The sequence below is a fragment of the Chamaea fasciata genome, unplaced genomic scaffold (genome assembly GCF_029207755.1).
Source record: "Chamaea fasciata isolate MVZ Bird 193981 ecotype frontalis unplaced genomic scaffold, bChaFas1.0.hap1 SCAF_3, whole genome shotgun sequence".
NCBI lineage: Eukaryota > Metazoa > Chordata > Aves > Passeriformes > Sylviidae > Chamaea > Chamaea fasciata.
In genome coordinates, this window is record NW_027094088.1 from 114,001,426 (window position 1) to 114,140,208 (window position 138,783).

The 138,783-nt window shown below is 51.5% G+C and overlaps 1 protein-coding gene and 4 long non-coding RNA genes across 13 annotated transcripts; 3 read left to right on the forward strand and 2 right to left on the reverse strand.

The window, feature by feature from the left end:
* Window positions 1-2,157: 2,157 nt before the first annotated feature.
* On the reverse strand, window positions 2,158-7,856 carry LOC136287480 (uncharacterized). 5 transcript variants are annotated; one of them, XR_010720158.1, is made up of 7 exons: window positions 7,771-7,856; window positions 5,602-5,742; window positions 5,172-5,225; window positions 4,013-5,094; window positions 3,894-3,935; window positions 3,050-3,281; window positions 2,158-2,692 (listed from the first exon to the last, which is right to left on the reverse strand). It is a non-coding gene; the product is annotated as an uncharacterized lncRNA (long non-coding RNA). The 5 variants fall into 5 exon arrangements; XR_010720161.1 differs by having other exon boundaries at window positions 4,013-4,075; window positions 4,912-5,225; XR_010720160.1 differs by lacking the exon at window positions 5,172-5,225 and having other exon boundaries at window positions 4,013-4,075.
* Window positions 7,857-7,902: 46 nt separating this feature from the next.
* On the forward strand, window positions 7,903-47,252 carry URB1 (URB1 ribosome biogenesis homolog). The gene is made up of 39 exons (XM_066180274.1): window positions 7,903-8,078; window positions 8,411-8,550; window positions 9,735-9,886; window positions 11,386-11,518; window positions 13,474-13,570; window positions 14,664-14,749; window positions 15,896-16,021; window positions 16,708-16,838; window positions 17,131-17,326; window positions 17,798-17,935; window positions 18,323-18,496; window positions 19,094-19,241; window positions 21,580-21,702; window positions 22,511-22,623; window positions 23,446-23,565; window positions 25,695-25,811; window positions 26,448-26,586; window positions 27,294-27,464; window positions 28,413-28,609; window positions 29,159-29,383; window positions 29,908-30,087; window positions 30,733-31,594; window positions 32,485-32,686; window positions 32,873-33,050; window positions 34,170-34,228; window positions 34,373-34,566; window positions 36,279-36,389; window positions 36,479-36,542; window positions 37,264-37,435; window positions 37,897-37,999; window positions 40,819-40,979; window positions 41,350-41,461; window positions 41,753-41,859; window positions 42,375-42,518; window positions 43,130-43,239; window positions 43,892-44,068; window positions 44,404-44,645; window positions 45,649-46,248; window positions 46,848-47,252. Exons 1-39 carry the CDS (start codon window positions 7,940-7,942, stop codon window positions 47,057-47,059), a joined length of 6,855 nt encoding a protein of 2,284 aa, XP_066036371.1. The 5' UTR covers window positions 7,903-7,939; the 3' UTR covers window positions 47,060-47,252.
* A 4,891-nt stretch (window positions 47,253-52,143) lies between these two features.
* On the forward strand, window positions 52,144-55,483 carry LOC136287913 (uncharacterized). The gene is made up of 4 exons (XR_010720416.1): window positions 52,144-52,270; window positions 53,432-53,654; window positions 53,816-53,881; window positions 54,940-55,483. It is a non-coding gene; the product is annotated as an uncharacterized lncRNA (long non-coding RNA).
* Window positions 55,484-68,255: 12,772 nt separating this feature from the next.
* LOC136287481 (uncharacterized) lies at window positions 68,256-70,856 on the reverse strand. 5 transcript variants are annotated; one of them, XR_010720166.1, is made up of 4 exons: window positions 70,599-70,856; window positions 69,280-70,120; window positions 68,683-69,083; window positions 68,256-68,578 (listed from the first exon to the last, which is right to left on the reverse strand). It is a non-coding gene; the product is annotated as an uncharacterized lncRNA (long non-coding RNA). The 5 variants fall into 5 exon arrangements; XR_010720165.1 differs by having other exon boundaries at window positions 68,683-69,143; XR_010720163.1 differs by having other exon boundaries at window positions 68,683-68,805; window positions 68,945-70,120.
* Window positions 70,857-114,418: 43,562 nt separating this feature from the next.
* LOC136287914 (uncharacterized) lies at window positions 114,419-117,619 on the forward strand. The gene is made up of 4 exons (XR_010720417.1): window positions 114,419-114,519; window positions 115,682-115,904; window positions 116,066-116,131; window positions 117,197-117,619. It is a non-coding gene; the product is annotated as an uncharacterized lncRNA (long non-coding RNA).
* The last annotated feature ends 21,164 nt before the right edge of the window (window positions 117,620-138,783 follow it).

Consider the following 138,783-nt stretch of genomic DNA (forward strand, 5'->3'; position numbering starts at 1 on the left):
CAGGGATGATGTGCAGGATACGTTCCCAGTCACTCTCAGGTACTCCCAGTATCAGTCCAGTCACTCCCAATATGATCCAAAGATAAGCCCAGTGTGGTCCCAGTCACTGCCAGTATGAACCAGTTGTGCCCACAAGGTTCCAGTTGCTCCCTTTCACCCTCACTTTTGTTCCAGTCAGTGCCAGTCTCTCCCAGTTCCCTCCAGCATATTCCCAGTCTCTCCCAGTTCCGTCCAGCATGATCCCATTTGCTCACAACCATTTCCAGTCAGCCTCAGTGTAGTCATACTCACTGCCAGTGAAACATGATTTTAAGGAGTTCAGATTTTAACTAAGGGTTAGTGCTGCAGCGCTTTCTCGCCTCAGCCAGCCCTGGCACCACGGCAGGACAGGCACGATTCAGTGTGCTGAGACACCTGCACAACCCTGTGAGTCTTGGCTCGTCAGGAAGCGGAGCGAGACTGCGACAGGAAAGAAAGAGGGGACTCCGGAGAGGGTACAACCAACTGAGTTTATTGGAGCTCCCAGCAACAGAGCAAGTCTCTCACAGTGCCTACCTCTAAAGAGACCACGAACACCCGACTACAGCAACGTTTAAGGGTGCGTGGAACCAGGGGATGGGTTCTGCCATGGACCAATTTGGAATAGCATGGGAGCGGCCTTGGCTATAGTAGACAGACACAACAACCAACCATGGGGAGGTAGGAGGGGGAAACCAGGATCTTGTCCAATCACTCGAGGCTCTCCCTGGAACTTTCCAGACAAAGGGAGAGGCCCCGGAGTGACAGACAGTTAGCTGTCAGTCAGTCACACAAACCACTGGAAGTGGAGAGCGAGGGGTGCATTGAATAAACCATTACAGAGAACAAAGCACTACTGAAAGAAGAACACATTAACAAACCCAAAAACGCACTACCACAGGTTAGAAGCAATTCCTATTGATCAGGATGTAAGTTAGATAAACAAATGTTAGATTAATGATCATCAGATGCTTGAACTACAGCTAATAGAGGTCGTTTGCCATGATGAGCTTGTTTCAGTTTTGTTTATAGAAGGAAATGGAGTAAGCGAACTGATACAAGAACAGATTGAAACCAGTAGAACAATGGCCAACACCTGGAATTTACATCAATCAATCACAAAGCAGGGGACCTTGGATTGTTCCAGAGGGTCAGGGAGACCTACCTGATGATGACATTCCTTACTTCATCCTTCGAGACCACTGACCCAATTCGAGATCACTCACCCAGTTCAAGAGAAGAACTGCACATGCATGAAGGACTAATGGCCTCATTTTAATACGCAGCGGGGATGGGAGCTGCTGGGGTTATACACATGGATTGTATGTAAGACTTTGGGAAATAAGGAAAGGAGCCTTGTATGGGGCTGCCACATCTCTAGGAGACCACTGCCATGCAGCCCGCCGGCATCTTAATAAACATTCTACTATCTAACTTTAATTAGTTAGAGGGTCTTAGCTCAGTTTGCTAGCAGTTTGAGGCTAGCAGTCATAAGGGCAAATCCTTGTCTATGATTGTTGTGCTATTGTGAATATGTCCTGATTGTGAGAGAGGCTGTGAGAGAGATGTTGAGACACGCTATTAGCACAAAGTGATTGAGGAGTTTAGACCCATGGTTCCGTCTTCAGGTGACCAAAACGGCTGGGGAAAACCAAAATATTACAAGTATATGTGTTGCCTAATTATCCAATCCAAAAAAACCCCCCAAACCCCCAAATGAAATTGAATGTAGCAGCAATTTTAATTTTAGCAGCTTAAAATTTACAGTAATTTTGCTAATAATAAATAATACATTGGTTCCAATAATAACAGTAAAACATAAGCAAACATGGACCACGGGATACAGAGCAGGACTTGGAATCCTGCCTCACATACAAAAAAGATGACCCAGATTAACCCTTTTATACTGTGTGTCACCACCCACCTCCTCCTATTTTCGATTTGTAAAATCTACATCACTGCCCTCATCACTGCCTTTACTACGCATGCTCCACCATCACTTTCTAGGGGGTCTCACCACCTTTGAGGGTCAGCAGAGTAAGGCTTCTCATCTTCCTCACGTGTCCTTTTACTAACCTTTCTAATTACACATGCGTATTAAGCTTGTATTTGTTATAAATGATAAGCCGAATCGGTGAATTAAAAATATTAATAACAAATTTATTAATAAAAACAAAATCAAGAATTTGAGAAATAGAAAAACCCCGATAAAACCACAACCAAAGCTCAGTTCCGATTCTGGGAATCGGTGCTGAGTGAACTGAAGATCCTGCCCCTATGGCACAGAATCCCCCTCTGGTTCACAAATTCGGAGTGTGCAGGGCCCCATTTTTTGGGCTTGTGCAACCGATTACTTCATCGGTTCTTTATGCAATATGGTCCTCGATTCATATTCTTATGGTTTCCTATTTGGATGTGAATTCGGTGAATAGTTTTTTCCGGGGAGACAGAAGCTTATGTCCGGGTTTACTGGAACCAGGTATTGAGATGTATGTCCCTGATGAGATTGGGATGATGGATTTGGGGCGCTGAGCGCTTGGCCGGTGGCCGATGATGGCAGCGCTCAACTCCATCACCCATGGGTGGTGCCTTCCTTTCCTTCGGTGATGGGAGATTCTCTGCTATTCGGCCGAGGAATGTCTTCCCGGAACCCTGCATTCCTTAGGCTTAAAACCTGATACAGTAACACACAGACTAACTCTATATAGCTTTATAAAGTATCGTAAAAAGAAAACACGAATTAATCCTACCATATCTATCACATATTGTATAAGCGAATACCATGTTTGAACATTAAGGCAATAAATCTCATGTAATTAACAATTTTTCTGGAGTTCCTCCAAATTCTCCTGTCTCCCATATAAATTTAGCTAGTCTTATCTTAGTTCCTTCCTGTTTTCTACTCTTTATTGAACATCTGCAGGAGAACGGGGCAGAACCACCCCCCCCCCCCCCCCCCCGGCATTGCATTTTTAACTATTTGTTTTCAAAATATTGATTACTGTTTCAATTTTGTCAGCACGAATCATACCTATTTGCTACAGAAGCAAGTGGGGCACATGCTCGAAGCCCTTGATAGCGCAGTATCTTGTGTGAACGGTTTAATTTCCTTTAATCAAAAGGCACCCCTCCCCGCTGCGATGGCGGCGGCATTACTGCGGTGACCGGCGGACGGTATTTACCGTGACACCGGCGCTCACGCGGAAAGCGTCCGGAGCTGGAGAGGCCGTGAGGGCGGCGTTCGCTGTTCGGGCCTCTCTGCTCTGGGATTTGAGATACACAGGTTGAGCGCTTTAGGACAGCGTGTTTGTGAGTGTTTCCCGCGGGAGTAATGACATTGTGATGCTGGTTTGCCTGGAAGGGATGTTTGTTCTGTTGTGTTTTGTGTTTGGGAGTTGTGTTTGGGAGCTGTGGTGCATTTTTGAGGAAAAACTGCCATCTCGTGTCAAAAGTTGTAAGTGCAGCACATGCTGAGTGGAATAGTAAAAGTGGATCGTTGAAAGAGCTGATTAGTTTTGGGAGCTGGGACGTGGATGTTTTGGAAGAGGATTGGGAACAGACAAGGGACAGGACTAATCTGGCAAAGAAGAGTGGAAGTTTTTACTAAGGGCCTTAGTTGTGACTCTAGGCACAGAGGTTGTGTTTATAGATTGCTAGAATTACAGTAAGGGGAGCTTTTGTCTGAGAATCCAACCTGGCCAGACAGACAAAGGGGATTCCTTTGCCTCAGTGGTTTGGGCTCGACTCAAAGTGGGAGTTCGTGAATTCAGTAAACTGGTGGATAGACAGGGGAAATGAGAGAATATATTTAGACTTGCACCAGAAAGTGAGACTTGAGCAATAGCAACCGCTGCTGTCCACTGGTCACTGCTCACCTTGCCCACTTCACCTTGACTGCTGATACCCTGCTTTACTTCCTAAAAATAAAGACAAAGAACAGAGCTGTAACACAGCCACCATTACACTTGTCCTGCAAAGACAAAGGGTGACTGACCTTCTCGGGGGAGCCCCCTCACCCAGGATGGAGCACGCTGCCATGGATTTTATCCCTCTGCATCTGAAACAAAGTTAGGACAAGAGTCAAAGGGTTGCAGGATAACTTGACAGCCCCAGACATCTTGTGGCAATCTAGGAATACCCTCTACAGTCTAACCACACCCCACATCACAAATTTCAAGCCCCCGGCACTATTACCCTCGTACCCCTACACCCAGACTGAGCAGCAAGGCAGAGCAGCTCCCGGCCAAACACACACCAACACCCGTGACACAGCACAGGACAAACGAGGGGACACAACAGGGACAGAAAACTCTGGCAAGAAGAATGACCCTGAGGGTCCAGAGAACTCGGAATGAGATGACCGAGGTGAGACGGAAGGTGAGCTGGCCAGGCTCAGAGAACCCTGCAGGAACAAGATGCCATCGGGATGACTTATCCCAAGAGACGCAGAGATGGATGCCCGAGAATCCTACGGTCAGAATCCTCTGCCTATCTTCACGCTCTCACAAGACCTAACCTGCTGGACTGGACTGTGGCGGTGCACAGCTGTTGATACAGCTCAGAACAAGACCTGAAAAGATATTGGACTGGATGCTTGTGAAGAGAGATGCGATTCTGATGCCCATCTGAGCTCCTGAGTCAAAGGTTCAATGGTCTCAGCGCCAGGCTGAGGAACGTAGAGATCAGAAATGCTAAGACCGATGCCAGGATTTTTGATAGGCCCCTTGAAGGGCTGTGGCAAAAGACATGAAAGATGAGATGCCCAAAAGACAGAGTGCCCAACAGTGACACGACATGCCCTGGGTCTGGTCTGCCCTGCACACCTCAGCATTGTGATCAAAAGTGAGACTTTCCCCTTAAGGGTTCACATCTTGGACATCCCCATCTCCAAACCTGACTCAAAAACTCCTCCTAGCAAGTCCCAATCCAGCAGCCCACTTTCATCCTCTCTCTGTGTCATAGCCCTTGACTTATCTCTCAGATGTCTGGGGATGAGAATCCAGGTTGGGTGTGAAAGAAGGCCACCTCGTCTTCTGGGAAATTCCCGCTGTCGCTGGGCTGCTGTCCCTTAGTCAGCTACCATAAAGATATCCAAACATCAAAGCATGATCTTAGCAGCACATTGGCCAAAACCCAGCAATTCTGCTACTCACTGTCTCCTAAGAATGCCCAGGCTGCTTATAGAATAGGTTGTCCACCTCTTCTTCCTGGTTGGATGGATGATAACAGACTCCCAATAGGATGTCAGCCTTATTGGCCTTCCCTTTAATTCTTACCCATATGCATTCATCTTCATCATCACTAGTTATAATATCTATGGCATCAAAAGCCTTCCTAATATAAAGAGCCACCCCTCCACCCCTCGTCCCTTTCCTGTCTCTTCTGAAGAGCTTGTAGCCATCTGTCCTGGTTTAGGGCAAATCTGGGAGGAAACCTCCAAATGGGGTTCCTCTGTGGAGCAAACAGAGCTCCCCCCAGCCTGTCTGGGAAAAGATCTTCCTCGGGGAAAAGTGGAGAAAACTATTTATTTGACAAACAAAATGCCCACAAGCATAAAGAATGAATAGTATGAAACAATGAAACCTCTCGCTGCTCCAAAGAGAGATGGCAAAACTGAGGAAGTCCTTGCCGTGGGTGTAGCTCAGCTCTGAGTCTCTCACCAGTCCCAGGCCCTCCAGAGGTCCAGGCCCCGGTGGGCCGCAGGTGCCAGCTCTTGGTCCTCCTCTGGGTTTTTCAGTCCAGAGCAGATTCAAACAGTCCAAAGGAAAAGGAAAACAAAAAAAAAAAAGCCGTTCAGGAAGCTTCTTTGCCTCAGCTAGCTAAATAAACTAAAAGCAAAAAAAAGTTCTCTCTCTGGCCACTGTCTGTGCCAAAAAAAAAAAAAAAAAAAAAAAAAAAAAGCAGAGGAGTGAAGGCTGTTTACTCAAAACAAACTGCGGGCTTCTTCTTTCCCTGCTTGGCCCCCAGAACCAGTCTGAAAGGCAGAGAACTCAATATACAGCACAAACAGAACAGATTGGTGATACAAGCATCATCAGGACACTGAGGCACAGCCCCTCCCGTCATCCTGCGATCCCCCAAATTCCCACTCCTGCCTGGAGCTGCAGCATTTCGTGGGGGAAACTAAAGCACAACCACCCCAGCTCCTCCATCCTGGGATCCCCCAAATTCTCACCCCAAATTCCCACTTCTTTCTGGAGCTGCAGCATTCCAAGGGAAACTGAGGCACAACTTCCCTCATCCTGGGATTCCCCGCAAATCCCCGCCCCAAATTCACGTGTCAAATTCCCGCTCCTTCCTGAAATTGCCACATTCCTGGGGAAATTGAGGCACAGCCCATCCCCCTCATCCTGGAACCGTCCCCCCCCCCAAATTCCCGCTCCTTCCTGGAGCTGCCACATCACAGGGGAAACTGAGGCACAGCCCACCATCCCTATCCCGGGACCCCCCCAAATTCCTGCCCCAAATTTCAACTTCTGCCTGGAGCTGCAGAATTCCTGGGGAAACTGAGGCACAACTCCCCCTCTCACCCTGGGATCTCCCAAATTCCCGCTCCTGCCCGGAGCTTTCCTGGGGAAACTGAGGCACAGAGCCCTGCTCATCCTGGGATTCCCCCCCCAAATTCCCACCCTAAATTCCCACTGCCGCCTGGAGCTGCGGCATTCCAGGGGAAACTGAGGCGCAACTCCCCTCCCCCCAATCCTGGGACACCCCCAAATTTCTTCTTCTTTCTGAAGCTGCCCCATTCCAGGAGGGAAACTGAGGCACAAACCCCCCGCCTTGGGGCCCGCCCCCCCTCCCCTCCAAATTCCCGCTGCTTCCTGGAGCTGTCCCATTCCTGGGGAAACTGAGGCACAGCCCGTCCCTATCCCGGGACCTCCCCAAATTACCACCCCGAATTCCCGCTCCTTCATGGACCTGTGGCATTCCAAGGGAAATTGAGGCACAGCCCCCCTCTCCCATCCTGGGATCCCCCACCAAAATTTACGCCTCGAATTCCCGCTCCTGCCTGGAGCGGCAGCATTCCAGGGGAAACTGAGGCACAACTCTCCCCCCTCATCCTGGGACCCCCCAATTCCCGCTCCTTCCTGGAGCTTTCCTGGGGAAACCGAGGCACAGCCCCACGCTCATCCTGGGATTCCCCCCCCCGCAAAATTCCCGCTGCTTCCTGGAGCTGCCCCATTCCTGCGGAAACTGAGGCACAGCCCCCCATCCCTATCCCCGGACCTCGCTAAATTCTCACTCCTTCATGGACGTAGTAGATGTTTAGGAATTAATTCGTGTTTATAATAATACACTGTATAAAGTCATATTCTTAGGCCTAAGGAATGTGGGATTCCTGGGAAACATTCCTCTGCCAGGAAACCGAGAATCACCCACTCCCGAGAGAAAGGAGGGTGTGACCCCTGGCTGATGGAGCTGAGCACCGCCATCAGCCACCGTCAGCCGAGTGCTCAGCGCCCCACAGCCATCATCCCGACTCTCGTCAAGGACATACATCTCAATACCCGGTTCCAGCAAACCCGGACAAAAGCTTCTGTCTCCCCGGAAAAAACTATTCACCTGACTTGCAACCGTAAAAGACCCTAGATGATTATGAATCAAGAATCATACACACAAAGAACCCATGACGTAATCGGTTGCCCAAGCCCAAAAACTGTATAAAAACAGGCTTTGCACACTCTGAGTTTGTGAACCAGAGGGGGATTCTGTGCCGTTCCATGATAACTATTTTTAGCTCTTTTTGCTCACCTGAGCACTGGTCTCTGGGCAAGCCCACCTAGGCCGGGGCGGGATCGTAGGAGCACCACCCTGCCCAGGACGTGATGTCCCCGGACCGCTGCCGCTCCCACTCCGCCCGCCCCTTCCTGCGGGAGCAGCGGCGATTCCGGGGTGGAGCCGAGCCGGGTCCGAATCGGGCATGGCCGGGAAGCGGAGCGGGGAGCGCGGCGAACGGAGCGGGGAGCCTGCGGCCAAGCGCGCCTGCGGCCCGCGGGACGAGGAGTTCAATGGCGCCCGCTTCAAGGCGCTGCTGCGGGACCCCGCGGCCGCCGCCAAAGGTGAGGGGCTCTGCGTGGCGGGAAAGGCGCGCCCTGAGGCGGCTGCCGCGGGCTGAGGCGGCCGCGCCGCGCCGGGCTGAGGCGGCCGTCCCGGGCTGAGGCGGCCGCGCCGTCCCGGGCTGAGGCGGCCGCGCCGCGCCGGGCTGAGGCGGCCGCGCCGTCCCGGGCGGAGGCGGCTGTCCCGGGGCACGTCGCAGGGGGTGGGTGGCACCGGCGCTGCTGCTGGCGGGGCTGGCGCACATGGCACCGCTCGGCCCCTCAGGGTCGCGGCCGGGCCGCAGCGGGCCCTGCACGGGGCGCCGGTGCCCCGGGTTGACGCTGCGCCTTTGCAGGGCTGGAGACGTTCGTGTCCGTCGCCAGGACGCTGCCATCGGCCCAAGTGTACGATGTCGTGGAGGGATACGTGAAAATTTCCATGGAGTGTGCTGAGATATTCAAGCTTCTCGATGGAGAAAGGAAGCCTGAAAGTGAAGTAAGTTGGACAGGGGGTTGTAATTCAGGGACTGGCGGCTGCAGTCCCAACAATCCCACCCTGGAGAAGAAGCGACAAAAGGTTGCCAGAAAATGGTCACAGTGGCCAAGGCTGCCAGAGCTTCAGGAAGGTTTGGGCAGCGCTGTCAGGCGTGGGACTGTTGGGGTGGCTGTGCAGGACCAGGAGTTGGACTGGATGATCCTTGTGGGTCCAGCTCAAGATACTCTGTGGTTCTGTGAATAAATGCTTTGTGGTGTAGATAACTCTGATAATTGAATATGGCTTTGGTTTGGTTTTTTTCTTTTTTTCTGGAAGTAGCAGTGGCAGAAGCACCTACCGAGTGGGAGATGCTCTTTTCAGTTCATAGATGTTCCTGGATTTAATGACACACACAGCCAATCGTCCCGTCCAAATCAAGCTGTTGAGGTTCTTTAAATGTTATCAAAAGATCTTTTAGGAAATAAGGGGATCAATAAAAGCAGTTAAGAAAGCAAAACAAAAGTAGTCTAGTGAAAGAAAATGTTTTTAGGTATCTCCCTGATATATCAGTATTTTTAGGAAGCTGCTGGTAAAGTTGACCTCATTTTTCTTATTTTAGCTGGACACAATTTATCCTCATCAGAATATGAGGAATGAACAAAGAGTTCAGTAATTTTTCACTCTGAATGCTGGTGCAGCATTGCTGACTGCTTACAACATAGTACTGTATTGTGTGGCTTTTTAACCATTGCTTGCTATTCTTTGTCTTCCAGTATCATTTTTATCTGTGTCGTGTTCAGTGTCAGCCTTCTCTCAATATCCTATTGCTCACAGGGGCTGGTGTTTGTAGTGGGCGCAGCCCAGTGCTGTGTGGTTTCTGGATTCCTCTGCAGGGAAATAATTGCAAGACCGGAACAGCCCCAGTGTTTTTCTCCAGCGCATTTTGTTTTTTGTTGTCCACTTAGGAGTAGGCATCTCTTGAAGCGCTGATTCCTTGAAACTACATGCTCTCCAAAGTGATCTTTTCAGAGAGGAAGCATTAATTTGGGAGAGAATCTAGAAGTTAATGTCACTTTCGTGTGTGGAAGCTTTCCTCTTGGGGTGGGGTTACTCTTTATTGATGGTGGTTATTACTATTTGCTCAGCTAATAATTTCAAGTCTTACCTGATATTGTCAGATACTAACATACTTTTTTATCCGGCAGATGCTGTTAGTCTTTCAAGCTCTAGAAGCCATTTTACTGAGGACAGCCAGCGACCTCTCACATTTTTCTGTTGTGGGAATGAACATTGTCAAAAAGTTGATTCATTCCTATATGAGACTGGTCTATGCTGCTTTGTATTCTGAAAATCACAAGTAAGTCTTCTTGGTGCTCTGCTGGAGAATCTTTGTCAGTTGATCTGGAGGGACTGTACTGGACATTGCAAAATTTGTCTTGAGTTATTGCTAATAATCCACCTTTATTTAATAATCCTTTTCCACTTGTCATAAAATAATTGCCTGTGGAAGTCTTTGCAAAGTGAAAGCTCTGATGCATCATACAATCCAGTGCTATAGAATAATTTCCTGAAGGTGTAGTTTTCATCGGTTGGGCCTGCCCTGGTGAGAGCTAACACTGGTGGTACCTTGAGTCCTCTTACTTTATTGCTGCTTGATTTGTGGGGTGGAATGTACTGCGTGGAACAGGGCTGGGCAGTCTTCCTGTGACAGCAAAAAGAGCTGCTCTTGAGTTCTTTGTTTCCCTGTATTTTTTGGAGTCAGGTTGCCTGGTTTATAATGGATTTTTCTCTTTAAGACTGGCTTTTCTGTAATTTTTTCAGTCTCTTAAATCTGAGGTCGTTTTAGGTTGTTCAATAACTGTTGTTATTTAGTCCAGACCAAACAATTTCTCATGCTCCTGTGGATGGGGAAAGAAGTTGCAAATACCAGACACATTTCAGTTCAAACCTGGGAGGAGGAGGAGGAAAGCAGAAAAAAAAAAATACTGAAATGGACTTGTCCGATGCAAATGACTCATCTTTCAGTCTTTGAGCAGAACTGGAAAATCTTTTCTCTGCTTGCCTAGTTCATAGACACAGTTGTGCTTCCTGAGCTGTGCAGTTGATCTTATTGCAGCAGGCATTTTAACCTGACAAAGAATCTTAAATATGTAATCTGGAAACAAATTTTTAGGCCGTGCAAGATGTGCACTTCTGATGAAATGTTTAAAGATTGCAGGTTCTGGAGGAATCCTTCTAGAACCTGCACAGAGGGGGCTGCAGATTTCTGATGGGAGAGGCTCTGCATTTTCTGTGCAACTTCTTTGATGTGCAGAGGGATTTTCTTTATTGGATGTCTAGATGGGATCTCTGCTTGAACCACACGGCTTTTTACAGATTGTCCATGACAGATGCACGATGGACAGGTTACAAATCTGTTCATGGTAGTGGCTGTTCAGATAATGGAGGTCTGCTGTCCTCTTGTGTATTCCTCTTGAAATAAATGGCAGACCTCTATGAATTTAGGAGTTCATAGAATCATAATTAAGGCTTGCGTAGTCCAGCCCCACTGCCATGAACAGGTCATCTTAAAGTTGTTCGTTTTGGCACTTTCACCCTTTTAAACTACTTGATAAAGGGAATATCCAGCCTCACCTTATGGCTTAATTTTGGGGAAGAATATAAAAAGGCATTTCCTTCTCCCTTCTTCCCTCACCCCTCTTTCCCAGCTGCTGTTATTAGTGCCTAAAATAATTACTTTGATTATTTAACTTCCCTTCTATTTTCTCTTGAAGTTTTAATCTGTTGGTTTGGTGATTAGTATAACCATGATCCTGGAAATAACCTGCAGGTTTTCCCTCTGCTTTGTCTTTTTAGGGTGAGCCAGGGGTGCCTTACACTGCTGTCAGCAATGGTGGCTCAGGGCCCGGATTCAGCAAGGGATGTATATAGTCATTTCGATTTCAATAACAAATACCTGCCTGGATTGTTGAAAAAAAGATCCAAGAAGGTAAATTAAAGTGCTGCATGCAATGAAATGCTATGCCATGGCTCCACCAGCATTTTTAGCTAACTATTTGGAACAAAGCTGTTGCCAATGTTTGTTGTATTTTCATCTGCAAGAACTTAACTCTCCCTTCCTGTCCTGTGTCAGGCTGAAGTCCTTGACTGTGCCTAACTGGACACATGAAAATGCCTTACGTGTTGCCAACGAGCTGTGGAGAAACATAAATGTACAGTTTCTGTGAACTGTCCTTCTGGTGTCTAAAACAGAGTGAAAGTGATAGTACAGTCCTGGAAACTAGTCAGTCATTTTGTGGTTTGGTCCCACTGCAATAAATGGAAGTTAAAAGGGGTTATTGCTCAGTACTAATGCAGGGTAATTGTGTTTAAAGGAAAAACAAAATAATCCAAATAATCTCTAAGTGGAAATCCTTAAGAGGAATATGTGAGTGAGGGGAAGAAGTCACTCCTCTTTTTCCTGAAAAAACTACCTCTTGTTCCCTCCCTGTTTGCTAAAAATAGTCAGGATTGACCCAAACCAGAACAAGAATATCTAAGTGTCATTCCAAATGCAAGTATAAAATTAATCCAGTATTGTTTGCAATGTTGACATATTGTTTCTAGATTTTAAAGATTACTTGCAGAGTGAATGTGTAAGTTTGTGTTAGGTTTGTGCCATCTGAGGTGAAAATCCAGATGTTTTCTTTATTAAGCAATCAAATGGAAGGCAAAACCCCAAACACATCCCTTTTTCCCTGGAACCACCTTTTATAGTTCCAGAACTGTCAGATTCCTCGAGTTTTGACCTCACTGCAGGAGTTGTCTGCAGGAGTACCTCCACCCTTAATTTTGAATGCTTGGGTGTAGTCTTTTGACCACAAGCTGCTTAAGTACTCGAGGAAGGTACAAGGAAACAAGCATCCAAAAGGTCTTACTCTTGTACAGCTTTCCATGAAATTGTGTCACAGCTGGTTATCAGAGGTGAGTTTTTACCACAAAAATACCAGGCCCAAAGCTTCCAGCAAAATCTTTTGTTTGTTTTTTGTTTGTTTCTCTTTATTTCTTCTTTCAGCCTTTTCATGAGTCCCTGCTGCCTTATCTTTTGCCTACTCAGAATCATCTTTACATGCAGATTATTTTGCACAGCAGGTTTATAAAAAATTGTAAACCATGGGGGGACTCTGTCAGGGAGTGTAGTGATAGGATGAGGGATGAGGTTTTTTTTAAAAGAGGGTGTATTTACATAGGATATTGGGGGGAGATTCTTGGCCATGAGGGTGGTGAGACGCTGTCCAGCACAGGTTGCCCAGAGAAGCTGTCACTGCCCTGTCCCTGGAAGTGTCCAAGGTCAGGTTGGACAGGGCTTGGAGCACCCTGGGATAGTGGAAGCCATCTCTGCCCATGGCAGGAGGTGAATGAGGTGATCCTTAGGATCCTTTCCAACTCGAACCATTCCGTGATCCGTTGTTCATATCCTGTGGTGCTGTTACAGGTCAGGGTGTCGCTGCTTCCACTGTGCCTGAGTTGGTAGTTTTATACTTGCCCCTTTTAATGGGCATTTTTGTGATCTGACCAAGCAGGGCACAAGTGAGGAGGTTCAGTGATGCAGGGTTTGGCATGAAACTGCTGTTCATGTTTCCTTTTTCTTTAAATCTGTGGCCTGGTCTCATATCTCCAGTATTGAAGAGCACGTGAACTAGCACATTTTCCTTTTTAGGTAAAAGTGATCTGCTTCATGCCAGAAGTGTTTTAGCTGAATACACTGTGGATGTATTGCATGTAAATGTGGCTCTGTGGCTGCATGCAGCATGTTTACAGAAGTTGTTTCTTTTACCCATTTGTGGCACTGGTACAGGTAATCAGCAGTTGCAGTATTGATTCTGCAGTTGGGTACAGCCTGTGTGCTGACAACTTTTTTTTTTTTTTTTTTTTAATTTTATATTTACATTTTTATGTTTCCAGGGGAGAACAGATGTCCGCATGGCCTATATTCAGTTTGCTCTCTCCTTTCTCATTGCTGGTGACAATGCAGTCTTGGCACAGGTGCTGGAATTAAAAGGTACTTCATAATTGTATTTGGGTTTTTGTTTTTTAAGGCACGGTCATTTACATGACCTAATTAAAATGCAAACCAGGTAGAGAGCACTAATGAGAAGCAAAATATATATATTTTCATCCTATTACCTGAAAAGCTTTAAACTTCTTTGGTAGTGTAGTAAATAAGCCTCTTCTGCTTGAGAGCAATACGCTAACTGCTAAAACTTTGTGAAAATAGAAAGTCTTTGGTGACACAGATTAAAAAAAAAATTAAATATAAATAAATATAAAACATTGAGGTCATAGAGTCAATAAACATAAAAAAATTCAGTCTTGGCCTCCAGTCTTGCTCATAAGACAGTAACAGTGGATATATTGCATTGATTTTCTTTTGAAAAGTGTGTGCTTGAGTTGCCTTTCTGCCCTGTGAATTGTGACCCTTGGTAAAGTTACGAGAGAATTCAGGAGGGATGTAGAAATATTGCTTAAAAAAAGGTCCTTAAGCCATTAGCTGGCAGCAGGTTATTTCTCCAGTGACAGGGGACTGAGAACTGGCTGCAGTTGTCCAGTGCTGCTGATTTTCTTCAGGTGCTGGCAATTGTTCCGTTCTTTCAGGCTGGGGATTGCACACCCTGGCCCAGTCAGTACAGCTGGCTTTCATTCCCCTGTGAGAGCCCTGAGTTCTCTCTAAACTGAAGTTGTCTAACTTTGGGGTGCACAGGTGAGCCAAAGGATGATACATGTGGTTGGAGATGGGATCTCCAAACATTTGAGAATCACTCAGTGAAACAGTTACAAGTGCTTTAGTGGGAAGAATATGAATATTTCAGGGCCCAAAATGTGTTTAAAGTTGACAGATGCTGTAGCAGTGTTAATCAGCAAGTGGGCAAATTAGCCAGTCAGGATGAGACTAGGTTTGGCAGCCTCAGTTGCTCATCACCGTAGTCAGACACATCATCCTTCTGAGCTCTGCTTGCTGCCTTTTGGTTCATCCTGGAATGTAACAGCAGGATAAATAATGTGAGAAGGAAGAGGAGTGGGTGTGAATTCCCTGAAGCATTTTAGTATGAAAAGAGCTTTCACATTTTGACTTAACATTTGAAATGTCCTCTTAGATTTCATTCCAGATATTCTTCGCTCTGAAATAAAGGAAGACAGAGTTTCTACTGTCAATTTGTTACTCTCCACACTGAGAACTAAGGTATGATACACCCTTGAAACTGTGTTGCCTCATGTTTTCTATTTTCCTCACAACTGGAAACGGTTTTGCAGTGATTTCTCGCAGTGTTCAGTTCTTAGGGCCGCTGGCAGTGTGCTGCTGCAGTGTCTGTGACTGATAATATGTGTTGGGGGTTGGTAGCTTGGCTATATTACTGTCTCAGGGTTGAAAAAAGGGAAGCAGGAATTGCTGAAGGGTGTGAGAGTTGGTTTAGTGGTGGCTGCCTTTCCTGTGCTCTGTCACCTTCTGAGCATGGCCCTGCCTATTCCCTGAGATGCACTTGTTGCTTGTAGAGCAGCTGCACCTGAGATGTATTTTATTTCTTTAAAAATGTTTTTAGCTCCGGTATCTGTTTTTTTAAAATATCTGTTCTGAACTACTGTAGCAATGTTGCAGAAGCTGTTGGATGAGCAGTTGAGGGAGTGAAGAAGAAATAGTTTCAAATTTAGAGTGTAGCCATAAGAGCCTGCCTCAGACTTGGGCTTTTCACAACTGACCAGTTAAAAACAAAAATGTTCTTTCATTTTGCTGTTGCAATAACATGAAAAAGAAGGAGAATAAAAAAAGCTACCATTTAAATGTAAAATAAACCTCCTCGAAAACTTTGTTTTTCAAATGAAGCTTTTCCGGTATGGGAATCATTTATCATGGGCCGTTAGGTTATTGGTGGACCCCAGCACACTGTATGACTCTTTCAGCCTAGCAAGAAAAATAAGAATTAAAGCAATGCCAGCAGTAAAACACAGTAGAAGAACTTTTGAGGAACTTCTTTGGCTGTGTATTCCCTTTCATTCAAACTTTCTTTGTAGTAGCCTTTACCACGTCTGCTCCCAGGTTCCCGTGGTTGTAGTCTGTGGCTGTGATGCTCTAAACATGATCTGTGCTCCTCAGCCGAACGTGGACATCTGTCCTGTCCAGCGTGTGCAGGGCTTGCCGAGGTTGGTGTAGGGTCCAAGTGGAGCAGGAGCATGTGAGAGAAGTGTTGACAGGACAGGCAGACCCTTTCTTCTGCCCTGGTGAGGAAAGCCAGCTCTGTGTGTGCTAGAAGAATGAAGTGTGTTGCTATTTTGCCATGATTTTGTCATAACTTGCAATAACTAGAAGAGTTTGCTTTTTTCTCATTTCTAGGTGGTTCATAATAAAAGTATCAGTAAAACGCAGAAGGTGCGTTTTTTCACTGCAGAGGTGTTGCTTCACATCGCTTCACTGTACTGTTGGAATGGGATTACTGATGTCAGTCCTGAGGATTTAAAGGTCTGGTCATTATTTCTTTGTTACTCTTAGTCCTTCTGCTGCCTGTTTTTTACCCCTCCTCTTGCAGCCCACAGCTTTTGGAACAGCTCCTAATGGCTCTGAGCTTGACGAGTTCAAAAAGAGGAACCTACTGAGCCTATTTAAAAAGAGCTCCCAAATTTCTGCTGCTTCTCACTGGGTGTTGGCTACAGATTTTTTTACTCTTGTGTCTGCCCTCGTGTGTTCCTCTACTAGATGCTTATGACCCCGCCACTCCCATCCTGATACACTGTAAACACCCTTTGGAGGAGATCTGTTTCTAGTAGGGGTCTGCTTGGAGCTATGCAAATCTCTGACCCCATTCATAAGCATACATTTCAGTTCTGAATAAGATTAAGTTGTTACAGTTCCTGGCAGTCCCTGTGAGTCATATGACTCATGATTTCCCAGCTACATTTGTCAAGAGTCTCCTCATCCATAGGCATCTTGAGTTGTTCCAGATTTAGAAGGTTAATGGAATTTAGAATCACAGAATGGTTTGGGTTGGAAGGGACCTTCAGGTCCTGAAGCTTCTCTTCTTAATCTGAACAGAAGCCAAACTTTCTTTTAGTATTTCCCTAAGAGGAGCCATATGAAATGTAGAGTGCAGTTGATACCTGTGATGTCAAATCTCATATGCCTTTTTTACTCCTTTTTGGTTTCTAAAGGTGGCTCAACGTTCTGAGGAAGTGGGAAAGGCAATGGTACGAGAGCTCGTGCATAGTTTCCTAATGGACCTCTGCTGCTCTCTGAAACATGGCATAACCTTCTATGATCCGAGTCTTGGAACTTCTGGCAAGTAAGTCACTGTGCGGCTGGGAGTGGGCATGGAATTTTTGCTAGAAGCAAAAGAGACCTCACTGGTTATTGTGTTTGCCCTAAAATGTGTGGTGTTAATTCACTGTTTGTCATGCAGAAAACGTGGAGGTAAATTAATTTCTTACTTCTCTGAGTGCAAACTCAGAAATTATGCCAGGAGGGTGAGAGATCTTGCCTTCAATTAACAGTTAGAGAAGCTGCAGAGTTCACATCCCATATAAAGTATCAAAATAAGGATTTCTTATTCAAAATATTTTTTTTGTCTTCAACAGGGGAGGAAATCTGGTACTTCTGCACTTCCTGCTTGGTTTAAAAACTGCTACAGAAGATGAAATGGTTGCTGACCTCATGGTGAATATTTTCAAAGTATGCCCAGATTTATTGAATAGATACTTCAAGGAGACCCACTATTCCTTCGTTCCTAGAGCGATGTCTGCTTGGATGGACAACATGAAGTTACTCAAGAAGGTAAGAGTATGGATGATGGTAAAAAACCATGCTCAGAGCAGGAGGCTCTATAAACACTTTAACTAAACTGAGAAAGAAGGAATTTTGGTGTAAGAAACAGTGGAAGACATCACATCAGTGATGTATTTTTTGAGGCAGCAGCATCAAAGCTCAGCTAGAAGAGCGTTCTGTCCTTTCCGAGTGTTCCACTGCCTATTTGTTAAGCTTAAAATGATCAAGTAGGATCTGGAATCTCTTGAAAAGGGTTGGCCTTTAGCAGGAATGCTGGTTGCATACAGAGAGTGCATTTAGTTGAGTAGGACTCTAGAGGATGCTCTAGCATTTTTGCCTAAAAACTGATATTTAATGATGCTGTTACTTCAGACAAGTCAAAATCCTTCTGTATAATGCTCCCCAGAAGAAGGAAGCTGTCGTCTCTGGGAATGTATCAATGGGGCATAAATTTTCTTTCTTTTCTTTCTTTTCTTTCAGATCTATGAGGCTCAACCAGAGATCTCCAAGTCTTTTAAGACTTCAGAATTTATTCCTCTCCCCAGATTGCTTTCCATGGTGATGGTAACAACAGTCCCTGCAGTGTGCAATAAAATAATGTTCACCCAGGGGTTAAATGTAAGAGCAGTCTGTGGTATTTCAGTGACTTTTCTCTCCAGTTAGTACTGTTTGATTTTGCTGTTTGATCATTTAAGAAATTTCTTTAGTTGGTTAATTACCTGTGTTTTGTATTGTCTGCCCCAGCAGAAATCTGGCTTGGGAAAGCACTGGAAAATGAATGAAAACCGCTGATATTGATTCCAGGTGCCTTTCACAAGCACCAGTTCTTCCGCTGTCCGGTGGTAGTTTAGGCTGGGAATCTGAAAACCTATGGATTCTTTACTGCTAACCAAGACCTAGAAAATAATTAATTCATTGTCCAGTTTTAACGTATTCAAAGTGCAGGTTCTGTGCAAAGCATAACAGGATTCACTGAAATGTCTCTAACTGACTTCCTTCTTTTAGTTGCCCAGCGCAGTGGTGAAGCACAGCATCCTGTCACAGGTATCCATGGTGCTGAGAAGAGCCCTGAGGAACATTGAGCACTGTTTGTCTGAAGAAACCTGGCAAAGGTCACAAATCTACACGCTGCCAACAATGCAGGAGTTTGTGCAGCTCTACAGAGAAGCTGTCAGCAAGGTAGAAAAAAAGAGACAACTGGGGGCTGACAGGAGGCATTTTGCAGGCAGCAGACAACTGCTTTCCTCTGTACTTTCTCCTCAAGTAGTTGCAGCCTAGGAGCCAGGAGACGGTATCCTGGGGGAGGCTGTGGATGAAAGGGTGAGGTAGGAGCTTACGTTTCCTGACACATCTGTCTGACAGGAATGCAAATAAAATTCTGTGGTGAGACGATCTGTAACATTAATGGCTCTTGTGCTGCAAATGCCTTTCAAGGCCAGGAAGCAAGTTCTCTTCCTGGTTCAAGTCAATGTAGCCCGCAGAGGTTACTCAGAACTTACTAAACAAGGGAGCACTTGAGTTTAAAATATACCTTGAGGAAGAAGAACCCAACAAAATTTTCACAGGAAACCTTTTCAGTAAAATGTTCTTTCCAGTACTTATGTTCTGCAGAAGTGGAACTGCTTGATTTCAGGTCATTCCCTGATTGCACACAAGGTCAATTCCAACCTTTGTGAAGAGCAGCAAATCTTCCTGTTGGGTGTTCGGGGATGTATTTGTCGCAGGAGCTTTGTCTTACAAAGGAGAGCTGTTGCAATTTACCCGTTTTGCTTTTAGGTTTTACCGGACATGAGTAGTATCGTGGCTGTCTGGCAGTCCCTTCTGAAGCAAGAGAGACAACACAGTGACAGCCCAGCAAAGAAAAAGGAAGGTGATGTCTCCACTGTGAGGGCAATGACCGAGACAGAAGTTGCTGAGCAGCATGGTAGGCAAAGCAGGTGGAGTTACAGCTTCCTATCTGTGTGGGAATGGGTGTTGTGAAACCCTCATCCCACCCTTCACTTCAGCAGAATCCAGATCTCACTTGTGTATTTACTGCTCACCCTTTCTTTGTTCATTTCTTCAGGGCATTAGAATTGCCTGAAAACACAGTTGAATGTGTAGGCTGCCACTGTTACTGGAAGGTTAAGCAGTTTGACTTTGCTGTCCCAGGATCACAGAATGGTTGAGGCTGGAAGGCATCTCTGCAAATCATCTTGCCTGATACCTCTGCCTAATCCTGGTGGTTACCCAGGTCCATGTTCACACAGCTTTTGAACATCTCCAAAGATGGAGACCCCAGGACCTCTTTAGGCAACTTGTGTGGGTGCTCGATCGCCTTCATAGTCAAAGAGTGTTTCCTGGTGCTCAGAGTGTTCCTGTGTTTCACTTTGTGCCCAGTGTCTCTGCTCCTGCGCTGGGTGCTTCTGGGAGGAGCTTTGCAGCCTCACTGCAGGTGTTCATACATATTGATGAGGTGGCCCTGAGCCTTCTCTTCAGCCTGAACAGTCCCAGCTCTCCCGGCCGTTTCTCACAGGAGAGATGTTCCAGTCCCTTCAGCATTTTTGTGAGCCTTTGCCTGACTCCCTCCAGTGTCTTCATGTTCTGGGGAGTCCAGGCCTGAGCACAGCACTCCTGGTTTGGCCTCCCCAGCGCTGAGAGGAGGGGAAGGAGATGCTCCCTTACATCAGGACACCGGGGCCTTCAGATCCTTCCCTGGCAGCCTGCTCTCCACTTGCACTGTGGAATGGGTCTGTTCCTTCTCAGCTGCAGGGCTCTGTTCTTCCTCCTGTTGAACTCAGCCCTCCTGCCCTTGACCTTTCCATGCTGGTGGCTGTTTCGCAGCCACAGAATAAAACTCGCAGGGACACTCATATGCCTGAAAAATAATTTTTTGAGAGATTTTTGTTTGTCCAGGTTATTTTACCAGGAGGTCATTTTTTTTAGCAGTTAATTACTGTGGCTACACAAATGCTTGTCTTGACGTAATACAGGAGTGGAATTGTGAGCGTTGGAAGAGGGATGTAGTGAAGGCTTCAGTTTTCCTCTTTTAAACTCAGGATCCCTCCAGAAGGGCTTACTTCCACAGTCCCACTGCTTCCCACAGCAGGGGATGGGAAGTTTCAGGATTGTCTGCATCTTGGCCACTGGCCTGTGAAGTTTTCCTTGTAGGCTGGAGATAAATCTGAAACCAGTTTCGCCCTTCAAGGGGCATATTCCACAGAGACACTTCCTGGAGCAAAAGGTTTTTCAGTGGACATCCTTCTGTGCCTCCCATTGGGCAGCAAAATGTCAGCACTGACAGTCCAAGGCTTGGAAACCAGTGGGGCAGCTAGGTTCTGTAGGACTGCAGCTGTAGTTCCTCAACATTCTGAGGTCATCATGCTGTCACTTACTCCCAGTTCACCTTTAACAGCTTTATTTGCATAGTGGCCTCTAGAGAATTCCTTTCTAATGGGAGCTGAGACTCAGGCAAACAAAGTTTATCCATGGCATTCATCCAGTTCTTTCTAGCTCCCTGAGGGAGACGAAGTTAACAGGGAAAAGTTAGGTGTTGATTGTTTTGGTCCATGTACTTCGCTTCCTTTTATTAATGACTGGATAACAAGTAGCTTTTATGCCTCCTCATGTTACAACTGATACCTGAGATGGCTTTTCCTAGGAAGTGAACAGTTGCATTAAGTGCTGTTGCTGTTTCTCTCAGACAGGTATTCGTTGTCTGCCTCTTGCCAAAAGCTTACGCTGAGAAGTCTTATTTTGAAAGGGGAAAGAGAGAAATTTTAAATTGAAATAATAAATTTGCAACAAACTGTAGTGTACTGTCTCGTGCACTTCCCCAGCCAAACCTACCTGACATTAGCTAAAAGTAGCGCGCCCAGAAATCGGCAGCATGACCATGTCCTTTCCTTCGCTTTTTCCTGTTGTTCAGCCCTGCACTGAACAGCAGTGGGACTGGTGGGGTTCTTACAGGGAGTATTCAGATGCTCAGGTTGTGCTTTATATGTGTGAGCACTTGTGAGTCAAATTAGAAACGGCAGCTCTCGATCTAAGCACCGAATAAGTGGATTTAGTTTTGAAAGTATTCATACAGGAAGGTGTGGGGAAGGAAACGGGGGATTCCGTGGGTGTTTTTCTCATTCTTCTTGTTGGGAAGACGGCAGGTAATTTCCTAGGCAAGTCTGCTGGAAATGCATTTTGTAATGCTCGTGCTGGGTAATGGAGGTGCCACACTCCACTCTTGCTGTGAAGGAAGGGGAAGCTAATTATGGAAATATTTTGTTTAGGTTCAGATGATGCTGAGACTCTGCTTCTGAAAGCTGCACTGCTTCAGGTCATATGTCTTTATCAGAAGGTTGTGCCCCACTTGGTAGCACAGAGCAACTTTGATTTTAGCAAGCTGCTAAAAGGTATGTGATGGGGGTTTGTATTTCCTCCAGTGTTTTCTCTGGCTGTTTACAAAGTCCACAGCAGAAGGGAAGGTTTGCTTTTCTGTGGAGATAAAGAATTGTTTTCTAAAAGTAACACGTTTTAGTTTCTCTTTTATGTTTTTATTATTTATTAAGTTTTTATAATTTGGTCTTACTTACTGTTGGATTGTCTTGGTGGTGACTTTTTAAAATGTGGTGTTGTTTCTCGAATGAGGGCCACAAAGATCCTACACAGGCTCCGAGAGGCTCAGACACCAGTGCTTTGTGCTGCTGATGTCAGGTCAGATGGGGGCAGCTCAGGTTCTGATTGCACTGCGAGAGCTCCCTGACCTGTCACAAGAATACGTGAGGTTATTCATGAGCTGGTGATAACGGTGATGCAGGGAGAGACATGAGTGTGAAGTTCCATTATCTGGAGCTAATATTGTCATGGTACAAGCATTTGTTGAGTTAAATTCTGTATTTTGCTCTCCAGTTTGTCCATCCTTTGTCCTGCCTGTGGGTCACAGCTTTTCAAGGTTGCTGAGACTGATAGAAGAGATTTTATATTTCCATGCACGACCAGTGCTTTGTGCTGGGGTTAGGTGATGAAATCTCCCTCTGAGGGCTGGATTCCCGCCTTGGGTTGGCCAGCCTTCGCTGCAGCGTGTCTGGGGATCCCATGACATGAAGATCTGTGAATTGCCGGCTTGTCTCACAGTTGTGTTCTAAACCCTAAAACAGGAATGTTCGGAAGTCTCAGGCAGATGGACCGAAGTGAAGTTTGTTTCTTGCTTTCACACCTCAGGTATCGTCACTGAAAAGGGCCTGCGGGAGGAGGTCCCTCCTCTTCTGCAGCACCATATCCTGAAAGTGGCTTTGGAACTTCCTGCCAACAAGTTTGCCTGGTTCAGAGTACAGGTAAGAGGCTGGTGCAAAGTTATGTTTGCTTGCTCTGTTGTCCTCAAATGTTTTCCTCTGGCATCGCCTAGTTTTAAATTAGTCCAGCCATTTTAGGGGTGACCCTTTTGTAAAGCAGCAGGAATTACAGTCTTAGCAGTAGTGAAAACTCCCTTCTGAGCTGGAAGGTTTTTTACAAGGAAAACATTTTTTTTGCCTCCCTGATGAACGGAGGAGGATGTTGCTGTAGCTCTTTGTGTCTCTGGAGATGTTCCCTCACAAGAAAGAGTGTGCTGGATTCCACTTGTCTGGAAAGCCTGAGCTGCAGACCAGGGAAATGAGCTACTGATGGGAGCCGTCCCACCCCTTCCCAAGGAGGATTCCAACATTTTTTAATGCTCTCCATAATTAGTGGAAGCCATCAGGGCCCCGGCTCTATTTTACTGCAGGCTTGTCAAATAAGTACTCTGTCAAGACTTGGCTTGTCACGTCAGGAGAAAAGAGTGGACCTGGCTTTGAGGAGGTAGCAGGGATAGACATGGAATGATTAGGGAATGAAATATGATTGATGAGGGAAGTTGCTTTGTCTTGGGCCCTTTCAATAGTTGGGGGTTTCTGTTACTACGGTCTTCTTCCGCTTTTCGGGCAAACATTTTGCAAATGAATGCAACGATGCTGGCTCATTGACTGCAAAGTAGTGTGAATGATCCCACTGGTTTCTGGCCTTGGGACTTTTGGGCAGGTCTATAAAGTAACACGCTTACCTTGCATGTCATTGTCAGTGCAACATAGTCCTATACAGTGTTGCTGTAGCAGAGGAATTCTAATACATTTTTCTTGTAGGACATCTCTGAAACAGAGAAGCTATCTGGTGAAAAATCAGTCTTCTATTTACTGATGAAAATGTTTGTTACAAGTACCCACTCTCATCTGAAAACTTCCGCCAAACAATTAATCATCAAGGTACGTATTTGAATTGAAATATCGGGATATTCACTATATCCCACTGGTCTGAAATGCCAGGATTGTAAAATTTTTTCTTAAAGCAGATACCTTTACTGCATGATTGTGTGGTTGACAGAGTCTCCTTTCCTTTTTCCTGTGACTGTTGTTGGAATTTGCTGTCAGATAACTGGCTATTAATGGCTTATTTTATGGAAATAAATGCTGTGAACTGACTTTCCTGCACCAGTTGATGACAGAGTAAGAAAAATGTCTTTAATGTTTGCCCATCTCCCTAGCCTGAATTAATTCTGACACTGTAATAAATTGGTGTAGTTTGTGCCTGCGAAGGTCTTGACATTGATCAAGAAGAGATTGTTTTTTATTTTTATTTTTTATCATTGTTTATTTAATCTGTACTTCAGCACTCCAGCCTTGCATAAGCTTTAGCTGGTTTGCTCTGGCCCTGCAGAATAGTCCTCTCTGTTACTGTCTGATACAAGCTTTGATGTAAGGAGTACTGCATGTCTTAAAAATTAATTAAAATCCCCTTCTGTACATTTAAATCAGTTATTTAGCTTTTCAGGAAAACTGGTCAACTACAAGTCCACACAACTCCAGAGGCTGTTGTTTTTAGCACCTTATCTAAGTAGAGGTAGAGATTTACATTAGGAATAAATACAACCAACCTGGTCTGCCAAGAGAAAATCCACGAAGCTGTACTGGCCCTGGACAGGGCTCCTCATGCAGTGTCCTGCAGTATTCATGGCACACAAATTTGTACCCAGCTTTGTGTGTTGAATCTTTGCATTTAGCTCCAGTCACAGAGTGCCATTGGAATATTCGGTCTGCCAGACCAAAGTTGCAGTGATTGAATTAGGGTTTAGTTGCCCCTGATCCTTTGCAAGGGCTTGAAGGCAGGTTCACTTGGTCTCCCAGTAATGACTGTCTCAACCAAAAGCTGCTCAAAATGTGCCATTTTTCTGGTGGTTTTGGATTATTTTGCCAAGTGGGAACATGGACGGCCTGACTTGTTCTCGTGTTCGCTTTCCACTTCAGTCCATTGCATTTTCTCTGAAGGGAATTCAGGAACAGGGAGGTTAGGGCAGTTATGTCTGCAGAAAGGCTGCTAAGAATAGATGGTAAGGACTTATACATTAAAATGAATCCTTTTTCCTTCATTTTTTCTTTATTTAAATGAATTACCCTGTCAGATTCACGTAAGCAGCAGTTATTTTTAGAGTTGCTGGTGTTGTACACAGAGTAAATGTAGAACAAATGAGTTGTGATAGTTTCCTTTTATTTTGTGTGTGGAGAGGAGCAAAAGCACAGATTGATCCTGTGTAATTGCAGTCGTTTAATATAGGTGCCAGAGTCAGGAAGGTGGGCAAGGTTTCCTCTCTTGTTGAGAGTAAGGGGCAGGGAGTTTAACCATAGTGTCACTCCAGTTCCTTCCTCTTTTCTCCCTCCTCCTTTCTTGCTTGTCAAGCTGAAGCACAGGGTCACCAAGTTCCTGGTTCGGGTGGCTGAGGTCAGAGCCTGAATTTAGAAAGTAGGAAAGTGGGGGAAATTTCTAGATATGTCAAAGCCTCGTATGTCTCTTGGGTGTGGTGTATCTGGGTCTACATCACCACCCCCAGCAACTTGAACATCTCTCTGGGCCTTGCTGTGGTCACAACCCACTGCTCATTTATGTGACTGTTTATCCACCTGTCTAATTGTTTTAAGTACAAGTAGCCTGAATCAGGTTTAATTTAGCGATGGTTTTCTTTCTGTTAGATCAGTAGTTTTCTAAAACTGTCCTACAGGCTATTTTTAAGGCGCACCTTTTTTTCTGCCTGTGATGACATGAAGATGTACAACCCTCTGAAAGCAGTATAACCTGCTTTCCAGAAATTATAGAGGTAAGGTTTTTATTGTCCACTGTGCAGGTGACAAGTCCCACGAGTGAGTGGAAATAAAAGGCCTCTTGAGTTGAGGGGGTGAGGAGAGTGGCAGGTACTTCTTTTCATCGACCTGCTCTTCCTCTTTTCTTTCCCAAAAGAAGGGATCACGAAGTTACTATACGAAAAGATCTGCATCTCTTGGAGTTTTGTATTTGAGGTGTTTTGAGGTTTATTTACACACCTCCCCCTTTGTTTCCTGGACAGGTTTTACGTGACAGTGGAGTGTTTGAGTACACATGGAAGGAACTTTCAGTTTGGCTGGAACATTTGGATAATACAAAAGAAGATCAGAAGGAAGCAGTGATTCAGTTTTTGGAAAGGGTAACAGTGTTCAAATTAGCTGGATAAACAATGCAAAGAATAATGTTGGTGGGAACTAGAGATTTTGTTCTGTTGTTGAGAAACCTGTCAAAGACCAGTGAATGGATTCTCAGAAAAGCTTTGTTTGGGGTTCTTTATACAGAGGTGGCATCATTCTTGTCTCGAATGGGAGGACAGGAAAATTATTTGCAGGAAAATGCAATCCAAAAGGATCAGTTCTTATTACAGCATTGTTGGTATAAGTGTAGAGAGCCGTATGTGTGGTACCTTTTATCTCCTCTTTAGGTGCCAAAATTATCAGACCTCAGTGAATTGTGGTCTTTTACAAGGAAAGCTGACACTTGCTGTTACTCTTCAGGATGTTGAATGCCCAGTGCTTCATTTCCAGTGCGGTCTCCCCAGGGACTCAGTCTGTGGTAGCAATCTGGATGCCAAATTGCAGTGGACCTTTCTTTTTTCCACTCCCATGCAGAGCAGGAACCGTAGACAGAATGCTGCAGAAGTGATATGGAAGTTGTCCTTCTAAAACCTGCCCATCTTCCAACCACTTTTTGCACACGGTCTTTCTTAGCAGCATATGCTTCCCCTGCGCCTGACAGCCAGCGCACTTACCTTCCTCTCCACCTTTGCTGACAGATCCTGCTGAAGCTGGTGACAAAGCCCTATCCCTACACAGACAAGGCAGCAGACCTGGTGCAGGAAGCCAGCATGCTCCAGGTTGCCGTGTTTAAACAGGACTCTGATAAACTCAGCATCCCCGTCTCTCACATTGATGGTATGTGGTGACTCCTCAAACACAATTCCACGACTTGGGGCTACATTTTCTATCCCCAGTAAGCAAACTGGGGATGGATAACTATAGAAATCCTGTTAAGTAAGGACCTCCAGGACTCAGCCCTTCACGTGAACTTGGTATCAGAAGTAGAAGTTGGTGCAGTTACCACTTTAACCCCCAAAAGTAATTTCTGATGTGGTTGTGCCACTTTAACAGTATTTGAAGTCTCTATTCATGCTCTTGCAGCAGCATTTTGAACTCAAATGGAAATTTAGTCCTTCTGCCTGGGGCTGTTCATAGAATCATGGAATCCCAGAATGGTTTGGATGGGGAGGCCCCTTAAAGCTTGTCAGTTCCACCCCCTGCTATGGACAGGGAGACCTTTCAGTAGCCCAGGGTGCTCCAAGCCCCATCCAGCCTGGCTTTGGGCACTGCCGGGGATCCAGGGGCAGCGACAGCTTCTCTGGGCAGCCTGTGCTGGACAGCAGCATTGACAGGCAGAGTGAAGTTCAGCTGTGATTTTTGTGTTGCACTTAACCATGTATTGCGTGACAAATGGGGCTTTCATCCTTTCTTTGGTTTGTTTTTTTTTTTTGAGGAATAGGGTTTTAAAAAATGCCTTGTATTCCTGGAGTGTTGCATTCTGCCTCTGTTGTTTTTCCAGTTAGTCTGGATCCTCTGCTTAGATTTTTTTCTTCACTTATTAGATGTCCTGGATATGGTGGATGTCCTGATCGAGGGCAGTGATGGCTTAGATGAAGAAATCGGGCTCTCTTTAAATGAAGATGTGATTGTCCAAACATTTCCCTTCAGTGCTGTTGTCCCTGCTGCGTTAGAAGCCAGGAATATGCTGTTGCTTCAGTCTGAAACTGGAACAGGTACAGATTTTTTGGTTTAATGTGTCATTTCTACCAGTGGAGTGAGAAGTGGCGTCATTTTTACCCATTTTTAATAATTTTTTTACCATTTATCGTTTTTTAGCTTAAGACATGACATTATCTTCCCTGCAAGCAGAAGGAGATTCAAATCCATGGTGTTTCTTGCTCAAGAGAGGCATTGAAGCTCTGTAGGTGCTTCTGCCATTTTCCCCTGACCTTGAAGAGAAGAGACACTGTCCCTGCATGGACAGTCTGGGTCTGGAGGTAGTTGGCTTCAGTAACACAGTGTTTTAAAGGACAGAGTGTGGAGACCAGGAGAGGAAAGTGGTTTCCATGGCTGTAGGCAGCTCTTCCGAGATCAGGGAGAGAGGACTGCGCTGTTAAATAGGAAATGGATGCATTTTCCAAAGAAAACTATTTCAGAAATGAAGCTCTGATGGCAAAGTTCTGCCACCTCCTTGAAGAAAGCGCTGGAGTGCCAGGAGCATCAGGCGGGCTTGGAGCAGGACTTGCCAACTCCACAGCACCTCACTGCGTTCTCTGGGTGTATTTGGCGATCGAGTAGCACCGGGGGTGGACTGAAAGTCCCAGTTCTGAAAGAAAATTCTATTTAACTTGCACACGTTCACTGGGGTGCGTGCCCCCGGTGCAAATCAGCTCTTCGCTGAGGTGGGGCTTGGCAGGGGTGTTTTGCTGTTGAAATACAGGCATATTTAGCACAACACAGTGAGGGTGGATTATTTACTTCAGCAAGTACTGATGTGTGGAGGATTTTTCAGGTATCTCAGTGGTCAGGAACATTTGTCTAGGTCACTACAAACACTTCTTGATCTTATTCAATACTTTTCTGAGTGATGCTTTGTGGGCTGCTGCCGAGGCCCAAAGGAATGAGGGTTGCCCCAGTGTCTGTGCTCATGTTAATAGTTTAATTTATTTTTACTTTTCTAGGAGCACACATCGTGGAATACCTTGTTGCTGTTTTCACTGACCTCCTGCACTCTCAGAGAGAACCACTTGCTCTCTGCTTGATGTTCCAGCTCTATGATAAAGATCTCAAGTCCCTGAAAGTTGCAAAGTATCCTCAGCTCTGCCGATTCACCCAATACTATAAACTCTGGATACCCAAGCAGTCTCAGGAACATGTGGTATGGAATACCTGAAGTCACTGAATTCTTGAGCCAGTATTCCTATAAAAACCTCGCAGTTTCTAGAGGTTACATTTCCATCAGAAAAGAACATTTTTATTGAACTAATTCTGTATTTCTTGTTGGTTGTTTTGGGACACAAATTTACTCCAGGGCTTTTCTCTGATGACACAAGAGGTCTTTGTGGTGTTTGGGAGGTGGTACCAGGGTTCAGGGGTCTTACATAGACTCCTGACCAAGCACAGCAGAGCCTGATGTGTGCTGTGTTTCAGTTCACAGTGCCTGGAGCTCCCCCTGGGTTGGGTTGGGGATCACGGGCCCCCTGGACTGGGTTTGGTGTAAGTTTTTCTGTAAGGCCAGCAGTGAACACTACAGATTCCCCTGGGGACACTGCTGGCCAGCTCTGTTCTAGCAGGACTGCACACTGGTGCTCCTGGGACTTCAGTCCAGGTTCAGCTCAGAGATCATCTCAAAGCAAAGATTGCTGAAGATGTTCTTGTTTCATACTCATCATTGTTCTTCTCTTACGCTTTTTTTCACTTTAAACAGTTTAAAAACCACAAGGAAGTAAGTGAAGAACCTCCTGTGGCACTGGATTCCGTATTTAGCACTTTGCTAAAGAGAGCCTATGAGAGAGGAAGCAATACCTTATTAGAAGATGCTGTTCAGGCAAAATTGAGAGACTTGGCTTCCTTGGCCCCACCTGACCAACTTTTGTTGGGAGTAAAGCATGTGCTGCTATACCTGAAATCCACAGTGGAGAACTTCAGCAGTGTAAGAGCAATAGTGTAATAACGTGGTTATGTTTGGTTTATTTTAATATAGAAGGTACAAATGACTTGGCTGTTAAAACTTAGGTTCCAGTTCTGTAGCTCTTTTTTCTGTACTCAGCTCTGAGGCTACGGAGCACCATACAAAACTGCACCTATTTTGTAGACAAATGTCAGTTCTTCTGATTATTGAGGAGTCTTGGATTACCTTACAGATCAGTGCGAGTGCAAATAAACTCGAGATTTTAATCCAGCTCCTGAGACTTCCAAAGAAGCCTTTCCAGAGAGTTAAAATTCACTGGCCTGTGTAACTCCAAATGTCAGAGTATGAATGAAAATCTATCAATATTTGTTTGGCAACCTGAGACTTCTCTTACAATCAGGTTTCTACACAGGGAGGTGGTTCCATCCCATAGAAAAGGTTGTCATCTAAGTAGTTCTTAGTTAACTCCTATTCCTGTTGGATAATTACCCTGCTGCTCCCTTTCTCCTCTCTTCTGCACGTCTAAGATGTCTTTATTTCCATAGCTTGGTAAAACTTTGGGTCCTCAACTCGTTGACCTCTATGTGGACATGCTGAGCATCTTCTTGTGCCGGGGCAATCGAATAAAGCTGGATCATCAACAGAAACGGGAAGAGGATCAAGCTGAGTCAGATCTCTTTATGGATGAGGAGTCTCTGGTGACAGAAGTGTCTTCAAATGACAAGGTACCAAATCCCTTGATACAGAGGCATGTGTTAGTAAACTTGGATTTGATTGATTCTCTAGGGAATAGTTTCGCTGAACAGGGAGGTGCTGTTAAGGTCTTGGAGGAGAATGTAGGAACATAGACTGTGTTGCAAAACCGAGTTGCAAAAGTACTGTCCGGAGACGTGACCTAGCTGCATCGCCCACAATCTCACCCCTGAGCTGGAACACAGTCAGGAGAGATCCTGAAAGAGATCACCTCTGCAGAAAAACATGTATTCCCTCAGCCCTGTGTAAAACCTTGTTGTGAAAATTATGTACTTGAGGAATGAATTTTTCTCCGTCTTTCATCTGTTCTGTGAGTTGGTGGAGATTAGAACGCGTTGATGAGCCCCAGAATATTCAGTTTTCCTCTGGAAATGAGCTTAGACATGTCTAGAACGTTCAGTATAACTCCATCAATCCCACAGCATAAATGTTGGGAGAATAATACCTATATGCTTGTAATTCGTTAATGTTTTTTATCCTCTGGCCAGCTAGTAGACAATTTCATGTTCAGTAATTGTAATTGACAAGCTGTGGAAAATAGGCAGATGAATGAGTTTCTTTTTTACCCTGCACTGTGGTAATCCATTCAGAGATACTGTTACCTGTGTTTGTTGCAGACACTGGAGGAGACACTTACCTTGATTTTCAGACATCCTACCCTGGAGAGCTGGTTCCTGGCCTTGGAACTGCGCTCTATTCCTCAGCCTGGTTTGAACCCTGTCACTGTGAAGCTCCTGTCAGCTCACCTCAATTCCGGGGTTCTTCAGCTGCTCAGAACAGCTGCCCCCATCCTGCAGAGCATCTCAACAGATCACAGACATGTGTTGTCCAAGTATTTTGAAGCTATCACAAAAAGTGTCCTGGAGGAGCTGCAGACTGTGAGGAAGAGCAGAAGCCAGGTCTGTTCCAGGAAGTCTCACCAGCTGCAGGCTCTAGAGGAGCTGCACATGTACATGACTGCAGCTCAGCTGAAGGAGATCACTTTAACCATGCTGCAACTTCCTGAGATGAGCTTGACTGCTCAGAAATCTGAAAAATCCCCTAAAAAAGGGAAACAGTTAAGCCTCTATGGACAAATTTTGGTGCAGCTCCTTACAGACAGCTACCAAAGGCATCCGCAGCAAGGAGAGCTTCTGCTATCCACAGAGCACATTAAAGCTTTGGGGAAATTGATGTCAGCATCGGCCAGCAAAGATTTGGAGAAAGTTTTCCTTCAGGCTCTCCAAAGTGAGCCAGTCCTTGCTCTCACAGTTGGTGTTGAGGTGCAGGCTCACTGCCTTGCCCAGTGCTCACACACCTCCCTGGCCATTGTGGCCATGCTGATCCAGCATTCCAGAACTCACCTGCTGCAGTTTGAGCTCTGGTGTCTGAGCAGTGCCACTGGGAAGTACCTCAGGAAACACATGGAGAGCTTTCTTCCACTCGTTAATGTGTATTTGCAGTGCAGAGACCAGTATGGTTTCAGCCGACCTTCCACAGGTAAAAGCACCACTGACCCCTGCTTGTGATTCAGGAGGCCAAATTCCCTGTTTAGCTTCTGCTGCCCTTAAGGTCTTGGGGACTTCACACAGTAGATAAAGGTGATAAAACTTAGATGTCTGACCTCTAATGACTGTCTTGGAAATATCTCTGCAGCACTAAAGGGGAAGAGCTGTTCTGAGGGTTGGCTGTTAGACTGAAGCCAAGTGCTCTTGCAGTTACTGCTGCCCAGATTTCTCTGTTGAAGCCCTTATTTAATGCTTAGTTTGTGTGAAAATCTGACATTGGGCTTCTCTTGGTTTAGTGCAGGAGGTAAAACCGTTTGCTCAAGCATGGATAAAAGAGTGTCTGGAATGTCCAATGCCACAGCCAGATGGTTTTTCCAGAACCCGAGCTTTCACTTCTACAGAGTCCAAAGATTTCTTCTAAAACAGATCTCCCGATGTGGGCTGGCTACGGTAATGCCCTCCTAAGCTGGCAGTCCAGAACTTTCCAAACCCACAGCAGCGTTACATCTACGGACAAGTGTGTTAAATTCTCTACCAGCAAAACGATGAGTTAGGATTCAACTGGATGGAACAGGATCACTTTAATTTCATTTCTCTTATTGCCCAGAAATGTAAATAGCAAAGGAAACAGGCTGACTGGGGCTGTAGCTCTACCTACAAGGTCAAGCAGTGATAAGACCTTGTCAGCACCCTGGGAAGTAGAGGATGGGTAGAGAAGTGAGCCTTTCTGTAGCACTTCTCTGTAACAGATGAGCAGCTGCTCTAGCACCGTTGCCTAGAAATTAAATAATCTGGGCCTGGATCAGAAAGTGATTTGGGATTAGTGTGGTGTTACTTAACAGCTGCAGGTGGTGGAACCTGTGCCCTCTGTTCTCCCAACAGTTGTCTCAGCTGTCCCACCTGTCCTGAGGAAAGCCCTGTGGAAGGAGCTCTGCACTGGGATTCAGGACACCGGAGCATCGAGTGAGGCCACTGTGAAACTGCAAATTCTTTCAAAGTTGTTGCCACCTTCAGAAAGCAAAGGGCTGCACAACCTAATGGACCAGCTTCCTGCTGCTCTGGAGAGAGCAGGAAATGAGCAGAGGTGGGCAGTATGTGTGTGCCTCCCTCAAGGCTCTGTCCTGGGAAGCACTGTGATAGGAATGGGAGCAGTAACGGCATCCTCTCCTCAGAGAAACCATTGCTTTGCGCTTTGGCAGCATGACATCTTTAATATATACAAAAGCAAGTTAAAACATTAATAAAAAGCTTAATACTTATCTCTCTGCAGTTGGGCTGTGGCAGATGCCATATCCAGAGTGCTTGAAAACTCAGAGGAGCTGCGTTCCTGGCAGAGACATCTCTTGTCAGCCTGCATGAAGGGGTTAGTTGCCATGTACAGCAGCAGTAAAGATGAAAGCAAGCAAGAAGTGGAGAGGTCCATGCTGCTGAGGCTAGAGGAATTACTGGTGAGACTTGTTACCTGCTTTGCCACAGTGGGACTGTATGCGTAAGTGTGATTGGGCAGCTGTAGATTTTGTAAGTATAGATTGGGCTTGATTTCCAGTTTTATGGAATCTGGTTTCCATGGGCTTTTGATACCTTTTGCAGAGTTAACTTAGTCCTGAGAATTCTTTAAATGAAGCAGTTTTATGTTCTTGATGGTAAGAATCCTCTTTGAAGATAGGAATTTAGGGTATTTAGGAGTAAGAAATTAAAGGTTACCAGTGGATTTTTATTTTTTCTTTCATTAAAAAAGGGTGATAGAGATACCTCTGCCAAGACCCACCTGCCATGCCATCTGAAGTCTGGGGCAGAAATCGGGTTGATCATAAATAGAAATCCAGACTTCGATCTTGAAGAACACTACTTGGGCGCTCCCTCTGTACTCTTCCTTTGGTTTGAGTTCAGTAAACACAGATCCCTGTGACACATAACACTGAAGGTCTCTGAGCAGTGAATGCCTCTGCCCTCTCACTGGCTTTTGCTGAGACTCCCTTGTAGGACCTGGCTGATGCTGCAGGCCCTGGGGCCACCGCAGTCCTGAGGGTGTTTCCAGCCTGGTGAGGTTGGCACCTGCATTCCCAGGACTGTTGGTGTGTGCAGCTGTCAGTCTTCTCCAGAGTGACTGGTTTGTTGTGGTTCCCAGCTCCTCAGGGCACATCAGTTCTAAGGAACACCTACACCCAGCCACCCCGTGTGCCACGTGCAAAGCTTGGTTAGCTAAACCACACAAAAACCTAGTACTCTGTCGCTTGCTTTGACTTGTCAAGTTGTGATTCCTTTCACACTTCAGGAGTTTGAAGAGTTTTGAGCCACTGGGTTTTTGGAACTTACAGCCCAGCTTGCTTTTTAATTACATACAGCCCCTATGTTCCCCTGCTCCCAGACCAACAAAACACTTGCAGTTTCCTTTGAACCAGGAGTTAGGATTGTTGTGCCCAAGAACTTTTCTCCCTGTTATCCTCTGATCGTCCCACGTGAGTGTTTGGCTTGCATGTTCTTAGTGTGTCCCTTGAACAAAAATTGCTGGAGAAACTCCGTGTGCCAAATGTAAACCAACACCTGTTTTTACTTGCTGCACACAGTGTGTGGTTGAAGAAGTGGACCCAGATGACTGGTGCAGCCTTGTGAAGACAGGACTCAAGTAAGTGTTTTCGTTTTATTTTGCTTTGGTTTTACTAAGTTAATTTTCTTTGCCAAGTTCTCATTTCTTAAACAGCTTTTAATTTCAAACAGGTTTCCTTGGGTTCGGCTGGGATCTGACATCTCTGTGATCCTTCTCCCAAAGGTACCGTTACAGAGACGAAACATTTCTGAAGGTGCTGAATGTTGGCATCCAGTTGCTCTACAAGGAGGGATCCTCACTTAGTCAGAGGTTAATCAAGCTCTCCAAACTTCACATGATGGTCACACAGCACTCTCTGTTTCTGTCAGCCATCCTGAGGTCACGAGAAGAAGATGGCATGAATATCCAGACAAGAGGTATTTTTTAATCATCTTCTTCCCATACTAAACACAGTTAATTTTGTCTTCTTACATTATATTCTCTCCATCCAGTAATAAACCCACCCATGTAAATATTTGCAGAGTTATTAACAGTTCCAGAGTATTGGCATTTAAATTGTACCTCTGCTTGGATTGAGATATTACGTTCATTTAATGCTAGTTTTAAACATTTCTGTTTTTAGAACTACTGAAAGGTGGGTTTGGGTTTTTATTTTGGTTTGGGTTTTTGCTTGTTTGTTTTTCTGGTCTTTTTAATCCAGTTAAGTCTTGGATTGATTCTTTCGTTTCTGTGAGATGGCTAGTGTAAGATCACTGAAGTGCACATAGGTCCTGTGATGTTAAAACCTGTTTTAAAATAGGTCAATACAGGAGATTTAAAGTTGATTTTGCAAGTTTTATCAAAAATAGCAATTTATTTACATGTATTTTATACTGCAACCTTTGATGAGGAATATCCTTCCAAAGGAATGTAAATTGGATGCTGGTTCATGTTGTAGGATTGGCTTTGTTTCTTCTTCACTGGCAACTGAAATCCTGCCTGACCTTGAACCACTTTTAATCTACATAGACCTCAGCTTTTCTCCACTGTACAGGGGTTCGAGATTCAGTGACTGAAGGAGCTGTGTAAGAAAAGGGAGGGAATTCTCAGGGCAGCATGTTGGTAACAAATTTTGTGTTTATTGATAAGCAACACGTTAACATGCTTTCAACTTTTAAAACGCCTGAAAAGAGAAAAAAAGCTCTTGTGAAGTCACCAATTTAGTGAAATTAAAAATAAGGAGTAGATTTTACTGCTTACTGTATGTATGTACGTGTCTTACCTTTAGAGCGTATTTCTGTAGCTCAGCAGGGTGGATTCTTGGAGGCCAGCTGCTGTATTCCAGAAGCTTGGTATCACAAGTGCATTTGCTCAGGCTGGTACTTTAGGAACTCTTCAGTTTTGACATGCGTTTTATATTCCTGGACATAACTAGGGTCAAAGCCCAGGCCTTTTCAGAGTCTGGGAGTGGAGAAATCTGGAGTCAAGTCTTGAGTGTGCTACAGACGGCCTGTTGCCTTTCGAGGAACCGAATTGCTTATATTTTCTGCTTCTCAGTTAGTTACAGAGCAAAGGTGTTTCATTTTCGTACCCCACAGGCCAGAGTTTCTGTGGCTCACAAACCACCTCCAGTAAGGAGCCCTGCTGGAACAATGCAGAAGCATTTTGATATTTACTGCAGCTGGGCTGCGGACTTTGAAGTTTTTGCTGTGAATTCTCGAGTCCTTGGGGAGGATGTTGGGGTGTCTGCCTTTCTCTGTGCAACTCCTGAGCTCATTCCAGATGCCCTCCTGGGGGAGGAGGGAGCAGAGTTGTGGCAAGATAGGGCACAGCTCTCCTTTTTAACCAGAGAGCAGGTGTGTATGCATGGGAAGCTTCTGCAGGGTAGTGTGTTTCACACTGGAGACCTTGCCTGGCTGAGTGATGTGTGTGTTCAGCTTGGGAATACTGTTTTAAGGTGTTCCCTTAAATTAAATGCATCCTAATCACCCTTTAGCCTGTTGGGGGAATGGTCTGTGGTGTCTCTAGGGATAGATGCTGGTGTAAAATGTCCAGTGCTGTGTGTGCATCCATTTGGAGTGGGTCTTGGGGTGTTAATTTGTGCTCTGTGTGACTGAGAGCTGCAGAGCTCAAGCTGTGCTTGTTCCAGAGGCGCTGGTGGACATTCTGCTGACAGCTGTGCAGCTCAGCCCTTCTCTCTGTGACAGCAGTCACCTCCCAGTGCTGCTGGGAGCCTACGGGGCCACGCTGAGCACCGTGGGTGAGTGTCAGCCTGGCAAAGGCACTTTCTTCTGCATCTTGTTCCTGTCTCCACGGATCACTAACTTTGGGTTCAATCTTGGGTTTTAGATCAGAAGATACTGCTGTTGCTTCAGTTGTATGAGAAGAATAACCAAAGCCTTCTAAACTCCCGGTAAGTTGAACACCGTACTTTGTTCGGCAAACTGCACACAGATGATCTCACAACTAAGTCAAACCTAAAGGTGAATGTTGCTTTTGGAAACATTTTTACTACATATTTCCTATTCCTAATGTAATTCTCTTCTGTTGCCCAGACTTCTTTGTGTCTGTGGGGTAGATGAAGGAGTGTCTCATTCCTGGAGTCACTCTCCCTACTTGGGACTCACTTCAGGGGTCTCCTCACAGATGGGAGGCTGAAACATAGGTCAGTAGTGGACTTTGCCCTTTCCTGTGCTCAAGCACTCCACAGGAAAGTCTGTTGCCGACAGTTGTGGTTTGGTCTGCCTCCTTCACAAACACTTTTGTGTCCTGGAGGTAGGAGCAGAAATACCAGCAGCAGTGCAAGAGCACTGGCTGAGGCAGGTCTGGATCCCTGTCCCTTCATGCAGCTGCTGTAATTTTTACCTGCACTCACAGGTTAAATCCATAAGTGCCTCTTAATTGGGTACAGTCTGACTTGGATGGACAGTGGAGGGCAGAGTGAATGAGACACCCTCAGACTAAATTTGAAAAGCTTTGGCATGGGTGGAAAGGTTGTTGCCAGGGAAACGTGTTCTAGTTTCAAGCTCCACCGGGTAATAACTACAAGGGAAGACAAAATTTCAGTACTGATTGATCTCTGTAAGTGCTTTTGGCTCTGTTGCCTAATGCGTTTACTTTTAACAATGTTTAAGGATCCTGCTGTGGGGTCCAGCTGCTGTGGAGCATCACAAGACTTGTAAGAGTCTGGGGAAGTCCCTGTGGCAGCAGCCAAGCATGGAGGAGATTCTGTGTCTGCTGGATCGAGAGAAGATGATGAAAACGATTCTGTCGTTCCCTCAGCATCGCCGGCTGCTGCCATCACAGGTGCTTTTGGTTCAGCCTATTCATGGTTACCCTTTGGATACGCAGAAAGAGCCTTGAGCCATTCATTTCTTGCCTCCATGCAGCACACTGCAGTTTGTTTCCATCAGGAGAGCAGTTTCAATTCATGGGAGGACTGGAGTTAGTTCTTTAAGAGCACTTCTCAAATTAATTGCAAGATGTGGGCCACATCTTGTCAGCAGGGGTGATTGTGCGTTGCAAAGGTTGTCATGTGTGTGAGACCAGGATTGGACAGCCCAAGGATCCATTGGCAATGGGCTCTCCAGCCTTTCTTACAGATTGCTGACATGCTTCTGTAACTGTTGGTGCTGGTCAGGGGAAGTAGTTGTGGATATACTCTCATAGTGAAAGCCAGGTTTAAACACAAGCATGTCTCACCCTGTGTTGCATCATATTTTATGAGGTGTTGTTCCTTACAAATACTGATTTGGATTTGGTTTCAGGGGATACAAGGGTCACTATATAAAGATGAAACAGTCAAGAGCCTTGATGACTTCTATGATCCTTGTTTTCTACTTCAGCTCTTCAGTGAACTGACCAGACCAGGTAAAGTGAGTGTTTTGCTTCGGTATTTAGTGTCAGGTTGCTCTGCTGGAGGAGCAGTACCTGGAGCTCTGTTATCCCTGATCTAAGAGCTCATACTGCACGGAATTTGTGCCTGACTTTAGAGGGAAGAAACAAACTACTGTGAGGGCTGTGACTGAGCTGGCTGGAGATCTGGCCTGTTACAGGCTGTGGTTGTAGAACAGGAAAACTTCAGCCTACTCATTTTCCACCAGACAGGTGGGCATGAGGCCAGTGTGTTTCGGAAATAGGCTGGTGCTCTGAACTGTCAGCAAGTTTCTTGTCTGACATGATGCGGCTTTGCACAGGCACATCCCTGCTGTACTCCATGGACACACTGTCCATGGAGAGAGCCCTCAGAGGTCAAAGGGAGAAAAGAAGCCCAAGGGATTTCCTAAACAGCTCTCTCCCTGTGTTGGTTATGGTTAAGCACTGTGTAGTTACAGCTAGATTTGGCTTTCCACAGCAATAATGTTAGAAGCAATTGGCAGGCTGTCATTAAATCACATTTACAGTCCTTTCAGACTGGTCCAGTTCACCCAGACCCCTGCAAGTACAACACCTGTTTGGCTGTGCTTAGCCTGTCTTTAGCTATGGACTGTTCTGTGTAATCCTGGCAGCAGGAGAAGAACTGTCTTTAGGTCCTCTGAGGAGAAAAGATACCAGAGCTATTTGGCATTTTGCAGTTGGAGGGATCTTTGACAATCCAGTTAATGCTGGACCTTTGAGGTACACAGGGATGAAGAGCATGGACAGCTGGTGTCTTTGGAACCTAGTTCTGATAGCTGGGAAAAGGACACTCTGCCAGCACCACCCACCCTGTGGAGGAAGGGGTTTGGTGTCTGTTGCAGGCCTAGCAGCACTGCAGCCAGTCTGTGGCTGCTGATGTGTGGAGCACCAAGGTTGAGGGAATTGCTGTACATCATGTCCTTGTGGAGTTGTAAAGTCAGTGGCTGTTCTGAATCTGAACCTGGATAGGACAAAATAGCCCTCTTAGCTTCTCCACACAGAGTGAGAATCTGTGTCCTAAGAGTGGCATTTTTAAAGGGCCCAAGTGGTTTGAGTCCCAGTCCCATGGTGCTTGTAAGCCATGCCAGCTGCTCTTGGAATTCCCAGTTCTTTGTTTATTTGCTCTTTGTCCTGGCTGCACAGTGCCATCAGAATACATTAACATGGACTTCTTGCACAGTGTTTAGTGCTCGCTGAGGAAACTCTGGTGTTGGGCAGATAGCAAGCTCTATCTACCTTTAGCTCTGATAGGCATCTTGTGGTAAGCTTTTCCATCCTGGTTCTCAAGGTCCTTTAAACAAGCTGTATGTCAGGCATATAATTAAATTGGGGTGCTTTTCTAATAAGAGCTTGTTATTTTACCTTACTTGTTGAACACATTCTCCAGGGGCAGCAGGATGGAAAACATTACCACTGCATGTTTTCAGTGAAGGGAAGTTTTCCAAATAAATCTTCCTGTGGACTGTTAACGTGAGAACCTTGGATTTCATTCTGTGGCACTACTCCACAGTGTGAATGGTTAGTACACATCCGCAGTTCCTCAGAGCAGCGGCCTGAAGGAGAGCAGAGTGGTGGCCCTGGGACAAATGGCCGTGGCTGGTGGGGTAGTGGAGACCCTGCTTTACCTGGCCCATAACCAGCAGAGCTGGCAGTAAGAAACTGCCAGGCATGAAATTGAATCTTAGTAGTTCTAGTAGTTGAAAAAAAGATAAGAGAAATAGCCCAGGTGCTGGGGCAGGGACAGAAATAATCTATGATTTTTTAAACATAATTTTATATACATATATATATATATATATATATATATATATATATATATATATATATATATATACACACTAGTCTGTGTGGGCAGTGATGGGGGAGGAATTCAGTGGACCAAATGTAGGTACTTGGCAGTAATGTTGCAGCACCTTCTTAAATAGGAAAATCTGTTTCTAGAAAATTCCTCTTGACCTTTGGTGTGAATGACATGAAAATGCATGAATATTATTGCTAAACTCACAGTACATTTGTACCTGGTAAAATAATAATGAGATGCCATTGTGCTCCATTCCTGGACGTAAGGTGGAAGGTTCACACCAAGTCATTTCTAGCCATGGATGGGTAGAAAGGGCAGCAACCCTTCAAAGCATGCAGAACACAAGCCCTTAAAGGAGAAACTCCAAATCCTGATGGCAAAATTGCTGTGGAAGATAAATGTTACATTGAAGGGTGTGTTTCCTGTTTTGTGTTGGGCTGATTTCTGGTCATTGCTGGATTTTGTTTTACCCAGAAGGGCTCAGGGGTACAGCTGAGTGCTTGGCTCAGAGCAGGCCTTAGCAGCAGAGTCTGTGGTTTATGGCTATTTATGTGTCACCCTCCCACCCTTTCTGTTACTGAAGCTTTTTAGTGCTGGTCTTTCAGGCGCCCAAAAATACTCTGGAGAGATGGATTCTCCCTCTTGTTCTTTGTACTCCACTCCACTGAAACAGTGAGATACAAGATGTCTTTACAGACTTTACCCCTAGCTTTGCATGGCCTAGTGGGCAGGATCAGCTCTGTCTCACAAAAATGAGAGCAGCCCCATGAATTTCAGCTCAGGTTTCAATTAAATACCTGTTCAGAGTGAATTGCTGAAGCCCTTTATCCTCTGGAGGAGCCTTCATGCGCTGAGGTCGTGGTTTGTGGGGGTAGAGCCAGAAATGGGAGCTCATGAACTTCTAAGGGTTTTAGTGCTGTTACACACACTGGGACAAGTCAGTGCTAACACACCGGGTGCTTTCTGTTTCTTTTCCCCTGTCCCCTCACAGAGTGTGTGGTGGCTTGTCACAAGTTTGTGGAAGTCAATGCCCTGGGTCTCACGGTGGCTGCCCTGAGCAGCTACGACTCCAACATGAGAGCAGCTGCGTATTCCGTCCTGGCTTCCTTCCGATCCCATCTGGAAGGGGTTCGCTTTCGAGAGAAGAGCCAGGTAAGGCTCAGCTCCCTTGCCAGTTGGGCAGGTGGGACCTTGTAGGTCATGCACATGTGTGGGAGAGGTGTTGCCTCGCTCATCCACCTGCATGCCTGTGGTGAGACAGCTAAAAGAAGCTTTTCATCCTCTCCCCCATCGTTTATCCTCTACTGCTTTGTGTTTCCTCCTGTTACAGTCCATGGACAGAGAAAGTGGGAAATGTGTTTTAGAAATTCTTGGGAATTTTGCTTGTAGGAATGAAATCCCCATGGAGTTAATATTTGACCTATAAGGCCTGTGAAACGTCCCAGAAGCTGATTTATATATTCACACTCCTGTTGTGTTTGTGTGGGCTATGGTTCAGGCTTTTCTCCCTGGGCTCTTGCAGTTGCTGTATCTCTTGGATGCAGTGCAGAATGGAATCAGGCAGCCAAACCTCAGGTTCACCTTCTCCCTGACCCTCTACATTGCTCGTGTGGCACAGCAGATCCTGAAGCCAGGTACTGGAACTTCCTGCGTGTGTCACTGCTGGGGTGAAAAGCAGAACCCTGGGGAATGGTGATCTCCCCACCTGCTTTGTGCTCAGACACTCTTGACTGAGCTTTTCATTCTGGGGAAGAGAAGGGGAGGGATGGCCAGCAACACGCTGAGCCTCAGAGCAAAGGCCTTCTGCAGTTCCTGCGCTGTTCTCCCAGCTTGGAACACTGCACAGTACAGCTTCCATTTGTTGTTCGTGGTTGTGGATTGGGAACATTGTTCTCTTCCACACTGCCACCCTTTTCTCTTCACAGAGGAGCACATGTACATAAAGGTAAACAGATTCCTTCTGTCACACCAGTACTTGGACCTGAGGAAAGTACCAGGTTTTTTCCAGCTTTTCTACAGTTTTGATTTTGAGGTAAGAGTCCAGTAATTCTTGAGAAATTTATAGAAAAAAGCCATTAAAATACAAGGAAATCTCATTCTTCCATAGGTGGTTAATTAGAGGCATCTTTCTTTTGTTTCATATTGGGATTAAAACTGCTATTTCTATGGGGGTTGTGTTGTTTTCTTAATACTAACACACAACGACTTACGCTGCGTATTGCTCTGTGAGCAAAATAAACAGAATATTCAACCCCAGCTAGCTGACATTCATCTCTGAGTTTAGATTAGTAATGTTGAGTTCCACTGAAGTGTTTTAGGAACAGCAGCTTCTACAATTCATTTGCACTGCATGTTTGGGCTGCAGTCTGACTGTTCCTGATGAATGTTAGGGATTGAATTTGGAAGGAATGGAAATGGAGAAGTCCAGAAGAAGCTGTAGTAAGCCCTGAGCTGGAACCCACAGGGAACCAGAGTTTTGTACTCTTAGGAGCAGGTATTCTTTGGCAACGTCTAAATGTCTGATGATGGTATTTCTGTGGCTTCCAGTACAAAGCAGAGCGTGAGTGGATCCTCAGATTTCTTGGGGAAGGGCTTCGTGACAAACATTGCTATGAGCTCTATGACTACCAGAGGATTTTCCAGGTCATTCTCTCCTTTTTCAACAGTCCTTTGTGTGATGAGGGCTCCAAGGTAAGAATTTAAAAAGAAAGCACCAAAAAACCCCAAAGTACAGAAGTCTGCATGGCTTTGAGATCTCAAGGCCAAAGCAAAAAGGAGCAGCTGACTCTGCCTTTGCCTTCTTGAAAACCTGTTCCTTGTTGATTTTGTGTCCGTGTGGAGGGGGAGATAATTGCTTGTGTCCAAACCGATCGCAGCCTTGTCCCCTGAAACTGGAAAAGGTTGCTGCCATCACGGAGCCTCACGTGGGCACCGTGCCTTTGTGCCTGCTGTCAGGGCCTTTTCTCCTTTGTGGGTCTCCATCCACAGGCAGCACGTTTGTTACCTGAACTGCGCTTCAGCGGGAGGGAAGCTCACGTGCCGGGAGCTCTCGGCTTCGGCAGCGTCCGCCCTGAGCGGTTCGGGTATCGAAACCTTGGACAAAAGGACAAAATCCTCTCGCTGCCTGAAGACTCCTCGTGAGAGTAGCTTTGAACGGAGAGCCTCTTTCCTCCCCTGGAGTCGCTGAGAGCAGCTGGTGTTCGTGTCACCTTGAAGCTGATCAGATGCCGGTCCAGTTGCTAATTCTAAGTTAGATAATTAGATCTTGACTGTAAAAGAACAAGTTATATTTTCTGTTTCAGAGCCGTATTCTGGAGATATTACAAAGTGCTGCCCGTGTCACTAGAGCTGCCTATGAGCTGATCCAGGATCACGGCCTCCTCACGTGGGTCCTGCACAGCTTAGAGCAAAGGTGAGCAGAGAAGTACAGGAGAAATGGGAACAATTTTACTGTCAACATCAGAATAACTGTGTGAGTGAGTATGAAAACAAGGGTGACAGGCAGGGAGCCGGGGGCACCGAGGGCCGGACGGGCAGAACTCGCTGAACTCTGAGGTGTCCCTTGGAGTTTCAAAAACAGAATCGAGATGCTTTCAGGTTGTGGTAGGAGGGGGATGATGCTGGGGGGGCTTCGTGATTTGGAAAACGCTTGCTGGAAAAACCGAGAAAGCCAACTGGCACCTGGAATCGGTGTCTCTACCTTCTGAGTTTCAAACAGCCTCAGATCCCGTCCTGTCACGGGACCTGCTGCACGGGAAGTGGCACAGCAATGGCTTTGAGCTGTCTAGAACATTCCTCCCCCCTTGCCTCTCCCTCACGTACATTTGCATCCAGCAGAAATCTCTTCTGCGCAGAGCGCCCTGACAGGCTCAGGCAGGTGCCCCAAAAGTGCCCTGGAATAGGGTCCCCTGTCTAGGTGATGGACCAGCTGCTGGTGAGGATCTGCCTTCTAGAAGTGTTTGGTTTTTTCGGGTTTTTTTGTTGGTTAGTATTTTGTTTTGGGTTTTTTTTGTTAGTTTTGATTTTAATGTTTTGCTTTTTGTTTTGTTTGTTTTGTTTCTCAGGTTTCTGGAAAACAAGGTGATAAATAAAATTATTTCCTTGCTCCATACTCTGTGGCTAACAAATTTAGGAGACAAGGGAGAAAACAAGAATCAATCCCAGGAGAAGAGGAAAATCCTTCCTATTCAGCTTGTAAATGAGTTTCTGTATGTTTTGGCCACCCTAATCAAACATATTCGGTAAGTCTTTGTTTTGTTTTTTGTTTTGGTCAGTTTGCATTTCATCCTCTGTCCAGTTTGACCTTTATTAAGGCCAGGAGGATTTCTTTGTCTCTGGTTGATGAATGGCTTTTTTCGCCTTCAGTTTGCGTGTTGAGTAGTGAATTTGGACGAGATTTCTCTGAAAGGAGGATTTAGGTGTTTGAAGACATGGGGAAAGAAAGTAAAATGTGATGCACAGCTGCTGTCAAGTCCTACATCCTTCATTCCTGGCCCTTGCCACAGTAAGGCTTAGAAACTGTACTCATTAATTAGCATGCAGGAAAACACGTGGCACTTGTGTTTTCTTTTGGCAGGACTAATGTAGATCTGGCCAGGCTGACCGAGTTCTTCAGCACCCTCAGCTCTGTGCTGGAATACCGTGCTGTTGTTGTTGAGGCTTTTAGGGAGATGAGGCGTTTCTTGGTCAACGACAGCGTCCTCTCCAGCAGGGAGCTGCTCCTGCTGATGCACAAGTGGAGCCTTGTCAGCGAAGACCTGCAGCTGCAAGAGGACCTGCAAGCCCTGGCTGGGAAGTGCCAAAACAAAGAAGTGATCAGTAAGTGCTGAACTGCTTCCAGGAGGGCGTATTTTGTTGCAGCTGTTACAGACCAACACAAGTACAAGTGAGGCCAACTGCTCTGGAAACAGTACTAATGCCTTCTGCCAGCCTGATGGAGCTTGAGGGAGGAGGAAAGGAAATGGCAAGGCATTTTTCAGGTCTTGTGGTGATTTCTAACCTTAACACAATTTGGAAGCTTTGGAGAAACACAGTTTAAAAAGGGGAAGAGCTGTAAAATGAAACTTAGTTGCAAATCTCATGTCAGGCTTTTAAAATGGTATTCTTTAATCAAATCTTAGAAGAAAAAGCAGTGCCTGGAGGCTCTGTGCTCAAAGGTTTGAATGATTCTGAGTGTGGATGGGGATCTAAAAGTGTTGTGTAGGTAAGTAAAACAAGCAAAAATCAAGTAGTTGACTTTTCTTGTCATCATTTTTGAAGAAAGGAAAAATATTTCAGGACTTGTGTGACTTCTCTGTGAACAAGAAGTGCAAGGAACTTGGGAGGGGGAGGTCTTAAAACAGCACTGCTTTCCTGCAGCAGCAACTGCTTTTGGTGCACACTGAAGCTTCTCTAGGTTTGTTTCAATGTTCTGCATCTGTTAAGAAAGTTATGTATTTAAGGGATACTGGAAAACCTTTTGCTTTTCTGGAGTTTTTCTCACCCTTTAGAACTCCTCAGAAAGACCTCAAAGGAGTTTATGGAGTGATGGCTGTAACTTACTCTGTGTGTGGGCTGTGTGTGTGCTGCTCCAGGCTTCAGGAGCTTCTCTTATCTCCAGGCTGGGTGATCCAGTTTGGAATAGGCTTCCAGCCTGGAGTCTCTGGGAGCTCTGGGAGTCCCTTGGAGCAGCACAGGCTCCTTGAGGCTGCTAAATGAGGCTGGTGCTTACCATTGTAACAACTGAATCAACACCAGAGAGCACCTTACTTGTGCAGTTTGGTACCAGGAAAATCCTTTGCAGTATCTGATGTTTGTTTTGGTGTTGGTTTTCTTCTTACAGGAAACATTAAAGACAAGCATAAACCTCAAGCGTCATCTCATATGTATCGTCACACTCAGAAAAAAAATGAGGTGGAAGAAGATGACACTGCTGGAAATGTGGATGTGTCCGAGCTGGAGAAATGCAGAGAACATCTGAATTCCATACTTGCCCACTGGGACCCTGTTTTCCCAGCACCACCCTCCACACAGGGAGGGGAGACCCTCAGAGCCGGTGAACCTGGGGGCGAGGCAGTGGCTGTCACCTGTGCATGTACTCACGTGGTCACTAAGTGGCTGCTGAGGTCCCTGGCCAGGCAGAGCCTCCTCAGGGAGCAGGACGTGTCCCCAGTGCTGAGGTGGCTGCAGAACCACGTCCTGCCACACCTGCCGACCACGCGGGAAATGCTCAGGGATGAGACACTGAGGAACGACCTCTTCAGGCTTTACACCCGGCTCTGCCAGGCCAGCAGCACCTCAGCTGGGCTCTCCAGGGAGCTTGGAGTGCTCAGTTCCATCATGCTGCAGCTCCTGGAGGAGCAGGGCCTGGCCAGCACCTTCCATGAGCCTGTGAAATCCCTGTGCCTGTCAGCAGCGAAGGAAGAGGACGCGGACAAGAGAGGTGCCTTGTCTTGTTCTTATCACTCATGTTACGAGGCAGTGGTGGGAGGAACTAGGAAATTCCATGGCTTTTTAAATCCAGTTTTAAACTAGTTTTCCCATATCCAGCCAGGCTCATGGCTTCCCAAAGCAGAAGCTGTGTCTTTGGTGGGGTGGAGACAGAGGTGGGCAGCACAGAGCGTGGTCACTGTCAGGTTTTCTGACACTGCAACACTCACACTCCCTCTAAGAAACTTCCCTTTCAAGGACTAAAATGGAACAAAAGGTATAAAAAAACCCCAAAATGATTTCAAGGGGGAAGATAGTCTGCAAAAAACAAGTCCACTTAGGCCTGGATGCCGATTCCTGTTGCTGGTCAATGATAGCAGCTGACGGGTCAGATTTCAAACTGTTTTATTTAACAGGAAACTGGTTTGTTCCCTCTTGTGAGTAGGATCATTAGCTTTGCATGGGCAAAGCCACTCCAGATTTTCCATCTAGGAAAAGTAGTTAGGGAACCATTTTAAAAGGTTATCCTGGAGGTAAACAGCTTGGCTTGGTATTACCGTGTGGAAAGAGAAGAATATCTGTTCTGATTTTTCTCTCATCTTTCTTCCACAGCTGTTTTTGTATTCCTGACTTCCATTTACATCGGGGACGTGTGGCTTGGAGCCCAGGAGCCAGATACGTTACTTACCCATGTCAGATTGGTCTGCACTAGTGCAGGTTATGAATTACAGGATGACTTGGAAACTCAGAAACAAGGAGAAGAAACTATTATGTCTCTTTGTAAAAAAATTTGGCTACATCAGGGCGTTAATTCAGGGAACTAACACTCCATCTTTAATGTTCTGTGCTCTGCCATCATCACACTGAGCCATGAAAGCCTCCTCAGCTGTTTTCATACAGACCTAACTTGTTTGATCAAAAAAATCGGTATTTTATTTCTGTGTGCAAACTCAGGGGACAGATTTTATTCAACATTTCTCTGGAGGACATTAAAGCTTGAATTTCCACTTTCTTGAACAGTCTGAAACATAATATTATATCATTTTTATTACTGGCATTTTTAACTTTTTGAAGAACCGTAAAGACTGTTTGTGGACGTGTGTGTTGTTAATATCCATCCTCTTTCCAATGCAGAATGGCAAAGAAAGGCTGCAGAGCTTCCTACAATATGCTCTAAGTGTAAATAACAGGAGCCAGAGGCAGCATGGATTGGACAGCGGGCCCCGGGAACTGCCCCAGCCCACGCTGAGGGCCCGGGGGCTGCCCCCCACCCCGACCCGAGCTCTGCTCCGGCCCCCCTCAGCCCCAATCCCCGGCATCAGCACCGGCCCAGGCTCTGCCCCGGCCCCAATCCCCGGCATCAGCACCGGCCCAGGCTCTGCCCCGGCCCCAATCCCCGGCATCAGCACCGGCCCAGGCTCTGCCCCGGCCCCAATCCCCGGCATCAGCACCGGCCCAGGCTCTGCCCCGGCCCCAATCCCCGGCATCAGCACCGGCCCAGGCTCTGCCCCGGCCCCAATCCCCGGCATCAGCACCGGCCCAGGCTCTGCCCCGGCCCCAATCCCAGCATCAGCACCGGCCCAGGCTCTGCCCCGGCCCCAATCCCCGGCATCAGCACCGGCCCAGGCTCTGCCCCGGCCCCAATCCCCGGCATCAGCACCGGCCCAGGCTCTGCCCCGGCCCCAATCCCCGGCATCAGCACCGGCCCAGGCTCTGCCCCGGCCCCAATCCCCGGCATCAGCACCGGCCCAGGCTCTGCCCCGGCCCCAATCCCCGGCATCAGCACCGGCCCAGGCTCTGCCCCGGCCCCAATCCCCGGCATCAGCACCGGCCCAGGCTCTGCCCCGGCCCCAATCCCAGCATCAGCACCGGCCCAGGCTCTGCCCCGGCCCCAATCCCCGGCATCAGCACCGGCCCAGGCTCTGCCCCGGCCCCAATCCCCGGCATCAGCACCGGCCCAGGCTCTGCCCCGGCCCCAATCCCCGGCATCAGCACCGGCCCAGGCTCTGCCCCGGCCCCAATCCCCGGCATCAGCACCGGCCCAGGCTCTGCCCCGGCCCCAATCCCGGCATCAGCACCGGCCCAGGCTCTTGCCCGGGCTCTGCCCCGGCCCCCCCCCAGGCTGCGCTGTAGTAGATTTCTGTTTGGTTTGTGTCCGAGAAGTGGGATTTGTGCTGGAGAGGTGCTTTTGGGAAGAAAGGATGGAATAAATCTGCTCCGGGAATGTGCAAGTAAGAACTACGTTGCAGCGGAGGGCAGTATTTATAAACTGTCTCCATATTTCCCTGTAATTCCGGGTGTTTGGATTTACCCTGGCCTTGTCAGCTAAGTCATAAACAAGCCATCCCAGCTACTGAACTCTCAATGAATGTTTGAAACACTTCCACAGAAAGACAAGGTAATAATGGTTCCAAAGGACAAAATGTAAATAAATGAAGGGTAACGATTGCTGGGGAATTTCCTTAGGAATTGTGAACCTCACACGTATGGAATTATAAGAGGTGGAATCCCAGTTTCAGCCTTGGGCACGTGCAGGAGCAGAGGGGTCCTTATTCACAGCAAGGAAAGCCCGGTGCCCCAGCGTGTCAGTGCACACAGTGCAATGTCCAGGAAATGAGCAGCAGGGACTGGCAGCAGCTGCAGGTGAGAGCTGTCACAGGATGATTGAGGGGACAGAGCAGCCCCAGGTGAGAGCTGTCACACTGATGAGGGGACAGGTGGAAGCTGTAAAGGATAACGAGGGGGCGGGTCCTGCCAGCACTGCTTTAAGAGGGGAGCCCGAGCTCAGTTTGGCACGGAGCTGCGGGAGGAGAGGGGTTTATGCTGGGCTCCCAGGTGAGGCTCATGGAAGGATGGTGAGTTCATCTCACAGGGGCTGGGGGAGGCCTTGGGCGTGGAACATTACTTCAGGAGGTGCTGAGGGACAAACCTTTGTGCCGAGCAGCAGCAGCACAAAAGGTTGAAATAAGTTTTGGTTTGGCATGTAGTGATGGGATTGGTGTCTGTGGCGTGCTAGTGTTGTCTAAAGATTTAAAATTTAATGTTTATTTTTAAACTTTTAAAGTTTTAAGTTAATGAATTAGTATAGGTTGCAAGACATGGGCTTTTTCCTTTTTATTTGGCTAGAGGCAGGTCTTTATAACTTTGGGGGGGTTCTGGGTATATGTTCTGGAGTATTATTAAGGGGATTGGACATGGGGTTGTTTTTATTATATTCAGTAGTTTGACTAGGGGTGATAAGAGTTGGCTTTTTTTGCTGGAATTTTTTTGGGGTTGTCTGTTTGAAAATTTATGTATTTATGCAGTTAAGTGTAGTGATGTTTCTGGTGTAACTCTTCAGCATATGTTATTGTTTGTGTGTTTTAGGTGGTCTACTTGTCTTACACCAAGACGCCCTGACCCATTGGCCAACAGATCTGCTGAGATCATACATCGATGTTTGTTTTATTTCTTGTAGCCGAATAAGAGACAGCAGCCCGGTGACAGCGGGAAATTCCCAGAGGGCGAGGCGGCATTCTGTGGCACCCGGCGTGGATTCTCATCCCCAGACGTCCAAGAGATAAGTGGAGGGTTCAGAGCCACAGAGGGGATGAAAGTGGAGTGCTGGGTCAGGACTTGTCAGGAGGGGTTTTTGAGTCAGGTGTGGAGATAGGGATGTCCAAGATGTGCCAATTGAGAGTACAGGTGTACCAGCCCGACCCCACCCCTACACCAGACCTGAAGGAGTAGCCCTAAAGACATGCCTGTTTCCCTGAGTGCAGGTACAGGCAGGAGCCCTTATGCAGGACAATGCCAGAAGGCCTGGCTGCGAGGTGCAGGGCTCTAAAGAAGTTGGGTTTAGAAGGGGGGAGGTGTAGCCACACACACAGAGGCTGAGGTAAAGGACTCGAGGACTAGAGGACACACGGTGAAACTCAAGGGAACAGGCTAGGATACAAGTCAGAGTACAGGTGTAGCGGCCCTCACAGCACTGCTACCAGCACACTTCCCCTGAGAGCAGGTGCAGGCAGCAGCCCTAGTGCAGGAACACACCAGAAGCTCTGACCTGTGCAGACACAGTCAGGCTAGGGCCAGGCAGGAAGCGATAGTGGGGAGCAGGATCCAACAGGGCTGGGGATAACGGGGGTTTCCCGCCCCACCCACCCTGGGATTCCCTGTCTCTCCGCAGCCGGTGGAAGTGCTCCTGATTCCCTCTCGAGGCGGCGGTTGGTAAGGCTTCGTGCCTTTTGCCACCGCAAAGAGTTCGGCTCTGTCAGCCTCTGCCCTGTCTCAGGGCCACGTTTCTTAGGGTAGGCAGGGAACAACTGTGGATGTACCTGTCCTGCGTGCGGGACAGCTCTTGGGACCCTAACGGTGCAGAGCGTCCCCGGCTGCAAGGTCTAGGGCTCTGAAGAAGCAGGGTTCAGAAGGGGGGAGGTTACAGTGATACACACAGAGGCTGAGGTAAAGGACTCAAGGACTAGAGAACACACAGTGAAAATCAGGGGTACAGCCTAGGATACAAGTCAGAGTACAGGCATCCCGGCCCTCACAGCGCTGCTGCCAACACCGTTTCCCTGAGAGCAGGTGCCGGCAGCAATCCTAATGCAAGACAAGGCCAGAAGTCCTGAGAGGTGCAGGCAGTAGCCCTAAGCTAGGGCCAGGCAGGAAGTGACCGTGGTGGGGCAGAGTCCACAGGGTTGAGGTTCACCGGGGATGTCCACCCTGCGTTCCTGTCCTGCTCTAACCGGGGATGCTCACAGCCCTAATGGAGGCCACGGTGGGTGGGCTCGGTGCCAGTAATGCCTCTAAGGCTTTGGCGCTGCGAGCGTCGGCCTCCGAGCTCAGCTGAAGCACGCACGGGGCCCGAGGGCCCGGTCCTGCTTAAGAGACGGTGAGTAGCAGAGCTGCTGGGTTTTGGCTGATGTGCAGCTAAGATTATGCTTTGATATTTGGTTTTCTTTATCGTAGCTGACTAGGAGACAGCAGCCCAGTGACGGGAGGAATTTTTCTGAGGGAGAGGCAGCCTTCTTTGGCACCCGGCGTGGATTCACCTCCCCAGACATTTGAGAGATAAGTGGAGGGCTTGGAGCCACAGAGGGGATGAAAGCGGGGTACCAGGGCAGGGGTCAGCGGGAGGGATTTTTTGAGTCGGGTTTGGAGATGGGGATGTCCCAGATGTGACCCCTTAGGCTACATGAAGGGAAAGTCTCATTCTGGGTCACAGTGCTGAGGTGTGCAGGGCAGAGCAGTCCCAGGGTGTGTTGTGTCTGTTGTGCACTCTGTGTCTTTTGGGTGTCTTGTCTTTTCCTTTAGTCCTTTCAGGGGCCTATCAAAACCTCTGGCATCAGTCTTAGCATTTCTGATCTCTGTGCTCCTCAGCCAGGTGCCTTTGTCTCAGCTGCTCGGACACTCATCAGAATCCATCTCTCTTCACAAGCATCCAGTCCGATGCCTTTTCAGGTCTTGTTCTGAGCTGTACTGACAGCCGTGCACCGCCCTGATCCATTCCGGCGGGTTAGGTCTTGTGAGAATGCAAAGACAGGTGGAGGATTCTGACCGTAGGATTCTCGGGCATCCATCTCTGCGTCTCTTGGGATAAGTCATCCCGATGGCATCTTGTTCCTGCAGGGTTCTCTGAGCCTGGCCAGCTCACCTTCCATCTCACCTCGGTCATCTCATTCCGAGTTCTCTGGACCCTCAGGGTCATTCTTCTTGCCCAGAGTTTTCTGTCCCTGTTGCGTCCCCTCGTTTGTCCTGTGCTGTGTCACGGGTGTTGGTGTGTGTTTGGCCGGGAGCTGCTCTGCCTTGCTGCTCAGTCTGGGTGTAGGGGTACGAGGGTAATAGTGCCGGGGGCTTGAAATTTGTGATGTGGGGTGTGGTTAGACTGTAGAGGGTATTCCTAGATTGCCACAAGATGTGTGGAGCTGTCAAGGTATCCTGCAGCACTCTGACTGTTGTCCTGACTTTGTTTCAGATGCAGAGGGATGAAATCTGTGGCAGAGCCCCCCATCCTGGGTGAGGGGCTCCCCTGAGAAGATCGATCGCTATTCAAGGTGAGAGTCACACATTTCACATTTATTGGCACTCCAGTGCAGGCCACCTGCGTTTACAGCTTCAAACAGGTGAGTCCCTTGGTAACCCCTGGGCAGCAGCTGGAGCCTGCTCCGGGCTGGGCTGCGGGAGCAAACACTTGTGGCTGACACAGCTCCACACTGAGGGTACTTGGGAAAACACCTGCCTTGTCCTGGATTTTTTTTTTTTTGAGCTTTTGACAAGGTTTTAATCATCACCTTGGTAAAAATAAATGGTAAGGACTGAAAACATGAGAGGCTGGCAGGTTATACGCACGAAAGACAACTTTTTTTTTCTTAAATATTTGTGCAGCCTATATCTTAATTTTGAGACTCTTTTTTGGTCAACTTTATTGTAAAAACCCCTTATTTTCAAGTTAGCTGCTTCAATAATGAATTTGTTTTACAAATAGCCACTAATGTCCGAAGGTTAAAGCACTAACGCCAACATCCCACCTCTTTTATTTTTGGAGCAAAATTTTATCTTTACTAAACTTGAAACTTGATGATTTTGCAGGTAGTAAGTTAAAGAAGGTGTTTATCTGCCCATCACTGATAGTCAGGGTCATGAAGAAATTGCTCTAGTGTTCTAAAATAAATGCAGATTTTTAGGCCTCTCCCATTCTCTCTGACTAGCAGCATGTGAATTGATTTTTGATCTCCTTTCTGTTGGTGTCTGTGGGTTTTAAGCGGCATGGAGAAGGTGTCTGTGGACATGGCACCCAGGGAATGGTGCTGGGAAGGGCAGGATGGAAAGGAGCTGCTCAGGAATCCAGAGCAGCAGTGGAGTGGGAGCTGGTGCTGCTGCCTCAGTCACACCCTCCTGGACAGTCTGTGCAGTGATAATATTCCTACTTTCCTTCCTGAACCTGGGGTTGGAGGAGAACACGAGTCTTGGCATTGATGGAAAGGGGAACTCGAGGGAAAAACTGCTGTTTGTGTCCTTAGAGAGCAGTGGGAAGAGCCTGGGAGAAATCCTGGCTGGCTGAGGGATCCTTGTGTCCCCTCGGGAATAAATCCCTGCGTCTCCTCAGCCCTGCTGGTTTGCAGTAGCGTTTGTACACCTTTCGCTGCAGCTGTGGTTCTTAATAACTGGAAGTCCAGGGATTCTGGGCGATTCCCATAAGTTCTCCTGTTTTGTAGGAGCTGCACGGTGAGGTCAGCATTCTGAGGGAGGCCCTGGCACAGCTGCCAAGGGCAAGGAACGTGGAGCATCCCGGGGCTTCTCCCGCCCGAGTTTCTCCCGGAGCGTGCTGCGTGTCGTGCCGGATGTTTAACCCGGGTTTGGGGTGTTCTCCTGCAGTCCCAGCTCTAACTGCTGCCCCCGAGCCCCGGCCTTGCTCTGTCCCAGCACTGAACCTGGCAGGTGGGTGTGCTTTTCCAGCCCTTGAATCCCACGGGCAATCCCAGATTCCCGGAGCTCCCCGAGGCACAGCCTGGCCTCCCTCCCTGGGAGCTGCACCTCAGTCTGCCTGGACCAAGGCCATCCTGTTTGAGACTTTATTCCTGTTGCTTTTCCTCTTGCAGGTAGTTGGCGAAAAGGAGAGAGCCAGTAGGAAGTGAAGCCACTGGAAGGCCTTATCCCAGTCCAAGGTTGGATGGGAGTAACTGGACCTGTTGAATTCCCACTTCCCTTCAAATCAGAGCAGAGGAAGCAGATTTTAAACCATCATTCCATGAACTTTCACCAACTTCATGACTCTTGCAAAAGTTTTCAATGTTAGAAATTCCTGAGCTTGTTTTCCAGGCAGGCTTGGATTTGGATGTTATTCCTTCCTTTTAATTGAAGGAATAACTCTGATTTTCTCTCTGATTTTAGTAAGGGAATATTTATTTATTCCAATTTTCCATCCTAATTGGAATTTTTGTACTTTGTAGAGCACATTTCCAAGGAAATTTACCCAATTAATGTTGGTAAATCAGGAATTGTCCAGCACCATCTCCACAAAATTCTGTGAATTCCCAAAAAGACTTTGAAGTATTTATTTGCCACGATTCATCTCTTTGTAAAGTTCAATTTACTGCATTTTTAATTACATAAATGCCATTAAAACCTGAATCCAGGCCTAGCTGCTGTTCCTTGGACACAAGGGGCTGGTTCTTTCCTACCTTGGCACATTTGGATGTTTGTCCAAAATGAGCTTCCCACTAAAATAGAATTTGTTTCCAAGCAAAAGTGGGAATTGTCTAGAAAACCTTCTGTTCTGGGGGGCACTGGGTTTGTTTCCCTTATTGCTGCATAATTGAGGAAAGCCATGGCGCTTTTTTAGGCAGTGGCAGGAGGTGAGAGCTGCGTTTATTTAATTTTGTATTTTATTTTTTGTTATTTTTGTATTTTTGTGCTCTTTTGTTGTGGTTTTTCATGTTGTGTTTTGTGGTTTTTCAAAGACTTTTTCTTCAGTTTTTTAATTTTTATTTTTTTTCTTTAGTTATTTATTTACTTGTTAAAACTACTTTTCGTTTTTTATTTTAATTTTTTAAATTTTTTCCACTTTTTTGTTACTTTCAAATTTTTTTCTTTTGGTATTTTAATTTTATTTATTATTTTCTATAGTTTTGGTTTATTTTTTCATGTTTTCTTTGTTCCTTTTTTTTTTCCCCATACTCTTTCTTCCCCCGGGCGCCTGGGGGTTTGGCTGTTGGCAAGAAAGATGAGAAATGACCTCGGTGCCCGCTGGACGTCGGGATGTCATAGAGAGCGCAGTTGGCAAAAGCTCTGTATTTTCTGCTCCATAAAACTCCTGAAGGGAGAAAGCTGTGACCACCGTGGTGCCCTTTTTTCCTTCCCAGCCCCGACCAGGTCTCCTCCTACCCGTGCACAGTGTTACCAGCAGCAGCCTGCTGTCCAGGCTGTCGAGGCGTATTTCAGAGGGAGCAATAAAAACAAAGTAGACGTTTTATTTTGAACTCTCCGACCCTGCTTGTTTATTAGCAAAGAACTCCAAAACAAAGCAAACAAAAAAAGAAAACCCACAAAATAAAATCCCCCGCCTACCAAAAAAACCCCATACAGATAGAGAAAATATGCCCATGTTATTTAAATAAAGATTAAAACTTTACCCCTTAGAAAACCAGGCTCATTTAATTCAAATTAATTGTGTTTCTGATGTGTTAGGTTAATGAATTCATCTAGTGTAAAATATCGTTTAAAATATAAACAAACGAATTAAAAAAATAATGAAAAAGAAAAATAACAAAAAGTATAGGATATGAAAAATAATATGAATAATAAATACACAATATATTATTACATACTACACGTTTTATAAATATATATAATATACATAATATAAACATCTATAATGTACATAATCATATTTAAATGAAATGTATTATTATTTATAACATTGCATAATAAATAATAAATTATTTATATATAACTTTCTATATTTAATATATATAATAAATATAATGGTATAATAAACATAATACATGATGTATAATGTACATAATATAAAAGATGAATTGTAATGATGAATGTGAATATCAGAATCACAAAGATAAAAAATATTGAAATAGAGCCTGAACGAAAGGCTGTTTTGTTTCGGTCTGGTTGCTGGCAGGGCTCTCGCAGGTGTGCTCGGGGGTCTTTTGGGCCATTTATTCCGGAGGCTGTTCGCCAGGGCATTCCTGGGCACGTTCGTTTATGGCTCCGCTCCGCGCCGCCGCGCGGCAGTGCTGCCACCCTGTGGGCAGAGAGCGGTAGTGCAGCTGTCCCCCGTGCCCGTCCCTCATGATCTGTGAGGCAATGCTGCCACCCTGTGGGCAAAGAGCGGTAGTGCAGCTGTCCCTCCCGCCCGTCCCGCCTGATCTGTGCGGCAATGCTGCCACCGCGTGGGCAAAGAGCGGTAGTGCAGCTGTCCCCCGTGCCCGTCCCTCATGATCTGTGAGGCAGTGCTGCCACCCTGTGGGCAGAGAGCGGTAGTGCAGCTGTCCCCCGTGCCCGTCCCTCATGATCTGTGAGGCAGTGCTGCCACCCTGTGGGCAGAGAGCGGTAGTGCAGCTGTCCCCCGTGCCCGTCCCTCATGATCTGTGCGGCAATGCTGCCACCCTGTGGGCAAACAGCGGTAGTGCAGCTGTCCCCCGTGCCCGTCCCTCATGATCTGTGAGGCAGTGCTGCCACCCTGTGGGCAGAGAGCGGTAGTGCAGCTGTCCCCCGTGCCCGTCCCTCATGATCTGTGAGGCAGTGCTGCCACCCTGTGGGCAGAGAGCGGTAGTGCAGCTGTCCCCCGTGCCCGTCCCTCATGATCTGTGCGGCAATGCTGCCACCGTGTGGGCAAACAGCGGTACTGCAGCTGTCCCCCGTGCCCGTCCCTCATGATCTGTGAGGCAGTGCTGCCACCCTGTGGGCAGAGAGCGGTAGTGCAGCTGTCCCCCGTGCCCGTCCCTCATGATCTGTGAGGCAATGCTGCCACCCTGTGGGCAAAGAGCGGTAGTGCAGCTGTCCCCCGTGCCCGTCCCCGACGCGCGTGGCAGCCCCGCATTGTGAGCTCGGGGGCGGCGCTGCCGCCCGCCCGCCCGCAGCTCGGGGCCGAAAGGGAGGGAAAAAGGCAAGGAGCCCGGGCGCGTGGCAGCCGGCTGCCTGCGCGCGCCAACCGGACCCCGGAGCCGTCCGGGCGCGATTTTCCGCGGCGTCTGCGGGTGTGCGGACACGGGATGGGGGCGCAGCGGCGCCGCGGGCGGCAGTCCATTGAGTCAGGCGCTTGTCCGAGCAGCCGAGGGGGCATTTTAGTGGGTTCCACTACCAAGATGGCGGCGAGACGCGAGGCGCCCGACCTTCCAAAAAGGGCGGCCAAAAGGGCGGGAAAAATAAGGACCCTATAGGCGTTTAGCCAGATGCCTGCACAAAGCCCCGACTACGGCGCCGCCCGGGCGCAATTTTCCGCGGCGTCTCCAGGTGTGCCGACACGGGCCGTGTGCTCAGCCGCGCCGCGCTTGCGTTCGGATTCGTGGATTTAGTCAGGCGTCCGTGTAAACACCTGGCGGAGGCCTATGCCGAGCCGCAAAGAACATGGCGGCCGGGACGGAAGTGGCCTCAGCCGCAACAAAGATGGCGGCAAGCAAAAGCGGAAGTCACGCGACGCCCCTCACAAAATGGCGCCCAGGCGCGAGGCGCCCGACCTTCCTAAAAGGGCGGCCAAAAGGGCGGAAAAAAATAAGGACCCTTTTGGCGTTTTGCCAGACGCCTGCACAAAAACCCCGACTACGGCGCCGCCCGGGCGCAATTTTCCGCGGCGTTTCCAGGTGTAGGGACACCGACCGTGTGCTCATCCGCGCCGCCTCCGGGTTCGGATTCGTGGATTTAGTCAGGCGTCTGTGTAAACACCTACCGGGGTCCTTAGCGGTGCCGCAAAAAACATGCCGGCGGGACCGGAAGTGGCCTCAGACGCAATTAAGATGGCGGCAAGGAAGGGCGGAAGGCTCGTGGGGCTCGTCGCGGCCGAAAATCGCCGAGTGCAGCTCACACCCTGCAATGGCAAAAGCTGTTTTATTAAAACTCAGCCGAGAATTTTCCTCTTATTTCCAGGTCACAGGATATACTGAGGCTGAGAGGGATCCTAAAATCTGACTCTCAAGCGGACGGACCGTTTGAGAATCGAACTCAGCACCTTGGCATTACCCGGACTCTGCTCCAAGCAGCTGAACCAATCTCTGCATTATGGGGATGGACCTCCATAGGATGGCAACGCTTGGCCCCACTAAAGTAAGTGCAGTGCCGCCTTCTCTGCCAAAGCTGCTTCACACACCAGCCCCTGGAATGGCTCGAGGGCAGAAGTGGCTGGCAGCTCACGACAGCACAAAGCTCTTCCAGTGACGCTGATTTCCTGTCCTTTCCAGGATTTACCCAACAGCTGCCGTAAAAGTACTCACACAAAGTCTCTTTCCGGGCGGAAAGGAGCAGGACAAGTCCTGAGGCTTCCCTTCTTCCACGGCCAAAGCTCTGCAGAGAGGCAGGGCCGGTCCCACCCGCACAGGGGCGTTTCCTGCAGGTGAGTGTTGCCGGGCCAAAATGATGGCAGCTGCTGAGGCCGGGGCTGCTTTTCTGGCCGGAGGCCTCGGTGCCCCCCCGTGCCGCCTGCAGTGTCCCTCGGGGTTTCCTGCAGGTGTCCCGGGTGCCCGGAGGCGCAGGGAGGAAGGAGGCCGGCAGCCCCAGCGGGGCCAGCAGCCCTGGGATGATGTGCAGGGAGGAGCTGTGCCTGCGGGGCCCCGCCCGTGGCAGCGGCGGCCAAACGCAGGGCCCGGGGCCGGGCTCGGGGCTGGCACGGACACGGCCCCGGGGCTGCCGCGGCTCCTCGGCCAGGGGCTGCTCCCGCCGGGCACGGGGAGATGCTGCAGCCCGGACAGAGGCACCCACAGCCCAAGAGCTCCCCGGGGAACAGCTGGCATTGCCTGGGAACGGCGGCTCGGGCTGTCTGCAGAGGGGCTCAGACAGCAATTCCCACCTCCCGGAGCTCCCACACAGTTGCCAGGGATGTCCTGGCCACCCCAAATCCCCTCCCTTTCAGCCTGAGGACATCACCCGTCGGCAGCATTAAAGCCAAGGCGCTCCTCCCTCACAGAAATTAAATCCAGAGCAACGGCCCTCGGAGATGCCTCAAAATCAAAGGTTTGAGTGGGATGGAGTTTCGTTTGGATGAAGTCTGGACTTTTCCAGGGAGCCGGCCGGAGTGCAGAAGCGATGGAAAGCTTTTGCAGGTGGGTCCCACTGGAGGTGTGCTGAAGGCAGGGCTGGGCGTCCCTTTCCTGAGGGAAAGGCACTTGCAGAGGCCACTGCTGGGGCTCGGAAAGGAGCTGAGCTCCTGCAGGGAGCTGTGTCCTCCCGAGGGCACAGGGGCTGCCTCAGCACAGGCCGGCCAGTGCCTTCTCCTGCTCTGAAACATCACCTGGAGCCCGAGCTCAGGGGGTGGCTGAATTCCAGGGAAATCTGACAGGTGACCCCCAGGGGATGAGGGTTATAATTAACCCAATCTATGGAATAGAAACCTATCCTGTCCCCATCCTGCTGAGCTTCCTTGGAAGCTCTGCTGGTTCCTGACACGTCTGGCATTCAAGCAGCAGCTCTGCGTGGGAATATCCGTGCTCCGTGAGGCACTGTGAGGTTATTGCAGCGGGAACTGAGCAGGGAATTCGGGGCCGTGGGTATAATTCATCTAAACTAGCAAAGGTGACAGTGAACCCCAAATCTGGGCACCACGCAGAGAACAATCTTTGTGCTGCCCTGTCAGCTCAAGCCCCTGGGCTGGGAAGTTTTGGGAGTCAAACATATGGAATGATAGAAGTCACAGCAACTGGTGTCACCCCGAGGGACAGTCCAAGTCCCAGACAATTCCTCTGCAGTCCCCTCGGGGGGAAAACACCCTCTGTCTGCCAGGAGCCCTGGCTCTGTTTCTCCTATCGGCTGTGTTGGGCTTTAAGAACTTGAAATAACTTTGAAGCCAAAGAAATCACCTTTTCCTTCTGGTTTGATTGTTTTGGTTTTTTTTTTTCTTTCAGATGCTGGACTTGCTTCTGTGGATGTGTGCTGAGCTCTGGCTGCAGGGGACTGTCAGGCCTGAATGGCTGTGAGTCTGTGTTCTTCTCGCTGGGGAAGCGGAAATAGTTATTAATTAGACTGCAGAAATGTTTTCAGAAACCTTTCCCCTTTTCTGCCCTTTGCTGGTGGATCTTCTCTTTCTGCCTTTGAATTTACAAAGCTGTTCCCTGATGTCATTTCCCCTGCCTGAATTCCTTGCAGCTCCTAGCTGGGAAAAACTGGGATGATGTCCTGGGGATGTCCTTAGTGGAGGACAGAGGTGAGCTTTTGCCTGTATTTTTCTAATGTTTTCTAAAATTTCAGAGAGCTGCTGCTGCTGCACAAGTGGAGCCTTGTCAGCGAAGACCTGCATCTGCAGGAGGCCCCGCAGGCCCTGGCTGGGAAGTGCCAAAACAAAGAAGTGATCAGTAAGTGCTGAACTGCTTCCAGGAGGGCGTATTTTGTTGCAGCCGTTACAGACCAACAGTACAAGTGAGGCCAACTGCTCTGGAAACAGTACTAATGCCTTCTGCCAGCCTGATGGAGCTTGAGGGAGGAGGAAAGGAAATGGCAAGGCATTTTTCAGGTCTTCCTTGGGGTGAATTCTAAGCTTAGCACAATTGGGAAGCTTTGAGGAAACACAGTTTAAAAAGGGGAAGAGCTTTAAAATGAAACTTAGTTGCCAATCTCATGTCAGGTTCTGAAAAATGGTCTTCTTGAATCAAATCTCAGAAGAAATAAGCGGTGCCTGGAGGCTCTGTGCTCAAAGGTTTGAATGATTCTGAGTGTGGATGGGGATCTGAAAGTCACGTGTAAGTAAAACCAAAAAACACATCAAGCAAGCAAAACTGCAATAGTTGACTTTTCTTGTTGTCATCGTTTTGGAAGAAAGGAAAAATATGGGGCGAGAGGTGAGAGCAGGATCTGCAAAATCTCTGAGTTCTCCGCGTCTCCCTGAGGCTGAAGCCGTGTTTGCTGTCAACGATGGCAGAGTGGAAGATGCTAAAGACTGAAAACTTGGGGTTTTCCCCCCTGAATCCCAAGGCTCTGTCAGCAGCTGTGCCCTGTCTATCTCTTCAAGGAGTTTCCGGGTTTAGGAAGGCTTTTCCGTTCTTCCACATTTCTCTAGAACTCCACTCCAAAAGAACGGTGCTGTGTCCGTGTGGTGTTGGTGACTTTGTGTGAGTTGCTGTATTAAAGCCAATCGTTGGTAAGGGTTCTGAGCCTGCCTTGGAGAGCCCTTGGAGGTGGCAGCTCTTCTTTAATTTCCCTTGGTTCCTTTCATGCCTTTCAGTGATTTCTGCGAGGTGCACTGCAGTCTGCCTGAAGCCAGCACATCCTGTCTGTGTTTGAACTTGACTCCTGTTGTTTTTCCTCTTGCAGGGAGTTGGCAAAAAGAGGAGAGAGCCAGTAGGAAGTGAAGCCACTGGAAGGCCTTATCCCAGTCCAAGGTTCCCACTTCTCTCTCTGACTCCTGGGTAATTACCTGGCCATAACTGGACACAGACTGTTCCTTTGATTTCCTGCCTTTTCCAAGAAATCCTTACTGTCAGCCGGAGTGTGTTCCTGGTGTCCTCCTCCTCCTCCTCCTCCTTCTCCTGCTCCTCCTCCGCCTCCTCTGTTTGCCAAGGTGAATTTTGGTTATTGCAGGAATTCTGCCCAGAAATCCTGGCTGGCTGAGGGATCCTTGTGTCCCCTCGGGAATAAATCCCTGCGTCTCCTCAGCCCTGCTGGTTTGCAGTAGCGTTTGTACACCTTTCGCTGCAGCTGTGGTTCTTAATAACTGGAAGTCCATGGATTGCTGGGTGATTCCCATAAGTTCTCCTGTTTTGTAGGAGCTGCACGGTGAGGTCAGCATTCTGAGGGAGGCCCTGGCACAGCTGCCAAGGGCAAGGAACGTGGAGCATCCCGGGGCTTCTCCCGCCCGAGTTTCTCCCGGAGCGTGCTGCGTGTCGTGCCGGATGTTTAACCCGGGTTTGGGGTGTTCTCCTGCAGTCCCAGCTCTAACTGCTGCCCCCGAGCCCCGGCCTTGCTCTGTCCCAGCACTGAACCTGGCAGGTGGGTGTGCTTTTCCAGCCCTTGAATCCCACGGGCAATCCCAGATTCCCGGAGCTCCCCGAGGCACAGCCTGGCCTCCCTCGCTGGGAGCTGCATTTCAGTCTGCCTGGACCAAGGACATCCTGTTTGTAACTTTATTCCTGTTTTTTTTCCTCTTCCAGGTAGCTGGCCGAAAAAAGGAGAGAGCCAGTAGGAAGTGAAGCCACTGGAAGGCCTTATCCCAGTCCAAGGTTCCCACTTTTCTCTCTGACTCCTGGATAATTGCCTGGCCATAACTGGACAGAGACTGTCAGTTTGATTTCCTGCCTTTTCCAAGAAATCCTTGCTGTCAGCCGGAGTGTGTTCCTGGTCTCCTCCTCCTCCTCCTCCTCCTCCTGTTTTTGCCAAGGTGAATTTTGGTTATTGCAGGAATTGTGGCTCTTTTGTTCCACTGAAACTTGCCAACTCTGCTGAGAGTTTCAGATGTCAAATCCAAGTAAGATTGGAGTTTCTTTGCATTGGTACTCCCACAAAACACAGATCATTCTTGGATAGGAGTAACTGGACCTGTTGAATTCCCACTTCCCTTTAAAATTAGAGCAGAGGAAGCAGATTTTAAATCATCATTCCATGAACTTTCACCAACTTCATGACTCTTGCAAAAGTTTTCAATGTTAGAAATTCCTGAGCTTGTTTTCCAGGCAAGCTGGGATTTAGATGTTATTCCTTCCTTTTATTTGATGTTTTTCTCTCTGATTTTAGTAAGGGAATATTTTTTTTTTCCAATTTTCCATCCTAATTGGAATTTTTGTACCTTGTAGAGCACATTTCCAAGGAAATTTACCCAATTAATGTTGGTAAATCAGGAATTGTCCAGCACCATCTCCACAAAATTCTGTGATTTCCCAAGAAAACTTTGAAGTATTTATTTGCCACGATTCATCTCTTTGTAAAGTTCAATTTACTGCATTTTTAATTACATAAATGCCATTCAAACCTGAATCCAGGCCTAGCTGCTGTTCCTTGGACACAAGGGGCTGGTTCTTTCCTACCTTGGCACATTTGGGTGTTTGTCCAAAATGAGCTTCCCACTAAAATAGAATTTGTTTCCAAGCAAAAGTGGGAATTGTCTAGAAAACCTTCTGTTCTGGGGGGCACTGGGTTTGTTTCCCTTATTGCTGCATAATTGAGGAAAGCCATGGCGCTTTTTTAGGCAGTGGCAGGAGGTGAGAGCTGCATTTATTTAATTTTGTATTTTTTTTTTGTTGTCGTTGTTGTTTTTTTTTGTATTTTTATGCTCTTTTGTTGTGGTTTTTCTTGTTGTGTTTTGTGGTTTTTCAAAGACTTTTTCTTCCTTTTTTAATTTTTATTTTTTTTCTTTAGTTATTTATTTACTTGTTAAAACTACTTTTAGTTTTTTAATTTAATTTCTTATATAATTTTTTTCCACTTTTTTGTGACTTTCAAATTTTTTTCTTTTGGTATTTTAATTTTATTTATTATTTTCTATAGTTTTGGTTTATTTTTTCATGTTTTCTTTGTTCCTTTTTTTTTCCCCCCATACTCTTTCTTCCCCCGGGCGCCTGGGGGTTTGGCTGTTGGCAAGAAAGATGAGAAATGACCTCGGTGCCCGCTGGACGTCGGGATGTCATAGAGAGCGCAGTTGGCAAAAGCTCTGTATTTTCTGCTCCATAAAACTCCTGAAGGGAGAAAGCTGTGACCACCGTGGTGCCGTTTTTTCCTTCCCAGCCCCGACCAGGTCTCCTCCTACCCGTGCACAGTGTTACCAGCAGCAGCCTGCTGTCCAGGCTGTCGAGGCGTATTTCAGAGGGAGCAATAAAAACAAAGTAGACGTTTTATTTTGAACTCTCCGACCCTGCTTGTTTATTAGCAAAGAAATCCAAAACAAAGCGAACAAAAAAAGAAAACCCCCAAAATAAACTCCCCCGCAACCCACCAAAAAAACCCCATACAGAAAGAGAAAATATGCCCATATTATTTAAATAAAGATTAAAACTTTACCCCTTAGAAAACCAGGCTCATTTAATTCAAATTAATTGTGTTTCTGATGTGTTAGGTTAATGAATTCATCTAGTGTAAAATATCGTTTAAAATATAAACAAACGAATTTAAAAAATAATGAAAAAGAAAAATAACAAAAAGTATAGGATATGAAAAATAATATCAATAAAAAATACACAATATATTATTACATACTACACGTTTTATAAATATATATAATATACATAATATAAACATCTATAATGTACATAATCATATTTAAATGAAATGTATTATTATTTATAACATTACATAATAAATAATAAATTATTTTATATATAACTTTCTATATTTAATATCTATAATAAATATAATAGTATAATAAACATAATACATGATGTATAATGTCCATAATATAAAAGATGAATTGTAATGATGAATGTAAATATCAGAATCACAAAGATATAAAATATTGAAATAGAGCCTGAACGAAAGGCTTTTTTGTTTCGGTCTGGTTGCTGGCAGGGCTCTCGCAGGTGTGCTCGGGGGTCTTTTGGGCCGTTTATTCCGGAGGCTGTTCGCCAGGGCATTCCTGGGCACGTTCGTTTATGCCTCCGCTCCGCGCCGCCGCGCGGCAGTGCTGCCACCCTGTGGGCAGAGAGCGGTAGTGCAGCTGTCCCCCGTGCCCGTCCCGCCTGATCTGTGCGGCAATGCTGCCACCCTGTGGGCAAAGAGCGGTAGTGCAGCTGTCCCCCGTGCCCGTCCCGCCTGATCTGTGCGGCAATGCTGCCACCCTGTGGGCAAAGAGCGGTAGTGCAGCTGTCCCCCCCGCCCGTCCCCGACGCGCGTGGCAGCCCCGCACTGTGAGCTCGGGGGCGGCGCTGCCGCCCGCCCGCAGCTCGGGGCCGAAAGGGAGGGAAAAAGGCAAGGAGCCCGGGCGCGTGGCAGCCGGCTGCCTGCGCGCGCCACCCGGACCACAGAGCCGTCCGGGCGCGATTTTCCGCGGCGTTTGCGGGTGTGCGGACACGGGATGGGGGCTCAACCGCGCCGCTGCCGGCGGTCCATTGAGCCAGGCGCCTGTGCCAGCAGCGGGGGGGCACCCCAGCGAGTGCCCGCACTGAAGATGACGGTTCGACCGGAAGTGGCTTCAGCCTCAACCAGTATGGCGGCGAGGAAGAGCGGAAGTCCTGGCACGCTGCTCGCAACCTATTGTAACCGAGTGCAGCCGAAAGTAGCCGAGGCTTGACGAAAAGCGCCGACTTTCGGCCAGCAGTCGGACTCAGCCGAGGGCAGTTCGGGGTGATCCCGGACCGGTGCCCGCCCTCCCTGTCGCTTCCTCGGCCGGCGGTTCGAAGGCGATGTCGGGGGCCGCTGTGCCCGGAGCGGGAGCACTCGCTGTCGCTGCTGGAGCCGGGCGGCGGCCGGCCCGACCAGCAGCAGCGGCTGCTTTCTGTTCACACCCAGAAAGTCATTCCTCACCCCAGTTATGCTATCACAATTACTTCATTTTTGATCTGCAGTTACAGCCACATTTCTTGAAAGCTGCCCGGAAAACCTGGCTGGGACTCAGGTAAAGAAAGGGAGACTGACCGGTAACACCCCGCGGGGCCGCCGGCAGCGGCTCGGGAGCGCCGGGCGCGGGCCCCGGCTGCGGCAGTGGCGGCCGTGAGGGCTGTGCTGACAATGGAGGAGGGCGGGAGCTGCCGCAGCGCGGTTGAAGCGGAGCGGAGAACGGCCGGTCCCGGGAGAAGCCCCGAGGACGGCGGTGGCAGCCGCGGGGGGCGGCCCCGAGCGGAGCCGGGCCGGGAGCGGGCGGCCGGGGCTGCGTGGGGCGAAGGCGGTCCCGACGCGGGCACGGAGCCGGGGAGGAGCAGCGGGGCCGGCTGGGGCCGCCCGGCGGAGCCTTTCCTGGGAAGCAAAACCTGCGGTTTCTCCCACCTCGGCCCCGTGGCGAGGGGCAGCGCAGCAGAAGGGAGCAGCACCTGAGCGGGTGGGGCAGTGCTGGGGCGCAGGGACGATGCGGCTGGGGCAGAGCTTGCAGGCTTCTTACATTTAAATGAACGTGGAAAGCTGAGAGAGAGGTAGTATAAAAGCTCTGTGGGTGCTCGGACAGGTGAGACGTGACTCAGGGGAGGGAGTCGCTTTCCTGAGCTCCTGAAGTTCCATTTGTCTCTCTCAGGAGCAGATGTGAGAAGTTTCCTGTTTGGAATTGGGCTCCAAAAGGAAGGAACCTGAAGCTGCTTCTTTTGATAAATCCATAAGCATGGGAGGCTGTATGAAGCACACTGTTTTAAGTAGCCAGTAACTTCCATGGATATTTTAACTTTTAAAAATGGTGACTTTTAATTCCTCTGCACACTGATGATTTGGCTGTCCCACACAGGTTTCACTGAGGCTGTGAATTGCAATCCCGACCATCTTCCGGTTTCTGGTGCTTAGGGCTGTGGCATTTGGTGTGCAGAAAACATCCCAGGCTGTCCACCTAGGAACTGTATGGGCATTTCCACAGGTCCTCAGAGTGGGAAAAGGCCAAGAGGGTCGTAGTGGGACCTCTCTTTCTCCCAGGCCTGGGCATCCTCAAGACACCTCTAGATTGGTTTTTAAGTGTTTGTTGTTTTTTGTTTTCCAGCCCAGGACTAAGCTGGAGAAAAGGTGGAGAGTAGCAAGTGGGACTGCCATGTTAAGATCCATCCTTGGATTCCAGGTTCTCCCAATGGGTTTGTCCAAAGAAAGGAGGTGTTGGCAGTACCTGTTTGTTCACCTGTTGAGCTTGGAAGAGATGCTGAGCATGAAATTCCAGGGAAGCTGCACTTGTGTAGTGGCTGGAGTGAGAAGCATCTTGCCTGTCTTTCCCCACTGGTGTGCTGTGGTCATTTCCTCTCTGGGTCCTTGTTTCCCTCTTTGTCTCTGTATCCCTCTGTCCTTGCCATGTGTTTGGCACTCTCTCTTTTTCTCCATCTTTCTCCACGCCTCGTGTTCATGCTTATTCTCTGTGGCTTTGTGGTGCTCCCCGTGCCACTGTTTCCCATGGGATCCTTGTGTCCTGTTTGCTGTCCCTGTTCTTTTTTAATCCCTCTCCGTCGTGCTGCCCATCAGTGTACAGAGGCTGACTGGAGGGAGGTTCTTGTGCTGCAGGTTCCGTTCAGGAGGCTGGTGTGATTCAGCAAGCCCACAGTTTGAATTGCCCCCTCCATGTGGTCCAGCCAGCTGTGCCCAGTGCCCATCCTGGAGTGCCTTTTCTGTCAGCTCACCCGCCATCGTGCTGGAGACTGTCAGGCAGGTGCTGGGGTGCAGGAGGGGAGGGCAGGGGGCTGAGGTGCTGTTGTTGGGCAGGGCTTGCTCTTTCACCCACACCGAGTGGTGGCCAGGCTCAGCTGAGCACAGCAACTGGTGTTGGAGAGATGATGCCTGTCTCGTCTGTCTGAGCTGCCCCAAAGGCCGAGGACAGGGCTGAGGCTCTGGTGGTTTGGCTGTACGAGGCCCATGGCAGCACAGTCACCGCCCGGCTCCAGGCCTCCCTCCCCGTTACGGAGGCGATGCTGTGAGTCCCTGCAGAAGGGCTGGGGCATGTGGCGATGGAGATCAGTCCCTTCAGCCCTGTGCTTTGTCCCCCAGCTGTGACCTCCTGGAGCATCTGGCTGTGTGGGGCCACCTGCTGCTGGAGCCACAGGGCCTGAGGCTTTCCTTTGCAGCCTTTGTGTGCTCTCTGACCTCCTGGTCCTCCTGCAACCACCCAGGCCAACACTGTGAGCTCAAATCACAGACTGAGCTGTTCCCCATCCCGAGCGTTGTGCAAGGCAGCAGTTCCAGGGAACAGCAGTGTCCCCATGTCCTGCACCCAAGTGTTGCAGAGACGCGCTTGAACAACCCTGCTCCTCAGGGAAGGAGGACAGCTGCCCACTGCCCAGCCAGGGTAGGTGGTCTTGAGCGAGTTCTGAGTTCTTTAAGTGTGGACAAAGGTGCAGAAAGGCTGGTGTGCACAAGTTTTGCTCCAGCCATAGAGGTGTGGGGAGCAGCAGCTTCCACAGTGACTCCTGTGTTGCAGCCTTCATCTTGCCTAGCAGTGAGTGTAGAAACACACTCTACTCCCTTCCTTCTCCCTCTGCCTGTCCCTTGCACCACCCTTGCAGAAGAGGAAACACAAAAAAATCAAGAGGATTATGTAAAAACAAGCTGGAGCCTGTTTTTTTAACTTGTTTCCAGGTAACTGCACTGACCTTCCTCCTCCCAGGGGCTTTGTTGTAGTTGCTCTTTTAGTGTCTGCCTCTGAGCAGTATCTCACTCCTGGGACTGGGGAGGCTGAGCTTACCTTTATTTTTTGGGGATGAGGTGGAGGGGAAGTCTGCTTCAGCCCCTGTGGGGAAGAGACTGGGCACAGGGATTTATCCTTCCCATGAAAAGGCACGCACGGTGATTTCTACACAAAATACTTTATTAGTCAACTAAAAGCAGTGGATCCGCAGCCGGAAAGGGAAGAGGGAGAGGAAAGAGTCAGAGTCCAGCACAGCATGTGGTTTTCACCCTTTTCCCCTGAAATGCCTGTGGCCGGCCATAAAAAGCCCCACCACCAGGCTCAGCTTCTCCCTCCCACACTGGCAGGGTGCAACAGTAGCAAAGAAGCGTGAGGACAGGTACAGGGCAGCTCCGTCTGTGGCCAGGCCCTGCCTGAGCTCCTCTTGGCCCCTTAAATGTCCCTCAGGAGGTGGCAGCAGGTGACACTCACATGGCAGGGGCTGCACCTGGAGAAGGAAGAGGGAAATGAGGAGTCAGAGGGCATATCTGGCTCTGCCCCATGGGCTGTGGGAGAGCTCCCCACAGCCCCCACAGGGACTGCCAGTCTCACCTTTGGCCCTGCGAGCAGATGTCCAGCAGCTTCTTCTGACACTTGGAGGCACCTCAGGCAAGGCTGGAGCAGCAGTCACTTTCCTCCTCCCACGAGCACGTCCCTTCCTTGGCCCTTCAGCTACTGGCGATTGAAGGAGACACAGGAAGACTGATTCAGTGATCAGAATTTGATTTCACTGAGGTTTTCCAAAAGCTTGTATACCATTTCAGGAAGGTTAATAGTTTCTACTACAATAATTAGGTTAAAAGATCATACAAACAGCTCATGCATTTTACAGCATCTTTTTCGTAGGGGGTTGATTGAATCTCTCCTCTTCCCATAAACAGGTTTAATCCCATCTTCTGTAATCTCAAAGTTCTGTTTGTTCCTGCCATGGCATCCTGGTTATCAAACCAAGCCTGCAAATGAATGGTGAGCGGTCTGGGGCAGATGGAGGGAATGGCAGGGCTGTTTCAGAACTGCAGAGAGAGGACGGAGATGTGGGGGAGCTGCTGGTATTGCAGCATCCCTTCCAGCATCCCCCTTCCCAGCGTGCCTCCCACAGCACCTTCCCCTGCAGAATCCTCCCTGCTGCCACCCCTCCGGGCGCCTCACCTGCCAGCAGCACCTGGAACTTGTTGGCCGAGAGCATTGCAGGGACAGCTGTCATTTTCTCACACTCTGTCCCGCACACTGAAGGTCAGGTGCACCACGGGCTCATTGACCTCCTGCAAGTCGCTGGAGCTGAGGGTGTAATCCACGTGCCAGCACACTGAGCCCAGCTGGGTCAGTACGGTGGGGAGTGGGATGGTGTCAGCACCCCGGTTCACTCCAGCATGGTGATTTACACTGACCCCCACACTCCTGTTAAGACCCAACACCCCGCTCACACCTCAGGCTGCAGGCACTGAGCCAGTCCTGGAAGGGGCTCTGCTTCTCCTCAAAGGAATGGCACAAGGCGCTGGCATGCTCTGCTCTTGAGGGGAGACAAGAGAAGAACCCCTCTGCTCACACCAGACCTGAAGCTGCCAAACTCCACCAAAGCACCTGGGGAGGCCCCAGGGACTGATGGACAGAAGGGAGGTGACAGAGGACAGCACAGCAGCCAGCCTGCCCTCCATCTGGATGTGAAGGCAAGGCTGGGAACTGTCAGCAACATCCCAGCACGCCTGAGGAACCTTTGGGCAGTCCCAGCTGCTGCAGGTCACCTGACAGAGACTCACCATCTACCCAGTGCTTGGCCGCGCTGGAGAGGATGAAGCCGAGGACAGCAATGGTCGCCTTCAAATCCCCCGACTCTGCAGACGGGAGGGGGGGTGAGCTCTGTCACCTTGGAAAGGCATCCCCAGACACACTGCTGCCCATGCCTGGAGCATGGCTCCATCAGGGGATCGTGGTAAGGACAGCAGTGCTCACCTAACTTTGCATCTAAGGGCAGCTTCGGGATCTTGTCATACTGTGGGAGAGCAGAGCACCATGGTAAACACCAGCTAACACACTCACTATCAGTGTTAACACTAACAATTCTTACCTAAATATTAATACTAATAACATATGCATAATATACGCATATTATTACTACTAGAAGAGGCCGGTAGTGTTCTTAACGCTGAGGCTTGCATGAAGAACACGAGATTAAATAATGTTGCTGATTATGCCATTGTAGTGTTGAAGCGCTTGACCCCCCCTGCGGTGAGCAGCGGGCCCGCAGCAGGCGGGGGGCGGGCACTTGAGTATCTTGGCCAGGGTGCTGATCCTCCCAGCGCTGATCTCGGCCAGCACCCAGTCGGGCCGGCCCAAGTCCCCGCAGAAGCGGAACCGCTGCGGGGAAAGAGGCGCCCACAGCCGGCAGCGGGCTCTGCACGCGCCCCCGCTCCCCGCCGCCGACCCCCCTCCCCCCCACGTCGCCGCCGCTCCCTGGCCCGCGCTGCTACCGCAGAGTCCGCCTTGGCGACTCGGAACCGCTCCCGGCCGGGCTGCCGGCTACGCCCCTCCCTGCCCCGAGTGCCGACGGGCGCTCCGGTGGGGGCTCTGCAGGGGCCTTTCAGCCGGGACCGGGGCACAGGGAGGGTCGGAGAAGGGGACGGGGGTCTCGGGAGCGGGACCCCGGGCGACCGCGGACCCCCGAGCGCCCCTGGCTCCGCCCGCCTGAGCGCTCGCGCTCCCATTGGCTGCAGCCTCAGCTGCCAAGCCCCGCCAATCCCGGCCCGCCTTTCTCCGCCCCGTCCAATCACAGCCGCCCTTTCAATCCGGGCGCGGTCCCGCCCAGATCAGCCCGCTCAGTCGCGGCCCGGCCCCTCAGCCCGGTCCCGGTCCCCAGTTCGCCTGAGGCGTCCCTCCCGCCGCCCCGGCTTTGGGAACGAGCGGAGCCGTGCCTCCGCTGCCGCAGCCTCGGCAGGTGCTGCCGGGACCCGGGAAGGGCGGCGGGAGCTCCCCGTTGAGGTCCCGGCCGGGAGTTCTCCCAGGGAAACGGGGAGACGGCGGGGAGCGGGCGGAATGGCGGGAGCGGGGCGTGAGGGGACAGCGGGGGGTAGCGGAGCCGAGGGGGGCGGGAACGGGCGGGCCGGGATTGGCGGGCCGACACTGCGCTGTGATAGGTTGGGCTGGCCCGGCCGCCGCTGCCTCAGGTTGTGATTGGCTGGGGTGGCCCGGCCCTGGGGGATAAATAGCGTGCCCTGAGGGGTCTCGGCGCTAGTTCGGCGGCGGCGCGGAGAGCGGCGGGTGGGACTGGGCGGTCGGAGGAGCGCCGCCGGAGGAGCGCGGCTGCGCCAGGACGGGATGTTTGCGGCTTCCGGTCAGGGGAGCGCCGGTGAGCCCGCACGCGACTCCCGCGTCTGTCTGTGCTAGCGTGTGGGGACTGGCGGTGTCCTGGGGCAGCGCTGCCGGCCGTGCCCGGTTCTTTCCGCCGCGCCCTGCGTGACTCGGACGGCCGGAGGCTGGTGCGGGGCTTGGTGCGGCGCGGGGAGACCGGCTGGGGCTACCAGGGGAGAAGTGCTTCCGTGGTTTCTGGATACAAAGTAACGCTTAAGATATCAAAAATAAAGCTGCATTTTTTTCAGTTTTAATGTTTTATTTTGTTTAATTCGAAATAATTATGATTTTTTTCTTTATTACTCCGTTTCATTAATTTCGTCGCTTTATTACATTATTTTGGTTTATTTTTGTTTTCTTTTGCTAGATAGTTGTTGTTACTTCAGTAAAGGTTGTAGGGCTAAGGCTGAAAGACCGGTTGCGAGGCCAGTGGAGGCATAAAGCCCCAGGGTGTGGAATAAGGATCTTGGCACTAGAGGCCGGCCCAAAACAATGAGGAGCAATGGGAATGCTGGGGCTGGAGTGGATAAATGCCACGGGAGAAGGGGATGGAGCTGCAGCTCAGGGCCTGCAGGAGATGCCTGGGGGGTTGCCAGCCCTTGCCCTGTGGTACCAAGCAGAGGCTGAGGGTGTGGGGGTTCGGAGGGCACCAGGGCCCGAGAACCAACACAAGGGCACTTTTTGGGATGGGGGAGCAGGGGCCCAGTGGCTCTTCCCAGCCCCCGGTGCTGCCTGGGGGAGGTGAGGGGGGCCTTGGGGCAAGTGCTGGGCTGAGACCCAGCGAGAGGGGGAAGACAGATGTTGGGCTTCAGGTGCCAAGTGTTCCCAGGGCTGGGAACCCAGGAGGATGGGTGGTAGAGCTCCTAAGGACATTGAAGCGATGATAATAACTGACTTGTGGCCTTATCAACAGTCCTGAGCTGCAGGGAGAAGCAGTAGCGGCTTTTAGCGGCAAGCAGTGGGACGCTGAGGAGCTGGAGCTGAGACAGCAGAGCTGGAGGAGACACAAAGATGGTAGGGTTTGGGGTGAAACCCCTGTGGGGCTGGTCTAGGGAGTATGGAGCCGGGACGGGAACTGCGTGACTGGAGCTGAAATCACTGTAAGGGGGGGATAGAGATGGTAGAGCTGTTGCTGCAGTAAGGATTAGTAGGTTGGGGCTGGAATGTGGGTACAAGAGCTGTGCTGAAACAACACAGAGTTAGACCTAAAACAACAACCATACTCTGAGAACCAAAAGCAACGTTATTATGTGCCAGTGCTGGGAAGACATGGAGACAAAAGTGAAACAAGAGCTGGCAGTGAAATAAAGCCTGTGGGTCAAGAGCTGAAATCACTGGGGCAGGGAAGGGGACTCTCCAGGGCTCGAGCTCAAATCACTTTTAGAGTAACATAGGAACTTTAGGGCTGACGAACTGACTGTGAGATTGGTGCGCTGAAATGACTGTAGGCCTGTGATACTGATGTTGTAGCTGGGTACTGAGCCCAGAAATGGGAGAGAGGGTGGAGAGCTGAAAAGGGATTGCTGTAAGATTGCTCCTGAAATGCTGGTGCTGCTGGGATATTGCCCGTGTCAGGGATACCCACTGTAGGGCTGGGGCTGGGATGTTGACTGTGGGGTGGGCATAGACACGGTGGGGTCAGGGCTCAATGGCTGCTCAGCTGAGGCCAAGATGAAGACCCTGCCCCGTGGACGGTGGAGAATTTTCAGCTGCCAGAGTCGGAGGAATGCGCACGTGGAGCTGGAAGAAGCGAGCTGGCCGTGAAATAAAGCTTGTGGGTCAAGAGCTGAAATCACTGGGCCTGGGAAGGGGATGCTCCAGGGCTCGAGCTCAAATCACTTTTAGCGTGACAAAGAAATTCTAGGGCTGATGTACAGACTGTAGGATTCAGCCCGGCCCCACTCCCCTGGCCCGGGCTCTGCCCCAGTTCCCCAGCATCGGCACCGGCCCGGGCTCTGCCTGTGCGCGGCGTGGGCGCTGCCCCGCATCCCCGTCCCTCATGGTGCGGGAGAGGGCGGCTCGGGGCGGGCGGCAGCCCCGCCGCCTCACATGGTGCGGCCGGTCCCGGCTGGCGCCCTCGGGGCTGCCCTTGCCCCGCGGGCGGAGGAGGAGAAGGGGCAGAGGGAGGGCGAGGGCGGAGCAGCCCTGCCAGCGGCCGCGGCGGGAGCGGGTCCGGCGGGCGCGGGCGCTCGGGACGCGGGGGCGGCGGGGAGGGGACGGGAAGGGACGCGGGCTCCCGGCGGCGCCGTGCCGGGCGCTGCCCTCCGCGCACATCGCGCGGCCGGGCTGACTCAGAGCCGGCTGCACCTCGCCCGCCCTCCCCGGCTCTCCCCACCCCTCTCCGAGCAGTTCGCGCCTCCCTCTGCTCTAGAGACTCCATCTCACCGTCTCCCCCATCGTTCTCGCCTGGCAATGGTTGGAGGACTGTCACGGACTTGCACACACCGCGACTCGTGACCGCGTTTCCCCGCCTGTGTTTTTCCCGAGGCAGGTGCCAGGTGCTCCCCATCACTCCCCGTCCCCCGCAGCCCAACTTTCCTGCCTTGCCTGCTCCAGGCGCCCTCGGCCCTCGTGCCCGACCCTGCCAAGTCTGCCGCTGCAGCCCTTACACCTCGGCTCACGGGTCTCTGAGGGGACCCAGCTGGGACCTACGCCTGGCAGGATCTCTGGGTGAGGGATTTCAGTGGGCAAACAGCACTGACTCTTCCAGGCTGCAAAAGGACCTTCTCTCTTTCCTCACACCGGTGGCACCTCCTTGCCTCATCCCCGCAGCGTTCCGACTCCAGCGGGTCTTGAGTTTGAAGTGTGTAGGCTTGGCTTAAAACCTTCACTGCAAAGTGGGGAAACATCTTGAAGTTACTTTGAGAGAGTTCAAGTTGTTCCCTGTAATCTTTTGTGATACAGAAAAGTGAACCGGTGAGAAGTTCCAACAAATTGTCATTACTACCTGCTAAACTACCTTCAAATGTCATTTGGTGCTTCTTTTAAGGTATGAGGGACTCAAGGGGATAAATCAGGACACTCATTTCCCAGTTCCTGTAAGAGCTGTCCTCAGGAAAGAGAGCTTAGAACCAACTCTGGAAATGGGGAATGAAAGCATCTTTTCTTCCTGGGGCTGTGCTGGGGTGTAAAGTGGGTAAACATGAATATCCAAATGTTTACATCCTGCTATGCATGTTCACACTGATCTTTCTCCTGAAAAAAAAAAATCAACAAAACCCCATGAGTGAGTAGATGAAAGATGATGGAACTGTGAAAAACGAGATTTTTTTAAAATGTAAAATTTAAAAATAAATTTAATAAAGTTATAAGGGAGATTAAAAAAGCAAAATAGGGTTGGTTGGGTGACTTGGCACTCAGCTAAGTCTACACTTTGCTATATTAAAGTTATACTTTAGATACTTTTTTATTGCATTAGTTTGTTGAATATTCATTTTTTTATAAATTAGTTTTTATATTTTAGGAATTGTTTTGTATGGCTTTTTTGGGGGGTTGCTTTTTTAGAGTATGTGGTTTTTGTTTGTGTTTTTGTTATTACTTTTAATTTGGGCTTTGGTTTGTGCTTTTTTTAGATGGTAGATGTTTGATAGTTGGTATATTAATAGTAGAGGGGTTTTTTTGTATGTTTACTGGATGTTGTTTTGACCAAACAGACAGTTTAAGCAAATAGCAGAGTCTTTTTTATATGTTTATTGGATGTTATTTTGGCTAAATAGACAGTTTAAGCATACTATATTAGCGAATATTAATATGCTTAGTTTTCTTTACTAATAGAAGAAATAAAAGAAAAACTTATATTTTTACTACAACATTATTACTTATATAACATACATTTTGCGGAAAGCCAACCCTATAATATAGATTTCTAACAGGACCAAACTAATTGTGTTAAAACTATTCCTCTCCTCCTGTTCCAACTGAAGTTGGAATGCATCCAGATTTGAATTTCCAAAGTCTGGCCCCTCTATTCAGAGGTTACACTGAACTTTGACCAACTTGGTCTTCGTGTTTGAATCTGAATCCACTTTTATTCCTCACCTTGTCCCTTTTAACACCCAGAAAAACAACGGGGTATCACATATATCAGACTATGCCTCCGTAGTCTTGGGCAGCTGGTTTGATAACCAGGATGCCATGGCAGGGACAAACAGAATTTTGAGATTATGAGAAGATGGGATTAAACCTGTTTAGGGGAAGAGGACGTGCTGTGTCACATCTCAGCATCCCACATGACAACACAAAGTGACTCTGCAAGGCAAAGACTTAATTTTAACAGGTCTCATTGATACTAGGCAAGCCTGATTGTTATCTCAAAAAGCCATTGCCTAATGATTGGCCGTTAATGCCCGTCTCCCAGGCTCTTTCAGGGGTGGGTGGAAATAGTCAAAGCCTGCAAAGGACACTTAATGCAAATTGCTGCAGTCAAACCTTTTCTACTGTCTGTCCCCCGGTTTTGTGGGGGAAGATTCTCTTAACACAGCGGGGTTTTAAAATTCAAACAAATTTTGTGGGGGGTCATTGAAGCACAATCAATGCAGAAGAATATAGACAGCATCCAAAATCACTGGGAAGTATCCCATTCTTGTGCTTGAAAGGCTTTGAATCAGAAGGTCTGCCAGGGCTGTTGCCTGATGAGTATTTGTGAATCTTCCCAGTGAGATAACGTAACTTTTTCTAGCCTGGTGATGCTGTAAGCAAAAGACCATCTCAAAGCGCAGGAATGAGCCTGGCATTCTTTTGGCAGTGTGCAAGTATAACCCGAAGGCAAAGGCAGTTTCCAAGTGGAATGACTGAACTGGGAGAGGTTTGAAATGCAGGTAACCTCCAGGGAGGTGAAGCGGGGAGGGCTGAAAGACAGCACAGCGCAAGAGGCAGCTGGGTGCTCCGGCTTGTACACATCTTCCAGGGAAGCCTTCCTGTGGAGAAGGAAAACTCACGGACACTGTGGCTGACAGGAACTGAAGACATGCTTTCAGTAGAATGGCACTGAGATATATGTATACACTTTCTTTTTCTTTTCCCGCTGAATGGGGGCTACTTTGCTATTCAACATTAACCTAAAAACCAAGTACCCTAAAATATAAAAAGTATTTTTGCGAATCTCTGCTATCCCCCGTGATGGGTAGTGTGTGAATAGAAAACTTGGAGACAGTAGCACAAAACACAAAGGCAGGAAGGGAGTAAGTGTTTATCACGATGTGCAGAATGCACCTCTCTGCTACAGCCTTGAAAGCTGCTTCTACAAGCTGGCAATATTCAGTTGCTGGAAGACAATATAACTAATCCAGACATGTTCAGCATGTAGAATTCCAGAATCTCAGCCTTGTCCTTCCCTCACGAGCAACAGGAATTGGATTCATTTTTTCCCCAAAGAAAAAAATCACTTGAAAGTCTAGAAGTTAGAATCCAAGAAAGATATCACATCTGCTTCAGTGAGTTTCTCTCTTTTGAACTTGGGGAGGAATGATTTTACTGTGCCAGAAATGCAGGAATTGTGTTGTTACATGGAAGCTTTAAAAAAGCAAAGACAAAATTTGAGCACTTCACTTCTTTTTCTCCTTGATATTCATTTTCCCCTGAATTTCAGCCAAACTGCCAATTCAAAACTCATATCATTGCTTAGTGTATGGAAATTCCGATAAAATTAGTGTGTCAGTTAAGAAGAAAATAATGTGAAATAAAGAAAGTGAATGTGAAAATAGTAATTTGAAATAAAATAGTTCAGTTAGATGGTCTAAAATCTTCTATTAGTGAAAAAAAATCACTAGATCTAATGTAGAATAACAAGAGTTGTCAGAAAAATATCTCAGAAATACTTTTACACACACACACACACACACATTCCTCTGTGTGTGTGTGTACACTTCTCCCCATCCTACTGCTTTTTCTTCCTGCTTTCTCCCCTGTAATTTTTTAAGAGCTGGTATTTGTCATTTTCATTCTATTCGCCCAGAATAAAATTTCCAAGAAGTTCCCTAATGTTCTTTTTGGCTTTTGAGAATTAAAACAAAGAAAAAAAAAAAAAACAAAACAAAACAAAAAAAAACAACCAAAAAACCCCCCATAATTAAGAACAAAACCCCAGGCCTTTCCCACATTTTTAAAAGCTTTATATTCCTGCATTCTGACACAGACAGAATCCACAGGACAGTTCAAACAAGTGGGCTGTTATCCTCTCTCTGTTTCTATGGAAATGAGTGTCAGACCACTTAAAACAAAGCACATACTTTACAGTAATCACTGCATTTTGATTATTTAAAATAACAGAGCGCAGTTTTCCCAATCCAACCTCTATTTCTATGGATACAAGCTGAAAATCGTTGTAGAGAAGCCTGTTCCATAGTTTTTTCCAATTCTGAATTTGTTTTGGATGCTGTAAGTTCTCACAAGGCGCTATGGATGATACGATCTAACAAGAGCTTCAAGTGTGCTGTAATTTGAACTGGAGAGGACCAATTCTGTGAGCCAGAGTTAGGAAACATTCTTGTGTGTGTAAATAGAAATTGGAATGAATACTGAGTGAAGTACTCCACCCAGCAGGTTTAGAAGGAGGGGAATGATTTGCTGTTTTCTGCTATTTTTTGACTTGCTTCAGAGAGAGTGAGCTGAGCTAAGCAAGTTCTGTGTTTGGTGATCATGAGCTGCTCCTTGGCCAAACTAGTCAAAACACCATAGAGACCCCCACCACTTCACGAGACAGAAGATGTGACCCATTAAGTTTGCAAAGCCAGTCTCCTCACGTTTCATTTGGAATGAAACCTCACTCCATTTCCTCAGGAGAGGCAGCAGAAGGTCCCCGCTCCCCACCCCCCTGAATGCTGCCAGTCTTGCTGGCACTTCTCCTGTACGCAGATTGTTTTTTCTAGCAGTGCACCTGGCACTTGTATAGACATGAAATGAGAGGCATGTCCCATCTCAGAGAGCTTACTGCTGCAAACAAGAGAATGTCCCTGGTCACTTCCCGACATGATGTTTCAAAGACACACTAGGAAAGACTGTGTGTCCTGCCCCTCAGTTAGGAAGGACATTAGGCCACAGTTACTGGGTGGAGCACGGTCAGGGAAATCACCCTCTTTGTCAAAGTGCTTTACTACGGTTTTATGAGCCTGCCTCTGATGGGTCGTTATCATGACACTGTTCCCCTTCCGTAAGTATTTAAGACAAGATTTTCCAAAATGACCAATGACTACGTACTTGAAATTCAAGACAGAAGCTTTTCAAAGCCACAGAATCAATGTCAAAACACTGAAAAAACTGTGGCTTTTCCAAGAGCCTTGAAAAAATCGGGCTTCCAGATGTCTCAAGTTAGGTATGCAAAGGCATGCAAAACTGATGGTGTTTCAGAAAAGAATAGCCCGTATCAATATCTAATCAGTGAGAGTTAATAGTTTTGAGATCCAGACCTCAGGCTAATTCGACCTGAGCACAGTGAAATTAGAAGCATATAACAAAAATTTAAAATGATATTGCAGTGCTTATAAGTGCCTGCTTTTCCCATCAAGACTGTAAGGGCTCCCTGGTAAATTCTGTGACTCAGTGACTTTGTCAAACTCAGACTGGATGATGCTTGAAGATTATTCCATGTGTATAAGGTGGGAAGGATTTCAGTACACAGAAATACCCGAGAATCGCAGTAGATACTCAGAGGTGCTCTCAGCAAATGCCTCCTCTGGCTATGCACAGCCTGCTCATTGACACTTTTCTGTCCTCTTCCCTCTTTTTCTGATCTTTCCACCCATCTTCAGCACCTGGGCATGCGGCCCAGTTCCAGAGTCTCCCCATGCTCTGACTCAAACCCCTGATGCTCATAATGCCTGGTCGGCAGATCCTCCCATATCGACAGGCTCTAATATTCCTCGTGGGAGGAAGATAAATTGCCATTAGTCAGGCTTAAAATGCACTCCTTGCACTCCAGCTGAAATAACTACGGGATTGGAGGAGGAGGAAGAAGAGGAGGAGAGATGATTTTGTTTTACAGCATCTAGAGTAAAAAAAGTTGTGGTTTTACCTCAGCCTTGCCAGCCCACTCGTCTCCTGGGTCCATACACGGACCTTGCACATACCCTGGACTCCTCGATGCCGAACTCCTGGAATTCAAGCTCTGCAATGACTGTGTCCAAGTGTGTGAGCTGGCACTGGGCTGATCCCAGCAAGGATCATGGAGGTGCAGGGCACAGGGCATTTGGACATGTGATGACAAAGAAGAGATAGTGTTGGGAGCATTCCCTTCTTGGGAGGCTGTGCCGAGGAGGTGGTCCTGTCAGCCCATCCCTGGGCAGCGTCACCCTCTCTCCTTCTGTCATCCCATGCCTCAGGGTGCCAAAGGCTGGAAAGCAGGAAGATTTGACAAAGAGCTCTATATCACACTTGAAATTTGGGGAAAAACTGAAGGAAACTTTTCTGTGTAATAGTTGTGTAAACTGAGAGCGAACACTGAGAGCTACAGTTTTAAGGTGCGATTTTGGATTAAATGTATTCCCTCTGAATGCTTTCTATACTTAATTTATACATAAAAAGAAACATTTATTTTAAGACACTAATGCGTTTCTTACCAAAGGAGTGAAGGGTGGGAGATTGCAACTCACAGATGAAGTGAAGTGAAACCACCACAGGGGTTACTGTAACTGTAAGTGGGGTATCCCAACAGCAGGACAGGTTTGGGCTGGGATTAGCATGGGCTGTATAGCTGGGGTCATGCAAAGGTCTGTCTGCAGCCCTTCTCATAGTCCCTCATCTGCAGGGAGAGGCTGTAGGCCTGGAGATCAGGCTGAGTTTGGGAAGGGTCAGGAGGACGCCGTTACGGAGTGATGTAAATGCGTATCAAGAGACTTGAGGGGTGGCAATGTCAGCTAGAGAACAGCAAGGATCCATGGCTAACGGCTGGAGATAGGGGCTGCCTGAGAAGGACGGGAGTGCTTAAGGCTGAAATCAGAAGAGAAACCTCGGTGAAGATTTTGTGTTAGAAATGGTCTCATCTGCCAAATCAGATATTTGTCTTCAGGATTGCACGAGTAAGGAATCCCACAGCAAAGAAAAAGGTTCAGGTTTGGGAGCAAAGGCAAGTTGGGCAGGACTGCGGGGCTGGGGCTTAGCTGTTTACCTTCTGTTCAGGACAGTAAAGGCCTCAGAGGACGTAACTGAGGCAGGAAAGGGTCGCTTGGCTCAGTTAGTCTTGTATCTAGAACTGTTCCTTGAACAAGGGGGGGAGCTGAGGTTCATGCAAGGGACCAGGAATTGCTTTTTAGCCTTGAAAATGCCAGAGGGGTGTGTGTAACTTGGATATGATGATAAGTTCATCTGGCAAGAATCACAGAATATTTTGATTTACTGAAAAACCGGGCAGCTCAGAAGTTACTACTCGACTCATTGCTGCTCCCATCTGTTGCACACGTAAGCACAGCAGAACAGATGATTTTTTTCTGAGCCTGAGGTCTTCGACTGACCCTCCGTAAATGCGTCTTGCCAAAAAGCAGACTCGGGGGAGGAAAGTTGTCAGATATAATAGAGAAAGAAAAGGACACAGGCTTCAAAGTCCACTCCAGCAGAACATGGAAGTGACCTGGCTGGAAATGAAACCCGTAGTCTGCTTCCCCAGCCTCCTGGAAGCCTCTAACAGCTCCACAGGCAGTGAGGGGAGAGAATAATTTCACTTCAAGTTGAAATAAAAATAATTTTCAGTAGCATTCTGCAGTACTTTTAAAATACTAGAACCGTGAAATATGGTGTGATGATAACTATCAGGCTTGTAAGCCTGGTAACTAGGACTTTTACCTTGAAGATCTCAGTATGGGTACTTTAAGCCTTTTATAACAGAGTTAAATCAATTTTTTTTCCCCTAGTTCTGCTAGCACTAGCCTTTCTTTTCACCCCCTCAAAAACAGAGCAACTCCCTCTTGAGAATGTTATTTACTTTCCATATTATGTGCTTATCGATTTCTGGAATTGCCAATGTATTTGGATACCTGCATAAATTTAAGTTTCAAGAAAACTGTAAGGCTGAAACAAAAGAGAGAGACCGCTGCAGATGGGATACTGGGAAGGAATTCTCGTCTGTGAGGGTGCCGAGGCCCTGGCACAGGGCCCAGAGAAGCTGTGGCTGCCCCGGATCCCTGTGGCCTGACTGAACTAGAGGTAAAGCCGCCTGGGTGTCCTGCCCACGGCAGGGGGTGGGAAGGGATGGTGGAACGAGATTGAGGTGAATGTTTTGAGATTAATTCGTGGGTTTTTTAATAATATACTTTATAAGCCTGTGTAGTAGATATTTTAGAGTTAGTTTGTGTTTTACTGGATAACATCACTTTCTTAAGCGTAAAGGAATGCGGGGTTCCTGGAAGACATTCCTCTGCCGAGAGGGAAGATAATCACCCATCGCGGAGAGAAAGGAGGGTGTGACCCCTGGCTGATGGAGCTGAGCACCGCCATCAGCCACCGTCAGCCGAGTGCTCAGCGCCCCACAGCCATCATCCCGACTGTCGTCAAGGACATACATCTCAATACCCGGTTCCAGCAAACCCGGACAAAAGCTTCTGTCTCCCCGGAAAAAACTATTCACCTGACTTGCAACCGTAAAAGACCCTAGATGAATATGAATCAAGAATCATACACACAAAGAACCCATGACGTAATCGGTTGCCCAAGCCCAAAAACTGTATAAAAACGGGCTCTGCACACTCTGAATTTGTGAACCGGAGGGGGACTCTGTGCCGTTCCATGGTAACTATTTTTAACTCTTTTTGCTCACCTGAGCACCGGTCGCTGGGCAGGCCCGACAACTCGGCCGGGGCGGGACCGCGGGAGCACCACCCTGCCCGGGCCGCGATATCTCCGGGCCGCTGCCGCTCCCGCTCCGCCCGCCCCTGCCTGCGGGAGCAGCGGCGATTCCGGGGTGCCGCCGTGCCGGCTCCGAACCGGGCATGGCCGGGAAGCGGAGCGGGGAGCCTGCGGCCCGCGGGACGAGGAGTTCGATGGCGCCCGCCTCACGGCGCTGCTGCGGGACCCCGCGGCCGCCGCCAAAGGTGAGGGGCTCTGCGTGGCGGGAAAGGCGCGCCCTGAGGCGGCCGCGCTGGACAAAGGCGGCCGCGCCGTCCCGGGGCTGAGGCGGCCGCGCCGTCCCGGGCGGAGGGGGCCGCGCTGGACAAAGGCGGCCGCGCCGTCCCGGGCGGAGGCGGCCGCGCCGTCCCGGGCTGAGGCGGCTGCGCTGGACAAAGGCGGCCGCGCCGTCCCGGGCGGAGGCGGCCGCGCCGTCCCGGGCTGAGGCGGCCGCGCCGCGCCGTCCCGGGCGGAGGCGGCCGCGCCGCGCCGCGCCGTCCCGGGCGGAGGCGGCTGCGCTGGGCAGAGGCGGCCGCGCCGCGCCGTCCCGGGCGGAGGCGGCCGCGCCGCGCCGTCCCGGGCGGAGGCGGCTGCGCTGGGCAGAGGCGGCCGCGCCGCGCCGTCCCGGGCGGAGGCGGCCGCGCCGTCCCGGGCTGAGGCGGCCGCGCCGCGCCGTCCCGGGCGGAGGCGGCCGCGCCGCGCCGCGCCGTCCCGGGCGGAGGCGGCTGCGCTGGGCAGAGGCGGCCGCGCCGCGCCGTCCCGGGCGGAGGCGGCCGCGCCGCGCCGTCCCGGGCGGAGGCGGCTGCGCTGGGCAGAGGCGGCCGCGCCGCGCCGTCCCGGGCAGAGGCGGCCGCGCCGCGCCGTCCCGGGCTGAGGCGGCCGCGCCGTCCCCGGCGGAGGCGGCTGTCCCGGGGCACGTCGCAGGGGGTGCGTGGCACCGGTGCTGCTGCTGGCGGGGCTGGCGCACATGGCACCGCTCGGCCCCTCAGGGTCGCGGCCGGGCCGGAGCGGGCCCTGCACGGGGCGCCGGTGCCCCGGGTTGACGCTGCTCCTTTGCAGGGCTGGAGACGTTCGTGTCCGTCGCCAGGACGCTGCCATCGGCCCAAGTGTACGATGTCGTGGGGAGATACGTGAAAATTTCCATGGAGTGTGCTGAGATATTCAAGCTTCTCGATGGAGAAAGGAAGCCTGAAAGTGAAGTAAGTTGGACAGGGGGCTTGTAATTCAGGGACTGGCGGCTGCAGTCCCAACAATCCCACCCTGGAGAAGAAGCGACAAAAGGTTGCCAGAAAATGGTCACAGTGGCCAAGGCTGCCAGAGCTCCAGGAAGGTTTGGGCAGCGCTGTCAGGCGTGGGACTGTTGGGGTGGCTGTGCAGGACCAGGAGTTGGACTGGATGATCCTTGTGGGTCCAGCTCAAGATACTCTGTGGTTCTGTGAATAAATGCTTTGTGGTGTAGATAACTCTGATAATTGATTATGGCTTTGGTTTGGTTTTTTTCTTTTTTTTCTGGAAGTAGCAGTGGCAGAAGCACCTACCGAGTGGGAGATGCTCTTTTCAGTTCATAGATGTTCCTGGATTTAATGACACACACAGCCAATCGTCCCGTCCAAATCAAGCTGTTAAGGTTCTTTAAATGTTATCAAAAGATCTTTTAGGAAATAAGGGGATCAATAAAAGCAGTTAAGTAAGCAAAACAATAGTCTGGTGAAAGTAAATGTTCTTAGGTATCTCCCTGATATATCAGTATTTCTAGGAAGCCGCTGGTAAAGTTGACCTCATTTTTCTTATTTTAGCTGGACACAATTTATCCTCATCAGAATATGACGAATGAACAAAGAGTTCAATAATTTTTCACTCTGAATGCTGGTGCAGCATTGCTGACTGCTTACAACATAGTACTGTATTGTGTGGCTTTTTAACCATCGCCTGCTATTCTTTGTCTTCCAGTATCATTTTTATCTGTGTCGTGTTCAGTGACAGCCTTCCCTCAATATCCCATTGCTCACAGGGGCTGGTGTTTGTAATGGGCGCAGCCCAGTGCTGTGTGGTTTCTGGATTCCTCTGCAGGGAAATAATTGCAAGACCGGAACAGCCCCAGTGTTTTTCTCGGGGACATTTTGTTTTTCGTCGTCCACTTAGGAGCAGCCGTCTCTTAAAGCAATGATTCCTTGAAACTACATGCTCTCCAAAATGATCTTTTCCGAGAGGAAGCATTAATTTGGGAGAGAATCTAAAAGTTAATGTCACTTTCGTGTGTGGAAGCTTTCCTCTTGGGGTGGGGTTACCCTTTATCGATGGTGGTTATTACTATTTGCTCAGCTAATAATTTCAAGTCTTACCTGATATTGTCAGATACTAACATACTTTTTTATCCGGCAGATGCTGTTAGTCTTTCAAGCCCTAGAAGCCATTTTACTGAGGACAGCCAGCGACCGCTCACATTTGTGGGAATGAACATCGTCAGAAAGTTGATTCATTCCTATATGAGACTGGTCTATGCTGCTTTGTATTCTGAAAATCACAAGTAAGTCTTCTTGGTGCTCTGCTGGAGAATCTCTGTCAGTTGATCTGGAGGGACTGTACGGGACGTTTCAAAATTCATCTTGAGTTATTGCTAATAATCCACCTTTATTTAATAATCCTTTTCCACTTGTCATAAAATAATTGCCTGTGGAAGTCTTTGCAAAGTGAAAGCTCTGATGCATCATACAATCCAGTGCTGTAGGATAATTTCCTGAAGGTGTAGTTTTCATCGGTTGGGCCTGCCCTGGTGAGAGCTAACACTGGTGGTACCTTGAGTCCTCTTACTTTATTGCTGCTTGATTTGTGGGGTGGAATGTACTGCGTGGAACAGGGCTGGGCAGTCTTCCTGTGACAGCAAAAAGAGCTGCTCTTGAGTTCTTTGTTTTCCTGTATTTTTTTTGGAGTCAGGTTGCCATGTTTATAATAGATTTTTCTCTTTCAGACTGGCTTTTTCTGTAATTTTTTCAGTCTCCTAAAACTGAGGTCATTTTAGGTTGCTCAATAACTGTTGTTATTTAGTCCAGACCAAACAATTTCTCATGCTCCTGTGGATGGGGAAAAAAGTTGCAAATGCCAGAGACATTTCAGTACAGACCTGGGAGGAAGAGGGAAGCAGAGAAAAAATCAGACTGAAATTGACTTGGCCGAGGCAAATGACTCATCTTTCAGTCTTTGAGCAGAACTGGAAAACCTTTTCTCTGCTTGCCTAGTTCATAGGCACAGCTGTGCTTCCTGAGCTGTGCAGTTGATCTTATTGCAGCAGGCTTTTTAACCTGACAAAGAATCTCAAATGTGTAAACTGGAAACAAATTTTGAGGCTGTGCAAGATGTGCACTTCTGATGAAATGTTTAAAGATTGCAGGTTCTGGAGGAATCCTTCTAGAACCTGCACAGAGGGGGCTGCAGATTTCTGGTGGGAGATGCTCTGCATTTTCTGTGCAACCTCTTTGCTGTGCAGAGGGATTTTCTTTATTGCATGTCTAGATGGGATCTCTGCTTGAACCACACGGCTTTTTACAGATTGTCCATGACAGATGCACGATGGACAAGTTACAAATCTGTTCATGGTAGTGGCTGTTCAGATGATGGAGGTCTGCTGTCCTCTTATGTATTCCTGTTGAAATAAATGGCAGACCTCTATGAATTTAGGAGTTCATAGAATCATAATTAAGGCTTGCGTAGTCCAGCCCCACTGCCATGAACAGGTCATCTTAGAGTTGTTCGTTTTGGCACTTTCACCCTTTTAAACTACTTGATAAAGGGAATATCCAGCCTCACCTTATGGCTTAATTTTGGGGAAGAATATGAAAAGGCATTTCCTTCTCCCTTCCTCCCTCACCCCTCTTTCCCAGCTGCTGTTATTACTACCTAAAATAATTGCTTTGATTATTTAACTTCCCTTCTATTTTCTCTTGAAGTTTTAATCTGTTGGTTTGGTGATTAGTATAACCATGATCCTGGAAATAACCTGCAGGTTTTCCCTCTGCTTTGTCTTTTTAGGATGAGCCAGGGGTGCCTTACACTGCTGTCAGCAATGGTGGCTCAGGGCCCGGATTCAGCAAGGGATGTATATAGTCATTTCGATTTCAATAACAAATACCTGCCTGGATTGTTGAAAAAAAGATCCAAGAAGGTAAATTAAAGTGCTGCATACAATGAAATGCTATGCCATGGCTCCACCAGCATTTTTAGCTAACTATTTGGAACAAAGCTGTTGCCAATGTTTGTTGTATTTTCATCTGCAAGAACTTAACTCTCCCTTCCTGTCCTGTGTCAGGCTGAAGTCCTTGACTGTGCCTAACTGGACACATGAAAATGCCTTACGTGTTGCCAACGAGCTGTGGAGAAACATAAATGTACAGTTTCTGTGAACTGTCCTTCTGGTGTCTAAAACAGAGTGAAAGCGATAGTACACCCCTGGAAACTAGTCAGTCATTTTGTGGTTTGGTCCCACTGAAATAAATGGAAGTTGGAGAGGGGATATTGCTCAGTACTAATACAGGGTAATTGTGTTTGAAAGCATAAACAGAATAATCCAAATTATCTCTAACTGGAAATCCTTAAGAGGAATATGTGAGTGAGGGGAAGAAGTCACTCCTCTTTTTCCTGAAGAAACTATCTCTTGTTTCCTCCCTGTTTGCTAAAAATAGTCAGGATTGACACAAACCAGAACAAGAATATCTAAGTGTCATTCCAAATGCAAGTATAAAATTAATCCAGTATTGTTTGCAATCTTGACATATTGTTTCTAGATTTTAAAGATTACTTGCAGAGTGAATGTGTAAGTTTGTGTTAGGTTTGTGCCATGTGAGGTGAAAATTCAGACGTTTTCTTTATTAAGCAGTCAAATGGAAGGCAAAAAACCAAACATCCCTTTTTCCCTGGAACCACCTTTTATAGTTCTGGAACTGTCAGATTCCTTGAGTTTTGACCTCACTGCAGGAGTTGTCTGCAGGAGTACCTCCACCCTTAATTTTGAGTGCTTGGGTGTAGTCTTTTGACCACAAGCTGCTTAAGTACTTGAGGAAGGTACAAGGAAACAAGCATCCAAAAGGTCTTACTCTTGTACAGCTTTCCATGAAATTGTGTCACAGCTGGTTATCAGAGGTGAGTTTTTACCACAAAAATACCAGGCCCAAAGCTTCCAGCAAAATTTTGTTTGTTTCTATATTTCTTCTTTCAGCCTTTTCATGAGTCCCTGCTGCCTTATCTTTTGCATACACAGAATCATCTTTACATGCAGATTATTTTGCACAGCAGGTTTAAAAAAAATTGTAAACCATGGGGGGACTCTGTCAGGGAGTGTAGTGATAGGATGAGGGATGAGGTTTTTTTTAAAAGAGGGTGTATTTACATAGGATATTGGGGGGAGATTCTTGGCCATGAGGGTGGTGAGACGCTGTCCAGCACAGGTTGCCCAGAGAAGCTGTCACTGCCCTGTCCCTGGAAGTGTCCAAGGTCAGGTTGGACAGGGCTTGGAGCACCCTGGGATAGTGGAAGCCATCTCTGCCCATGGCAGGAGGTGAATGAGGTGATCCTTAGGATCCTTTCCAACTCGAACCATTCCGTGATCCGTTGTTCATATCCTGTGGTGCTGTTACAGGTCAGGGTGTCGCTGCTTCCACTGTGCCTGAGTTGGTAGTTTTATACTTGCCCCTTTTAATGGGCATTTTTGTGACCTGACCAAGCAGGGCACAAGGGAGGAGGTTCAGTGACGCAGGGTTTGGCATGAAACTGCTGTTAATGTTTCCTTTTTCTTTAGATCTGTGGCCTGGTCTCATATCTCTGGAATTGAAGAGCACGTGAACTAGCACATTTTCCTTTTTAGGTAAAAGTGATCTGCTTCATGCCAGAAGCGTTTTAGCTGAATACACTGTGGATGTATTGCATGTAAATGTGGGTCTGTGGCTGCATGCAGCATGTTTACAGAAGTTGTTTCATTTACCCATTTGTGGCACCGGTACAGGTAATCAGCAGTTGCAGTATTGATTCTGCAGTTGGGTACCGCCTGGGTGCTGACAGCTTTTTTTTTAATTTTATATTTACATTTTTATGTTTCCAGGGGAGAACAGATGCCCGCATGGCCTGTATTCAGTTTGCTCTCTCCTTTCTCATTGCTGGTGGCAATGCAGTCTTGGCACAGGTGCTGGAATTAAAAGGTACTTCATAATTGCATTTGGGTTTTTGTTTTCTAAGGCACGGTCATTTACATGACCTAATTAAAATGCAAACCAGGTAGAGAGCACTAATGGGGCAGCAAAATGTCAGCACTGACAGTCCAAGTCTTGGAAACCAGTGGGGCAGCTAGGTTCTGTAGGACTGCAGCTGTAGTTCCTCAGCATTCTGTGGTCATCATGCTGTCACTTACTCCCAGTTCACCTTTAACAGCTTTATTTGCATAGTGGCCTCTAGAGAATTCCTTTCTAATGGGAGCTGAGACTCAGGCAAACAAAGTTTATTTGTGGCTTTCATCCAGTTCTTTCTAGCTCCCTGAGGGAGATGAAGTTAACAGGGAAGAGTTAGGTGTTGATTGTTTTGGTCCATGTGCTTTGCTTGCTTTCATTAATGGCTGGATAACAAGTAGCTTTTATGCCTCCTCCTGTTACAACTGAAACCTGAGATGGCTTTTCCTAGGAAGTGAACAGTTGCATTAAGTGCTACTGCTGTTTCTCTCAGACAGGTATTTGTTGTCTGCCTCTTGCCAAAAGCTTACGCTGGCAAGTCTTATTTTGAAAGGGGAAAGGGAAAGAGAGAAATTTTTAACTGAAAGAATAAATTTTTCACAAACTGTAGTGTACTGTCTCGTGCACTTCCCCAGCCAAACCTACCTGACATTAGCTAAAAGTAGCGCGCCCAGAAATCGGCAGCACGACCATATCCTTTCCTTCGCTTTTTCCTGTTGTTCAGCCCTGCACTGAACAGCAGTGGGACTGGTGGGGTTCTTACAGGGAGTATTCAGATGCTCAGGTTGTGCTTTATATGTGTGAGCACTTGTGAGTCAAATTAGAAACGGCAGCTCTCGATCTAAGCACCGAATAAGTGGATTTAGTTTTGAAAGTATTCATACAGGAAGGTGTGGGGAAGGAAACTGGGGATTCCGTGGGTGTTTTTCTCATTCCTGTTGGGAAGACGGCAGGTCATTTCCTAGGCAAGCGTGCTGGAAATAAAGTTGGTAATGCTTGTGCTGGGTAATGGAGGTGCCACACTCCACTCTTGCTGTGAAGGAAGGGGAAGCTAATTATGGAAATATTTTGTTTAGGTTCAGATGATGCTGAGATGCTGCTTCTGTAAGCTGCACTGCTTCAGGTCATGTCTTTATCAGAAGGTTGTGCCCCACTTGGTAGCACAAAGCAACTTTGATTTTAGCAAGCTGCTAAAAGGTATGTGATGGGGGTTTGTATTTCCTCCAGTGTTTTCTCTGGCTGTCTACAAAGTCCACAGCAGAAGGGAAGGTTTGCTTTTCTGTGGAGATAAAGGAACTGTTTTCTAAAAGTAGCCCATTTTAGTTTCTCTGTTCTGTTTTTATTATTTATTAAGTTTTTGTTGTTTGGTCTTACTGTTGGATTGCCTGGGTGGTGACTTTTTAAAATGTGTTGTTGTTTCTCTGATGAGGGCCACAAAGATCCTACCCAGGCTCCGAGAGGCTCAGACACCAGTGCTTTGTGCTGCTGATGTCAGGTCAGATGGGGGCAGCTCAGGTTCTGATTGCACTGCGAGAGCTCCCTGACCTGTCACAAGAATAAGTGAGGTTATTCATGAGCTGGTGATAGCAGGGATGCAGGGAGAGACATGAGTGTGAAGTTCCATTGTCTGGAGCAAGTATTGTCGTGGTATAAGCATTTGTTAAGTTAAATTCTGTATTTTGCTCTCCAGTTTGTCCTTTGTCCTGCCTGTAGGTCACAGCTTTTCAAGGTTGCTGAGACTGATAGAAGAGATTTTATATTTCCATGCATGACCAGTGCTTTGTGCTGGGGTTAGATGATGAAATCTCCCTCTGAGGGCTGGATTCCCGCCTTGGGTTGGCCAGCCTTCGCTGCAGTGTGTCTGGGGATCCCATGACATGAAGATCTGTGAATTGCCAGCTTGTCTCACAGTTGTGTTCTAAACCCTAAAACAGGAATGTTCTGAAGTCTCAGGCAGATGGACCGATGTGAAGTTTGTTTCTTGCGTTCACACCTCAGGTATCGTCACTGGAAAGGGCCTGCGGGAGGAGGTCCCTCCTCTTCTGCAGCACCAGATCCTGAAAGTGGCTTTGGAACTTCCTGCCAACAAGTTTGCCTGGTTCAGAGTACAGGTAAGAGGCTGGTGCAAAGTTATGTTTGCTTGCTCTGTTGTCCTCAAATGTTTTCCTCTGGCATCACCTTGTATTAAATTAGTCCAGCCATTTTAGGGGTGACCCTTTTGTAAAGCAGCAGGAATTACAGTCTTAGCAGTAGTGAAAACTCCCTTCTGAGCTGGAAGGTTTTTTACAGGGAAAACATTTTTTGCCTCCCTGATGAACGGAGGAGGATGTTGCTGTAGCTCTTTGTGTCTCTGGAGATGTTCCCTCACAAGAAAGAGTGTGCTGGATTCCACTTGTCTGGAAAGCCTGAGCTGAAGACCAGGGAAATGAGCTACTGATGGGAGCCGTCCCACCCCTTCCCAAGGAGGATTCCAACATTTTTTAATGCTCTCCATAGTTGGTGGAAGCCATCAGGGCCCCAACTCTATTTTACTGCAGGCTTGTCAAATAAGAACTCTGTCAAGACTTGGCTTGTCACGTCAGGAGAAAAGAGTGGACCTGGCTTTGAGGAGGTAGCAGGGATAGACATGGAATGATTAGGGAATGAAATATGATTGATGAGGGAAGTTGCTTTGTCTTGGGCCCTTTCAATAGTTGGGGGTTTCTGTTACTACGGTCTTCTTCCGCTTTTCAGGCAAACATTTTGCAAATGAATGCAACGATGCTGGCTCATTGACTGCAAAGTAGTGTAAATGATCCCACTGGTTTCTGGCCTTGGGACTTTTGGGCAGGTCTATAAAGTAACACGCTTACCTTGCGTATCATTGTCAGTGCAACATAGTCCTATACAGTGTTGCTGTAGCAGAGGAATTCTAATACATTTTTCTTGTAGGACATCTCTGAAACAGAGAAGCTATCTGGTGAAAAATCAGTCTTCTATTTACTGATGAAAATGTTTGTTACAAGTACCCACTCTCATCTGAAAACTTCCAGCAAACAATTAATCTTCAGGGTACGTATTTGAATTGAAATATCGGGATATTCACTATATCCCACAGGTCTGAAATGCCAGGATGGTAAAATTTGTTCTTGAAGCAGCAGATACCTTTACTGCATGATTGTGTGGTCGACACCGGATTCAGGTTTAATTTAGCAATGATTTTCTTTGTTAGATCAGTAGTTTTCTAAACTGTCCTACAGGCTATTTGTAAGGCGCACTTTTTTTCTGCCTGTGATGACATGAAGATGTACAACCCTCTGAAAGCAGTATAACCTGCTTTCCAGAAATTATAGAGGTAAGGTTTTTATTGTCCACTATGCAGTTGACAAGTCCCACTAGTGAGTGGAAAGAAAAGGCCTCTTGAGTTGAGGGGGTGAGGAGAGTGGCAGGTACTTCTTTCCATCGACCTGCGCTTCCTCTTTCCTTTCCCAAAAGAAGGGATCATGAAATTACTGTACAAAAAGATCTGCATCTCTTGGAGTTTTGTATTTGAGGTGTTTTGAGGTTTATTTACACACCTCCCCCTTTGTTTCCTGGACAGGTTTTACGTGACAGTGGCGTGTTTGAGTACACATGGAAGGGAACTTTCAGTTTGGCTGGAACATTTGGATAATGCAAAAGAAGACCAGAAGGAAGCAGTGATTCAGTTTTTGGAAAGGGTAACAGTGTTCAAATTAGCTGGATGAACAATGCAAAGAATAATGTTGGTGGGAACTAGAGATTTTGTTCTGTTGTTGAGAAACCTGTCAAAGACCAGTGAATGGATTCTCAGAAAAGCATTGTTTGGGGTTCTTTATACAGAGGTGGCATCATTCTTGTCTCAAATGGGAGGACAGGAAAATTATTTGCAGGAAAATGCAATCCAAAAGGATCAGTTCTTATTACAGCATTGTTGGTATAAGTGTAGAGAGCCGTATGTGTGGTACCTTTTATCTCCTCTTTAGGTGCCAAAATTATCAGACCTCAGTGAATTGTGGTCTTTTACAAGGAAAGCTGACACTTGCTGTTACTCTTCAGGATGTTGAATGCCCAGTGCTTCATTTCCAGTGCGGTCTCCCCAGGGACTCAGTCTGTGGTAGCAATCTGGATGCCAAATTGCAGTGGACCTTTCTTTTTTCCACTCCCATGCAGAGAAGGAACCGTAGACAGAATGCTGCAGAAGTGATATGGAAGTTGTCCTTCTAAAACCTGCCCATCTTCCAACACCTTTTTGCACACGGTCTTTCTTAGCAGCATATGCTTCCCCTGCGCTTGACAGCCAGCGCACTTACCTTCCTCTCCACCTTTGCTGACAGATCCTGCTGAAGCTGGCGCCAGAGCCCTGCCCCTGCACAGACAAGGCAGCAGACCTGGTTCAGGAAGCCAGCATGCTCCAGGTCACCGTGTTTAATTAAACAGGACTCTGATAACATCAGCATCCCCGTCTCTCACATTGCTGGTATGTGGTGACTCCTCAAACACAATTTCACGACTTGGGGCTACATTTTCTATCCCCAGTAAGCAAACTGGGGATGGATAACTATAGAAATCCTGTTAAGTAAGGACCTCCAGGACTCAGCCCTCCATGTGAACTTGGTATCAGAAGTAGAAGTTGGAGTTGCAGTTACCACTTTAACCCCCAAAAGTAATTTCTGATGTGGTTGTGCCACTTTAACAGTATTTGAAGTCTCTATTCATGCTCTTGCAGCAGCATTTTTGAACTCAAATGGAAATTTAGTCCTTCTGCCTGGGGCTGTTCATAGAATTGTGGAATCCCAGAATGGTTTGGATGGGAAGGCCCCTTAAAGCTTGTCAGTTCCACCCCCTGCTATGGACAGGGAGACCTTTCAGTAGCCCAGGGTGCTCCAAGCCCCATCCAGCCTGGCTTTGGGCACTGCCGGGGATCCAGGGGCAGCGACAGCTTCTATGGGCAGCCTGTGCTGGACAGCAGCATTGACAGGCAGAGTGAAGTTCAGCTGTGATTTTTGTGTTGCACTTAACAATGTATTGCGTGACAAATGGGGCTTTCATCCTTTCTTTGATTTTTTTTTTTTTTTTGGAGGGATTGAATTTAAAAAAAATGCCTTATATTCCTGGAGTGTTGCGTTCTGCCTCTGTTGTTTTCCCAGTTAGTCTAGATCCTCTGCTTAGATTTTTTTCTTCACTTATTAGATGTCCTGATTATATGGTGGATGTCCTGATCGAGGGCAGTGATGGCTTAGATGAAGAAATTGGGCTCTCTTTAAATGAAGATGTGATTGTCCAAACATTTCCCTTCAGTGCTGTTGTCCCTGCTGCGTTAGAAGCCAGGAATATGCTGTTGCTTCAGTCTGAAACTGGAACAGGTACAGATTTTTTGGTTTAATGTGTCATTTCTACCAGTGGAGTGAGAATTGGCATCATTTTTACCCATTTTTAATAATTTTTTTACCATTTATCGTTTTTTAGCTTAAGACATGACATTATCTTCCCTGCAAGCAGAAGGAGATTCAAATCCACGGTGTTTCTTGCTCAAGAGAGGCATTGAAGCTCTGTAGGTGCCTCTGCCACTTTTCCCTGACCTTGAAGAGAAGAGACACTGCCCCTGCATGGACAGTCTGGGTCTGGAGGTAGTTGGCTTCAGTAACACAGTGTTTTAAAGGACAGAGTGTGGAGACCAGGAGAGGAAAGTGGTTTCCATGGCTGTAGGCAGCTCTTCCGAGATCAGGGAGAGAGGACTGCGCTGTTAAATAGGAAATGGATGCATTTTCCAAAGAAAACTATTTCAGAAATGAAGCTCTGGTGGCAAAGTTCTGCCACCTCCTTGAAGAAAGCGCTGGAGTCCCAGGGGCATCAGGCGGGCTTGGAGCAGGACTTGCCAACTCCACAGCACCTCACTGCGTTCTCTGGGTGTATTTGGCGATCGAGTAGCACCGGGGGTGGACTGGAAGTCCCAATTCTGAAAGAAAATTCTATTTAACTTGCACACGTTCACTGGGGTGCGTGCCCCCGGTGCAAATCAGCTCTTCGCTGAGGTGGGGCTTGGCAGGGGTGTTTTGCTGTTGAAATACAGGCATATTTAGCACAACACAGTGAGGGTGGATTATTTACTTCAGCAAGTACTGATGTGTGGAGGATTTTTCAGGTATCTCAGTGGTCAGGAACATTTGTCTAGGTCACTACAAACACTTCTTGATCTTATTCAATACTTTTCTGAGTGATGCTTTGTGGGCTGCTGCCGAGGCCCAAAGGAATGAGGGTTGCCCCAGTGTCTGTGCTCATGTTAATAGTTTAATTTATTTTTACTTTTCTAGGAGCATGCATCGTGGAGTACCTTGTTGCTGTTTTCACTGACCTCCTGCCCTCTCAGAGAGAACCACTTGCTCTCTGCTTGATGTTCCAGCCCTATGATAAAGATCTCAAGTCCCTGAAAGTTGTTAAGTATCCTCAGCTCTACCAGTTCAGCCAATACTATAAACTCTGGATGCCCAAGCAATCTCAGGATCATGTGGTATGGAATACCTGAAGTTACTGAATTCTTGAGACAGTATTCCTATAAAAACCTTGCAGTTTCTAGAGGTGACATTTCCATCAGAAAAGTGCGGTTTTATTGAGCTAATTCTGTATTTGTTGTTGATCGTGTTAGGACACAAAATTTTGTGTTGGGACACAAGGACTAAAATGAAACAAAAGGTGTAAAAAAAAAAAACCCAAAATGATTTCAAGAGGGGAGATAGTCTGCAAAAAAATGTCCACTTAGGCCTGGATGCTGACTGCTATTGCTGGTCAATGATAGCAGCTGACAGGTCAGATTTCAAACTGTTTTGTTTAACAGGAGACTGGTTTGTTCCTTCTTGTGAGTAGGATCATTAGTTTTGCATGGGCAAAGCCACTCCAGATTTTCCATCTAGGAAAAGTAGTTAGGGAGCCATTTAAAAACATAATCCTGGAGGTGAACAGCTTGGCTTGGTATTACTGTGTGGAAAGGGAAGAATATATGTTCTGATTTTTCTCTCAACTTTCTTCCACAGCTGTTTTTGTGTTCCTGACTTCCGTTGACATCGGGGACACGTGGCTTGGAGCCCAGGAGCCGGATATGTCACTTACCCGTGTCAGATGGGTCTGCACTCGTGCAGGTTAGGAATTACAGGATCGCTCGGGAACTCAGAAACAAGGAGAGGAAACTATTGTGTCTCTTTGCAAAAGAATTTATCTCCATCAGGGCATTAATTCAGGGAACTAACATTCCATCTTTAATGTTCTGTGCTCTGCCATTATCACACTGAGCCATGAAAGCCTCCTCAGCTGTTTTCATACAGACCTAACTTGTTTGATCAAAAAAATCGGTATTTTATTTCTGTGTGCAAACTCAGGGGACAGATTTTATTCAGCGTCTCTCAGGAGGACATTAAAGCTCGAACTTCCACTTTCTTAAACAATCTGAGACACAATATTACTTACCATTTTTATTACAGGCATTATTAACTTTTTGAAGAACCGTAAAGACTGTTTGTGGACGTGTGTGTCATTAATATCCATCCTCTTTCCAATACAGAATGGCAAAGAAAGGCTGCAGAGCGTCCTACAATATGCTCTCAGTGTAAATAACGAGGAGCCAGAGGCAGCACTGGTTGGACAGTGGCCTTGGGCTCCACCCCGGCCCCCCCCCAGGCCGCGCTGTAGTAGATTTCTGTTTGGTTTGTGTCCAAAAAGTGGGATTTGTGCTGGAGAGGTGCTTTTGGGAAGAAAGGATGGAGTAAATCTGCTCCAGGGAAGTGCAAGGAAGAGCTACCTACCAGGGGAGGGCAGTATTTATAAACTGTCTCCGTATTTGCCTGTAATTCTGGGTGTTTGGATTTAGCCTGGGATTGTCAGCTAAGTTATAAACAAGCCAACCCAGCTACTGAACTCCCAATGAATGTTTGGAACCCTTGCACAGAAAGACAAGGTAGTGATGATTCCAAAGGAGAAAATGTAAATGAAGGGTAACGATTGCTGGGAAATTTCCTTAGGAATTGTGAACCTCACACAAACGGAATTTAGGAGGTGGAATCCCAGTTTCAGCCTTGGGCACGTGCAGGAGCAGAGGGGTCCTTATTTACAGCAAGGAAAGCCCGGTGCCCCAGCGTGTCAGTGCACACAGTGCAATGTCCAGGAAATGAGCAGCAGGGACTGGCAGCAGCTGCAGGTGAGAGCTGTCACAGGATGATTGAGGGGACAGAGCAGCCCCAGGTGAGAGCTGTCACACTGATGAGGGGACAGAGCAGCCCCAGGTGAGAGCTGTCACACTGATGAGGGGACAGGTGGAAGCTGTAAAGGATAACGAGGGGGCGGGTCCTGCCAGCACTGATTTAAGAGGGGAGCCCGAGCTGAGTTTGGCACGGAGCTGCGGGAGGAGAGGGGTTTATGCTGGGCTCCCAGGTGAGGCTCATGGAAGGATGGTGAGTTCATCTCACAGGGGCTGGGGGAGGCCTTGGGCGTGGAACATTACTTCAGGAGGTGCTGAGGGACAAACCTTTGTGCCGAGCAGCAGCAGCAGCACAAAAGGTTGAAATAAGTTTTGGTTTGGCATGTAGTGATGGGATTGGCGTCTATGGTGTGCTAGTGTTGTCTAAAGGTTTAAACTTTAACGTTTATTTTTAAAGTTTTAAGTTAATGAATTAATATAGGTCGCAGGACGTGGGCTTTTTCCTTTTCATTTGGCTAGAGGGAGGTCTTTAACTTTGGGGGGGCTCTGAGTATATGTTCTGGAGTATTATTAAGGGGTTTGGACATGGTGTTGTTTTTATTATATTCAGTAGTTTGACTAGGGGTGATAAGAGTTGGCTTTTTTTGCTGGAATTTTTTTGGAGTTGTCTGTTTGAAAATTTATATGTTTATGCAGTTAAGTGTGGTGGTGTTTCTGATGTAACTCTTCAGCATATGTTATTGTTTGTGTGTTTTAGGTGGTCCACTTGTCTTACACCCTGACCGATTGGCCAACAGATCTGCTGAGATCATACATCGATGTTTGTTTAATTTCTTGTAGCCGAATAAGAGACAGCAGCCTGGTGACAGCAGGAAATTCCCAGAGAGCGAGGCGGCATTCTGTGGCACCCGGCGTGGATTCTCATCCCCAGACGTCCAAGAGATAAGTGGAGGGTTCAGAGCCACAGAGGGGATGAAAGTGGAGTGCTGGGTCAGGACTTGTCAGGAGGGGTTTTTGAGTCAGGTGTGGAGATAGGGATGTCCAAGATGTGCCAATTGAGAGTACAGGTGTACCAGCCCGACCCCACCCCTACACCAGACCTGAAGGAGTAGCCCTAAAGACATGCCCGTTTCCCTGAGTGCAGGTACAGGCAGGAGCCCTTATGCAGGACAATGCCAGAAGGCCTGGCTGCGAGGTGCAGGGCTCTAAAGAAGTTGGGTTTAGAAGGGGGGAGGTGTAGCCACACACACAGAGGCTGAGGTAAAGGACTCAAGGACTAGAGGACACACGGTGAAACTCAGGGGAGCAGGCTAGGATACAAGTCAGAGTACAGGTGTAGCGGCCCTCACAGCACTGCTACCAGCACACTTCCCCTGAGAGCAGGTGCAGGCAGCAGCCCTAGTGCAGGAACACACCAGAAGCTCTGACCTGTGCAGACACAGTCAGGCTAGGGCCAGGCAGGAAGCGATAGTGGGGAGCAGGATCCAACAGGGCTGGGGATAACGGGGGTTTCCCGCCCCACCCACCCTGGGATTCCCTGTCTCTCCGCAGCCAGTGTAAGTGCTCCTGATTCCCTCTCGAGGCGGCGGTTGGTAAGGCTTCGTGCCTTTTGCCACCGCAAAGAGTTCGGCTCTGTCAGCCTCTGCCCTGTCTCAGGGCCACGTTTCTTAGGGTAGGCAGGGAACAACTGTGGATGTACCTGTCCTGCGTGCGGGACAGCTCTTGGGACCCTAACGGTGCAGAGCGTCCCCGGCTGCAAGGTCTAGGGCTCTGAAGAAGCAGGGTTCAGAAGGGGGGAGGTTACAGTGATACACACAGAGGCTGAGGTAAAGGACTCAAGGACTAGAGAACACACAGTGAAAATCAGGGGTACAGCCTAGGATACAAGTCAGAGTACAGGCATCCCGGCCCTCACAGCGCTGCTGCCAACACCGTTTCCCTGAGAGCAGGTGCCGGCAGCAATCCTAACGCAAGACAAGGCCAGAAGTCCTGAGAGGTGCAGGCAGTAGCCCTAAGCTAGGGCCAGGCAGGAAGTGAGAGTGGTGGGGCAGAGTCCACAGGGTTGAGGTTCACCGGGGATGTCCACCCTGCGTTCCTGTCCTGCTCTAACCGGGGATGCTCACAGCCCTAATGGAGGCCACGGTGGGTGGGCTCGGTGCCAGTAATGCCTCTAAGGCTTTGGCGCTGCGAGCGTCGGCCTCCGAGCTCAGCTGAAGCACGCACGGGGCCCGAGGACCCGGTGCTGCTTAAGAGACGGTGAGTAGCAGAGCTGCTGGGTTTTGGCTGATGTGCAGCTAAGATTATGCTTTGGTATTTGATTTTCTTTATCGTAGCTGACTAGGAGACAGCAGCCCAGTGACGGGAGGAATTTTTCTGAGGGAGAGGCAGCCTTCTTTGGCACCCGGCGTGGATTCACCTCCCCAGACATTTGAGAGATAAGTGGAGGGCTTGGAGCCACAGAGGGGATGAAAGCGGGGTACCAGGGCAGGGGTCAGCGGGAGGGATTTTTTTGAGTCGGGTTTGGAGCTGGGGATGTCCCAGATGTGACCCCTTAGGCTACGTGAAGGAAAAGTCTCATTTTTCATGTCAGTGCTGAGGTGTGCAGGGCAGAGCAGTCCTGGTGTGTGTTGTGTCACTTGTCTGTTGTGCACTCTGTCTGTTTGGTGTCTTGTCTTTTCCTTTAGTCCTTTCAGGGGCCTGTCCAAACCCCTGGCATCAGTCTTAGCATTTCTGATCTCTGTGCTCCTCAGCCAGGTGCCTTTGTCTCAGCTGCTCGGACACTCATCAGAATCCATCTCTCTTCACAAGCATCCAGTCCGATGCCTTTTCAGGTCTTGTTCTGAGCTGTACTGACAGCCGTGCACCGCCCTGATCCATTCCGGCGGGTTAGGTCTTGTGAGAATGCAAAGACAGGTGGAGGATTCTGACCGTAGGATTCTCGGGCATCCATCTCTGCGTCTCTTGGGATAAGTCATCCCGATGGCATCTTGTTCCTGCAGGGTTCTCTGAGCCTGGCCAGCTCACCTTCCATCTTACCTCGGTCATCTCATTCCGAGTTCTCTGGACCCTCAGGGTCATTCTTCTTGCCAGAGTTTTCTGTCCCTGTTGCGTCCCCTCGTTTGTCCTGTGCTGTGTCACGGGTGTTGGTGTGTGTTTGGCCCGGAGCTGCTCTGCCTTGCTGCTCAGTCTGGGTGTAGGGGTACGAGGGTAATAGTCCTGGGGGCTTGAAATTTGTGATGTGGGGTGTGGTTAGACTGTAGAGGGTATTCCTAGATTGCCACAAGATGTGTGGAGCTGTCAAGGTATCCTGCAGCACTCTGACTTTTGTCCTGACTCTGTTTCAGATGCAGAGAGATGAAATCTGTGGCAGAGCCCCCCATCCTGGGTGAGGGGGCTCCCCTGAGAAGGTCAGTCCCTGTTTCTGTTTGCAGGGGAGGTGTAAATGATGGCTGTGTTACAGCTCTGTTCTTTGTCTTTATTTTTAGGTGGTGAAGCCGGATCTCAGCAGTCAAGCTGACGTGGGCGAGGTGAGCAGTGACTCGTGGACAGAAGCCGTTGCTATTGTTCAAGCCTCACTCGCTGGTGCAACTCTAAGCCTCCGTTATTGTGCGTTTTAGGGAGTCCACTTGCAGGAGGCCGAGCTCCCCTCTCACCAACGGGACGACAGACCCGGGTCACCTCACCCGTGAGCCCTCCGGGAGCATTCCAGGAGTCTGTGATGGAGCCTTGATCTTCTCCTTGGGAAGGCCCCATCCAGGTAGGCTTGGATAACGGCCGAGGAGTTGAGGTGAGTCAGGGAGGAGAAGGAGGGAGGGTCCCCTCAAGTTCCAGCGCTGCCACGTCACCTTGTCTGCTCTTTACCCAGGCAGACCCTGCGACGCCGGCGTTGGCCTCTGAGCGCAGCTGAAGCGCGGGGCCGAGGACACAGGCAAGCTTAGGAGACGGTGAGTAGCAGAATTGTTGGGTTTTGGGTGATGGGCTGCTAAGATCACGCATTCATGTTTGGTTTTCTTTGTTGTAGCTGACTAAGAGGCAACAGCCCGACGACAGCAGGAGTTTCCCTGAGGGAGAGGCGGCCTTCTTTGGCACCCGGCGTGGATTCTCATCCCCAGACGTCCAAGAGATAAGTGGAGGGTTCAGAGCCACAGAGGGGATGAAAGTGGAGTGCTGGGTCAGGACTTGTCAGGAGGGGTTTTTGAGTCAGGTGTGGAGATAGGGATGTCCAAGATGTGCCAATTGAGAGTACAGGTGTACCAGCCCGACCCCACCCCTACACCAGACCTGAAGGAGTAGCCCTAAAGACATGCCCGTTTCCCTGAGTGCAGGTACAGGCAGGAGCCCTTATGCAGGACAATGCCAGAAGGCCTGGCTGCGAGGTGCAGGGCTCTAAAGAAGTTGGGTTTAGAAGGGGGGAGGTGTAGCCACACACACAGAGGCTGAGGTAAAGGACTCGAGGACTAGAGGACACACGGTGAAACTCAGGGGAGCAGGCTAGGATACAAGTCAGAGTACAGGTGTAGCGGCCCTCACAGCACTGCTACCAGCACACTTCCCCTGAGAGCAGGTGCAGGCAGCAGCCCTAGTGCAGGAACACACCAGAAGCTCTGACCTGTGCAGACACAGTCAGGCTAGGGCCAGGCAGGAAGCGATAGTGGGGAGCAGGATCCAACAGGGCTGGGGATAACGGGGGTTTCCCGCCCCACCCACCCTGGGATTCCCTGTCTCTCCGCAGCCAGTGTAAGTGCTCCTGATTCCCTCTCGAGGCGGCGGTTGGTAAGGCTTCGTGCCTTTTGCCACCGCAAAGAGTTCGGCTCTGTCAGCCTCTGCCCTGTCTCAGGGCCACGTTTCTTAGGGTAGGCAGGGAACAACTGTGGATGTACCTGTCCTGCGTGCGGGACAGCTCTTGGGACCCTAACGGTGCAGAGCGTCCCCGGCTGCAAGGTCTAGGGCTCTGAAGAAGCAGGGTTCAGAAGGGGGGAGGTTACAGTGATACACACAGAGGCTGAGGTAAAGGACTCAAGGACTAGAGAACACACAGTGAAAATCAGGGGTACAGCCTAGGATACAAGTCAGAGTACAGGCATCCCGGCCCTCACAGCGCTGCTGCCAACACCGTTTCCCTGAGAGCAGGTGCCGGCAGCAATCCTAACGCAAGACAAGGCCAGAAGTCCTGAGAGGTGCAGGCAGTAGCCCTAAGCTAGGGCCAGGCAGGAAGTGAGAGTGGTGGGGCAGAGTCCACAGGGTTGAGGTTCACCGGGGATGTCCACCCTGCGTTCCTGTCCTGCTCTAACCGGGGATGCTCACAGCCCTAATGGAGGCCACGGTGGGTGGGCTCGGTGCCAGTAATGCCTCTAAGGCTTTGGCGCTGCGAGCGTCGGCCTCCGAGCTCAGCTGAAGCACGCACGGGGCCCGAGGACCCGGTGCTGCTTAAGAGACGGTGAGTAGCAGAGCTGCTGGGTTTTGGCTGATGTGCAGCTAAGATTATGCTTTGGTATTTGATTTTCTTTATCGTAGCTGACTAGGAGACAGCAGCCCAGTGACGGGAGGAATTTTTCTGAGGGAGAGGCAGCCTTCTTTGGCACCCGGCGTGGATTCACCTCCCCAGACATTTGAGAGATAAGTGGAGGGCTTGGAGCCACAGAGGGGATGAAAGCGGGGTACCAGGGCAGGGGTCAGCGGGAGGGATTTTTTTGAGTCGGGTTTGGAGCTGGGGATGTCCCAGATGTGACCCCTTAGGCTACGTGAAGGAAAAGTCTCATTTTTCATGTCAGTGCTGAGGTGTGCAGGGCAGAGCAGTCCTGGTGTGTGTTGTGTCACTTGTCTGTTGTGCACTCTGTCTGTTTGGTGTCTTGTCTTTTCCTTTAGTCCTTTCAGGGGCCTGTCCAAACCCCTGGCATCAGTCTTAGCATTTCTGATCTCTGTGCTCCTCAGCCAGGTGCCTTTGTCTCAGCTGCTCGGACACTCATCAGAATCCATCTCTCTTCACAAGCATCCAGTCCGATGCCTTTTCAGGTCTTGTTCTGAGCTGTACTGACAGCCGTGCACCGCCCTGATCCATTCCGGCGGGTTAGGTCTTGTGAGAATGCAAAGACAGGTGGAGGATTCTGACCGTAGGATTCTCGGGCATCCATCTCTGCGTCTCTTGGGATAAGTCATCCCGATGGCATCTTGTTCCTGCAGGGTTCTCTGAGCCTGGCCAGCTCACCTTCCATCTTACCTCGGTCATCTCATTCCGAGTTCTCTGGACCCTCAGGGTCATTCTTCTTGCCAGAGTTTTCTGTCCCTGTTGCGTCCCCTCGTTTGTCCTGTGCTGTGTCACGGGTGTTGGTGTGTGTTTGGCCCGGAGCTGCTCTGCCTTGCTGCTCAGTCTGGGTGTAGGGGTACGAGGGTAATAGTCCTGGGGGCTTGAAATTTGTGATGTGGGGTGTGGTTAGACTGTAGAGGGTATTCCTAGATTGCCACAAGATGTGTGGAGCTGTCAAGGTATCCTGCAGCACTCTGACTTTTGTCCTGACTCTGTTTCAGATGCAGAGAGATGAAATCTGTGGCAGAGCCCCCCATCCTGGGTGAGGGGGCTCCCCTGAGAAGGTCAGTCCCTGTTTCTGTTTGCAGGGGAGGTGTAAATGATGGCTGTGTTACAGCTCTGTTCTTTGTCTTTATTTTTAGGTGGTGAAGCCGGATCTCAGCAGTCAAGCTGACGTGGGCGAGGTGAGCAGTGACTCGTGGACAGAAGCCGTTGCTATTGTTCAAGCCTCACTCGCTGGTGCAACTCTAAGCCTCCGTTATTGTGCGTTTTAGGGAGTCCACTTGCAGGAGGCCGAGCTCCCCTCTCACCAACGGGACGACAGACCCGGGTCACCTCACCCGTGAGCCCTCCGGGAGCATTCCAGGAGTCTGTGATGGAGCCTTGATCTTCTCCTTGGGAAGGCCCCATCCAGGTAGGCTTGGATAACGGCCGAGGAGTTGAGGTGAGTCAGGGAGGAGAAGGAGGGAGGGTCCCCTCAAGTTCCAGCGCTGCCACGTCACCTTGTCTGCTCTTTACCCAGGCAGACCCTGCGACGCCGGCGTTGGCCTCTGAGCGCAGCTGAAGCGCGGGGCCGAGGACACAGGCAAGCTTAGGAGACAGTGAGTAGCAGAATTGTTGGGTTTTGGGTGATGGGCTGCTAAGATCACGCATTCATGTTTGGTTTTCTTTGTTGTAGCTGACTAAGAGGCAACAGCCCGACGACAGCAGGAGTTTCCCTGAGGGAGAGGCGGCCTTCTTTGGCACCCGGCGTGGATTCTCATCCCCAGACGTCCAAGAGATAAGTGGAGGGTTCAGAGCCACAGAGGGGATGAAAGTGGAGTGCTGGGTCAGGACTTGTCAGGAGGGGTTTTTGAGTCAGGTGTGGAGATAGGGATGTCCAAGATGTGCCAATTGAGAGTACAGGTGTACCAGCCCGACCCCACCCCTACACCAGACCTGAAGGAGTAGCCCTAAAGACATGCCCGTTTCCCTGAGTGCAGGTACAGGCAGGAGCCCTTATGCAGGACAATGCCAGAAGGCCTGGCTGCGAGGTGCAGGGCTCTAAAGAAGTTGGGTTTAGAAGGGGGGAGGTGTAGCCACACACACAGAGGCTGAGGTAAAGGACTCGAGGACTAGAGGACACACGGTGAAACTCAGGGGAGCAGGCTAGGATACAAGTCAGAGTACAGGTGTAGCGGCCCTCACAGCACTGCTACCAGCACACTTCCCCTGAGAGCAGGTGCAGGCAGCAGCCCTAGTGCAGGAACACACCAGAAGCTCTGACCTGTGCAGACACAGTCAGGCTAGGGCCAGGCAGGAAGCGATAGTGGGGAGCAGGATCCAACAGGGCTGGGGATAACGGGGGTTTCCCGCCCCACCCACCCTGGGATTCCCTGTCTCTCCGCAGCCAGTGTAAGTGCTCCTGATTCCCTCTCGAGGCGGCGGTTGGTAAGGCTTCGTGCCTTTTGCCACCGCAAAGAGTTCGGCTCTGTCAGCCTCTGCCCTGTCTCAGGGCCACGTTTCTTAGGGTAGGCAGGGAACAACTGTGGATGTACCTGTCCTGCGTGCGGGACAGCTCTTGGGACCCTAACGGTGCAGAGCGTCCCCGGCTGCAAGGTCTAGGGCTCTGAAGAAGCAGGGTTCAGAAGGGGGGAGGTTACAGTGATACACACAGAGGCTGAGGTAAAGGACTCAAGGACTAGAGAACACACAGTGAAAATCAGGGGTACAGCCTAGGATACAAGTCAGAGTACAGGCATCCCGGCCCTCACAGCGCTGCTGCCAACACTGTTTCCCTGAGAGCAGGTGCCGGCAGCAATCCTAACGCAAGACAAGGCCAGAAGTCCTGAGAGGTGCAGGCAGTAGCCCTAAGCTAGGGCCAGGCAGGAAGTGAGAGTGGTGGGGCAGAGTCCACAGGGTTGAGGTTCACCGGGGATGTCCACCCTGCGTTCCTGTCCTGCTCTAACCGGGGATGCTCACAGCCCTAATGGAGGCCACGGTGGGTGGGCTCGGTGCCAGTAATGCCTCTAAGGCTTTGGCGCTGCGAGCGTCGGCCTCCGAGCTCAGCTGAAGCACGCACGGGGCCCGAGGACCCGGTGCTGCTTAAGAGACGGTGAGTAGCAGAGCTGCTGGGTTTTGGCTGATGTGCAGCTAAGATTATGCTTTGATATTTGGTTTTCTTTATCGTAGCTGACTAGGAGACAGCAGCCCAGTGACGGGAGGAATTTTTCTGAGGGAGAGGCAGCCTTCTTTGGCACCCGGCGTGGATTCACCTCCCCAGACATTTGAGAGATAAGTGGAGGGCTTGGAGCCACAGAGGGGATGAAAGCGGGGTACCAGGGCAGGGGTCAGCGGGAGGGATTTTTTTGAGTCGGGTTTGGAGCTGGGGATGTCCCAGATGTGACCCCTTAGGCTACGTGAAGGAAAAGTCTCATTTTTCATGTCAGTGCTGAGGTGTGCAGGGCAGAGCAGTCCTGGTGTGTGTTGTGTCACTTGTCTGTTGTGCACTCTGTCTGTTTGGTGTCTTGTCTTTTCCTTTAGTCCTTTCAGGGGCCTGTCCAAACCCCTGGCATCAGTCTTAGCATTTCTGATCTCTGTGCTCCTCAGCCAGGTGCCTTTGTCTCAGCTGCTCGGACACTCATCAGAATCCATCTCTCTTCACAAGCATCCAGTCCGATGCCTTTTCAGGTCTTGTTCTGAGCTGTACTGACAGCCGTGCACCGCCCTGATCCATTCCGGCGGGTTAGGTCTTGTGAGAATGCAAAGACAGGTGGAGGATTCTGACCGTAGGATTCTCGGGCATCCATCTCTGCGTCTCTTGGGATAAGTCATCCCGATGGCATCTTGTTCCTGCAGGGTTCTCTGAGCCTGGCCAGCTCACCTTCCATCTTACCTCGGTCATCTCATTCCGAGTTCTCTGGACCCTCAGGGTCATTCTTCTTGCCAGAGTTTTCTGTCCCTGTTGCGTCCCCTCGTTTGTCCTGTGCTGTGTCACGGGTGTTGGTGTGTGTTTGGCCCGGAGCTGCTCTGCCTTGCTGCTCAGTCTGGGTGTAGGGGTACGAGGGTAATAGTCCTGGGGGCTTGAAATTTGTGATGTGGGGTGTGGTTAGACTGTAGAGGGTATTCCTAGATTGCCACAAGATGTGTGGAGCTGTCAAGGTATCCTGCAGCACTCTGACTTTTGTCCTGACTCTGTTTCAGATGCAGAGAGATGAAATCTGTGGCAGAGCCCCCCATCCTGGGTGAGGGGGCTCCCCTGAGAAGGTCAGTCCCTGTTTCTGTTTGCAGGGGAGGTGTAAATGATGGCTGTGTTACAGCTCTGTTCTTTGTCTTTATTTTTAGGTGGTGAAGCCGGATCTCAGCAGTCAAGCTGACGTGGGCGAGGTGAGCAGTGACTCGTGGACAGAAGCCGTTGCTATTGTTCAAGCCTCACTCGCTGGTGCAACTCTAAGCCTCCGTTATTGTGCGTTTTAGGGAGTCCACTTGCAGGAGGCCGAGCTCCCCTCTCACCAACGGGACGACAGACCCGGGTCACCTCACCCGTGAGCCCTCCGGGAGCATTCCAGGAGTCTGTGATGGAGCCTTGATCTTCTCCTTGGGAAGGCCCCATCCAGGTAGGCTTGGATAACGGCCGAGGAGTTGAGGTGAGTCAGGGAGGAGAAGGAGGGAGGGTCCCCTCAAGTTCCAGCGCTGCCACGTCACCTTGTCTGCTCTTTACCCAGGCAGACCCTGCGACGCCGGCGTTGGCCTCTGAGCGCAGCTGAAGCGCGGGGCCGAGGACACAGGCAAGCTTAGGAGACGGTGAGTAGCAGAATTGTTGGGTTTTGGGTGATGGGCTGCTAAGATCACGCATTCATGTTTGGTTTTCTTTGTTGTAGCTGACTAAGAGGCAACAGCCCGACGACAGCAGGAGTTTCCCTGAGGGAGAGGCGGCCTTCTTTGGCACCCGGCGTGGATTCTCATCCCCAGACGTCCAAGAGATAAGTGGAGGGTTCAGAGCCACAGAGGGGATGAAAGTGGAGTGCTGGGTCAGGACTTGTCAGGAGGGGTTTTTGAGTCAGGTGTGGAGATAGGGATGTCCAAGATGTGCCAATTGAGAGTACAGGTGTACCAGCCCGACCCCACCCCTACACCAGACCTGAAGGAGTAGCCCTAAAGACATGCCCGTTTCCCTGAGTGCAGGTACAGGCAGGAGCCCTTATGCAGGACAATGCCAGAAGGCCTGGCTGCGAGGTGCAGGGCTCTAAAGAAGTTGGGTTTAGAAGGGGGGAGGTGTAGCCACACACACAGAGGCTGAGGTAAAGGACTCGAGGACTAGAGGACACACGGTGAAACTCAGGGGAGCAGGCTAGGATACAAGTCAGAGTACAGGTGTAGCGGCCCTCACAGCACTGCTACCAGCACACTTCCCCTGAGAGCAGGTGCAGGCAGCAGCCCTAGTGCAGGAACACACCAGAAGCTCTGACCTGTGCAGACACAGTCAGGCTAGGGCCAGGCAGGAAGCGATAGTGGGGAGCAGGATCCAACAGGGCTGGGGATAACGGGGGTTTCCCGCCCCACCCACCCTGGGATTCCCTGTCTCTCCGCAGCCAGTGTAAGTGCTCCTGATTCCCTCTCGAGGCGGCGGTTGGTAAGGCTTCGTGCCTTTTGCCACCGCAAAGAGTTCGGCTCTGTCAGCCTCTGCCCTGTCTCAGGGCCACGTTTCTTAGGGTAGGCAGGGAACAACTGTGGATGTACCTGTCCTGCGTGCGGGACAGCTCTTGGGACCCTAACGGTGCAGAGCGTCCCCGGCTGCAAGGTCTAGGGCTCTGAAGAAGCAGGGTTCAGAAGGGGGGAGGTTACAGTGATACACACAGAGGCTGAGGTAAAGGACTCAAGGACTAGAGAACACACAGTGAAAATCAGGGGTACAGCCTAGGATACAAGTCAGAGTACAGGCATCCCGGCCCTCACAGCGCTGCTGCCAACACCGTTTCCCTGAGAGCAGGTGCCGGCAGCAATCCTAACGCAAGACAAGGCCAGAAGTCCTGAGAGGTGCAGGCAGTAGCCCTAAGCTAGGGCCAGGCAGGAAGTGAGAGTGGTGGGGCAGAGTCCACAGGGTTGAGGTTCACCGGGGATGTCCACCCTGCGTTCCTGTCCTGCTCTAACCGGGGATGCTCACAGCCCTAATGGAGGCCACGGTGGGTGGGCTCGGTGCCAGTAATGCCTCTAAGGCTTTGGCGCTGCGAGCGTCGGCCTCCGAGCTCAGCTGAAGCACGCACGGGGCCCGAGGACCCGGTGCTGCTTAAGAGACGGTGAGTAGCAGAGCTGCTGGGTTTTGGCTGATGTGCAGCTAAGATTATGCTTTGGTATTTGATTTTCTTTATCGTAGCTGACTAGGAGACAGCAGCCCAGTGACGGGAGGAATTTTTCTGAGGGAGAGGCAGCCTTCTTTGGCACCCGGCGTGGATTCACCTCCCCAGACATTTGAGAGATAAGTGGAGGGCTTGGAGCCACAGAGGGGATGAAAGCGGGGTACCAGGGCAGGGGTCAGCGGGAGGGATTTTTTTGAGTCGGGTTTGGAGCTGGGGATGTCCCAGATGTGACCCCTTAGGCTACGTGAAGGAAAAGTCTCATTTTTCATGTCAGTGCTGAGGTGTGCAGGGCAGAGCAGTCCTGGTGTGTGTTGTGTCACTTGTCTGTTGTGCACTCTGTCTGTTTGGTGTCTTGTCTTTTCCTTTAGTCCTTTCAGGGGCCTGTCCAAACCCCTGGCATCAGTCTTAGCATTTCTGATCTCTGTGCTCCTCAGCCAGGTGCCTTTGTCTCAGCTGCTCGGACACTCATCAGAATCCATCTCTCTTCACAAGCATCCAGTCCGATGCCTTTTCAGGTCTTGTTCTGAGCTGTACTGACAGCCGTGCACCGCCCTGATCCATTCCGGCGGGTTAGGTCTTGTGAGAATGCAAAGACAGGTGGAGGATTCTGACCGTAGGATTCTCGGGCATCCATCTCTGCGTCTCTTGGGATAAGTCATCCCGATGGCATCTTGTTCCTGCAGGGTTCTCTGAGCCTGGCCAGCTCACCTTCCATCTTACCTCGGTCATCTCATTCCGAGTTCTCTGGACCCTCAGGGTCATTCTTCTTGCCAGAGTTTTCTGTCCCTGTTGCGTCCCCTCGTTTGTCCTGTGCTGTGTCACGGGTGTTGGTGTGTGTTTGGCCCGGAGCTGCTCTGCCTTGCTGCTCAGTCTGGGTGTAGGGGTACGAGGGTAATAGTCCTGGGGGCTTGAAATTTGTGATGTGGGGTGTGGTTAGACTGTAGAGGGTATTCCTAGATTGCCACAAGATGTGTGGAGCTGTCAAGGTATCCTGCAGCACTCTGACTTTTGTCCTGACTCTGTTTCAGATGCAGAGAGATGAAATCTGTGGCAGAGCCCCCCATCCTGGGTGAGGGGGCTCCCCTGAGAAGGTCAGTCCCTGTTTCTGTTTGCAGGGGAGGTGTAAATGATGGCTGTGTTACAGCTCTGTTCTTTGTCTTTATTTTTAGGTGGTGAAGCCGGATCTCAGCAGTCAAGCTGACGTGGGCGAGGTGAGCAGTGACTCGTGGACAGAAGCCGTTGCTATTGTTCAAGCCTCACTCGCTGGTGCAACTCTAAGCCTCCGTTATTGTGCGTTTTAGGGAGTCCACTTGCAGGAGGCCGAGCTCCCCTCTCACCAACGGGACGACAGACCCGGGTCACCTCACCCGTGAGCCCTCCGGGAGCATTCCAGGAGTCTGTGATGGAGCCTTGATCTTCTCCTTGGGAAGGCCCCATCCAGGTAGGCTTGGATAACGGCCGAGGAGTTGAGGTGAGTCAGGGAGGAGAAGGAGGGAGGGTCCCCTCAAGTTCCAGCGCTGCCACGTCACCTTGTCTGCTCTTTACCCAGGCAGACCCTGCGACGCCGGCGTTGGCCTCTGAGCGCAGCTGAAGCGCGGGGCCGAGGACACAGGCAAGCTTAGGAGACGGTGAGTAGCAGAATTGTCGGGTTTTGGGTGATGGGCTGCTAAGATCACGCATTCATGTTTGGTTTTCTTTGTTGTAGCTGACTAAGAGGCAACAGCCCGGCGACAGCAGGAGTTTCCCTGAGGGAGAGGCGGCCTTCTTTGGCACCCGGCGTGGATTCTCATCCCCAGACGTCCAAGAGATAAGTGGAGGGTTCAGAGCCACAGAGGGGATGAAAGTGGAGTGCTGGGTCAGGACTTGTCAGGAGGGGTTTTTGAGTCAGGTGTGGAGATAGGGATGTCCAAGATGTGCCAATTGAGAGTACAGGTGTACCAGCCCGACCCCACCCCTACACCAGACCTGAAGGAGTAGCCCTAAAGACATGCCCGTTTCCCTGAGTGCAGGTACAGGCAGGAGCCCTTATGCAGGACAATGCCAGAAGGCCTGGCTGCGAGGTGCAGGGCTCTAAAGAAGTTGGGTTTAGAAGGGGGGAGGTGTAGCCACACACACAGAGGCTGAGGTAAAGGACTCGAGGACTAGAGGACACACGGTGAAACTCAGGGGAGCAGGCTAGGATACAAGTCAGAGTACAGGTGTAGCGGCCCTCACAGCACTGCTACCAGCACACTTCCCCTGAGAGCAGGTGCAGGCAGCAGCCCTAGTGCAGGAACACACCAGAAGCTCTGACCTGTGCAGACACAGTCAGGCTAGGGCCAGGCAGGAAGCGATAGTGGGGAGCAGGATCCAACAGGGCTGGGGATAACGGGGGTTTCCCGCCCCACCCACCCTGGGATTCCCTGTCTCTCCGCAGCCAGTGTAAGTGCTCCTGATTCCCTCTCGAGGCGGCGGTTGGTAAGGCTTCGTGCCTTTTGCCACCGCAAAGAGTTCGGCTCTGTCAGCCTCTGCCCTGTCTCAGGGCCACGTTTCTTAGGGTAGGCAGGGAACAACTGTGGATGTACCTGTCCTGCGTGCGGGACAGCTCTTGGGACCCTAACGGTGCAGAGCGTCCCCGGCTGCAAGGTCTAGGGCTCTGAAGAAGCAGGGTTCAGAAGGGGGGAGGTTACAGTGATACACACAGAGGCTGAGGTAAAGGACTCAAGGACTAGAGAACACACAGTGAAAATCAGGGGTACAGCCTAGGATACAAGTCAGAGTACAGGCATCCCGGCCCTCACAGCGCTGCTGCCAACACTGTTTCCCTGAGAGCAGGTGCCGGCAGCAATCCTAACGCAAGACAAGGCCAGAAGTCCTGAGAGGTGCAGGCAGTAGCCCTAAGCTAGGGCCAGGCAGGAAGTGAGAGTGGTGGGGCAGAGTCCACAGGGTTGAGGTTCACCGGGGATGTCCACCCTGCGTTCCTGTCCTGCTCTAACCGGGGATGCTCACAGCCCTAATGGAGGCCACGGTGGGTGGGCTCGGTGCCAGTAATGCCTCTAAGGCTTTGGCGCTGCGAGCGTCGGCCTCCGAGCTCAGCTGAAGCACGCACGGGGCCCGAGGGCCCGGTCCTGCTTAAGAGACGGTGAGTAGCAGAGCTGCTGGGTTTTGGCTGATGTGCAGCTAAGATTATGCTTTGGTATTTGGTTTTCTTTATTGTAGCTGACTAGGAGACAGCAGCCCAGTGACAGGAGGAATTTCCCAGAGGCATAGGCGGCCTTCTTTGGGGCCCAGCGTGGATTCACCTCCCCAGACATCTGAGAGATAAGTGGAGGGCTCGGAACTAGGGAGGGGATGAAAGTGGGGTACCAGGGCAGGGATCACTGGGAGGGATTTTTCGAGTCGGGTTTGGAGATGGGGATGTCCCAGATGTGACCCCTTAGGCTACATGAAGGGAAAGTCTCATTTTTCATGTCAGTGCTGAGGTGTGCAGGGCAGAGCAGTCCTGGTGTGTGTTGTGTCACTTGTCTGTTGTGCACTCTGTCTGTTTGGTGTCTTGTCTTTTCCTTTAGTCCTTTCAGGGGCCTGTCCAAACCCCTGGCATCAGTCTTAGCATTTCTGATCTCTGTGCTCCTCAGCCAGGTGCCTTTGTCTCAGCTGCTCGGACACTCATCAGAATCCATCTGTCTTCACAAGCATCCAGTCCGATGCCTTTTCAGGTCTTGTTCTGAGCTGTACTGACAGCCGTGCACCGCCCTGATCCATTCCGGCGGGTTAGGTCTTGTGAGAATGCAAAGACAGGTGGAGGATTCTGACCGTAGGATTCTCGGGCATCCATCTCTGCGTCTCTTGGGATAAGTCATCCCGATGGCATCTTGTTCCTGCAGGGTTCTCTGAGCCTGGCCAGCTCACCTTCCATCTTACCTCGGTCATCTCATTCCGAGTTCTCTGGACCCTCAGGGTCATTCTTCTTGCCAGAGTTTTCTGTCCCTGTTGCGTCCCCTCGTTTGTCCTGTGCTGTGTCACGGGTGTTGGTGTGTGTTTGGCCCGGAGCTGCTCTGCCTTGCTGCTCAGTCTGGGTGTAGGGGTACGAGGGTAATAGTCCTGGGGGCTTGAAATTTGTGATGTGGGGTGTGGTTAGACTGTAGAGGGTATTCCTAGATTGCCACAAGATGTCTGGAGCTGTCAAGGTATCCTGCAGCACTCTGACTTTTGTCCTGACTCTGTTTCAGATGCAGAGAGATGAAATCTGTGGCAGAGCCCCCCATCCTGGGTGAGGGGGCTCCCCTGAGAAGGTCAGTCCCTGTTTCTGTTTGCAGGGGAGGTGTAAATGATGGCTGTGTTACAGCTCTGTTCTTTGTCTTTATTTTTAGGTGGTGAAGCCGGATCTCAGCAGTCAAGCTGACGTGGGCGAGGTGAGCAGTGACTCGTGGACAGAAGCCGTTGCTATTGTTCAAGCCTCACTCGCTGGTGCAACTCTAAGCCTCCGTTCTTGTGTGTTTTAGGGAGTCCACTCGCAGGAGGCCGAGCTCCCCTCTCACCAACGGGACGACAGACCCGGGTCACCTCACCCGTGAGCCCTCAGGGAGCATTCCAGGAGTCTGTGATGGAGCCTTGATCTTCTCCTTGGGAAGGCCCCATCCAGGTAGGCTTGGATAACGGCCGAGGAGTTGAGGTGAGTCAGGGAGGAGAAGGAGGAGGAGGAGGGAGGGTCCCCTCAAGTTCCAGCGCTGCCACGTCACCTTGTCTGCTCTTTACCCAGGCAGACCCTGCGACGCCGGCGTTGGCCTCTGAGCGCAGCTGAAGCGCGGGGCCGAGGACACAGGCAAGCTTAGGAGACAGTGAGTAGCAGAATTGTTGGGTTTTGGGTGATGGGCTGCTAAGATCACGCATTCATGTTTGGTTTTCTTTGTTGTAGCTGACTAAGAGACAACAGCCCGGCGACAGCAGGAATTTTCCTGAGGCAGAGGCGGCCTTCTTTGGACCTGGCAGGGATTTGCCTCCCTGGATGCCTGAGAGATAAGTGGAGGGCTGTGGCTCACAGAGGGGATGAAAGCAGGATGCCAGAGCAGGGATCACCGGGAGGGGTTTTTTAAGTCAGATTTGGAGTTGGGGGCACCAAGATGTGACCCCTTAGGCTACATGAAGGGAAAGTCTCATTTTTCATGTCAGTGCTGAGGTGTGCAGGGCAGAGCAGTCCTGGTGTGTGTTGTGTCACTTGTCTGTTGTGCACTCTGTCTGTTTGGTGTCTTGTCTTTTCCTTTAGTCCTTTCAGGGGCCTGTCCAAACCCCTGGCATCAGTCTTAGCATTTCTGATCTCTGTGCTCCTCAGCCAGGTGCCTTTGTCTCAGCTGCTCGGACACTCATCAGAATCCATCTCTCTTCACAAGCATCCAGTCCGATGCCTTTTCAGGTCTTGTTCTGAGCTGTACTGACAGCCGTGCACCGCCCTGATCCATTCCGGCGGGTTAGGTCTTGTGAGAATGCAAAGACAGGTGGAGGATTCTGACCGTAGGATTCTCGGGCATCCATCTCTGCGTCTCTTGGGATAAGTCATCCCGATGGCATCTTGTTCCTGCAGGGTTCTCTGAGCCTGGCCAGCTCACCTTCCGTCTCACCTCGGTCATCTCATTCCGAGTTCTCTGGACCCTCAGGGTCATTCTTCTTGCCCAGAGTTTTCTGTCCCTGTTGTGTCCCCTCGTTTGTCCTGTGCTGTGTCACGGGTGTTGGTGTGTGTTTGGCCCGGAGCTGCTCTGCCTTGCTGCTCAGTCTGGGTGTGGGGGTACGAGGGTAATAGTCCTGGGGGCTTGAAATTTGTGATGTGGGGTGTGGTTAGACTGTAGAGGGTATTCCTAGATTGCCACAAGATGTGTGGAGCTGTCAAGGTATCCTGCAGCACTCTGACTGTTGTCCTGACTTTGTTTCAGATGCAGAGGGATGAAATCCGTGGCAGAGCCCCCCATCCTGGGTGAGGGGCTCCCCTGAGAAGATCGATCACTATTCAAGGTGAGAGTCACACATTTCACATTTATTGGCACTCCAGTGCAGGCCACCTGCGTTTACAGCTTCAAACAGGTGAGTCCCTTGGTAACCCCCCTGGGCAGCAGCTGGAGCCTGCTCCGGGCTGGGCTGCGGGAGCAAACACTTGTGGCTGACACAGCTCCACACTGAGGGTACTTGGGAAAACACCTGCCTTGTCCTGGAATTTTTTTTTTTGAGCTTTTGACAAGGTTTTAATCATCACCTTGGTAAAAATAAATGGTAAGGACTGAAAACATGAGAGGCTGGCAGGTTATACGCACGAAAGACAACTTTTTTTTTCTTAAATATTTGTGCAGCCTATATCTTAATTTTGAGACTCTTTTTTGGTCAACTTTATTGTAAAAACCCCTTATTTTCAAGTTAGCTGCTTCAATAATGAATTTGTTTTACAAATACCCGCTAATGTCCGAAGGTTAAAGCACTAACACCAACATCCCACCTCTTTTATTTTTGCAGCAAAATTTTATCTTTACTAAACTTGAAACTTGATGTTTTTGCAGGTAGTAAGTTAAAGAAGGTGTTTATCTGCCCATCACTGATAGTCAGGGTCATGAAGAAATTGCTCTAGTGTTCTAAAATAAATGCAGATTTTTAGGCCTCTCCCATTCTCTCTGACTAGCAACATGTGAATTGATTTTTGATCTCCTTTCTGTTGGTGTCTGTGGGTTTTAAGCGGCATGGAGAAGGTGTCTGTGGACATGGCACCCAGGGAATGGTGCTGGGAAGGGCAGGATGGAAAGGAGCTGCTCAGGAATCCAGAGCAGCAGTGGAGTGGGAGCTGGTGCTGCTGCCTCAGTCACACCCTCCTGGACAGTCTGTGCAGTGATAATATTCCTACTTTCCTTCCTGAACCTGGGGTTGGAGGAGAACACGAGTCTTGGCATTGATGGAAAGGGGAACTCGAGGGAAAAACTGCTGTTTGTGTCCTTAGAGAGCAGTGGGAAGAGCCTGGGAGAAATCCTGGCTGGCTGAGGGATCCTTGTGTCCCCTCGGGAATAAATCCCTGCGTCTCCTCAGCCCTGCTGGTTTGCAGTAGCGTTTGTACACCTTTCGCTGCAGCTGTGGTTCTTAATAACTGGAAGTCCAGGGATTCTGGGCGATTCCCATAAGTTCTCCTGTTTTGTAGGAGCTGCACGGTGAGGTCAGCATTCTGAGGGAGGCCCTGGCACAGCTGCCAAGGGCAAGGAACGTGGAGCATCCCGGGGCTTCTCCCGCCCGAGTTTCTCCCGGAGCGTGCTGCGTGTCGTGCCGGATGTTTAACCCGGGTTTGGGGTGTTCTCCTGCAGTCCCAGCTCTGACTGCTGCCCCCGAGCCCCGGCCTTGCTCTGTCCCAGCACTGAACCTGGCAGGTGGGTGTGCTTTTCCAGCCCTTGAATCCCACGGGCAATCCCAGATTCCCGGAGCTCCCCGAGGCACAGCCTGGCCTCCCTCCCTGGGAGCTGCACCTCAGTCTGCCTGGACCAAGGCCATCCTGTTTGAGACTTTATTCCTGTTGCTTTTCCTCTTGCAGGTAGTTGGCGAAAAGGAGAGAGCCAGTAGGAAGTGAAGCCACTGGAAGGCCTTATCCCAGTCCAAGGTTGGATGGGAGTAACTGGACCTGTTGAATTCCCACTTCCCTTTAAATCAGTGCAGAGGAAGCAGATTTTAAATCATCATTCCATGAACTTTCACCAACTTCATGACTCTTGCAAAAGTTTTCAATGTTAGAAATTCCTGAGCTTGTTTTCCAGGCAGGCTTGGATTTGGATGTTATTCCTTCCTTTTAATTGAAGGAATAACTCTGATTTTCTCTCTGATTTTAGTAAGGGAATATTTATTTATTCCAATTTTCCATCCTAATTGGAATTTTTGTACCTTGTAGAGCACATTTCTAAGGAAATTTACCCAATTAATGTTGGTAAATCAGCAATTGTCCAGCACCATCTCCACAAAATTCTGTGATTTCCCAAGAAAACTTTGAAGTATTTATTTGCCACGATTCATCTCTTTGTAAAGTTCAATTTACTGCATTTTTAATTACATAAATGCCATTAAAACCTGAATCCAGGCCTAGCTGCTGTTCCTTGGACACAAGGGGCTGGTTCTTTCCTACCTTGGCACATTTGGATGTTTGTCCAAAATGAGCTTCCCACTACAATAGAATTTGTTTCCAAGCAGAAGTGGGAATTGTCTAGAAAACCTTCTGTTCTGGGGGGCACTGGGTTTGTTTCCCTTATTGCTGCATAATTGAGGAAAGCCATGGCGCTTTTTTAGGCAGTGGCAGGAGGTGAGAGCTGCGTTTATTTAATTTTGTATTTTATTTTTTGTTATTTTTGTATTTTTGTGCTCTTTTGTTGTGGTTTTTCATGTTGCGTTTTGTGGTTTTTCAAAGACTTTTTCTTCAGTTTTTTAATTTTTATTTTTTTTCTTTAGCTATTTATTTACTTGTTAAAACTACTTTTCGTTTTTTATTTTAATTTTTTGTTTAAATTTTTTTTCCACTTTTTTGTTACTTTGAAATTTTTTTCTTTTGGTATTTTAATTTTATTTATTATTTTCTATAGTTTTGGTTTATTTTTTCATGTTTTCTTTGTTCCTTTTTTTTTTCCCCCATACTCTTTCTTCCCCCGGGCGCCTGGGGGTTTGGCTGTTGGCAAGAAAGATGAGAAATGACCTCGGTGCCCGCTGGACGTCGGGATGTCATAGAGAGCGCAGTTGGCAAAAGCTCCGTATTTTCTGCTCCATAAAACTCCTGAAGGGAGAAAGCTGTGACCACCGTGGTGCCGTTTTTTCCTTCCCAGCCCCGACCAGGTCTCCTCCTACCCGTGCACAGTGTTACCAGCAGCAGCCTGCTGTCCAGGCTGTCGAGGCGTATTTCAGAGGGAGCAATAAAAACAAAGTAGACGTTTTATTTTGAACTCTCCGACCCTGCTTGTTTATTAGCAAAGAAATCCAAAACAAAGCGAACAAAAAAAGAAAACCCCCAAAATAAAATCCCCCGCAACCCACCAAAAAAACCCCATACAGATAGAGAAAATATGCCCATATTATCTAAATAAAGATTAAAACTTTACCCCTTAGAAAACCAGGCTCATTTAATTCAAATTAATTGTGTTTCTGATGTGTTAGGTTAATGAATTCATCTAGTGTAAAATATCGTTTAAAATATAAACAAACGAATTAAAAAAATAATGAAAAAGAAAAATAACAAAAAGTATAGGATATGAAAAATAATATCAATAAAAAATACACAATATATTATTACTTACTACACGTTTTATAAATATATTTAATATACATAATATAAACATCTATAATGTACATAATCATATTTAAATGAAATGTATTATTATTTATAACATTACATAATAAATAAATTATTTTATATATAACTTTCTATATTTAATATCTATAATAAATATAATAGTATAATAAACATAATACATGATGTATAATGTACATAATATAAAAGATGAATTGTAATGATGAATGTAAATATCAGAATCACAAAGATATAAAATATTGAAATAGAGCCTGAACGAAAGGCTGTTTTGTTTCGGTCTGGTTGCTGGCAGGGCTCTCGCAGGTGTGCTCGGGGGTCTTTTGGGCCATTTATTCCGGAGGCTGTTCGCCAGGGCATTCCTGGGCACGTTCGTTTATGGCTCCGCTCCGCGCCGCCGCGCGGCAGTGCTGCCACCCTGTGGGCAGAGAGCGGTAGTGCAGCTGTCCCCCTCCGCCCGTCCCGCCTGATCTGTGAGGCAATGCTGCCACCCTGTGGGCAAACAGCGGTAGTGCAGCTGTCCCTCCCGCCCGTCCCGCCTGATCTGTGCGGCAATGCTGCCACCGCGTGGGCAAACAGCGGTAGTGCAGCTGTCCCCCGTGCCCGTCCCGCCTGATCTGTGCGGCAATGCTGCCACCCTGTGGGCAAAGAGCGGTAGTGCAGCTGTCCCCCGTGCCCGTCCCCGACGCGCGTGGAAGCCCCGCACTGTGAGCTCGGGGGCGGCGCTGCCGCCCGCCCGCCCGCAGCTCGGGGCCGAAAGGGAGGGAAAAAGGCAAGGAGCCCGGGCGCGTGGCAGCCGGCTGCCTGCGCGCGCCACCCGGACCCCGGAGCCGTCCGGGCGCGATTTTCCGCGGCGTTTGCGGGTGTGCGGACACGGGATGGGGGCGCAGCGGCGCCGCGGGCTGCAGTCCATTCAGTCAGGCGCTTGTGGGAGGAGCCGAGGGGGCATTTTAGTGGGTTCCACTACCAAGATGGCGGCGAGACGCGAGGCGCCCGACCTTCCAAAAAGGGCGGCCAAAAGGGCGGGAAAAATAAGGACCCTATAGGCGTTTAGCCAGACGCCTGCACAAAAACCCCGACTACGGCGCCGCCCGGGCGCAATTTTCCGCGGCGTTTCCAGGTGTAGGGACACCGGTCGTGTGCTCAGCCGCGCCGCGCTTGCGTTCGGATTCGCGGATTTAGTCAGGCGTCTGTGTAAACACCTGGCGGAGGCCTATGCCGAGCCGCAAAGAACATGGCGGCCGGGACGGAAGTGGCCTCAGCCGCAACAAAGATGGCGGCAAGGAAAAGCGGAAGTCACGCGACGCCCCTCACAAAATGGCGCCCAGGCGCGAGGCGCCCGACCTTCCAAAAAGGGCGGCCAAAAGGGCGCGAAAAATTAAGGACCCTATAGGCGTTTAGCCAGATGCCTGCACAAAAACCCCGACAACGGCGCCGCCGGGGCGCAATTTTCCGCGGCGTCTCCAGGTGTGGGGACACGGGCCGTGTGCTCAGCCGCGCCGCGCTTGCTTTTAAATTCGTGGATTTATTCAGGCGTCTGTGTAAACACCTGCCGAGGGCCTATGCCGAGCCGCCAAGAACATGGCGGCCGGGACGGAAGTGGCCTCAGCCGCAGCCAAGATGGCGGCGAGCAAAAGCGGAAGTCACGCGACGCCCCTCACAAAATGGCGCCCAGGCGCGAGGCGCCCGACCTTCCAAAAAGGGCGGCCAAAAGGGCGCGAAAAAATAAGGACCCTATAGGCGTTTAGCCAGATGCCTGCACGAAACCCCGACTACGGCGCCGCCCGGGCGCAATTTTCCGCGGCGTCTCCAGGTGTGGGGACACGGGCCGTGTGCTCAGCCGCGCCGCGCTTGCGTTCGGATTCGCGGATTTAGTCAGGCGTCTGTGTAAACACCTGCCGGGGGCCTTAGCGGTGCCGCAAAAAAGATGCCGGCGGAACCGGAAGTGGCCTCAGACGCAACCATGATGGCGGCAAGGAAGGGCGGAAGGCTCGTGGGGCTCGTCGCGGCCGAAAATCGCCGAGTGCAGCTCACACCCTGCAATGGCAAAAGCTGTTTTATTAAAACTCAGACGAGAATTTTCCTCTTATTTCCAGGTCACAGGATATACTGAGGCTGAGAGGGATCCTAAAATCTGACTCTCAAGCGGACGGACCGTTTGAGAATCGAACTCAGCACCTTGGCATTACCCGGACTCTGCTCCAAGCAGCTGAACCAATCTCTGCATTGTGGGGATGGACCTCCATAGGATGGCAACGCTTGGCCCCACTAAGGTAAGTGCAGTGCCGCCTTCTCTGCCAAAGCTGCTTCACACACCAGCCCCTGGAATGGCTCGAGGGCAGAAGTGGCTGGCAGCTCACGACAGCACAAAGCTCTTCCAGTGACGCTGATTTCCTGTCCTTTCCAGGATTTACCCAACAGCTGCCGTAAAAGTACTCACACAAAGTCTCTTTCCGGGCGGAAAGGAGCAGGACAAGTCCTGAGGCTTCCCTTCTTCCACGGCCAAAGCTCTGCAGAGAGGCAGGGCCGGTCCCACCCGCACAGGGGCGTTTCCTGCAGGTGAGTGTTGCCGGGCCAAAATGATGGCAGCTGCTGAGGCCGGGGCTGCTTTTCTGGCCGGAGGCCTCGGTGCCCCCCCGTGCCGCCTGCAGTGTCCCTCGGGGTTTCCTGCAGGTGTCCCGGGTGCCCGGAGGCGCAGGGAGGAAGGAGGCCGGCAGCCCCAGCGGGGCCAGCAGCCCTGGGATGATGTGCAGGGAGGAGCTGTGCCTGCGGGGCCCCGCCCGTGGCAGCGGCGGCCAAACGCAGGGCCCGGGGCCGGGCTCGGGGCTGGCACGGACACGGCCCCGGGGCTGCCGCGGCTCCTCGGCCAGGGGCTGCTCCCGCCGGGCACGGGGAGATGCTGCAGCCCAGACAGAGGCACCCACAGCCCAAGAGCTCCCCAGGGAACAGCTGGCATTGCCCGGGAACGGCGGCTCGGGCTGTCTGCAGAGGGGCTCAGACAGCAATTCCCACCTCCCGGAGCTCCCACACAGTTGCCAGGGATGTCCTGGCCACCCCAAATCCCCTCCCTTTCAGCCTGAGGACATCACCCGTCGGCAGCATTAAAGCCAAGGCGCTCCTCCCTCACAGAAATTAAATCCAGAGCAACGGCCCTCGGAGATGCCTCAAAATCAAAGGTTTGTGTGGGATGGAGTTTCGTTTGGATGAAGTCTGGACTTTTCCAGGGAGCCGGCCGGAGTGCAGAAGCGATGGAAAGCTTTTGCAGGTGGGTCCCACTGGAGGTGTGCTGAAGGCAGGGATGGGCGTCCCTTTCCTGAGGGAAAGGCACTTGCAGAGGCCACTGCTGGGGCTCGGAAAGGAGCTGAGCTCCTGCAGGGAGCTGTGTCCTCCCGAGGGCACAGGGGCTGCCTCAGCACAGGCCGGCCAGTGCCTTCTCCTGCTCTGAAACATCACCTGGAGCCCGAGCTCAGGGGGGTGGCTGAATTCCAGGGAAATCTGACAGGTGACCCCCAGGGGGTGAGGGTTATAATTAACCAAATCTATGGAATAGAAACCTATCCTGTCCCCATCCTGCTGAGCTTCCTTGGAAGCTCTGCTGGTTCCTGACACGTCTGGCATTCAAGCAGCAGCTCTGCGTGGGAATATCCGTGCTCCGTGAGGCACTGTGAGGTTATTGCAGCGGGAACTGAGCAGGGAATTCGGGGCCGTGGGTATAATTCATCTAAACTAGCAAAGGTGACAGTGAACCCCAAATCTGGGCACCACACAGAGAACAATCTTTGTGCTGCCCTGTCAGCTCAAGCCCCTGGGCTGGGAAGTTTTGGGAGTCAAACATATGGAATGATAGAAGTCACAGCAACTGGTGTCACCCCGAGGGACAGTCCAAGTCCCAGACAATTCCTCTGCAATCCCCTCGGGGGGAAAACACCCTCTGTCTGCCAGGAGCCCTGACTCTGTTTCTCCTAGCAGCTGTGTTGGGCTTTAAGAACTTGAAATAACTTTGAAGCCAAAGAAATCACCTTTTCCTACTGGTTTGATTGTTGTGTTTGTTTTTTGTTTTTTGTTTTTTTTTTCTTTCAGATGCTGGACTTGCTTCTGTGGATGTGTGCTGAGCTCTGGCTGCAGGGGACTGTCAGGCCTGAATGGCTGTGAGTCTGTGTTCTTCTCGCTGGGGAAGCGGAAATAATTATTAATTAGACTGCAGAAATGTTTTCAGAAACCTTTCCCCTTTCCTGCCCTTTGCTGGTGGATCTTCTCTTTCTGCCTTTGACTTTACAAAGCTGTTCCCTGATGTCATTTCCCCTGCCTGAATTCCTTGCAGCTCCTAGCTGGGAAAAACTGGGATGATGTCCTGGGGATGTTCTTAGGGGAGGACAGAGGTGAGATTTTTGCCTGTATTTTTCTAATATTTTCTAAAATTTCAGGGAGCTGCTGCTGCTGCTGCTCCTGCTCCTGCTGCTGCTGCACAAGTGGAGCCTTGTCAGCGAAGACCTGCATCTGCAGGAGGCCCCGCAGGCCCTGGCTGGGAAGTGCCAAAACAAAGAAGTGATCAGTAAGTGCTGAACTGCTTCCAGGAGGGCGTATTTTGTTGCAGCCGTTACAGACCAACAAAAGAATGGTGCTGTGTCCGCGTGATGTTGGTGACTTTGTGTGAGTTGCTTTATTAAAGCCAATCGTTGGTAAGGGTTTTGAGCATCCCTTGGATAGCCCTTGGAGCTCTGGGTGCCCTGGCTGTCTCTGCGGTGCCCTGACTGTCCCCTAGGTGTCCCTGGGGGTTCCCTGGCTGTCCCTGGGGTGCCCTGACTGTCCCCTAGGCGTCCCTGGGGGTGCCCTGGCTGTCCCCTAGGTGTCCCTGGGGGTGCCTTGGCTGTCCCTTAGGTGTCCCTGAGGATGCCCTGGCTGTCCCCTAGGTGTTTCTGGGCGTTTCCTGGCTGTCCCATGGCTGTCCCTGGGGGTGCCCTGGCTGTCCCTGGGGGTGCCCTGGCTCTCCCTGGGGTGCCCTGGCTGTCCCTTAGGTGTCCCTGGGGTGGCCTGGGTGTCTCTTGGGGTGCCCTGACTGTCCCTGGGGTGCCCTGGCTGTCCCCTAGGTGTCCCTGGCGGTGCCTTGGCTGTCCTTTAGGTGTCCCTGGAGGTTCCCTGGCTGTCCCCTAGGTGTCCCTGGGGCGCCCTGGGTGTCCCTGGGGGTGCCCTGGCTGTCCCTGGGGTGCCCTGGCTGTCCCCTAGGTGTCCCTGGGGGTTCCCTGGCTGTCCCCTAGGTGTCCCTGGGGGTGCCCTGGCTGTCCCCTAGGTGTCCCTGGGGGTTCCCTGGCTGTCCCCTAAGCGTCCCTGGGGGTGCCCTGGCTGTCTCTTAGGTGTCCCTGGGGGTGCCCTGGCTGACCCTAGGTGTCCCTGGGAGTGCCCTGGCTGTCCCCTAGGTGTCCCTGTGGGGGCCCTGGCTCTCCCTGGGGTGCCCTGGCTGTCCCTTAGGTGTCCCTGGGGGTTCCCTGGCTGTCCCCTAGGTGTCCCTGGAGGTTCCCTGGCTGTCCCCTAGGTGTCCCTGGGGGGCCCTGGGTGTCCCGTATGTGTCCCTGGGGGGGCCCCAGCTGTCCCCTGACTGTCCCTGGGGTGCCCTGGCTGTCCCGTATGTGTCCCTGGGGGGGCCCCAGCTGTCCCCTGGCTGTCCCTGGGGGTGTCCTGGCTGTCCCAGAAAGTGCCCTCCCTGTCCCCTAGGTGTCCCCAGGGGTGCCCTGGCTGTCCCCTAGGTGTCCCTGGGGTGCCCCGGCTGTCCCTTGGGGTGCCCTTGCTGTCCCCTAGGTGCACCTTGGGGTCCCCGGGCTGTCCCCTAGGTGTCCCTGGGGTGCCCTTGCTGTCCCCTAGGTGTCTCTGGGGGTGCCCTGGCTGTCCCTGGGGATGCCCTGGCTGTCCCCTAGGTGTCCCTGGGAGTGCCTTGACTGTCCTTTAGGTGTCCCTGGAGGTTCCCTGGCTGTCCCCTAGGTGTCCCTGGGGGGCCCTGGGTGTCCCTGGGGTGCCCTGGCTGTCCCCTAGGTGTCCCTGGGGGTTCCCTGGCTGTCCTTGGGGTGCCCTGACTGTCCCCTAAGCGTCCCTGGGGGTGCCCTGGCTGTCCCTTAGGTGTCCCTGGGGGTTCCCTGGCTGTCCCCTAGGTGTCCCTGGGGGTGCCCTGGCTGTCCCCTAGGTGTCCCTGGGGGTGCCCTGGCTGTCCCTGGGGTGGCCCTGGCTGTCCCCAAAAGTGCCCTCGCTGTCCCCTAGGTGTACCCAGGGGTACCCTCGCTGTCCCCTAGGTGTCCCTGGGGGTGCCCTGGCTCTCCCTTAGGTGTCCCTGAGGATGCCCTGGCTGTCCCCTAGGTGTTTCTGGGGGTTCCCTGGCTGTCCCGTGGCTGTCCCTGGGGGTGCCCTGGCTGTCCCTGGGAGTGCCCTTGCTGTCCCTGGGGTGCTCTGACTGTCCCCTAGGCGTCCCTTGGGGTGCCCTGGCTGTCCCCTAGGCGTCCCTGGGGGTGCCCTGGCTGTCCTTTAGGTGTCCCCGGGGGTGCCCTGGCTGTCCCCTAGGTGTCCCTGCCTCGCCCGAATCCTCGACTCCGCCTCTGGCGCCACGGTGACACCCCTCCCAGTCTGGACCAGTGTGGCCACACCCCCTCCCCTGGGGCCATCCGACCCATCCCAGTATAGACCAGTTAGGCACCGTGTGCCCACCACGGACCCCCACACGCCTGCCAGTTCATCCCAGTCCACTCCCCGTCCATCCCAGTTCTCTCTGATCACCCTCCCAGTGCTCCCAGTCCATCCCAGTCCCGCAGGTGTTGGTGCTTGTGGCTTGATCAGCTGCTGCCTGTCCGCAACGTGGAGCGGGTCAAACGAGGCCTCAGGGGGACGGGGGGGCGGATTTGGGGGGTCCTGGGGGTCCCGAGTTGTCCTGGAGGGGTTTGGGGGGTTTTGGGGGGTCTGGGGGGAGTCCTGGGGGCTGCTTTGGGTGGTTTTGGGGGATCTTCGGGAGGTTTGGGCGGCCCATTTGCGGCATCAGAGGAACCTGAGGAGGGTTTTGGGGGCTCCTGGAGGTCGGGGGGGCCCTGGGGGTGGTTTGGGGGGCACTGGGGGGTTCCAGCCCGTGACCCCCCCCGTTTTTGACCCCCCCCCCCCGAGCTGTTTCGGTCTCATCGACGCCCTCCTGAAGCCCAAGGGGGGGTGGGCGCTGGGCCCCCCCCGCTGCCCCCTCCCCCTGCCACCCCCGCGACGCCCTGCAGGTGAGGGACCCCCAAAAACCCCTCCCCAGACCCCAGATTCACCCCTGGGACCCCAAAAAACCCCCCAAACCTCTCCCCGGACCCCAAATTCACCCCTGAGGCGCCATAAAACCCCTAAACCCCTCCCCATGAACCCCAAATCCACCCCTGGGACCCCCCAAAACCTCCCCAGGACCCCAGATCCACCCCGGGACCCTCGAATCCATCCCTTGGACCCCCAAAAACCCCAAAATCCATCCCTGGGACCCCCCAAAACCTCCCTCCAAACCCCAAATTCACCCCTCGGACCTCCAGAATCCCTCCACAGGCCCCCTCAGGGGTCGTTCCCCACGAAAAAGGGCGGGAAACGTGAGGGGAGAAAAAGGGCGGGAAACGTGAGGGGAGAAAAAGGGCGGGATCAAGTGGGAGGGATCAATGGAATTTTGGGGGGCGTCAGCGACGGTGAGGGAAGATCAATGGAATACTGGGGGGGCATCAATGACATTGGGGGGGTCAGTGACACTCGGGTGGGGATCAATGATGCTGTGGGGGGGTCGATATCAGCTCGGGGGGCGGCCATGGGTTTTTGGGGGGCCGCAACGCAGGCGGCCGTGCTGGGTTTGGAGCGGGGGGGCCCCTTCAACCCCTGGGGGTGCCCTGGCTGTCCCCTAGGTGTCCCTTGGGGGCCCTGGCTGTCCCCTAAGTGTCCCTGGGGGTCCCCTGGCTGTTCCTGGGGGGGCCCTGGCTGTCCCGTATGTGTCCCTGGGGGGGCCCCAGCTGTCCCCTGGCTGTCCCTGGGGGTGTCCTGGCTGTCCCCGAAAGTGCCCTCCCTGTCCCCTAGGTGTCCCCAGGGGTGCCCTGGCTGTCCCCTAGGTGTCCCTGGGGGTTCCCTGGCTGTCCCTGGGGTGCCCTGGCTGTCCCCTAGCTGTCCCTTGGGGTGCCCCGGCTGTCCCTTGGGGTGCCCTTGCCGTCCCCTAGGTGCACCTTGGGGTCCCCGGGCTGTCCCCTAGGTGTCCCTGGGGGTGCCCTGGCTGTCCCCTATGTGTCCCTGGGAGTGCCTTGGCTGTCCTTTAGGTGTCCCTGGAGGTTCCCTGGCTGTCCCCTAGGTGTCCCTGGGGTGCCCTTGCTGTCCCCTAGGTGTCTCTGGGGGTGCCCTGGCTGACCCTGGGGTCGCCCTGGCTGTCCCGTGGCTGTCCCTGGGGTGCCCTTGCTGTCCCCTAGGTGTTCGTGGTAGTGCCCTGGCTGTCCCTGGGGATGCCCTGGCTGTCCCCTAGGTGTCCCTGTGGGGACCCTGGCTCTCCCTGGGGTGCCCTGGCTGTCCCTTAGGTGTCCCTGGGGGTTCCCTGGCTGTCCCCTAGGTGTCCCTGGGGTGCCCTGGCTGTCCCCTAGGTGTCCCTGGGGGTTCCCTGGCTGTCCCTGGGGGGGCCCTGGCTGTCCCCAAAAGTGCCCTCGCTGTCCCCTAGGTGTACCCAGGGGTACCCTCGCTGTCCCCTAGGTGTCCCTGGGGGTGCCCTGGCTCTCCCTTAGGTGTCCCTGAGGATGCCCTGGCTGTCCCCTAGGTGTGCCTGGGGGTTCCCTGGCTGTCCCTGGGGTGCCCTGGCTCTCCCTTAGGTGTCCCTGAGGATGCCCTGGCTGTCCCTTAGGTGTCCCTGGGGGTTCCCTGGCTGTCCCCTAGGTGTCCCTGTGGGGGCCCTGGCTCTCCCTGGGGTGCCCTGGCTGTCCCTTAGGTGTCCCTGGGGGTTCCCTAGCTGTCCCCTAGGTGTCCCTGGGAGTGCCTTGGCTGTCCTTTAGGTGTCCCTGGAGGTTCCCTGGCTGTCCCCTAGGTGTCCCTGGGGGGCCCTGGGTGTCCCTGGGGTGCCCTGGCTGTCCCCTAGGTGTCCCTGGGGGTTCCCTGGCTGTCCTTGGGGTGCCCTGACTGTCCCCTAAGCGTCCCTGGGGGTGCCCTGGCTGTCCCTTAGGTGTCCCTGGGGGTTCCCTGGCTGTCCCCTAGGTGTCCCTGGGGGTGCCCTGGCTGTCCCCTAGGTGTCCCTGGGGGTGCCCTGGCTGTCCCTGGGGGGGCCCTGGCTGTCCCCAAAAGTGCCCTCGCTGTCCCCTAGGTGTACCCAGGGGTACCCTCGCTGTCCCCTAGGTGTACCCAGGGGTGCCCTGGTGTCCCCTAGGTGTCCCTGGGAGTGCCCTGGCTGTCCCCTAGGTGTCCCTGGGGGTGCCCTGGCTGTCCCTGGGGTGGCCCTGGCTGTCCCCAAAAGTGCCCTCGCTGTCCCCTAGGTGTACCCAGGGGTACCCTCGCTGTCCCCTAGGTGTACCCAGGGGTGCCCTGGTGTCCCCTAGGTGTCCCTGGGGGTGCCCTGGCTCTCCCTTAGGTGTCCCTGAGGATGCCCTGGCTGTCCCCTAGGTGTTTCTGGGGGTTCCCTGGCTGTCCCGTGGCTGTCCCTGGGGGTGCCCTGGCTGTCCCTGGGAGTGCCCTGGCTGTCCCTGGGGTGCCCTGACTGTCCCCTAGGCGTCCCTGGGGGTGCCCTGGCTGTCCCCTAGGCGTCCCTGGGGGTGCCCTGGCTGTCCCCTAGGTGTCCCTGGGAGTGCCCTGGCTGTCCCCTAGGTGTCCCTGGGGGTGCCCTGGCTGTCCCTGGGGGGGCCCTGGCTGTCCCCAAAAGTGCCCTCGCTGTCCCCTAGGTGTACCCAGGGGTACCCTCGCTGTCCCCTAGGTGTACGCAGGGGTGCCCTGGTGTCCCCTAGGTGTCCCTGGGGGTGCCCTGGCTGTCCCCTAGGTGTCCCTGCCTCGCCCGAATCCTCGACTCCGCCTCCGGCGCCATGGTGACACCCCTCCCAGTCTGGACCAGTGTGGCCACACCCCCTCCCCTGGGGCCATCCGACCCATCCCAGTATAGACCAGTTAGGCACCGTGTGCCCACCACGGACCCCCACACGCCTGCCAGTTCATCCCAGTCCACTCCCCGTCCATCCCAGTTCTCTCTGATCACCCTCCCAGTGCTCCCAGTCCATCCCAGTCCCGCAGGTGTTGGTGCTTGTGGCTTGATCAGCTGCTGCCTGTCCGCAACGTGGAGCGGGTCAAACGAGGCCTCAGGGGGACGGGGGGGCGGATTTGGGGGGTCCTGGGGGTCCCGAGTTGTCCTGGAGGGGTTTGGGGGGTCTGGGGGGAGTCCTGGGGGCTGCTTTGGGTGGTTTTGGGGGATCTTCGGGAGGTTTGGGCGGCCCATTTGCGGCATCAGAGGAACCTGAGGAGGGTTTTGGGGGCTCCTGGAGGTCGGGGGGGGCCCTGGGGGTGGTTTGGGGGGCACTGGGGGGTTCCAGCCCGTGACCCCCCCCGTTTTTGACCCCCCCCCCGAGCTGTTTCGGTCTCATCGACGCCCTCCTGAAGCCCAAGGGGGGGTGGGCGCTGGGCCCCCCCCGCTGCCCCCTCCCCCTGCCACCCCCGCGACGCCCTGCAGGTGAGGGACCCCCAAAAACCCCTCCCCAGACCCCAGATTCACCCCTGGGACCCCAAAAAACCCCCCAAACCTCTCCCCGGACCCCAAATTCACCCCTGAGGCGCCATAAAACCCCTAAACCCCTCCCCATGAACCCCAAATCCACCCCTGGGACCCCCCAAAACCTCCCCAGGACCCCAGATCCACCCCGGGACCCTCGAATCCATCCCTTGGACCCCCAAAAACCCCAAAATCCATCCCTGGGACCCCCCAAAACCTCCCTCCAAACCCCAAATTCACCCCTCGGACCTCCAGAATCCCTCCACAGGCCCCCTCAGGGGTCGTTCCCCACGAAAAAGGGCGGGAAACGTGAGGGGAGAAAAAGGGCGGGAAACGTGAGGGGAGAAAAAGGGCGGGAAACGTGAGGGGAGAAAAAGGGCGGGATCAAGTGGGAGGGATCAATGGAATTTTGGGGGGCGTCAGCGACGGTGAGGGAAGATCAATGGAATACTGGGGGGGCATCAATGACATTGGGGGGGGTCCGTGACACTCGGGTGGGGATCAATGATGCTGTGGGGGGGTCGATATCAGCTCGGGGGGCGGCCATGGGTTTTTGGGGGGCCGCAACGCAGGCGGCCGTGCTGGGTTTGGAGCGGGGGGGCCCCTTCAACCCCTGGGGGTGCCCTGGCTGTCCCCTAGGTGTCCCTTGGGGGCCCTGGCTGTCCCCTAAGTGTCCCTGGGGGTCCCCTGGCTGTTCCTGGGGGGGCCCTGGCTGTCCCGTATGTGTCCCTGGGGGGGCCCCAGCTGTCCCCTGGCTGTCCCTGGGGGTGTCCTGGCTGTCCCCGAAAGTGCCCTCCCTGTCCCCTAGGTGTCCCCAGGGGTGCCCTGGCTGTCCCCTAGGTGTCCCTGGGGGTTCCCTGGCTGTCCCTGGGGTGCCCTGGCTGTCCCCTAGCTGTCCCTTGGGGTGCCCCGGCTGTCCCTTGGGGTGCCCTTGCCGTCCCCTAGGTGCACCTTGGGGTCCCCGGGCTGTCCCCTAGGTGTCCCTGGGGGTGCCCTGGCTGTCCCCTATGTGTCCCTGGGAGTGCCTTGGCTGTCCTTTAGGTGTCCCTGGAGGTTCCCTGGCTGTCCCCTAGGTGTCCCTGGGGTGCCCTTGCTGTCCCCTAGGTGTCTCTGGGGGTGCCCTGGCTGACCCTGGGGTCGCCCTGGCTGTCCCGTGGCTGTCCCTGGGGTGCCCTTGCTGTCCCCTAGGTGTTCGTGGTAGTGCCCTGGCTGTCCCTGGGGATGCCCTGGCTGTCCCCTAGGTGTCCCTGTGGGGACCCTGGCTCTCCCTGGGGTGCCCTGGCTGTCCCTTAGGTGTCCCTGGGGGTTCCCTGGCTGTCCCCTAGGTGTCCCTGGGGTGCCCTGGCTGTCCCCTAGGTGTCCCTGGGGGTTCCCTGGCTGTCCCTGGGGGGGCCCTGGCTGTCCCCAAAAGTGCCCTCGCTGTCCCCTAGGTGTACCCAGGGGTACCCTCGCTGTCCCCTAGGTGTCCCTGGGGGTGCCCTGGCTCTCCCTTAGGTGTCCCTGAGGATGCCCTGGCTGTCCCCTAGGTGTGCCTGGGGGTTCCCTGGCTGTCCCTGGGGTGCCCTGGCTCTCCCTTAGGTGTCCCTGAGGATGCCCTGGCTGTCCCTTAGGTGTCCCTGGGGGTTCCCTAGCTGTCCCCTAGGTGTCCCTGGGAGTGCCTTGGCTGTCCTTTAGGTGTCCCTGGAGGTTCCCTGGCTGTCCCCTAGGTGTCCCTGGGGGGCCCTGGGTGTCCCTGGGGTGCCCTGGCTGTCCCCTAGGTGTCCCTGGGGGTTCCCTGGCTGTCCTTGGGGTGCCCTGACTGTCCCCTAAGCGTCCCTGGGGGTGCCCTGGCTGTCCCTTAGGTGTCCCTGGGGGTTCCCTGGCTGTCCCCTAGGTGTCCCTGGGGGTGCCCTGGCTGTCCCCTAGGTGTCCCTGGGGGTGCCCTGGCTGTCCCTGGGGGGGCCCTGGCTGTCCCCAAAAGTGCCCTCGCTGTCCCCTAGGTGTACCCAGGGGTACCCTCGCTGTCCCCTAGGTGTACCCAGGGGTGCCCTGGTGTCCCCTAGGTGTCCCTGGGAGTGCCCTGGCTGTCCCCTAGGTGTCCCTGGGGGTGCCCTGGCTGTCCCTGGGGTGGCCCTGGCTGTCCCCAAAAGTGCCCTCGCTGTCCCCTAGGTGTACCCAGGGGTACCCTCGCTGTCCCCTAGGTGTACCCAGGGGTGCCCTGGTGTCCCCTAGGTGTCCCTGGGGGTGCCCTGGCTCTCCCTTAGGTGTCCCTGAGGATGCCCTGGCTGTCCCCTAGGTGTTTCTGGGGGTTCCCTGGCTGTCCCGTGGCTGTCCCTGGGGGTGCCCTGGCTGTCCCTGGGAGTGCCCTGGCTGTCCCTGGGGTGCCCTGACTGTCCCCTAGGCGTCCCTGGGGGTGCCCTGGCTGTCCCCTAGGCGTCCCTGGGGGTGCCCTGGCTGTCCCCTAGGTGTCCCTGGGAGTGCCCTGGCTGTCCCCTAGGTGTCCCTGGGGGTGCCCTGGCTGTCCCTGGGGGGGCCCTGGCTGTCCCCAAAAGTGCCCTCGCTGTCCCCTAGGTGTACCCAGGGGTACCCTCGCTGTCCCCTAGGTGTACGCAGGGGTGCCCTGGTGTCCCCTAGGTGTCCCTGGGGGTGCCCTGGCTGTCCCCTAGGTGTCCCTGCCTCGCCCGAATCCTCGACTCCGCCTCCGGCGCCATGGTGACACCCCTCCCAGTCTGGACCAGTGTGGCCACACCCCCTCCCCTGGGGCCATCCGACCCATCCCAGTATAGACCAGTTAGGCACCGTGTGCCCACCACGGACCCCCACACGCCTGCCAGTTCATCCCAGTCCACTCCCCGTCCATCCCAGTTCTCTCTGATCACCCTCCCAGTGCTCCCAGTCCATCCCAGTCCCGCAGGTGTTGGTGCTTGTGGCTTGATCAGCTGCTGCCTGTCCGCAACGTGGAGCGGGTCAAACGAGGCCTCAGGGGGACGGGGGGGCGGATTTGGGGGGTCCTGGGGGTCCCGAGTTGTCCTGGAGGGGTTTGGGGGGTCTGGGGGGAGTCCTGGGGGCTGCTTTGGGTGGTTTTGGGGGATCTTCGGGAGGTTTGGGCGGCCCATTTGCGGCATCAGAGGAACCTGAGGAGGGTTTTGGGGGCTCCTGGAGGTCGGGGGGGGCCCTGGGGGTGGTTTGGGGGGCACTGGGGGGTTCCAGCCCGTGACCCCCCCCGTTTTTGACCCCCCCCCCCGAGCTGTTTCGGTCTCATCGACGCCCTCCTGAAGCCCAAGGGGGGGTGGGCGCTGGGCCCCCCCCCGCTGCCCCCTCCCCCTGCCACCCCCGCGACGCCCTGCAGGTGAGGGACCCCCAAAAACCCCTCCCCAGACCCCAGATTCACCCCTGGGACCCCAAAAAACCCCCCAAACCTCTCCCCGGACCCCAAATTCACCCCTGAGGCGCCATAAAACCCCTAAACCCCTCCCCATGAACCCCAAATCCACCCCTGGGACCCCCCAAAACCTCCCCAGGACCCCAGATCCACCCCGGGACCCTCGAATCCATCCCTTGGACCCCCAAAAACCCCAAAATCCATCCCTGGGACCCCCCAAAACCTCCCTCCAAACCCCAAATTCACCCCTCGGACCTCCAGAATCCCTCCACAGGCCCCCTCAGGGGTCGTTCCCCACGAAAAAGGGCGGGAAACGTGAGGGGAGAAAAAGGGCGGGAAACGTGAGGGGAGAAAAAGGGCGGGAAACGTGAGGGGAGAAAAAGGGCGGGATCAAGTGGGAGGGATCAATGGAATTTTGGGGGGCGTCAGCGACGGTGAGGGAAGATCAATGGAATACTGGGGGGGCATCAATGACATTGGGGGGGGTCCGTGACACTCGGGTGGGGATCAATGATGCTGTGGGGGGGTCGATATCAGCTCGGGGGGCGGCCATGGGTTTTTGGGGGGCCGCAACGCAGGCGGCCGTGCTGGGTTTGGAGCGGGGGGGCCCCTTCAACCCCTGGGGGTGCCCTGGCTGTCCCCTAGGTGTCCCTTGGGGGCCCTGGCTGTCCCCTAAGTGTCCCTGGGGGTCCCCTGGCTGTTCCTGGGGGGGCCCTGGCTGTCCCGTATGTGTCCCTGGGGGGGCCCCAGCTGTCCCCTGGCTGTCCCTGGGGGTGTCCTGGCTGTCCCCGAAAGTGCCCTCCCTGTCCCCTAGGTGTCCCCAGGGGTGCCCTGGCTGTCCCCTAGGTGTCCCTGGGGGTTCCCTGGCTGTCCCTGGGGTGCCCTGGCTGTCCCCTAGCTGTCCCTTGGGGTGCCCCGGCTGTCCCTTGGGGTGCCCTTGCCGTCCCCTAGGTGCACCTTGGGGTCCCCGGGCTGTCCCCTAGGTGTCCCTGGGGGTGCCCTGGCTGTCCCCTATGTGTCCCTGGGAGTGCCTTGGCTGTCCTTTAGGTGTCCCTGGAGGTTCCCTGGCTGTCCCCTAGGTGTCCCTGGGGTGCCCTTGCTGTCCCCTAGGTGTCTCTGGGGGTGCCCTGGCTGACCCTGGGGTCGCCCTGGCTGTCCCGTGGCTGTCCCTGGGGTGCCCTTGCTGTCCCCTAGGTGTTCGTGGTAGTGCCCTGGCTGTCCCTGGGGATGCCCTGGCTGTCCCCTAGGTGTCCCTGTGGGGACCCTGGCTCTCCCTGGGGTGCCCTGGCTGTCCCTTAGGTGTCCCTGGGGGTTCCCTGGCTGTCCCCTAGGTGTCCCTGGGGTGCCCTGGCTGTCCCCTAGGTGTCCCTGGGGGTTCCCTGGCTGTCCCTGGGGGGGCCCTGGCTGTCCCCAAAAGTGCCCTCGCTGTCCCCTAGGTGTACCCAGGGGTACCCTCGCTGTCCCCTAGGTGTCCCTGGGGGTGCCCTGGCTCTCCCTTAGGTGTCCCTGAGGATGCCCTGGCTGTCCCCTAGGTGTGCCTGGGGGTTCCCTGGCTGTCCCTGGGGTGCCCTGGCTCTCCCTTAGGTGTCCCTGAGGATGCCCTGGCTGTCCCTTAGGTGTCCCTGGGGGTTCCCTAGCTGTCCCCTAGGTGTCCCTGGGAGTGCCTTGGCTGTCCTTTAGGTGTCCCTGGAGGTTCCCTGGCTGTCCCCTAGGTGTCCCTGGGGGGCCCTGGGTGTCCCTGGGGTGCCCTGGCTGTCCCCTAGGTGTCCCTGGGGGTTCCCTGGCTGTCCTTGGGGTGCCCTGACTGTCCCCTAAGCGTCCCTGGGGGTGCCCTGGCTGTCCCTTAGGTGTCCCTGGGGGTTCCCTGGCTGTCCCCTAGGTGTCCCTGGGGGTGCCCTGGCTGTCCCCTAGGTGTCCCTGGGGGTGCCCTGGCTGTCCCTGGGGGGGCCCTGGCTGTCCCCAAAAGTGCCCTCGCTGTCCCCTAGGTGTACCCAGGGGTACCCTCGCTGTCCCCTAGGTGTACCCAGGGGTGCCCTGGTGTCCCCTAGGTGTCCCTGGGAGTGCCCTGGCTGTCCCCTAGGTGTCCCTGGGGGTGCCCTGGCTGTCCCTGGGGTGGCCCTGGCTGTCCCCAAAAGTGCCCTCGCTGTCCCCTAGGTGTACCCAGGGGTACCCTCGCTGTCCCCTAGGTGTACCCAGGGGTGCCCTGGTGTCCCCTAGGTGTCCCTGGGGGTGCCCTGGCTCTCCCTTAGGTGTCCCTGAGGATGCCCTGGCTGTCCCCTAGGTGTTTCTGGGGGTTCCCTGGCTGTCCCGTGGCTGTCCCTGGGGGTGCCCTGGCTGTCCCTGGGAGTGCCCTGGCTGTCCCTGGGGTGCCCTGACTGTCCCCTAGGCGTCCCTGGGGGTGCCCTGGCTGTCCCCTAGGCGTCCCTGGGGGTGCCCTGGCTGTCCCCTAGGTGTCCCTGGGAGTGCCCTGGCTGTCCCCTAGGTGTCCCTGGGGGTGCCCTGGCTGTCCCTGGGGGGGCCCTGGCTGTCCCCAAAAGTGCCCTCGCTGTCCCCTAGGTGTACCCAGGGGTACCCTCGCTGTCCCCTAGGTGTACGCAGGGGTGCCCTGGTGTCCCCTAGGTGTCCCTGGGGGTGCCCTGGCTGTCCCCTAGGTGTCCCTGCCTCGCCCGAATCCTCGACTCCGCCTCCGGCGCCATGGTGACACCCCTCCCAGTCTGGACCAGTGTGGCCACACCCCCTCCCCTGGGGCCATCCGACCCATCCCAGTATAGACCAGTTAGGCACCGTGTGCCCACCACGGACCCCCACACGCCTGCCAGTTCATCCCAGTCCACTCCCCGTCCATCCCAGTTCTCTCTGATCACCCTCCCAGTGCTCCCAGTCCATCCCAGTCCCGCAGGTGTTGGTGCTTGTGGCTTGATCAGCTGCTGCCTGTCCGCAACGTGGAGCGGGTCAAACGAGGCCTCAGGGGGACGGGGGGGCGGATTTGGGGGGTCCTGGGGGTCCCGAGTTGTCCTGGAGGGGTTTGGGGGGTCTGGGGGGAGTCCTGGGGGCTGCTTTGGGTGGTTTTGGGGGATCTTCGGGAGGTTTGGGCGGCCCATTTGCGGCATCAGAGGAACCTGAGGAGGGTTTTGGGGGCTCCTGGAGGTCGGGGGGGGCCCTGGGGGTGGTTTGGGGGGCACTGGGGGGTTCCAGCCCGTGACCCCCCCCGTTTTTGACCCCCCCCCCGAGCTGTTTCGGTCTCATCGACGCCCTCCTGAAGCCCAAGGGGGGGTGGGCGCTGGGCCCCCCCCGCTGCCCCCCTCCCCCTGCCACCCCCGCGACGCCCTGCAGGTGAGGGACCCCCAAAAACCCCTCCCCAGACCCCAGATTCACCCCTGGGACCCCAAAAAACCCCCCAAACCTCTCCCCGGACCCCAAATTCACCCCTGAGGCGCCATAAAACCCCTAAACCCCTCCCCATGAACCCCAAATCCACCCCTGGGACCCCCCAAAACCTCCCCAGGACCCCAGATCCACCCCGGGACCCTCGAATCCATCCCTTGGACCCCCAAAAACCCCAAAATCCATCCCTGGGACCCCCCAAAACCTCCCTCCAAACCCCAAATTCACCCCTCGGACCTCCAGAATCCCTCCACAGGCCCCCTCAGGGGTCGTTCCCCACGAAAAAGGGCGGGAAACGTGAGGGGAGAAAAAGGGCGGGAAACGTGAGGGGAGAAAAAGGGCGGGAAACGTGAGGGGAGAAAAAGGGCGGGATCAAGTGGGAGGGATCAATGGAATTTTGGGGGGCGTCAGCGACGGTGAGGGAAGATCAATGGAATACTGGGGGGGCATCAATGACATTGGGGGGGGTCCGTGACACTCGGGTGGGGATCAATGATGCTGTGGGGGGGTCGATATCAGCTCGGGGGGCGGCCATGGGTTTTTGGGGGGCCGCAACGCAGGCGGCCGTGCTGGGTTTGGAGCGGGGGGGCCCCTTCAACCCCTGGGGGTGCCCTGGCTGTCCCCTAGGTGTCCCTTGGGGGCCCTGGCTGTCCCCTAAGTGTCCCTGGGGGTCCCCTGGCTGTTCCTGGGGGGGCCCTGGCTGTCCCGTATGTGTCCCTGGGGGGGCCCCAGCTGTCCCCTGGCTGTCCCTGGGGGTGTCCTGGCTGTCCCCGAAAGTGCCCTCCCTGTCCCCTAGGTGTCCCCAGGGGTGCCCTGGCTGTCCCCTAGGTGTCCCTGGGGGTTCCCTGGCTGTCCCTGGGGTGCCCTGGCTGTCCCCTAGCTGTCCCTTGGGGTGCCCCGGCTGTCCCTTGGGGTGCCCTTGCCGTCCCCTAGGTGCACCTTGGGGTCCCCGGGCTGTCCCCTAGGTGTCCCTGGGGGTGCCCTGGCTGTCCCCTATGTGTCCCTGGGAGTGCCTTGGCTGTCCTTTAGGTGTCCCTGGAGGTTCCCTGGCTGTCCCCTAGGTGTCCCTGGGGTGCCCTTGCTGTCCCCTAGGTGTCTCTGGGGGTGCCCTGGCTGACCCTGGGGTCGCCCTGGCTGTCCCGTGGCTGTCCCTGGGGTGCCCTTGCTGTCCCCTAGGTGTTCGTGGTAGTGCCCTGGCTGTCCCTGGGGATGCCCTGGCTGTCCCCTAGGTGTCCCTGTGGGGACCCTGGCTCTCCCTGGGGTGCCCTGGCTGTCCCTTAGGTGTCCCTGGGGGTTCCCTGGCTGTCCCCTAGGTGTCCCTGGGGTGCCCTGGCTGTCCCCTAGGTGTCCCTGGGGGTTCCCTGGCTGTCCCTGGGGGGGCCCTGGCTGTCCCCAAAAGTGCCCTCGCTGTCCCCTAGGTGTACCCAGGGGTACCCTCGCTGTCCCCTAGGTGTCCCTGGGGGTGCCCTGGCTCTCCCTTAGGTGTCCCTGAGGATGCCCTGGCTGTCCCCTAGGTGTGCCTGGGGGTTCCCTGGCTGTCCCTGGGGTGCCCTGGCTCTCCCTTAGGTGTCCCTGAGGATGCCCTGGCTGTCCCTTAGGTGTCCCTGGGGGTTCCCTGGCTGTCCCCTAGGTGTCCCTGTGGGGGCCCTGGCTCTCCCTGGGGTGCCCTGGCTGTCCCTTAGGTGTCCCTGGGGGTTCCCTAGCTGTCCCCTAGGTGTCCCTGGGAGTGCCTTGGCTGTCCTTTAGGTGTCCCTGGAGGTTCCCTGGCTGTCCCCTAGGTGTCCCTGGGGGGCCCTGGGTGTCCCTGGGGTGCCCTGGCTGTCCCCTAGGTGTCCCTGGGGGTTCCCTGGCTGTCCTTGGGGTGCCCTGACTGTCCCCTAAGCGTCCCTGGGGGTGCCCTGGCTGTCCCTTAGGTGTCCCTGGGGGTTCCCTGGCTGTCCCCTAGGTGTCCCTGGGGGTGCCCTGGCTGTCCCCTAGGTGTCCCTGGGGGTGCCCTGGCTGTCCCTGGGGGGGCCCTGGCTGTCCCCAAAAGTGCCCTCGCTGTCCCCTAGGTGTACCCAGGGGTACCCTCGCTGTCCCCTAGGTGTACCCAGGGGTGCCCTGGTGTCCCCTAGGTGTCCCTGGGAGTGCCCTGGCTGTCCCCTAGGTGTCCCTGGGGGTGCCCTGGCTGTCCCTGGGGTGGCCCTGGCTGTCCCCAAAAGTGCCCTCGCTGTCCCCTAGGTGTACCCAGGGGTACCCTCGCTGTCCCCTAGGTGTACCCAGGGGTGCCCTGGTGTCCCCTAGGTGTCCCTGGGGGTGCCCTGGCTCTCCCTTAGGTGTCCCTGAGGATGCCCTGGCTGTCCCCTAGGTGTTTCTGGGGGTTCCCTGGCTGTCCCGTGGCTGTCCCTGGGGGTGCCCTGGCTGTCCCTGGGAGTGCCCTGGCTGTCCCTGGGGTGCCCTGACTGTCCCCTAGGCGTCCCTGGGGGTGCCCTGGCTGTCCCCTAGGCGTCCCTGGGGGTGCCCTGGCTGTCCCCTAGGTGTCCCTGGGAGTGCCCTGGCTGTCCCCTAGGTGTCCCTGGGGGTGCCCTGGCTGTCCCTGGGGGGGCCCTGGCTGTCCCCAAAAGTGCCCTCGCTGTCCCCTAGGTGTACCCAGGGGTACCCTCGCTGTCCCCTAGGTGTACGCAGGGGTGCCCTGGTGTCCCCTAGGTGTCCCTGGGGGTGCCCTGGCTGTCCCCTAGGTGTCCCTGCCTCGCCCGAATCCTCGACTCCGCCTCCGGCGCCATGGTGACACCCCTCCCAGTCTGGACCAGTGTGGCCACACCCCCTCCCCTGGGGCCATCCGACCCATCCCAGTATAGACCAGTTAGGCACCGTGTGCCCACCACGGACCCCCACACGCCTGCCAGTTCATCCCAGTCCACTCCCCGTCCATCCCAGTTCTCTCTGATCACCCTCCCAGTGCTCCCAGTCCATCCCAGTCCCGCAGGTGTTGGTGCTTGTGGCTTGATCAGCTGCTGCCTGTCCGCAACGTGGAGCGGGTCAAACGAGGCCTCAGGGGGACGGGGGGGCGGATTTGGGGGGTCCTGGGGGTCCCGAGTTGTCCTGGAGGGGTTTGGGGGGTCTGGGGGGAGTCCTGGGGGCTGCTTTGGGTGGTTTTGGGGGATCTTCGGGAGGTTTGGGCGGCCCATTTGCGGCATCAGAGGAACCTGAGGAGGGTTTTGGGGGCTCCTGGAGGTCGGGGGGGGCCCTGGGGGTGGTTTGGGGGGCACTGGGGGGTTCCAGCCCGTGACCCCCCCCGTTTTTGACCCCCCCCCCGAGCTGTTTCGGTCTCATCGACGCCCTCCTGAAGCCCAAGGGGGGGTGGGCGCTGGGCCCCCCCCGCTGCCCCCTCCCCCTGCCACCCCCGCGACGCCCTGCAGGTGAGGGACCCCCAAAAACCCCTCCCCAGACCCCAGATTCACCCCTGGGACCCCAAAAAACCCCCCAAACCTCTCCCCGGACCCCAAATTCACCCCTGAGGCGCCATAAAACCCCTAAACCCCTCCCCAT

Bases quoted from the DNA above. Each gene is read 5' to 3' on its own strand.
- URB1 (XM_066180274.1), top strand. From the start codon at position 7,940: ATGGCCGGGAAGCGGAGCGGGGAGCGCGGCGAACGGAGCGGGGAGCCT. The intron at 25,812-26,447 runs GTAACAGTGTTC...CTTTGCTGACAG, and splicing joins TGATTCAGTTTTTGGAAAGG to ATCCTGCTGAAGCTGGTGAC. The intron at 26,587-27,293 runs GTATGTGGTGAC...TTCACTTATTAG, and splicing joins CCCCGTCTCTCACATTGATG to ATGTCCTGGATATGGTGGAT.